The sequence below is a fragment of the Tachysurus vachellii genome, chromosome 26 (assembly GCF_030014155.1).
Source record: "Tachysurus vachellii isolate PV-2020 chromosome 26, HZAU_Pvac_v1, whole genome shotgun sequence".
Lineage (NCBI taxonomy): Eukaryota > Metazoa > Chordata > Actinopteri > Siluriformes > Bagridae > Tachysurus > Tachysurus vachellii.
This window is the reverse complement of record NC_083485.1, coordinates 4148139-4272735: the sequence shown is the minus strand read 5'-3', so window position 1 is coordinate 4272735 and position 124597 is coordinate 4148139. Positions and strand designations below refer to the sequence as shown.

General features: G+C 39.0%; 8 protein-coding genes across 10 annotated transcripts in view; 4 read left to right on the top strand and 4 right to left on the bottom strand.

The window, feature by feature from the left end:
* Positions 1 to 1869: 1869 nt before the first annotated feature.
* On the bottom strand, positions 1870 to 4220 carry prkrip1 (PRKR interacting protein 1). Its single transcript, XM_060862900.1, has 6 exons — positions 4065 to 4220; positions 3848 to 3926; positions 3017 to 3117; positions 2774 to 2859; positions 2289 to 2353; positions 1870 to 2200 (listed from the first exon to the last, which is right to left on the bottom strand). The coding sequence occupies exons 1-6, from the start codon at positions 4188 to 4190 to the stop codon at positions 2079 to 2081; spliced, it is 579 nt and encodes a 192-aa protein (XP_060718883.1). The 5' UTR covers positions 4191 to 4220; the 3' UTR covers positions 1870 to 2078.
* An 11196-nt stretch (positions 4221 to 15416) lies between these two features.
* On the bottom strand, positions 15417 to 39389 carry vps37d (VPS37D subunit of ESCRT-I). 2 transcript variants are annotated; one of them, XM_060863293.1, is made up of 4 exons: positions 39075 to 39389; positions 28624 to 28789; positions 20048 to 20130; positions 15417 to 16340 (listed from the first exon to the last, which is right to left on the bottom strand). In XM_060863293.1, the coding sequence occupies exons 1-4, from the start codon at positions 39195 to 39197 to the stop codon at positions 15837 to 15839; spliced, it is 876 nt and encodes a 291-aa protein (XP_060719276.1). In that variant the 5' UTR covers positions 39198 to 39389; the 3' UTR covers positions 15417 to 15836. The 2 variants fall into 2 exon arrangements, with proteins under 2 accessions (XP_060719276.1, XP_060719274.1); XM_060863291.1 differs by having other exon boundaries at positions 28624 to 28795; positions 39075 to 39385.
* Positions 39390 to 41067: 1678 nt separating this feature from the next.
* Positions 41068 to 46856, top strand: nup88 (nucleoporin 88). Its single transcript, XM_060863341.1, has 17 exons — positions 41068 to 41340; positions 41547 to 41716; positions 41868 to 41993; positions 42326 to 42412; positions 42547 to 42723; positions 42859 to 43039; positions 43249 to 43399; positions 43488 to 43586; positions 43670 to 43760; positions 43959 to 44063; positions 44179 to 44337; positions 44632 to 44757; positions 44856 to 44921; positions 45046 to 45126; positions 45902 to 46028; positions 46378 to 46496; positions 46649 to 46856. The coding sequence occupies exons 1-17, from the start codon at positions 41104 to 41106 to the stop codon at positions 46710 to 46712; spliced, it is 2166 nt and encodes a 721-aa protein (XP_060719324.1). The 5' UTR covers positions 41068 to 41103; the 3' UTR covers positions 46713 to 46856.
* A 736-nt stretch (positions 46857 to 47592) lies between these two features.
* rabep1 (rabaptin, RAB GTPase binding effector protein 1) lies at positions 47593 to 70711 on the bottom strand. The gene is made up of 18 exons (XM_060862781.1): positions 70553 to 70711; positions 63793 to 63921; positions 62537 to 62740; positions 61466 to 61626; positions 61188 to 61307; positions 60867 to 61002; positions 60377 to 60555; positions 59708 to 59818; positions 57728 to 58150; positions 57234 to 57338; positions 57018 to 57134; positions 56786 to 56884; positions 54371 to 54511; positions 53949 to 54138; positions 51105 to 51160; positions 50908 to 51006; positions 49908 to 50024; positions 47593 to 49636 (listed from the first exon to the last, which is right to left on the bottom strand). The coding sequence occupies exons 1-18, from the start codon at positions 70596 to 70598 to the stop codon at positions 49535 to 49537; spliced, it is 2535 nt and encodes an 844-aa protein (XP_060718764.1). The 5' UTR covers positions 70599 to 70711; the 3' UTR covers positions 47593 to 49534.
* A 1707-nt stretch (positions 70712 to 72418) lies between these two features.
* On the top strand, positions 72419 to 81786 carry LOC132841256 (uncharacterized). Its single transcript, XM_060863532.1, has 9 exons — positions 72419 to 72523; positions 73550 to 73656; positions 73995 to 74046; positions 74234 to 74313; positions 75562 to 75723; positions 77149 to 77307; positions 78732 to 78890; positions 80347 to 80505; positions 81152 to 81786. The coding sequence occupies exons 2-9, from the start codon at positions 73551 to 73553 to the stop codon at positions 81307 to 81309; spliced, it is 1035 nt and encodes a 344-aa protein (XP_060719515.1). The 5' UTR covers positions 72419 to 72523; position 73550; the 3' UTR covers positions 81310 to 81786.
* Positions 81787 to 84889: 3103 nt separating this feature from the next.
* On the bottom strand, positions 84890 to 87875 carry derl2 (derlin 2). The gene is made up of 7 exons (XM_060862988.1): positions 87742 to 87875; positions 86939 to 87004; positions 86780 to 86853; positions 86585 to 86678; positions 86137 to 86332; positions 85939 to 86029; positions 84890 to 85607 (listed from the first exon to the last, which is right to left on the bottom strand). The coding sequence occupies exons 1-7, from the start codon at positions 87832 to 87834 to the stop codon at positions 85502 to 85504; spliced, it is 720 nt and encodes a 239-aa protein (XP_060718971.1). The 5' UTR covers positions 87835 to 87875; the 3' UTR covers positions 84890 to 85501.
* A 437-nt stretch (positions 87876 to 88312) lies between these two features.
* Positions 88313 to 91200, top strand: mis12 (MIS12 kinetochore complex component). The gene is made up of 2 exons (XM_060862989.1): positions 88313 to 88468; positions 90032 to 91200. Exons 1-2 carry the CDS (start codon positions 88444 to 88446, stop codon positions 90664 to 90666), a joined length of 660 nt encoding a protein of 219 aa, XP_060718972.1. The 5' UTR covers positions 88313 to 88443; the 3' UTR covers positions 90667 to 91200.
* Positions 91201 to 108001: 16801 nt separating this feature from the next.
* Positions 108002 to 124597, top strand: part of mcama (melanoma cell adhesion molecule a) — a 38917-nt gene continuing 22321 nt past the window's right edge. For both annotated transcript variants that reach the window (XM_060863542.1, XM_060863543.1), the window contains exon 1: positions 108002 to 108175. In XM_060863542.1, the coding sequence (XP_060719525.1) occupies positions 108115 to 108175 (61 nt within the window). In that variant the 5' untranslated portion in view covers positions 108002 to 108114. The remainder of the gene's footprint in view (positions 108176 to 124597) is intronic.

Sequence of the window (124597 nt, the reverse complement as noted above, 5' to 3'; positions counted from 1 at the left end):
AGAGTAAACTTGCAAACACAAACATTTGTAGTGTTAAAAAAAATAGAGTACGAGTTCCCTGTTGGGTTTTTTCCTCAGCAAAATGCACAAATAACGGCAGAGACAATATATCTTTACAAGGGGTAAAGGAACAGCACCACATCCTTCGTGACCAGTTGCACATCCAGAGCAGTAACGTTAGCCAGAAAAAGAAAGGGAATTTTGTACAATTTCTGCAGTTAGACTGAGCAAATGGAAATGCTACGTCTAGTGAGATTAACCAGTCGAATTAAAAGGGATGGGTGAAACCAGTTCGCCCAGGACCTGTATGAACAACATCGCAATTTTTGATGACTCAGCTTTGTTGTTTGAAAAAAAAAAAACAACAAAAAAACCTCTAGCTAGAGTCAGAGTCATGTAGTGAAACAGGATAGACCAACACGCAGTGAACATTTGTTACGGTTTTTGTAATATCTTGAAAATGTACAATTGAAAAAATTGAAAGTACAATTGAAAGTGAAAAAAACAAAAAAAATGTTGAACGGAATTTTTTTTAAAAATGTTTAAAAAAAAATAAAAAAATAACACAAAATATGGGCATGTCTTCTTACAGTTCAAGGCAGAACCTTGTGGAAGGTTTTCAAGGGACATGAATATTCATTTGTTTGAGATTAAATTCTCAAATCTGATCGGTTTCTATGGCAACAACGTGTTCACATTCACTCGTACGGTGGACAGAATCAATGATCGAATCAATGCAGAATAATGAACATTGTATTGATTGCTGTTTAACAAAAACAAGATTACGAAAGTCTGTCCGTCCATTTTTTATGTAGCGCTTATCTTACACATGATTGCAGGGAACCTGGAGTTTGTTTAATCGGGACACCCCGGATAGGGTGCCAACGAATCACAGGGCCCAATCATATAACCATTTACACACTAGAGAGAATTTAGAGATGCCAATCAAGCTACAAAACATGTCTTTGGACTAAAGGAGGAAAACAGAGATCCCTGAGGAAACCCACAAAACACAGGAAGAGGACGCAAACTCCACCAACAGAACCGCACTATACGGTGATAGTTTTTGTATAGAGATGTAACATACTGTATATGTAACATTTATAAAATGTGTCTACAGCGTCAACGCTTTTTCTTTGCAGCTTTTCAACATGACATGGTGCCTATTTTTTTTTTTTTTCCATTCTGAGAAAAAGAGGGTGGTGACAATCGTTTGTAGTGTTTGTAGACATTACGGCACAAGCAGTAACAAGAAATGAGTACATGCAACTATAAATGGATAAAAAGCACAATAATGAAGCACACCTTTAATAAGTGCCTCATTCCTTACATCGATTTTGGTCAACAGTTCTGGAAATCTGCTAGCCGGACACGCTGATAAACTTAATCACCTCCTTCTGAATGACCCCATTAGTAATATTTTTTTGAAGGTAAGATGTTGGCACACACAAATACGTACAAAACATCTAAAAATGTTCACAACCTCACAGATTTTGCTAAAGCCATAAGCATTTCCAATTTCGTGGTTCAAAAAAAAAACAAACAACAAAAAAAAAAAAAAACACAGGCAGGGATTAAAATATGTAAAACTCTTGATTCCTAAGCATCAGTCAGAGCAGCTATAGACTCGTTGTTTATGTCCTCTGGCTGTCGTAGTTAAAAAATCTAAATGCTTCCATGGTTACTAAAATATGAACCAGAGGCTTGGCTCGACTTCTGAAAAGTTTCAGAATGTTTTTGTTTTTATTGACATCGCAAGGTGCAAGTGTAGCTCTGGGAAAGAAACCTCATTAGAGAGCTGAAAATTGGGCCTTTCAGACATCAGTTTTCTCTCGGAAAGAAAACAAATCACGCTAACAAAAAAGGGAATAAGATCAACTGTTGGTTTTGTGATGTTTATTAAAAAATATAGTATGTACAGTTCAAGGGGAAAAAAAAAAAACATTCTAGAAATACAACAAAACAAGCACACAGTATGCAGCAGGTTCTCCAGAAAGGTCTGTGTGTTTTTGGGTGTTTGAAGTTTTCTCTTCTGGGATTCAGGACCATGGTGCTTTCCTGAGAAGCTTCTTCAGGAGTCACCTCTTGCCCATGACAAAGCTGGGCTCCTCAGCATCGTCGTCACGGTCATTCTTTTCCTCTTCATCCTCGTCCTCTTTCTCGCTCTCCGAGGATTCCTCCTCCTCCTCTTTATCAGGCTCTGAGGAGACATATTGGTCAGGTTATGATCAGTCTGTGGAGGTTTAAAAGTATAAAATATGAGATCGTGTAAAAATAGCTGGTCATACCTGCTTGGTTCTTGCTCTCCTGTTTGGCTTTCTTGGCCATCATCTTTTTCTGTTTGATCTTCTCCCTAAACAAGAAAAGCAGGAAAGCATCTTTAAAAAAAAAAACATTACTTTTTGATATTCGCTAATCCATTATTACTACCAGTTTTTAAAAAATAAATCCTGTATTGTGCTTTTAAACTATTCATATATCGGCTCACTTTCCCTTTTTTCTGCTTTTTGTACGTTATAGTCCCTTTTTTTTGTATATTTTTATCCATTAACCATCAGAACCTGGCAGAGCAAACTAGGATTTCGGCGTTAAAAAAAATTATAAAATAAATAAATAAATGACATAATAATAAAAACAATAACAATAATAATAATCATCAACAACAGTCATTGAATTGTTATTAATAATAATAATAATAATAATAATAATAATAATCTCATTAACACTAATAGTTTTTTTTTCACCCCTTAAGTTAAAACGATAAACAACGCACCTCTTCTTCCTGCGTTTGGCTGTCCTCTCCTCAGCAGCATGCTGGTTCTCCTTCACTTTCTCCAGATATTCTTCATCCATCTTTTGCTGAGGTGAAAGAATAATATATCTGTTACATTCCCAGGCAGTAAACACTCCCAAAACAAAGGTTTTGTGTGATCCCAGAGGTAACGACGTCTTTACTAGAAATGTTATAAGAATGGGTGATGTTTCACGTGTGCAGTTCTCCTCACGAAGCCGATACCTTCTCAGACATCCGGTCCAGAAAGTCTTGTCTCTGATACTCTCGCCGCCTCAAGTGTCTGTAGACGTGGAATTCACCGCTGCCCGCTCCGGCACTGGAGCCTGTAGTGTTAACGGATAACGTCACGATTATCGATCGGCCTTGAAACCGATAACGTGCCGATAGAACCCTGAAGTAGTTTTCTTTAAGTACGTACTTTAATTTTTTTTTAAATAGAATTGTGTACAAATCTTATGAGAAACATATTTACTGCAGGGCTCTCAAGTGTCACGCATTGAGCGTGACAGTCACTCATGTCGGTCTTTTCTCACGCTCTCCCGCCACACACCGTATTTCTCACGCAGAAAAACATTTTGACTATTTATCATGTATTTAATAAGCCGCAGCGCCCAAAATGTATCAGTCCGCACCGCTGTCTCTATGGTCCCGGGCAGGAATCAAGCGCGTCTCCCCTGGAGCTCTTAGTCGAGCCTGACACTTATCAGCCAATCAAAAAAAAGAGGCTACACAATATCCAATCAGAAAATAGCACAATTGTATCTGGGTAAGATTTAACGCAACAACCAATGGAAAAAAGAGCAAATCCTGGATTTGTTCATCCTCGTTCACCCACAGAGAAAACCACTGGAGCTGCGAGCATCACTTTGAGCACAGAGTAAGTCATTTAAAATATGTCACTCTTGCCTGTCTTCAAAACTTGAGAGCCCTGTTACTGTAATGTTACTATTATTTTCTTTATTATTCGATCGATATCGTGATACCGATATCTTCGGTTATATCGTTCAGGGATAAATCAGTCAGCCAATCACTGAACAGCGCGCGTGGACCTACCCATGACGTCACGCACGAACTCCGGGGCCGCGCGCGGAGTCCATTCTTTCGGTCTTTCCGGTATCGTAGCCGGTTTATCCTGTGAAACATCATCACACCTTGTTGTGTCAGTGCGTTTCTAATGTCGGTTGCCTCCCAAACCGCTAACTAACTTTGATGTTTATGTCCTGAGCTAATCAGCTAGCATGTGGCTAATCAGGTGAGGATTAAAACTCACCGGGTTGCGCATTAACTTCTCCAGTTTGAGCCGCTGCTCCTCTGCAGGCGTTTTAGCAATGATTAAAGGCTGTGAGTCCTTCTTTGGAGGTTTCCCCGGTTTAGAGTCTTTCTCAGACGCCGCCATGTTTACCGTTTGTCCGTCTTCTTCGGCTTACTAAAATAAATCCGAGAAACGAGATGAGCACAGTGTCACCTAGCGGACAAGTTGAGCGCTGCACTTCACATATCTACTCAAAAAAAAAAAAACACCTCACGTCTAAATCCACAAATATATATATATTTATGGATATATCTCCAGTTCCCTTATAAATACCCGTCCTTTCTGGCTGTGAATGAATAATTTCTTATACTTTATTATTAAGCTTCATTTCCCACTGTTTCTGTTGTGGAGTTATGGCAAAGTGAACCTCAAGTGACCAAAGTTGGTGATAACACTATTAATGTTAATAGTGTTAATGTGGTTTACAAACAAAAGAACAAACAAAAAAGTTTTTTTTTTTGTTTTGTTTTTTAAGGTGTATCAAAAAAATTTATTCTGCATTTCACTTTTCATGAATACGTTCAGTCATGTTCGCATAAGTTGACTAGCATAAGTTGACTAGCATAAGTTGACTAGCTCCACAATAAAATTATGGGATTATGGGATGTGATAGCCTGGTGTTTAAAGGTGTTGGACTACTGATCCGAAGGTCATGAGTTCAAATCCCAAATCCACCAAGATGCCACTGCTGGTCCCCAGAGCAAGGCCCTTAACCCTCAATTGCTCAGTTGTATAAATTGAAATAAAATTGTAAGTCACTCTGGAAAAGGGTGTTTGCTAAATGCCAGAAATGAAAATTAGCTAGCTAGTTTTAGCAAAGTGCTGTAAGAAATAAAACACTTCAACTTGTGCTGCTATAATAGGGGAAAAAACCTTCAGCTTGTGTCGGGTCACGTCACACAACGTTCGTTTTTTTTTTTTAGCTATGCTCTTCTTCATGTCTACAAATGTTATTCAATTAACACCATATTTATCAGAAGATAAAATAGACCTGCACATAATATATTTGTGTTAGACTAGAGTACTTATTGCTGCTTGGCCCAGGTGTGTATGATCGTTGTTATTTTTGCTTCAGGTGTATGAACTATATAAGATATAAGCTGTCCACTAGATGAAGAGCAGCGTAACATAGATGATATCTATGCACTTCTGTACGTGGCTCTGGATAAAGGTGTCTGCCAAATGCTGTAAATGTAAATGTAAATATCGTCACACAATTGACGCTAAACGTAGTCAAACATTGCTTGTAGTTGCTACTATGTGAGCTCCCTGATCGATTGTCTTCCCTTAGGTGGAGTCAGTATCTCTCTGACTATACTCTATACACGTTTTCTCGAGGACTCTGCATTCATCACCTGGGAAACACACACATACACTCACACACACACACACACACACACACACACACCTCACCCACACTTTCCCATATGATTGCTTATTATGCTTACATTCCACTCGCATGCTGTAAGCATTTCATTGTGTATGCAGCAAACAGACACTGTTGCCCCAGGTGACATTAGATTTTTTTTTTTTCCTTTTTGTTTTCTTTCTGTCTTTTTTCTTCTTCTGTGCACCGCCTAGGAAAAGGAATGCTACGCCTAAGTGAAAAGCATTGAAATGCCTGTCACACAGAGTCAACTATTAACGTGAGAAAGGAGCACCGTCGCTTCGTCACACACACATACACCACCGTGAAACATAATGCTGTTTAAGGGAGCTGTGGTCCCTCAGCCCCTGAATTAATGAAACAGACCTGTGCTGCAGAGATCTCTCTCTCTCTCTCACACACACACACACACACACACACACACACACACACACACACACACACACACACCTCCTGCATGTGCAAATCCCATCACAGCAAAACAATCCATAATCCTGTTAATGTTTAATGGCCTGCTGACCCTAAAGTTCAAGTTAATGGGATGAGTCTTGGGCAGTGGGGGTGAATATATATGAGGATATATAACACCATCACTCTTGACTCTTTGTGCATCACTGCAGTTTCTACTGCAGTCCACTCGATACTACAGAACCTAAGAAAGATTAGCTTGTAGCTCATGTACTCTGATCCACTTTATATGGATTTAAACCATAAGTCCATATCTTCATGTCTCAATCTTTGACAAAGGTGTATCAAGTTTCAAGGCTGTTTTTACAGTAGGATGTAAAGCTGTAACTTTTCTGAGATGGGAAAGTATTCATGCAGAGGAGGACGTTTGAGTGCAGTCTGTTTCCATGACTCTGCCGAAGCTTTTCTTGTGCTTGTATACATATATACGTATATATATTTATATTTAAACACCATGCCTTGGTGATGAAAATGAAAGTGCTGTTTTTACAGCTGTATATATATGTAAACATCACCGTGGTTTCTGGATTTCTGTTTTTTGTGACCTTGCATGCCTCTACATGTTCTTCATCCAGGCACCGCATGTGTGTAGATTCACACGAGTGCACATGCGTGCACGTTAAGAGTCAAATCCTGTCCGAGCAAGTTGTGTGCGTGTTGATTAACAGCCGTTTAGGTCCTAATATTTCTTGCCAGCCAACCACACATTGAGTGTGACTCAAACGTCTTTGGGTTCTTCAGTTTGCTCGAAGCCCTTCATGCGGTCAACATTCCCATCCTGTCCGCACGATTCCATCTTGTGACACAAACAATGAGGTAATGCACGGCGAGCGGTGCCTCGTTACATAATAAGATGCTCACATAGCCAGGAAACAGATTAGCACAGAGACCTATTGAGATGAGTGATATGATGTGATACATAAACTTGATGTCCAGAGCCTGGCTGTGATGGAGCTGCGGCAGAAAGAGCCCTCCAAAGGCTCTTGTATAATCCCAGGGGTTATATCAGACCCCAGCTTGTCTCACACACACAATAATGTCACCTCAAGTTCTCTCCTCCATCCAATCTTTCGTCATTCCCTTGACAGCAGGGAAAGGCTCAAAGCCTAATTCTTCTAAACAGCAAATGAAAAAAAAAAACTTTAAGATATAGATGTAATGAACTTCTCTCAGCCTCAAACCCTGCCCTGAGAAATGCAGTTTTGATTTCATCACACAAAGTATTTTAAAAGTAAGACATTGTTACAAAACAGTTTTGCTGAAATCTGGCTGTAGATTAGATCTCTAATGAGCAAGCCAGAGGCGACAGAGGCAAGGAAAAACTCCCAAGATGACACAAGGAAAAAATCTTGAGAGGAAACTTTTGACACTGGGAAACTTTGACTGTTTTGTTTCTGACTGCTCCTGTACCAGAGTTTTCAGTCAAGGACAATTTTACTTCCTAACAGTTTTATTGGACCACTGTTTACTGAGTGTCCATGGACTTATCCCTTCCCTCCTAGTACAACATCCTTAAATCCATTTGCATGACTTGGACTAACTGAACTAATCGGACTCTCAGGTGACGTGTCATACATTTCTATTTTTCAATCATTAACCGTTTTCTTGCCCTTGACTCTGTCCCTATCCTGTCATTGGTCTGTTACCTGTTTGTTGTTAGGCCTTAATTAGTTCCTCTATTTTTAATCTGTTGTTGTTTTCTTTTGCTGCAAATTTATAAAAAAAAAAAATTTATAATAGCCTGAGCACTATTTTGTTATGTTTGCCATGTTTTTCAGTTTTCCACATTGTTGATCACAGATATTTCTTATTTGGTGCTGCCTGCTTGATCCTTTTTTCAAAATAAAATATAATAAAATAAAATAAAATTAATAGTTTGTGTACTTGCATCTCAAGTATCGCAATTTACACAGGCTTGTTTGTTTATTGTTGATTAATTGGATGCACATCCTGTATCACAGCATGACATATATGCAAAGAAACAAACTGAATAAAAAGTATAATAATGTTGGTCATTTTGCTATTTTATTTCTCAAGTTTTTTCTTTATTTTATATTTTCTGTCAGAAATCGGTTCAACCATCGGCTATTATGAGCTGGTTAATCGAAACACCTAGCGTGAACTTCCGCTTCCTGCCAGTAGAGCTTGTGTTGACTGGAGTTCTATTCAATCAGCTCATGTGCATTAGCTCAGTGTGAAGTCTTGAAGTCCAAAATCTGTGGATTTGGTTATATTGCACTTGATGATTCAGTTCCTTTTAATTGTTGTGTCAATATGTCTTTCAATTAATGGAAATTGGAGCAGAACCAAAAGTACAAGCTGCATCATTTCTTGTTTGGGACAGATCTTGAGCGTGCAGAGAAAAGAAATGCTCCGAAAGGCCACAAACGAGGTCGAGACTTCTAACCGAACATCAAACCCATATGTGTATGACTCTATGGCCTTGACTTGACGTGAAAAAGAGGGAAGCGATCTGTTTTAATAGAGTCCATCCATCTTTGAACGTTTGTAAATGCGGTGGGTTTTCCAACATGACTGGGGGTGAGGGATTAGAACAGGAATATTAAACCCAGACTCAGAGGAACCCGAGGGCAAGTCGATCAATCAGCGGACTCTATTAGCATCAGCTGCTTATGCCATGGAGTAAATGAATATTAATTATTGACATGGTAGTAATTATTACAGAGCACTCATGAGGAAACCTGTGCGTGGTTCCTTGTTTAATAAATGCCTCTGTAAAGATGGTTTAAAGGAACGTGCCAGCAATTCGTTAGCATTTATTCCACAAGGAACTCTTAAATAAAATTAGATTAGGTGTATATTTAAATTCTTGCAGAAGATGGCAAAAATAGAGGTCATTACCAAATCTGTTCTAATTTATTAATTATACTTTATTACGATACTTTATTAACTATATTAATTAATGCCATTGATCCTCAGTGAGTGTTTTATTCTAGTTAATTACAATAAAGAGTGAATGATCAAAGAACATCACGTTGTATTTACTATCTGTTTATACCCTTTAATGTTGTGGAACAAAACAAGTTAGAACAGCTGTTAACCTTTGTTCCTTCACCAGTCTTCTCTTTTCCTCTGCTCCTGACTCTCTTTTCCTCTGCTCCTGACAAAAGTGCTGACACTCCTTACATAAAGGTTACAGTACATGAAGGTCTTACAGAAAACTTCAACATATTAAAAATTATAGATATAGTTTCTGCTAAATGATTTGAACCTTTTTATTATTGCATTCAGATTATGTGAAAGTGAAAGTGACGTGACATACGGCTAAGTACGGTGACCCATACTCAGAATTCGTTCTCTGCATTTAACCCATCCAAAGTGCACACACACAGCAGTGAACACACACACGGAGCAGTGGGCAGCCATTTATGCTGCGGCGCCCGGGGAGCAGTTGGGGGGGTTTCGGTGCCTTGCTCAAGGGCACCTCAGTTGCGACCGGCCCGAGACTCAAACCCACAACCTTAGGGTTAGGAGTCAGACTCTCTAACCATTAGGCCACGACTTCCCCAAAACGTCCATGTAGATCGGCTGTTGCTACAGAAACGGAACATTTTAAAACAAGGATATATATATATATATATATATATATATATATATATATATATATATACTGTATAGGTATAAACCTGTGGTTTGTATTACAGTCTATAGAGCTATAGTTATAGAAAATTAACCAATCAGAGTAGAGAACTCAACTCCACTTTATTATAATAACATATATAATAATTAAATTAAGTCATATTTTGTCAGAAAATTGTCTAATTCTTTTGGGAAAATTCTGATTTAATGCTTCTTCAGAAAAAAAATATTTTTTTAAATTACTGATAAAGTACTGATATTAAATATATTTCTTTATGTTAAATACTCTAAATATAATAGATCGATGTCATGGGTTCATATAAAAAATAAAAAAACACACTGCAAATCGAAGAAGATTCAGTCTTATTATTATAAGATTTTTAGTTCTTCAGATACAATGTCTTTTTGAGTAACGGATCCATGTGAACGATTGAGATCAGTTACAGGGTACCGCTGGCCAGAGCTGGCTCACATTACCAACATCGTGGACTCGTTTGCATGCAGAACTACTTGAAGAAGATAAACAGCTCCTGCCATCCAAAGCCATTGGACCTCAAAAAAAAAAACCTGCTGTGTTCTTCCTGTACTAGATTGGCCTTCGTCTGGGGGTTCAGCTGGCCAGTTCACAAACAGCCTGGAGCATGAGGTGGGGGAGGATGGGGTCATATCTCCTCATCTTCCTTCTGAGAGCATCACGTCAAGCAGAAAATGAACTGCAATAAAGGTTCTGCCTTATAGAAAGATCAGCTCCGACGTATAGAGGAAATGCTTAAAATTGAGCTCCAGAAAGAATCCGTTTTCCTGTTGGTATAATAAAATGAACAGGGAAGATCTTAAGCGTAGGTGCTGATGAACATGATTATTCATTGAGCAGCTTCTTGGTACAGATATTACAAATTATCACAAAGTAAAGTGAGAAGTCTTTTTTCTTATCGGAACTTTCAATTAATGCAACATTTTGTAATCCAATATTAGGCATAATTTCTTAAAAAAAAAATACTTCAGCTTCAATTACAGAAGAACGATGATAACCATTGTCTTTGGTATGCTGACAAATCCCATCATGCATTCATAATCCTGGAATTTGTCCCAGTTTACAGCAGCCTAAACAATATCAATTGAACTGGAAATGATTATGGTGTAACTCCCATGGTGTTTTCTAAAACACAAGCACGTAGGCTTATGTGTGGCATACGAATCGATATTCCCTCAAAAATCCCTGATGTATAGCAGCTCTCACCTCATTTACATTCACCATTCACTTTCACACGACCGAAGCTTTGCTGCGTCAAGCCAGGGCTATTGAAATGCAACACAAGACAGCAGGGGGTGGTTCTCCTCAAGACACACGCTGTTTGACATTCTTCAAAGGTTTTCTCTCGACGAGCCGACACCTCTGTTCTTTTTTTTTTTTTACACGACATTCTTATGCAAAACCGTAAAAAATGTGGCATCGTTTCAGCTCCTCTTTCCACACAGCATCGGTTATCCACGGTGTTGTTAGATAACATACAAAATGAAGGAGCAGCAACAAGCCTGGATTTTCACCAGGCACAGATATGCACTGTTGGTTTTTGGGAATTCTGCTGTTATCGTGTTTATTTTACAACCAGCTACACTCGGGTCTGATCCTGGAGGCATTATTGTAACAAGACATTGACATGGATTTTTACAACCGTTTCTGTCATAGAAATCAGATGACACTTGGACACTCTCTCTCTCTCTCTCTATGGCAAAGTGGTAAATCAAACATTGATTTACATGGTGATAATTCATGTTAGAACATGAGACACTGCTGAGAACCTGAACCAATCCAAGGCTTAACTAATATACATATAGGGTCGCGTTTATGGCAGACGTAAACCCCGCCTGACCCTATGGGTTGATTCTATCCAAGACAAGTAATGTCTAGGAAATTCTCTAGACAGGGTGGGGTCTAAATTGGTCTGTAGTAGAAACGTAGGGAATAAAACATGACTGAGCATGTGTGGAAGTGGAGTGGAGTGGAATTTGTTCCTATAACAACAAATCCTGTATTATAGGTCGTTTATTCCTCTTACACCTGTGGTGGAAATTTCTAATCTAAAGATGTTCATAAGCCTTTTTCCTTCTATGCTTGTACCCTGTATGCGTCATGACCAGAGACTGACATTGTCATCAGTTGTTTTGTTAAGATTATGACATGGGCAGTAGGGACTGGAGACGAGTTGTCCATAAACAACATCCAGTAAATCTTCTAGTAGGCCTTCTAGAAGATCTTGGCCTGGTCAGATTAGCTTAGGAGATGAGCATGCGGTAATTTTGAGCCAATGATTGATGATGTTTTGCTTTTACATATCTTCTTTTCATGAGTTCTGTCTATAAAATCTTGATGTAATCAATGATCGTGGCCCTTCATCTCTCATGCTACATGTGGAGTGTTGGGTCCTGCTGCGCAGCTGAGCACAATAAGTCCAGCATTGTGGATGACCCCACACACCCCTCACACACACTCTTCACCCTCCTGCCGTCAGGAAAGAGGTACCGAAGCATTCAGGCCCTCACGACCAGACTGTGTAACAGTTTCTTCCCACAAGCCATCAGACTTCTCAATAACTGAACTGTACTGTATTGAGCACAACATACACACACATCATCTGTATGGACTGCACAGACCCACACCAAACACACACACTGACACATCAACCTGTTTACATGCTGCTTACATCCATCAAAATGTTACATGCTGTTTTGCACACTTTTTCTGCTGTTTTTGCACAAACTGTCCAACATTTCAGCCGTTTTTGCACATATTGTACAATATCTCAGCCATTTCGCACATACTATACAATATTTCAGTCATTTGCTGTTTTTTGCACAATTCTATATATTAGAATGTTTAGGACCTGTTTTATTCTGTTTATTCTGATGTTACTGCACGAAATATTGTTTGAACATTCAGTATTCACATACAGTATATACGCTGGTCGGTCGGCGCTGTTTCTGTTACTGTTTACTGTTTATTGTCTTTTGTGTATTGCATTTTTTGTACTTTTTGTATTGTCTTGTAACTTTGTGTCTGCACTGCCTTTTGTCCTGCACTGTCTTGTTTGTCTTGTCCTGCACTGTTTGCACCAGGTTGCACAGTTGCACTTTATGTAGCTAAGACTACTTACAAGTCTTTAGCCCTGTCTTTGTTTTATGTAGCACCATGATCCTGGAGAAACGTCGTCTCATTTCACTGTGTACTGCAACAGCTATATATGGTTGAAATGACAATAAAAGCTTCTTGACTTGACTTGAATAAATTGTGTAACCTTTTTATTCTTGCCCGTGTCTACCAGTATTATACTTTATTCTTTAAATCTCTCAAACCTCAGAACTTCCACTTCGAACTTCGTTTGTTAATAAACTGTGATGTGGAATAATATATATAAAGTTATGCTCAGGTTAGTCTTAGTATATGTTTATGGCCAAGTGTCTGTAGTTTAAGCATCAGACTGTCTTTTCTGTAGAATTTTGTACGTATCCTCAGTGGTAACACTACCTACTAGCTAGACTCTGGCCGTTTTCTCAGCTACACCTACACCTACATTATAGAAGCACTCTATACGTATACAGTTACTCACTGAAGGCCATCTGTTTCTCTCACTGACTTTCAGTAACCACTTTATCTCTTGTCAGGATAAATCCAGAGAACACAGGGTGTGAGACAGGAATCCACCCTGGATGAACACCAGTCCATCACAAGCCCATCTGCTTCTGTTCATCCACACTACTCCATTCATCAACGGAACACCACTGACCAGATGTTGTTTAGGTTAAGCATTTATAATCTTAACCCAAATAATTTCCCACCAACATCAAAGACCGTCATCTTCCCGTTGAACATGGCATTTGAATTATGTTTTCTTCAATCTTTTGTGCACATCTGGCATCAACACAGACAAAAGAAGTTTGTTTCCTTGAGCTTGAGTTTGTATCACCAGAATGACAATTTTCTTAAGCCCAGTGCTGAGCATTTTAAACATATAAATAAAACATTAATTATATCTCTAGATACTGCTGGCTGTTGCTGTAGCGGCAATGAAATAAGGAACTCATTGGCAAGGACAAATCTTTTAATGCGTTAAAGGTTATACTTGAGCTTTGGAATATCAACTGGTGCAATATCAACTCAAGAAATTCTCCTAAAATTTATATTTTGCAATATCCACAGCTTTTAGCCAAAGATTTTAGCCTATCTATAATTACATTTAACGTGATTGAAAATACATAAATCAAGGTAGTCGAGAGTAGCAGCTGTATCCAATCATCCCATCGATTTTTTATAAAGTGAATAAAAAGAAGCTTGTCCTTTAAGAGTTTCCCACAAATTGTCTACATTAATTGTCTACTACAAAAATACGCTTGATTGTTAAAAATACATTTTTAATACAGAAATGTTCACTACATCAGTGACTAAAGGTTTGTATTTTGTCATGTACTGGCTCATTATTAACCTGTTTATTATTAGGCGTAGTTTGTTCATTCATTCATTCATTCATTTTCTACCGCTTATCCGAACTACCTCGGGTCACGGGCGTCATCTCAGGCGTCATCGGTCATCAAGGCAGGATACACCCTGGACGGAGTGCCGACCCATCGCAGGGCACACACACACACTCTCATTCACTCACGCACTCACACACTATGGACAATTTTCCAGAGATGCCAATCAACCTACCATGCATGATTTTGGACCGGGGAAGGAAACCGGAGTACACGGAGGAAACCCCCGAGGCACGGGGAGAACATGCAAACTCCACACACACAAGGAGGAGTTGTGAGGTGTGGAGGTGTGAAGCGAACGTGCTAACCACTAAGCCACCGTGCCCCCGCGTAGTTTGTTATACTTTTATAATAAGCTTCTGGACAATCAGAATGGAGAATTTCACAGCACTGAAGTACAAGGCAAAATATCTCTCTTGTATCTCTTGTCTTGACTTCTTGATAGTAAAGCTAAATAGAAAAGTTTAACAATAAAAGCTAAACAGAGATGCTACAGTACACTGTAAATGTTGTAAAAACATGTGACTCAAATTATACACACTATATTGCCAAAACAAGGACAATTTGGTGTCTATCATCTACTTATCGATACTTTCCACATGGCTATGAAATATTCCAGGCCTGGAATTAAAACCAGTCAGATTAGTCACAACAAAGAAGCAGCATTTCAAGATGACGCAAGGCGCTCCATTTTTAAACAGGATTTCCATAAATAAATTGATTCTGCCTTCTTTGACATGACTTCCAGTCTGAATAATGCGGGAACACACATTCATTTTTGTGGCTTGCCCCAATTTATTTGGAAAGCTGTAATCAATTTTGGTTAATGAATCTGTCCCTATCTCATGAAACAGACCCAAACTTGAGACAGCATAACAAACATATCCTGCGACATACGTCATGTGCAAAGCTTGGGACCAACACTCTCAATGCATATGCATGACACTGAATGAATAAATAATAAAAACGTTAGGACTGAATTTACTTGGGAAAAATATCATCGTTTAAGAATACATCTATTACTAAACTGAACCATTCCTTAGTGTGTCTCTTTTACACGGTAATGTACCTTTAAAACACAATTGTACATCAAGGGCCAGTCTTGTACCATTAGTTAGCTTTAAGAGCAATGCTATAAAGTTTACATTCACATTCCCTGTTAAAAGATAGACAGTAAAGGACACACTAAAAACTAAAAGATGTACACGTAAGACTTCCACTCCTATAGCAAGAAAAGCTACAATTCAGTACCTTTTTTAAAATGCAATTCACTTGTGAGAAAAAGGACATACATAGGACAAAAATGAGCTTTGGATGCACTGAAATAGTGGTTTGTAATAAACATTATAATACGACTTTATTGATCATCATCATCACCATAACAAGGCAATATCATTAGCCTGGCATTTCTCAGAACATCATTGGCATCAAACAAGTCCTTCCAGTCAGAAATTAGGGTCTTAACGACTCTCACTCCCTCACAAAAGCAGCAGCCATATCCCGACAAAAGGGACAGGAAGAAAACAAAAACAACACAAACAGGCAACACTGACAGAAACGCCCTGGAGTTGTGTAATCCACCGGCTTGTTCACAACATAGACAAGACATTTTATGGCTTTCCAATCATCTCCGTTTCAGGCGGATAAAAGCGACCTTTGCGCTGACCGATGAAATTTTTTTTACATTAACCCAAAGGTCTCAGAGCAGATCAAGTCAGACATTACTGATGCACAGTGTTTGGACGTTATCGATATGGAGGTTCATGCTGATGTGGACTGGGCCTATAGAGCTGCTGTAACCGCAACGGTCTGACTGGCCAGCCGGGTAACTGTCCTATCACTCTAAGGCCCACGGGTTGCCCAGGGCACGAATGAGGGGCACTATGCCCTAAAGCCTGCCTCTGTCCTGGGCATGAGTCCAGAGGAGACAAACTAGCGGCTGGAGATGAGGACGTAGACAGGGGCACCAGGATGGCTGGCGTCAGGCCATAACGCACCTGGAAGACACGTGCCGACCCATGGGAGGTAATACCATTTGGCCGGAGCTCCTTTGACCCCTGATCCTTTTTCTTCTGCTCTTCCTCCTCCTCCTTCTCAGAGCGCTGGGTCGGCTTCCTCTCAGGTCTTTTCAATTCCTGTATCTTCTCAACCTGTGCACGGCGGATGTGATATGTCTTCCTGAAGCTCTGGAAGGAGTCCAGGAAGTCCTCCAGTGGAACTTGGCCCTCCATGAATCTTTTCAGAAGCTCCTATGGAGGTCAAACAACAGATATCAGAGAGCAGGAAGTCAAACAGGATTCAAAACATGCAGCATTCAGTGATTCATCTTGTTCCAGGCCAAATTCCATTAAGCACAATAATTAAAAAATACATTTTAAAAGGGGTAAAATTTACTGGCAACTCAAATATTTACAGGAAATACTTTTGTCACTCATGTACTTGTTTCCTGTTTGTCACACCTTAAGAGTACCTGAGCTGAACTCAATACACTATTAGGTCTGTAAACACAAGTCGGTCGAGTGATCACAGTATGTGATTAATTTAACATGATAGTAATGTGTCTACAGGAGACTCTGTTCTAGAGAGCAGGTGGTAGAGCCCTTATCCAGCCCAGTATGGGGTAATTAAATTATTGATGATAGCTGTGTCTTCTAGCTGCCTCACCCCGATTTCCACCCTGATAAACACAATACAGTCCGTATTGAGGCATTGCTCGTAGCAAGCCATAAATCAGTGGCTTTTGCCATCTGCTCAGATAAACAGCCTCATCCATTTGGAGCTTGAGTGACCGAAATCATCTGTTTCAGACCATATTCAGAATCCTAAAGTTACACAGATAATTGTGTCATTAAAGTGATTCCTACCGAAAGTTTGGTTACAAAGTTGTTGTTTTTTTTGGACTGCGATTTCATGTTTATTCAAATTTTGCCAAATCGTTTTTAGTATGTATGGGAGACTAAATAGCATCTAGATCGCTGTTAAGATCTAAACATAAGCACTTGGATCATGGACAGAAATCATGGATAGAAAATAAAGATGAAATTTCCGCAGCTATCAAGTGTATTAGTAAAACAACAACAACAACAACAACAATTTAACAGCAAGGGACGACTTAAAAGAAAACAAATTACCATGACGATGACCTATGGCAAGCAGATGAAAGAGAATAAACATCTAAGCGTCTACAAATTATAAATCCCTAGTTATGCAGCAGCTTATAGAATAGCACTTTATATCCAGTACTTTATATTATTGTGCTTTTTATTTTTTTTACTATTGTGTTCTGAAAATCTTTTCTGTTCTGAAAAGACTCAAAATTCCAAATCTAGATCAGCTGAGCTATTTAGCCGAATTGAGCTATTGGATCAATGTTTTAATTTGCGATACTGTGATAATTCCAATAAATAAAATGACGCCAGTAAATTATTTGTGGTAGACTTTGTGGTGGTAGTTTGACTCGCATAAGAAATATCGAATAAGTCGATTCAAGTACAGAATTGTGCGTAACTGAGACACGCCCCTTCACTTAAACTCCGCCTACTTGTGTAACTCTTACATAACTTAATAGCACTTAAGTTCCTTAGTTACACATGAGGTCTAAATATTGAGCAACTTCAGTATAAAAATGCATGTTGTGGCTTAGAATCTAAGCACAGAATCTTTAGGATGAACTAATTAATTAGCTTCTGAAAGTGACTAATGTTATACAGTCGATAACACGTCGTTTATGCCTAGGTATCACTCAATTCTATGCGCAGCTTCATGTATCTATCGTATAACAAGAGCATCTCGGTCTGTCTGCTCCAACAGGAAATCGATGGCTCTAATCCAGCAGGTAAATGGACAGGCCACAGAGACGTTCGCCTCCGACAGAAATCTCGGCTGCTCATACCTGGCTGACAGCAACACCAGGCACAAGGTCACTATCCATTTAGCCCGGCCATCGATCAGAGCAGAGCAGCTTAATGAGTCGAAGTCTCAGGGCTGTCAGTCAGGCCTTGACAGTGGGCTGAAAAGCAGGATGTTTATTTATGGCCTTTCCATCGATCGGTTGCTCACCTTCTGAGGAGCTGGCGAGATCTGACTCTGAGTGCCATATGCATATATCGAAACTTGTGTTACTTTCATAGGTCGTTCTGAACAGAGCTCAGCTATAATGTTTTGTTAACTCGATAAGGTTCTTTTAATTCGGTTTGGTGCAACACCAGTGGAAGGGTCATTTTCATGCTGCTCAGCAAATGTGTGCGTTTAACCTATCCTTGACTCGATTACGGTTAACGTAATAGCATTTGTTAGGCTATTTATGGTCAATGGATATTTGATGTTAGCACAGAATTGCTTTAAGTGCTTTAATCTAGAGGATTCCTAATGCAAGGGGATTAAATATTTAATACAGCGTGGATCTTTGGAGAGATGTAAGAGATGTAAAAAAAAAAAAATGAAAAAATGAAGCATTTGTTATTGAATGTGTGTGTGTGTGTTTGTGTGTGTGTGTGTGTGTTCTTAACACTGAAAAAACCACACTGAAGTCTGCTAGAAATGGATAAAAATAGCATGTTTGATCATATTGCTACACATTGCATTTTTCACAAATCTGCTGAAACTGGCACGCTCGTTAGTATCGAGCAGTAAGGAGTTAGTATCCTTAATCTATATCCTGGATTTCTTTAAAGCTGCTTCGTAACAATGTCTTCTTTTAAAAGTACAGAATAAAATTAAACTGAATTAAACCTGACTGCCTTCTTAATTTTAACACCAAAAAAAAAACTTCACCTTCTACTAATTTTTAAACCTTTTAATGGCACATTACTCTCATTACCAATTCTCTAGTGCTAGCTTTCTGCATCTACCACATATGATATGTAAAAATACCTGAAACACATTACCAATAAACATTTCCCAGGCTTCATCCATTGCTGACGTACGTTTTCACTTGAGCTTTCACCTAGCTTTTAGTCACATTACTTTTGCCTTACATATATTTTTATCTCTGATGTATCTGTGCTTGTTTTACACGAATAATTGGCTTCAGAATTGTCCAGTAGTTTTAGTAAGGTATTAAAATTGCTCTAAATCTAAACCATTAAAATTGTGCCACTTCCTAGCATTTGTGAGATATTTAGGGCCAGATGTTCAGTAAAGTGAAATAGGTTCTATGTGAGGCAAACAAACTGCAGTGTAAACGCTGCAAATGGGAGGAAGTTGACTAACACCTTGGAACTTAGGAGGTGTGATAGCTTAGTAGTTAAGTTGTGAGTTTAAATGAAGTAATAAAGAGATACGTGTTAACACCGAATAAATAAACAGTGTGGAAGGCATCAAGATATGGAAACAGGACAAGTGTGAAACGAATAAATGACATTCTACAAAAGTCTGTAATTAGACTGGATTCCTTTTTCCAGTCGTGTGTAACGCGAAAATGGTCTGTACAATTTGAGGAAAACGGATGTAAACGTTAACGTTAATAGTGATATGTGCTAGGAATGTGCCAACAAAAGCAGCCATACGGACAAGCGATATTAAAACACACACAAAGTTTATCTGAATACTTAATTTCACCAAACCAGATGGTTACATGTGTATGCCACGTTCCTGCAACAGTTTTAGCACAGAATGCAGCCTAATTATGCCTGGAAACGGAAACAGCTCTGTACATCAGGCTTATAATGTTTCTGAAGATCTCAGCATGCCTTTCTGGGTCACCCTGAAAGCAATAAACAATTTGGAAACAAATTTTTTCCCTCTAGGTCGAACATCGCCTAAGTGTTTGCGCAAGCAAAGTTGTGAGAATAGTAGGACTGAATTTTTTATTATTTGCACTGGGGTGAAGGGAATGGGGTTGGAGCTGGGAGGGGGTTAGGAGGCTTCTTTTTTTTCTTAAAGACTGAATAGCGTAACAGAATTACAGAGGAATCTAAAAACTAAAAAAAAAGACAAGACAAGATGATGAGTTTACCTCAGATTGCTCCTCGACATGTGCCACCTCCTCTTGTAGGAGGTTCTGAGCAGTCTGTGGACTCCGCTTCCGCATGTGGGTTTCTGAAAAAGCACAAAACATTTCAGCTGTCATTAGCACGTGTGAGTTCAGTTTCACACAACGAGGCTCACTGGTGACATGTCCGTATTGTGTTTGTTGCTATGGAAGAAATACGAACACCAAGGACAATGGGAATATTAAACATTTATTTAAAACCAGTCCTGACGATTACAGTAGCTTTGCAAAAACATACTATTGTGTACATGTGTATAGCTGAGTTCTTGTGTTGTTTGCTGTGTGAGAGCGTCTTTGTAGGAGACAGAGGAAGCAATCACTTTCTGTTAGCTCATCTCTGCTAATAAGTACAAGGCGGGTGGGGGAGGGGGAAAGGGAGTGGGGATGGGGGGTCCAACAGCGAGTGTTCAAATGGTGTTACTATAGCGACCAACCAGTTTAACATGCCCTAACGTCCAAGTCCTTTGAGTGTGTGAGCAAAGAGAGTATGCGCTAGTAGCTAAGGAGGGCAAGTGCGGGTCAGCACCATGACACCAACTGGCCTCCATTATGTTCCTTAATTCAAGCCAACTTGTTAGAAATGGAGTTTGGTCAGCAGTCTTTTTACGGGTAATTTCACCCTTTCGGGTGCTACTGTGATTTTATTTCGGCCCATATCAACAATCCTGAATGTGTCTGAGAAGTTTTCCAGCTCCAAATAGAAAACAAACTCCAACGAGGGTGGGCTGATCGTTTTCCCTTGTGTGGATACACGCCTGTGGTTTTACAAGCAGATGTTGCTACTTTTGTTGGGGAAACTTTTTCTTTGTCTGCTGCATCGCGCCATAGCCGTATACTTAAGGCAATCAACAAAATGATGTAGCTTTGGAGGAATCCCCAAAATGCTATTTAAGTGGGTTGTATTGACTTCATTCCTCAACCAGTTTTTACAGTTAGAAGTAAAAAGAAAAAGGACATGATTCTGGGGTATATGTAAAGCCTCACTTTATGCTTTGCCACAATATCATTGTACTTTATTTATTGATAGTGTATATGATGTAGATTATACGATCATGTCAGAAACATCGGTGCTTTTAAAAATAATAAATAAATAAATAATAAATAAAATAAAATAAAATTGTAATAATAATAATAATTCACAGCCTCCTGATACAGCGATTTTTCTTGCAAAGAAAACATACAAAACATTTTGTCAACAATGTAACCTAGCTGACGTCTCATACTCAGATGGAAAATGTGGTGAAGCACAGTAGGCTGGGAGATATTTATACATCTTGCGACATTTAAAGGTCTGAATCGCATGCGGTAGAATTCACCAAAACTAATTTGCCTTGCCAGAGTTGTCTCTACTGATAACATCTTCATCGTTTCCCCTGCCTCTGTTCTTCTTAAGCCAGCTTTACACAGTATGATTTTTCACCCTGATTTTGCTGCCACAGACAAGAAACAGCACATCACAACCGTCAGGAATGAGGCATGTGTTGGACACAGAATCACAGTTTATTAAAAGATAAATCAAATAATCCAAGGGCAAATATCTGGTTGGGGCAAAAACAAGTACATAAACATAGTCAAAAATAGAATATCAAAGAACACAAAGCTTGGAATCATCACTTGAAAAAGTGCGGTTTTGTTTAAAGGAAATGTGTCATTGGAAACAGGGACGTAAAGTTTCTTAATTGGGTGACTGCTATCTGGAGAATTAATCATGTGACCAGTCATATGGTGGGGTTTCTAGGTTTCTCGGTGGAGTTTGCAAGGGTGGCTGGCTGTAGCATGAAAGTCTGGGCACTAGAAAAGGTAATGGAAATGTGACAGTTGTGAGATTTTGATGGTCTTGGACTGCATAATATAATAATAACATGCTGGTCATTGGCTGCTTTATTGCCTTCGCAACCAAAGATGACCGACAACAGTGTCAGAAAAAAAAAGTAGAATGATGTGATACTAGAAATACACCACTCACTCACTCTCACTCATTTTCTACCGCTTATCCGAACTACCTCGGGTCACAGGGAGCCTGTGCCTATCTCAGGCTTCATCGGGCATCAAGGCAGGATACACCCTGGACGGAGTGCCAACCCATCACAGGGCACACACACACTCTCATTCACTCACGCAATCACAAACTACGGACAATTTTCCAGAGATGCCAATCAACCTACCATGCATGTCTTTGGACCGGGGGAGGAAACCGGAGTACCCGGAGGAAACCTCCCGAGGCACGGGGAGAACATGCAAACTCCACACACACAAGGCGGAGGCGGGAATCGAACCCCCAACCCTGGAGGTGTGAGGCGAACGTGCTAACCACGAAGCCACCGTGCCACCCGAAATACACCAATGCAATGGAAATAAATAAAAATATTCTAATGAACAAAAAATTATCCTTATTACATTATAAAAACGCCTGCTCAAGCTGCTCAAGCCCAGATCACAGTGACTGATGATGTAAGCAGAACTTTCATTAGTGGAAAGTCAAGAGGACCTTTAGCGTATAATCTGTTACAAATTTTATTGATATCATCTCTCACAGTGTGACAAGTCATAAGGTTTAAAGACTGTAGTAATCACAGAGTCTTAAGCAGGCTTTAGATGTTACTTCATGGAAGACTTTAGAGTGCTTTCGACCTAGAGGGCTTCACGTGTCCCCAACCTAGTGAAGCCTGTGGCCCTAAAGGGAGTATGAATGGCTTGGCACTTGCTTGACCCCACTAACCAGATGTTAGGAGTTGTAATGGAAGGTGACAGGAAAAGAGAAACATTCACTTGGGGAGCAGCTGTAGGTGACCTACATTCTTGGAAGTACTTGCACAGCGGGTTCCTTTGGGCATTGGCACTTCACATGGATGGACATTGTATTGGGGGTGGGTACTTTAGAGCCAATAAATCCTAGAGGCTTGTGGGAACCAAGAGACCAAGAACCATATTGTGAGACTTTTACACAGTGGTGGCAACACTGACCCCTTGACATACTCAAAAAAACACCACCACCAACAAAAAAGAAACACAAAAGCAAAGCAAATGAGATATGAAAATCGATAAAGTCCCAAATCCATTAATTAAAAAGTATAAATGATTAACAAAAAGCTGACAAATGCAGCTTTTTTTTTTAACAGACAGGATATGAGCAAGAACGTATAGCTATAACGAGATTGCTGCAATGCTATAAAACAATTAGAATTAATGAGATTATTGGGGGGTCTGGAGGCATAAATGGCTTCTGGAGCACTAAATTATAGGTTCCAAGCTCTATTTGTAGCAAATAAACGCTTCTTATGGAGTGCAAACCAAAACTTCAATAGGAGACTGAGACGAAGAAAAAAACCACTGGTGAAAACCAACCACCATGAAGGATTTTTTCCCCTTCTGATTCTTCTCTATTAGTTTTCTTCTCTCTAAAAGCATCTTTTCTCTTAGATTTCATACTCTAGGACTATTTTCTCCACACCAAATCATTTGCAGGATTTACAGATATATGCTCCCAACAGTTAGGTATTTTTTGAAAGTAGCTGTACAGTCGTTCCAGTAAGATTAACATTAGATGCATGGCTTTAAAAATAAATTTAAAAAAATTGTTTACAGCCATCATTTATCAGTCAGCGGTCTTTCATTTCAACTAAACACAGCCACATCTGATGGCTGAGATTTAAACAAGTGAATTCAGCTGTAGCTCCTGTTGGCTGGAGTGAAAATCTGAAATCAGACCAGAATCTTTTCCATCAGCAACGGACAGTCTTGGTTCAGACGGTACACAAAGCAATACTTTTATACAAAGCTTTTACACACAAGAAAATGGGTCTCTCTCACTCTTGGTCTTGCTCTCACACACATCTGCATAGACACACACTCAACCCTGCATAAATATACACACTTCCTGTCAAAACACCAGAGCTGTGGGTGTCCTCTTGTGGTTTTTGAAGATAAATACCGCCGACTGTTTTGCTCACAAAAAATAAGGGTGGGGGTTGTTCGGATGATTTCAGGCACCAGTTTGGACTCTAAAATGAGCTTGATTGGCACAAACTCCTTGCTCATGCTCTTGCTTTTACTCACTTCCTGATGAAGGCATTGAGACGGCATCTGGTGCCGGCCAATTTCTCCAGCTCAGCCTCATGAAAACATTACAGGAGCAGATTAAGGAGAAGGAACGCAAACGAAGGCTCTTAGACAGCGACTGTTTGCGGTCAATTTTGGAAGCGTTTTCTCTAATCCAAAGAGATAAATACATGCAAGATCAAAGATGGAGTCAGAGAGAGAAAAAGGTCTCAAAGGAGACATGCTGTGTAGAATAGTGCATGTTAAGTGACCCTTTTTAAAACATCACTTTTGCAAACTCAGTCTCACTATCCTTGAGAACCTGAAGGCTTCAAATTGGTTAACATTTTACATTACACAATTCTGAAACTGATTAATGATTGCTAGTTCAGTAATGACATTTGAAACCCAAAATAATACCTTATTTTACATTTAGCTTGAATGTGACCTTGGATACTAAGTTTACACAACATAACATCTTTAATCTGATACTAAATTCAATAGTTACTGCTGGAGGGGTAACAGCTAAGCTAAATAGCTTAAGTAGCTTAGCGTATGTTGCTAAATAAGTACATGCCAACTGTGCTCAAACAACAACAGCATGCTTAGTGTTAGTAAAGAAACGTTTTAAAATTTTTCAATACTTTCTTTTTTATTTGAAGGTTTCTCTTTTTATGTTCACTGTGCCTGAACTCGTGTGAACCCTAGCGATGAACCCTAACATAACTCTAGCGATGATGAAATATTGGAAAGTATATTATTCCAGGGACTTGTGCACTTGGGTAGACTTTCAAGGGATGAATTTCAAAATGTCTGTGAGAGGCCTCATTCTCCTACTGAGAGACTAAGCCAAGGCGTGGGGTAGCTCAATAGCCCTAATCCAACTTTGATATCCACCCCGTCTTTTTTAAAATACTCAGAGGCAAAAGGCAGGGCAATGAAGTCCTGTTAAATATAAACTCTCCCACCAGTGAGAACTATAGCTCTCTTGCTTGTTCTCTCTCTCTCTCTGGTTTGAACATATGAACATTTTGTCACTTCAACAAATATTATAAAGCAGTTACAGTAGCTAAAAAGCACCCTAATTAATAATACAGGCTATTTTAATCTTATATTTTATCGTTACTGTGTGCAAATATTAACACCATTAATGATAATGGATTAAAAAAGAATCTATTTAAATGTTGGAATAAATCTAGAATTGTTTGTGTTAAAAACTTCTATGGTACAAGAGGATGAAAATGCTAACACTTCAGGACGTTAGTTACTGAAGTTACTGTACAAAATGTTGTGTAAACAATAGAGCAGAAATGTAGCTTTGCATTATGTGCAACGTTTTAATAGAGCTTCTCACTTCACTAATATGACGTATAGATAGTAGAATGATGTTACTGGTAATATAATAGCTATGTTCCCATATAGCTTGAACCCAGATGAACAATATAATCTGACAGATTTAGTTTTCTACCTTGGGCAGTCTTATAATCTCCCTTCGGGTTTCCATTCTTCTTGCTGTAATGGAGCTCGGGACAGATTACTTGCTATCAAATGACTTAAGCTAACGTATATTACGGTTTAGAAAAAATGAAACATTCTAATGTATTTAACTTAGGTTTCACAGCATCTGATAAAGCATATAGTCACACTGGGATCAGTATTTATAGTAAATTGGGCCAATCTTGTTTTATAGCAAAACTTTAATCAAGTTCCGCAAACATTCGGCAAAGAAAAAGAAAGTATAAGTTAACACAGTAGAAAAAATTTCTGTTGTAAGATTAATAGAGGGAAAGTGGGATTATGGAAAGGATAATGTCTGTTGGGCTTGAAATATTTGCTGAAACCTGGTAACCCTGACTGTGATTCATAAAGCCTTATTTGAATGTGAAAGAAGTAGAATGGCCAAAAGTTCAATGGGACAATAATGACTTAATGTCATGGACCATCAAGAATAGCTGAAATTGCATCACATTCACCAGTAAGATTATTCTGTAATCTTTTATATCTTATATATGATCCTTCATCTAGACTACAGACTGTTACATTTGATTTACTGGAGCTTTCAAATAGAACTGATCCTTTTTTATAGTGGATGATGATTTACATCACCATCAAATCCATCCACCTGTTTCCACCCCATTTCTTTATTTTACATGCTCTGGATTTGGACCAGTCTTTCTAAAAGCCATCTTGTTAAAATGGTCAAAAAAAAAGGTTTCCCTGTGTCCAAAGGCAGCGTGCCAAGCTGCTATGTCATATTACAAATCTATGACAACTACCTCCGCTTTACAAGCAGAACAAATAGAGTAAAGCATACCAAAGCTGTCACTCTCCAGAGAAAAATGTAGGCCAGGAATGTGCTATTGGAAACATGTGGTGTAGCAGCAGAACAATGTTGTTAAAGATTTTTTTCAGGAATCTTTATGCCAGTGAAGGCGTCAGCAGCTGAATGACTGTACAACACGGTAATAAAAACCCTCCAAGACACATACCTGAACAGACAGGTAAGACTCCAAGCCTGAAACTGAACTAGACTTCATAGCTTCTTGACACCTATGATGTCTGAGCCTGACTGTGCAAAGCTCTGAGACATAAGACAAGGCTTTTCCCTTAGTCATGCATGGGGATTTTAGTCATTTTCACCCTGTATCTCTCGTTCTGTCACGCTTTTCCAGGCTGTAACCGTGGCAGAATAAGAATCAGATGTTCAGAGTTGGAGGAAGGATCTCACTCCCACCCATCCTGCCCCAGGCTGCAGCTGGAGAAGCGGCTTCGTGTGTGCAACATGGTGACAGGAAGGTGAACATTCCACCCTTCTTCCATCACTGGCCAGCTGCTTTGAGGGGGGGAGAGTGAAACAGAGGAAGACTGTGTTGATAGAGCAGAACGTCTCAAGCTACAAAGATGGCGATGGCGATATGGACTCGTGCACAGTAACTCACTATTTCTGTACACTATGGAACACGTCCTAAACAGTCAAGACCTTTGAGAATCTTGCAAATCTTGGGCGCTGGAGGTAGTGGACCAAACAAAGGCCCTTTCAAATGTATCTGCCATTTGCGTCTGTATAATTGCGGGGAGGGGCCTGGGAAAATGTCAACATATAATTCATATTGGCTTTGTTGGGCAGAGAGCTGGAATGTAGACTCCCTCCTCAAATGGAGATGGAGAGGGTGTTTAAGGAAGGAGGGTGTGAGGTGTTTAAGGATTGTGGTGGGCTGTTGCCGAGGTAGCTCTCCAGGGCTTCGCTATCCTTAATGAAAATTAATGCAGCCAAGAGGAATATGACTGCGTCCAACAGCCTTGAATCATTCATAGGCTGGGAGTGTAAACAGACCAAGCAGACGTAAGATAGGAAGGGAGAGACAGACAGAAAGAGAGGGAGCGGGAGATCTTCCTCTGAGGTCCCTACAGGGCCGTTCTAATTACAGCCTTTTGTTTTCTAACAAACACCAGTGCAAGCAAGCAGGGGCAGTCATCCTGTTCAGGCCCAGTGTCCAGACCATTGCGGTTTACACTCGCTCACTGTTCTTTTGGGTTCTGTTTCGTTTAAGTTGGCCCTTGTACTTTGCAATCAAGGCAACCTCATTCACAGTTTACCATCAGATGTTCTCTGCTTTGTATAAAATCTCCACAAGCTTAAATTTTTATTAACTGATAATAGCCAAAAGGTCTTTACAGTCCAGAGAACAATATTAGGGTATGAGAACTAGACAAACTACGGATTTAGCCAAGAGAGGATAAGTGGGGTGGAATATCATAATATTTCTCTTGTTCTGGTTAGAATGATCGTGAAAAGAACAACAAATGAAAACTGCTCCCTTAATACTGCATGGTTTGGTTAGGGCAATGAAACTTGAGCACTGCTCTATAGGCCTGCTCTGGTTAACAGCAGTTATTCCTGGCCCATGATGAAAGGACTTGGGAAAAGCCAGGTGGAGACCTGATGACCTCGACTCACCCGTAGGACTGAATTACACCGCTCTGCCCCGGATGGCAGGGTCAACAGGTTGGGCTGTACCAGTGCTAAAGGATGTGTGGATGATCAATTCAGGATGACAACAATACTTTGTTTTATGCATAAATGAGGTGGCACCAGACCATCAGGTCATGTTTTTATGGAACAAGTTCACCTAATGATGATTAAATATCACTAGCAAAAGCAAGGGCTGAGAGTGTCCGAATGCTGTTCTCATCATGTGTTTTGCAAAATGATAAAAATAACAGTGCTCTAATGACAACTTTAAAATTATATGCTGATCACATCTTCCATAAAGGATTTTCCATCTTGGTAAAGACAACACTGTGTACAGTGGTGCTCACTGCCTCATTAGGAAATTTACTTTGGTTCTTTTCTTTTAGAACATGTCCTGAATGTGTATGTATTGCGAGAAATAAGGTAGGCTTTAGAGATTCTAATAACAATGAACAGCATTAACGCTAATGAGCTGCATGTAAATATTTGCCTCAGCATCATAACTTACATACTAAACACGGTTACTCACCAAGTCGGCTTTGCTTTTCCCTGTAGGAAGCGGCCAGCTTTGCGAGTTCTGCATACTTAGCAGCCAACTGAAGTTTACCGTTCTGTAGCCGGGGTCGATGTGCAAGGCTTTCTTCTGCGAGACTTCGATTAGTTGCAAGCAATGTGTCCCTCTCCACATGCAGCTCCTGAAACTGAGCAGAAAATCCCAGTTAATCCAAGAAGGCCAGGTACAAGGGACAATTCCAGCTGTTTGGACAGTTAGAACAGGGTCAAGGGCTTGAGGCAAAGTCTTATCAAATCAAAAGTTTGGAACCAAAAAAAGTAAACACCAGTAAACACTTTTCTCTCTCACCATTCTTGATTTAAATCTCTGATCCACACCTACAATTTTTCCAACTCTGGCATGTCCAAGACCTTTTATTGTCCATTAGGACCCCAATAAACCATCAACACTGCCTTGCCACGGTTTCTCACATGAGATAGTGTTCAAGGTCTGACTACAGCAGAGAGGAAATGTTAGCACATAGAGCTCCAGGGAGATATGTATGTGCATAAGCAGTACAAGTGGATTCAAATCTGTGCATGCGGTCACAGACAGGTCATGGGGAAAGAGTTCACACTATTCATGGTGAAGAAAGCTTGAAAATAAGTAGACAAGTGTTCATGTGACTGCAGACCACCCATGAGACTATATAAGCCAGAGGCCTTTTCATACCAGTGTGATTATCCACCTTGCTGGGTACTGGGCTTGAATTCCAGGTCAAGGCTACAGCTCTGCTCGTGTTTCATAGGGCCAGAGCGAATGCTTTAAAGGGTTTGGCATGGAACCATATAGCTGTAAACGTCAAGCTATAAACCTGGCACTAGCTTCGCTTAATTCACTTTTCAGGCTTTCAATTAATTTTTATCTAGAGGTTAAATTCATGGCACTTGATGTACCATGAACACGCAAGCGGAAGGGCTGTAAAGAATCATCAAGAAACAGACAAAAGTATTCTAGATACCTCATAAAAAAAAAAAAAAATTATTCAAAAGCCAATAATCCCACTTATTGCCGTGGGTGCAAATGAATGATTTCCAGATGAAAGACCGTTTGGAATATTTAACTCACACAGGAAGAGCCAAAGCCCAAAGCTGTGGTGGAGACAATATTTAATGAACAACTGCCTCAGACTGCCACGACTCACTCTCTGTAGATCTAATTATAAAAATCCTGTACATGATGGGTTGCTTAACAGCTCAGGACGTCATTTTAACTTTGCCCTCCATGACATTGCCCAAGACCACTAACTCCAGCGCTCTGGGAACTATAGAGACAAATCCAAACCTCCAAACCAACATCCTAATGGAAAGCATTCGCATAAAGCTCAGTCATCCTGAAAAACCACATTCTCTACACTAAGCGTAATTGCCCATGCCAGAGTATGAGGTATGGGTCGTCCTGGAATTTTGTGGAATTTGTGTTTCTTTCCCCTAGCTTATGCCAGAAATATTAAGATGAATCCAGGAGGTGGCCTCAACTACTAGTTTCATGTGTTTCAATATCGCAGAGCCTTACCGTACTTAGCAAAACATATAAGAGGATTAATGTTCTATTTGTTAGATGAATATGAGAATATTGCCTGCATTGCAATTCCTCAGTAAATACCGCTCTGCTATCCCCACTAGATCCATTTCCATTTCAGTATCCATTTCGCTAAGAGGAAAGTGAAAGAGCCAAGAGGATTTTCTGGGTGCTCATGAAAATGAGTCATATTTGAGCTGCTAAGAATGACCTAAAAGAACATGACTGGGAAAATAAATAAATAAATACTTTCGGTTGTTATATAAAGCTCCTTTTTTATGCTTTCAAATTCAAACTTTTTTTTTTTTTTAATCACAGCAGGTCCATGTACTGCTTTGTAAATTCCCTGCCTCATAGCAATTTATCGCTGCAGCTAATTATCATTAGCATTCGACATTTTACCTCACACAAACACCACCTGATTTCTGTTCAGACTAACTTAGTGAAACTTCAGAGCACTTAGGTAATCATTTTATAATTAACGCAAATGCATGGCTTGGAATCAAACACAAAGAATAATGACATGCTTTTCTTCATCCCTGGGTGTTAACTGATTGAAAATTAAATGTTCAATTCCTGCATAACAAATGGTGCCTTTAGGAGAAAGCCCACTGAGTGGAAACCATGTCTGTGTGTGTGTGTGTGTGTGTGTGTGTGTGAGTGTGTGTGTCTGGAACAAGCTTTTTTAAGACAAGTAGATTACAGCAGCAAATCTATAAGCATCACACTGTGCTTGCTTATCAGTAAACAAATGCAAAAACATGGCTCATCTGAGTCACCTTAGACAAAATAACCCAGAAGATTACATGTTTTGTTGCGGCAGGTGTCAACTGAAACAAAGAATGTTTGAAAACGCTTTATACCAAAGCTCTGCTGAATGTTGATTCACTCTCAGTCTGAAGAAATGTCAGAGCTGTTGTTACAGACAGGTATTAAAAATGTTTGCAGTTTGTTTTTTTTTTGCAGAGTCTCCATTAAGCGTCAGGAGTAAATTTAAAACTTCAAGACAGAGGATTCGATATATAGGCTGGTGTGAAAACAACCAAATACTATAGTATTTACATTATAAATCAGACAATCAGAAATGAATTTCTTTCACTGATTTTTTTGCAACATTAAACATGTAATAAAATGGATAAACAGTACGATCTGTTCTTTAACGGATCACATCACCCTGTCGTGATATTATCCTATAATAGCCACGTGTTTTTATTTCTTACTTGGATTTCAAGGCCTGTTCTACATTATCGTGAGAAAAACCACCCAGCATTTCCATCACGAACCCATCATGAGCAGTTATTATTCTCCAATTCTTTGGTTTCACAGTCTACATAAAAGCCAAGCCTACTCCAATGGTATCCCTTTATTATTCTCCATCCATTTTAGAGACACCCTTAGTCTTTGCCGCTAAACGGTTGAACGAACCGAGATAAACTTCACGTATCAGGACGGATCGTCCGAACATCTCGAGATCTTTTCGGCAATAGAGACGACAAAATGAAAAATGAATTATGTAATGAATCTGTTTCCAGAAAAGAAAAAAAAAAGGCTTCCGTTTGGCTTGAGTTATTGTGTGCCGTAAATCTGATCCGCCTCAAACGCTTCTAAGTGGCAGATATCACAGCACTTCCATTATGATTACTGGGAAAACATGCATGCCAAATTCTTAAGCTAATGAAAGCGGCTTGCTCGCTTTTTACTTTCATCATTTCCACTGCTCCTACCTGTACTGCCCAAAATAAGCTATCCAACAATCAGCAACTAGCGCTTATGTCTCCATCTCTAAACTAATGAACATTCATTAAACTGAAAAGAACAAGCTTTTTATTTTTTTTTTAAAACCTTGATTGTGTATGGTATAGCAGATGATACATTCAGGTTTTAATTAGGTGCCATACTGGACTAATGAATATTCAAGGATATGCAAAGAAGGATGAAAAGTTGAAAATGGTGTCCAAAGCCTTTGAATTCATTTTAAACATGCATGGTAATTGGTCCTATTTAAAGAGAAATGCTCTAATTAATTCTACTTCGAATCTTGTTCGAAGGCATTCGCTCTTTTTATTTTGATTAAGGTATAGCTTGAAATCATTTTTACTGTCTGCACACGTTTTCTCATCTAGACTGAATCTAACCACAAGGGTGTTTTGTATCTTACTAACTTGTCTTCTTTGCTAAAGGATGTGGTTTTCTGCTGTGACATGAACAAGTCAGTCACGCAAACCACTACAAATGGTTTTTCAGAGACTTACGAAGTCTTCCGCCTCTTACCTTTTATAACTCACGCACTCTTCCTGAGCGACTAAAATGTCGGTCTGCTGACTCTGTGCCATGTGTCTTAACTCACCCGGAGTACATAACCATCCAAACCTCGTCTTTTTTTTGGTTTGTTTCTTTACCGTTTCTCAGCATGTTTGAATGCCAATCTTGGATAACGGTATCGCAAAAAAGTCAACCACTTCTGCATAACTTCAGAGCTATGGAATCCAAAGCATTTTGGCCCCTCATCAGAAGACATCACTGGTTTAAACTTAAACTTTATTCTCTCACTTTTTCTGTCTTGCTCTGATTCTGACAATCCCCAACACAGGACAGTTTGCAGTCTGAACAGCTCCCAGTTTTACCCTAAACAGGAATCAACATGGATTATCCATTTCCTCTAGAACATGCCTTGATTTCTGTTTACTCACTTTCCTGGACACAAAATCTCCGAGGGCCATGTGGTTAAGATGATATGTAGTCCAAAAGAATGAATATAGAACTGTTTACCGTGGCAGATTGGTCCGAATTTTTTTACTGCGTATCTTGTTTATTGGAAACGATTTACTCCGACTAAAATTCTTTTAGTAGCCTTTCACCAGCTGTGAGAAAAATGTGGTTGCATCCTTCAAACACTCTAAAGCCATATGCTATTTGGGTATTACAGCAAGTTACATAGACCAAACAGTCTGGAAACAGACTTTGAAGTCATGCGCTTGGGTGGCAGTGAGATAATGGATGTGAGATGGTAGATGCTTTTCCAGTTCTATTGTGTCTGGGGTTTTAAATGTCACACGAATCTAACAGGCCATTTTATATGCATTGTTTATTCTGACGTGCTTGACGTTAGGATCAAACTGACTCGACAAATCAGAAAGAAAACAAGTACACATACAAACTTGTTATGCGAACCAGTTCTTGGATTAAAATCCAGTTTCCTGGATTTTCTTGGATTAAAATTTGGATAAATTCACATTGTCATATGTATTTTAAAACAAACGCTCACTGACTAGTTACGTTTCCAACAAACCTGTCTTTCAAGTAACACTTCCATAGAATTCTAGGCTATTATTCCAGCGATCTTTTTTTAATAGGAAATGTTACATGAGGACATCGGGGAAAAACATTACAGAAAAACTCTTACCTGAAATACATGTTTTGTGTTTTTATTGAACGATTAGTGCTGTATATATTATTGTGTAGGGGAAAAATATCTCAAGCATAAAGGATAATGGTCAGGTTTCACTGTTAGCTCATAAGAACTAAAAAAAAAAAACATTTCTTATGCACCAATATCCAGCAATCATATTAATAAGAAACCAAAGTGAGATCAACGAAACCAGTGAAATAAATCGACGCAAGACTTTTATTACAAAATAAATGCTGTGTGCCATTTAAGCTAATAATTAAAACGAATATACAAAGTTGCCCAGGTTGCATTTTTACTTCAAGGATGATTTCACAGAGACTGAATCCCTCAGCCTGCTTCCTCAGTGCTGTTCTCAGACTATATTTTTCTGTTGCGAACCACCGCACATTTGTGTAATACTTTCATCATCAGCCTGAGCACCAGAGGCAGCTGGTTACCATTGTCGCCTGGCAATGAGGTTTGAAGATAAAACGGAAAACTGTGTGTTCTGCTCCCTGGCAATCCTTTTTATGTTTTACTATCAAAATGTCACAAAGACAGCAAGAACGACAATGGCACACATCACGCTCACATCGAGTTCTGGACGGGAACTGGGAGAGAATGTGAACGCAGGCGTATAAATGTTTTAAAGAAGACAGCTGTACTTGTGACTTTCCTTGTAAGCATTCAGGACATCGTTTATCTTTCAGCCTTCTGTCTTTCTGAGCACAAACCCTCAAAGTTTTTTTGTGCACTTTATTATTCTTTTTCTATTCAATTTGTGCCTTCGTATTTTTATTCAACTCTATTTCTAGCTTTCGGGAATCGACCATAATAACCTGTTGCCTTGTGCATCTTGGAACCAATGGTAACTTCAAAACAGTTTAACAACATATACATTACATTACATTAGTCCAGGACTGTTTTCATACCGATAGCAAACTAGACAATGGTAAGTGGTAGTTCAGTGGTTAAGACGTTTTACTACTGATTAAAATTTCATATCCCTGGACCACCAAGCTGCCACTGTTGGGCCCTTGAGCAAGGCCCTTAACCCTCACCTGCTAGGTTGTATACATGAGAAACTGTAAGTTGGTCTTCCTTATGCCATAAATGTAAGGGCAGAAACATTTTTGACTTATTTTTGACTTAGATACTTCGTTTAGGGCTGAATCAGGGCTGAATCATGTAGTTGAACTGCACCAGAACTTGATTTGAAGCAGCCCAGGTCACCACTTCTTTAAATAGTCTTTGTCTTGATGACTTGAGTATTAGAGCAGTTTTTTTTATCTTCCCAAGCACAATGCACCAGAAAGTAAACAAACCTGTTTCAATTTAAAAAGCCTAAAGCACCATAAACAAGCATTCAAGACACCCAAACAAACTCCACGTTAAGGTCAAACAGACCTGGATCTGTCTCAAAAGATCTACTTTGAAGTTAGACATAAAACACAAAAGAGGGATGTGCTGCTATAGGAAAATGTGATGCAGCCTAATGCGAGGATTGTTATACCCTAAAGTAAATTATTTTCCAATAACAACATCCTAATTCTTTTATTCCTTTTTTTAATACCACATGAACCAGCTTGACTTTTTCCTCTCTCATGAAGTTAATAATAAACGTCATGTGATAAAGAAATATTTTAAAAAAATTTACAAAAGAAACCCGTCACAAATATTACAGCATCACCTCAGAGTGTCTACGCTGACGCCGACTACCATAACTGCAATTTGCCTCGCAGCTGCCACTACTATCCAAACTGCTCTTTTACAAAAAGAATCAATACCTATTTAACCAATCAGACTGGGGGATTCAAAACTGCTGCGGTATAAAGCATTCTGAGATGAGAGAAATGAGAAATCTGAACGTAAAATGAATAGCTGGGGATCGAATCCGCACACATCTGACTCCACTCGTCGGTTAAAATTACAGGCTACTTCAACCCACAACGAGATCTGACTCAGTAACTAAATCAGAAAAAAGAGAGATAGAGATGACGGTGATTTCTTGAAACAGAGTCTGTTTCAATAAACCCGGTGTCACTGTGGCTGCGCTTCCTGGATTTGTCAAGTCAAAATGCATCTGCAGTCCAATTCATCATCCCATTTTCACACCACTTGTCATAAGTGCAGACACGGCAACACCTAGATTATTAATACTGAGAACGTCTGGTCGAGGAAATGTACAAAAGCTTTATATACTGAGGGTAAAATACACTTTCAAGGGTTATACTGTGAGATTTCACATTAAACGCTCTGGGTTGTTGATCGGAGTATCAGGGTTCAAGGCCCAGCACAGCCAAGCTGCCACTGTTGTTCCCTTGAGCAAGGCCCTCAACCCTCCCTGCTCCAGGGGCGTCGTTTCATAGCTGCCCCTGCACTCTGACCCCAACCTCCTCAGTTGGGGTATGTGAAGAAAAGAATTCCACTGTGCTGTAATGTATATGTGGTGAAAATAAAGGTTCTATGCCCTCAAATTCTATGCCCCCGTTCTAAACTACAAACCATATTTATAACATGTCAGCATGGCCGAGACTAGCTGACCTCAGATGAGCTGAGGAGCAGACTTTAAGTTCACCCACAGACCAAACTGCCTATGTTAAGCTTTCACAAACAGATTACTTGATTGATTACTTTTTTCAAAAGGTATACAACATATATACTGTATGTATATATACACAGCTAGACAAATCAGCTTATTGTCTGCAGTTATGTGAGACAACCAGATGAAGCTCCAAAGTTTGCTATAAATAATCACTTAATGTGAATTATAAGTCGTTCTAAGCCTTATGATCAGTAGCCCAAAGCCTGAACCACTGTGCCACCACTTCCCACACAAGTTCCCAAATAACATACTCCAAGCATGATTAAGTGTATTATTAAATTACTATTGAAGATGTGTAACATCATCCAGAAATCAAAAAATAACTATTATTATTTTAAATATTTAATTCTGTAAAATGGAAATGTCAAACACGAGTCAGAGCAGCTCACATAAGAAAGGAAGTATTGAGAAACAGTCAATACTGTGATTGTACTATATTAACCGTGACACATTTCTTCAATGTAGACCTTACTAAAATCTTGTTCCTATTTATGGCCCTGAATGTCAGAAATAGGAATATGCTACACCGACCACTGCATGTGACTTGGAAACACAGAATGTCCTGTGCTGTGTTTAAAATAGACAACAAGAACAAAGAAAACGAAAAGGGAACTCAGTATTCCTACAAATGCAACAAGAACAGCATCCATAGTGGTTGGCAATATTTACCGCAAGCACTTGAAATCACGCCAAGTCTGAATTACAAGTCAAAGTCGTAAATGAGAGTTTTACGAGGAGCACATGAACGGTGCACTGTGTGTGTTGTTGGGGAGAAGAGGATTGTGGGGGGGTGGTCAAGAGATTTGCCAAATACTTCAGGACTCTGTAAAGATTATAAAGGGTGTCCTTTATTTACTTCAGAGTAACGAGAAAACAGGCTCTCATTCATCTCTGCTGCTGAAAGCGGACGAATGGGAGTTTTGCATACTTGAATAGTGTTTCAAAGACAACAATGCCAGGTAATGTACACGGTAAAGTAAAACCCACTCAGGCGAGGACTCTCGTCCATCTCACTGAGCCGTTACCGCGGTCTCTGAGCGGTTGCCCTTGGAGACCTTTGCGCGCTAATGAATTTAGGCGTCGCGACTCTGATCGGGCATCATGCATCACTCGCCCACAATGAGGTTTGTGCGCCAAAGCATGGTCACGTGACCCTCCACTGATCTACCCCCACCACCTCCCCACCCAGGCTGACACCCCACCCAGGCTGACACCCACCCGGCTGGTCAGCAGTGATAAACTTTCAACGGTGCAGTCAGGGAAGGAGCACATTTATGCAAAAAAAACTTTTTTAAAATATAATGTTCTCAATATGTTGAATATGCACTCTGGCTAATGGCTGCAGAAAAAGATTTAGATTTAGAAACGCCCCCTAAAAATGCACACCCTTCATTTTGAATTATAGTCTATCAATAATGCTGATAAACGAATAGCCATGACGTAGCATTACTGTAAGTTAGAAATTGATCTACTGTTATTATGCTATTAATATACATTCATTTCTAGGATTATTATATAAATCAAAACCAGCTACATATGATTCATGAAGTCATAGAGCTCTCGGAGACATAACTGCCATTTGGGGTTGCAACTTGGAAGGTAAGGCTCATTTCAATAGTGACACCTGCCACCGTGGTCCACCCAAGTAGCCATAATCAACAATAGCAAATGCCTAAACAGCCCAAGTATTTAGCCCATGTCTTGCCTTGACATTGATGGATAATATCACTTAACTTGTGTAAAAACAACTTCTGTTGACTGTCTTGTGCTCATCCTAGGACACTTATTCACAATATCCTCAAACTGAATGGAATCTATTCAATACATTTAGTATTGTTAAAATTATAGTATATAGTTGTAAAAGAGTAAAGATTTACAACCCAACTATCAAGTGCCACCAGAAACATGATGGGTTCCTTGTGAAGGTTTCTTCCTTTTCTTTTTCCCAGGGAGTTTTTTCTGTCGACTGTCGACTCATGTTTGCTCTTTATGCAGGGCACTGGACATTTTACAGCACTGGACCATTGTTTGTTAAAGAGCACCGTTCATAACAATTAGAAAGATGGATTTAAAGCTGGGTGAAAGTCTGTTGCTCCTGGTTACATTGCACCACAGCTTGGGCGAACCAAATTAACCCAACAGAACTGCTGACATTTTCCCGGTGATGAGCCAACGCATTTGTGATGTGGATTTAGAAATTCTGCCAACACTAGTGGCCCACGAGTATGGCAGACATTGATCAAATGTCAGTTTCTACTTGGAGGAGTCTAATACTAAGCGATCAGACACGTATTTGTCGAAGCTGAATTGTGAAAATGATCCTGGACACGATGAGAAGTGCCATAATTTGCTGTCAAAATCTGACTTTAACTTGTATAAAGCTCTTGCAACGTGATTCCTGCCTTAAAAGTCAAAGATAAAAAAAAAAAAAAAGTCTTTGAAATGCAACTAGGGTTCAAACTTTAAACACTTCATTAAGCTGCAATTATTTGGTTAATGCGCGGTTCTGATCATTACGCAATCAAAGCTGATCTGCGAATCAAATATATACTGTGTATATTTATATATAAAACCTATAATCTGTTGAGCTGGAGGCATGATGACATTCTTTTCTTTCTAACTGCATTGGGAAAAAATCTGAGCCTTTAAAGAGCACGAACGCTTATTAGAGATGCAAACCACGCCGCATAGAAAACGATACGTCTCCGTCGTAAACCCGACACTGGTGAGTGCGTTTTGGGGAGAATGCGGACTTGGACGCCGGTACAGCAAAATCTGCCTGTCAGAACACCAGGGGAAAAAAGCATGGATGGTTTAATAAATAAAATCATCTACTAACAGAAAAGACTGAGGGACAGAGGGACAGATGGACGCAAACGCGCGCTCCAGTGCAGCCTTCATGTCGTAACTCACCTTTTCACTAAGGCGCACGATTTTGTCCATTTTTGTTTCATCTTGAAGAAGCTCCCGTAGTTCACTAGTGCTCAGGACCCTGTACCCGTCCGGGCAAGAGTTCACTTCCCTCTTCTGGGACATTGTCGTCCCCGTTTAAAAAAAGAAAAGAAACCGAATTAAACGACTCGGATCAGCATTTCGCTGGTGTAGACGAGCCGAGACGCGCTGCAGGCGCAGGAGCAGAGAGCAGGAGCAGGCGGAGGAGGTCTCATCGGTATGAAGGCACGCCACTGTTTAGAGACAATGCAATAGGATATCACACGTTTACACTTGTGTGGTGTAAGACTTTCCTTAGCCACAAGGGGGCGTGCAACTTGTACGTGTCCAATGACTTCCACTTTATTTATTTTAAACACGCCTAATCAGCACCTACACTGACTGGCCGGTTAAACAGGTATAGAATTAGAGACTGTAGACCACCTGTTGCTCTGCACAATTTGTCAGCCTCTATTTACATCATCCATCAAGGGAACTTGCTCAGACTGGGCATGTTTTTATAGTTTGAGTAATTTGTGCTACTGCAGTCTCTGAATTTGACATTTGAAACGTGCAAGAAGGAAGTAGAAGTGTCTCTTGGCTCCTTTTTTTGTTCGTTTTTGTTGTTGTTACTGTTGTTCTTTCATTTCTGCATTGTCTACTACTAAGGTTTGATCTTGTATATAACTTCTGTACAATTATACATACAATGTACAGTGTACATATTGTATGTATACTCCTCATTCTCTGCACATATTGTTGTGCCTTACATACATCTGCACTATTTTATTTATGTGTGTATATATATATATATATTTCACATGTGTGTGTGTATATATATATATATATATATATATATATATATATATATATATATATATATATATATATAAAATGATAATAAAATGATATTTTTTAGTAAACTTGTTTATTCAGCTTGCAGATTTTTTAATGCCATAACCTTAGAACCTTCTACTTGTTGTTCCTTTTCAACAGTGTCTTAACATTTTGTTTTCAATGGCATAGCCTTAGATATATACTTATATATTACATTATATATATATATATATATATATATATATATATATATATATATATATATATATATATATATATATATATTACATGCCGTACATATCTATTTATCTTGCCTTAACCTGATCTAATCTTGTTTTGCTTTTGCTTACCTACAATTTTAACAGTTATTGTTAATACACGATTTTCCCTACTGTATTTGTGAAAAACATGTCTCGTGCTTTGCCTGGGTGTCTTAACTAAGTTGCTGTATCTAAATATTTAATATTTTCTTCTGTCTGAGTTCTGAGTTCACAGACTCACTTTATAGTTGCAGCATTTAATGCGATGCCTTGAACCCAAATTTACATTTACAGCATTTGGCAGATGACCTTATCCAGAGCGACGTACATAAGTGCTTAAATTTAACTCATTATATATCACTATAACTGTTTTTGTTGTTGTTGTTGTTGTTGTTGTTGTTGGAAAAATGTAAAATACACACACATCATGTCTGAGGTGATCAAGAGCTTTTAAAGAAAAATTGAAGTTAAATGGAAATGTTGAATAAATAATGGATCCAAATGATTACAAATGATTATGCGAGTATTTAAATTAGACTAGATTAAATATAAAATAAATAAATAAATAAATAAAACTTTTTTCTTTTAATTTCTTTTAAATTAATTGCCTTTTCTCACAGTATGTCATCACATCATCACAGCCTCCCTTGTCATCCACTATATAACCCAAATATATACCCATTTATTTACCTCCTTATTCACCTACATGTACCTACCTACATTAACACAGGAAAAATACTTTTTAAATCATTTAAGAAAATATTTGCTTCTATTTTCATTCACCATTACGGCAACCAACCAACAAAAAGAGCTATTCCCTAAATAAAATCACATTAGGTATGAAGTTTATACTATAAACAATAAACCATAAAGCCCGCCTTGACGTCATCACCCTGCGACGACACACGGAAAAAATGGCGACGCTGGTTGTGGACCTTTGGAGAAATGCGCTGCCTAGTCATGAAATATTCTGTAAACTGCAAGAGAGCAGGCACTTGGAGCCACAAGGGACGAGCAGGAGGATAGTTAAAAACCTTACCTTTTGTCTGAACGGAGATTTGTTTGTGTGGGATAATTTAGAGAGCGTGTTTTATACCACAAACCTGCGGCAGCTCAACAACGAGCTCGTTTCCCACACTGACAAACACCAGGTTAGATTTGTTTACTATACAGATAACGTGCTTATTTATCACTCTACAGATAAAGGGAGTTACCTACATAATGTTATTAGGCTTTTAAATGGGAGGCAGAATTGTTCCTGGTGTCAGAAACAGTACTTAATCATGTTTCCTCTAAGATATTTGTTTTGTCTTGTTTTTTTTTTTGTTTTGTCTGTTTTGTTTTATCTTGTTTACAGACTTTGATGTGCATCAACCCACCACTATTTGAGGTGTGTCAGGTTCTGCTTAGTCCCACTCAGTATCACGTTGCTCTTATTGGTCAGCGTGGGGTAACAGTGCTTGAGTTACCCCAGCGTTGGGGTAAGAAGTCTGAATTTGAAGGTGGACGCCTTCAGATCAACTGCAGGTGAGTTCAGAAATGTGACACGCTGGTCCCGAAAACCCTTCCACCACCGTGTAATGTTACTTTCCTGGTATAAACAGTAATAAATTAGTTCGTATTTGTACTAATTGCGCTGTTGTTTCTAATGAAGTTCTTTGCTGCTGTCTGTTCTCAGGACTGTTCCAGTGGCTGAGCGCTTCTTCACCAGTTCTACCTCCGTGACCCTGCGCCAGGCTGCTTGGTATCCCAGTGAGACCGAGGAGCCCCATCTAGTACTGCTCACCTCAGACAACACCATCAGGTACTCGCGCGTGCCGTGAGCATGTCGGAATAACACGAGCAAAGCTTGTTGTTTAATCCGAGAGGTTCTTGATGACCTAAAGACTGTAGAGTTCAAGTTCAAGTATTCGCAGAAAATCATTTCTCCCACCAAAGAAAAAGTATTAGCATATTTTTTGGTCCTGTTTACATTTCAGAAAATCCCATTGATACGAATTTGCAGTTGTTATTAGAAAATAACCTATAAAAAAAAATAACCATTGGCAAACGGTACTAATTTAACAGTTTCAGTTTTTATGCTAGATTTTATGGGATTGTATTTATCTTGACCGCTTTTGTGTTTTGTTTCTGTAGATTTTACAGTGTTAAAGAGTCTCAGACTCCAGCTCGAGTGCTTCCAGTGTCTCAGTCTGAGGAGGAGAGCAGCATCCACCCAAGAGGGTAAACAAACACAACACTGTGGCTCTACACTGCATTTACTTGCATTTTAATCCAAGCTATTCTGAGATCCAAATCATTCGCTGTGAATAAATAATGGATCCTACTGTTAATGACGCCAACAACCTCTCCTCTAGGCGTTCCTATGCAGCCTCTCTGGGTGAGATCGCCGTGGCGTTTGACTTTGGGCCGTTAGTCGACGCACCTCGCCACCTCGCCAGCATGCGGCTGAAGGAGGACCTGCTGGTTTACCCGTTATACATCCTCTACGGGAATGGAGAAACGTTTCTGAGTTACACCTCCCTCACTTACACGTAAGGCCTCTTGTTCGTAAACACACAGAAACTCATATCTGTTTCTTATGCATATATTGTCCTCACTTTGAGATATTATTCAGAATATTTTGAAAGTTTTTCAGTGTATAAGGGCCTTTATTGTGTGTGTGTCAGTAATATAGGGAAGCTTCTGGGTCCTCTACCCATGTACCCTGCTGCAGAGGATAACTACGGCTACGACGCCTGTGCTGTGCTATGTCTGCCTTGCGTGCCCAACATCCTTGTGATCGCCACTGAAGCAGGAATCCTCTATCACTGCGTAGTGTTAGAGGCAGAGGAGGAAGAGGATGGTGGAGTAAGTACAAACAGAAGCCCTCCAGTTAGTGTAATAAACCTACATAGTATGTTATAGTCACATCCAGAAGTATTGGCACCTATAGGTAATGGCTTGTATTAAATCATCAGTCATTTCTGTGTCTTTTTTGCATTAACATTGTGTGGTATCGTGTATAGTTAATAACATAAGTCGATGTTTAATGTTTGTTGTGTGTGCGATGTGTGCAGGTTGTAGAGAGGTGGTCCCGAGGATCAGAGTCAGTACCATCGCTCTACGTGTTCGAGTGCGTAGAGCTGGAGCTCACTCTCAAACTGGCCGCCGGGGAAGACGACGACCCGACAGATTCGGACTTCACCTGTCCGATCCGGTTACACGGAGGTCAGCCTGGTGTGAGGAGGAAAAAAAAATACAGCTCTCTTTGTGACTCTCAACTACTCTTAATATCTGTTTGTGGTTTGTTTTTCAGACCCTCTGTGTCAGCACAGGTACCACTGTACACACGAAGCCGGCGTTCACAGCGTAGGACTCGTGTGGTTCAACAAACTCCACAAGTTCTTGCAGTCAGGTGAGGCGCTGCGGACGTTTTGCTTTAACGTGAACGTCTTTGGATTTAGTTCTAGTCCAGTAAAATGCTGTGTGTGTGTGCAGATGAGGAGGATAAGGACAGCCTACAGGAGTTGGCAGCTGAGCAGCGCTGCATAGTCGAGCACATCCTCTGCACCAAACCTCTCACAAGCAGGTACCTAACAGTAGTGTTAAACATCTACAGAGGGTAGATGCAGAGGGTCAATAAATGGAATCTTTACCAACTTTTTTACAAACTAATATTTAAAAAAAAAAATCCACATATGAATGGTTAATAATACCGGCCTAAAACATCCAGCCGCTCCCTGAGGTTGAGTTGAACCATGGACCTGTTGTGTGTGTGTGTGTGTAGTTTACCTGCTCCTGTTCGTGGTTTCTGGATCGTGTCTGATCTGTCCCTGGGTGCCACGTTGATCTGCATCACCAGCACTTACGAATGTCTCCTGCTTCCTTTACTGTAAGACTCACCGAAATCTATTTAGTCTCGGACTTTTGTCCTGACACAACGAGGAAAAAGGTCACAAACCCACATCGAACATTAAAAGAGCTTTTATTCCCTGTTCACCTTGCAGCAGTTCCATGCGTCCTCCTTCCCCTCCTCTGCTGTGTACACGGATGGGAGCGGAGGAAGGCTCTGTAAGCTCTCCTCTGCGTGGACTGGCTCACGACTCGTTCGAGCAGCACATCAGGAACATCCTGGCACGCAACTCCACCAATCCGCTCATGCTCAGGTACGTGATGGAAATCTTGTCTTAAAGGCTTGCGCTCCGATCAGATGAGCTTTTGTTGAACACTTATGAGGCTTATTTAGTTTGGAGATAAGCCCTAATCCCTAGAACACTGTGAAACATATTAGACACACTTGGTATAGAGCTGTTATTTAGTCAAAACCCTGAACCTTCACACTGCTCAGATCAGATCAGACTCCAATACGATCATGGACTTTTGGTCAGAGTTTTCATCTGTGTTCTAGGGATTTCATGTGTGTGTGTGTGTGTGTGTGTGTGTGTGTGTGTGTGTTTCAGGTCAGGGGACAAAGACTCCTCTACTCCCACCCCAGAGTGTCTGCAACTACTGAGCAGATCCACGCAGGTCTTTCGGGAGGAGTACATCCTCAAGCTGGACTTGGCCCGTGAAGAAATGCAAAAACGGTACACATTTAACCCGGAAGTTTCTCAGGAATAGACACGTAGACCGTAATCATGACGCTATTACTTCAGTTGTGATTATTCTGTCTGTTATTACTCAGAGTCAAACTGCTGACTAGCCAGAAGAACAAACAGCTGGAAGATCTCAGGATGTGCCGGGAGGAGAGGTATAACAGAATGGAGTGAAAACCAACAATACAAATACATTTATTTTGTTGCGCTCGGTCATGAGTCATTAGTTTCCAGCAGCAGTACATGCTATTTTGTTCATGATGGGTTTGTGTTGAACAGAAAGAGCCTGAGGGAGGCAGCAGAGCGCCTGGCCGACAAGTACGAGGGTGCTAAATATCAACAGGAAACTATTATGAACAGGTGCTTTTTTTTTTTTTTGTTTGTGCCAGTGTTAATTTCATCACCTATTTTTTATTTAGTCTTAGTCTAGTGCCAAATGTCCTTGTTAGTTTTAGTCATATTTAGTCATTCACATATCTTTTTTGTTAGTCTAGTTTTAGTCAAAAAATTGTAGTCTTTTTTTTTAAAATAACACATTATTACTGAGATTATTACTGATAAACATTTCCGTAAAAAGGTGTTTCACATATGTTTCACTCGAACTTGACCACACATCGTGTACAAAAAAAGAGCCTGCGCAACGACAGGAAATATAATTTAACACAAAAAGCTGACTAGACCAGGGGTGGACTTGCGCTCAGGAGTTTTTTTTGAGTGGCGTGTGGACGAATTGTTTCTACACACACACTAAACAGCGCAAAGCCGCGAACTCGTTGTGAATATTTTAAAGGCGTAACAGCTGATGAAAAAGCAGAGACAATTGTAGACGAAAATGAAGAGATTTTATCTTAGTTTTTATTTTATACAAAACATTTTCGTCTCGTCTTTTTTCGTCAACAATAATGCATGTTAATTTAGTCTTAGTCAGCGTTTTTGGACAGTGGTGCAGTCTTGTCATCGTCTCGTCTTAGTCATGAAAAAAAGGTTGTTGAACATATTTTGTCTCGTCTGAAGAAATTAACACTAGTTCGTGCGCATTCTCAATGAAAAGTTCTTCAGTTATTATGCTAATTTTCACTTGGTTACTGTGTTTTTTTTGTTTTTTTTTTTTGGGTGGGTGGTTTTGTGTATGTAGGATGAAGCACGTGCTGGGAAGCCTTCGCAGTCAGCTTCCAGTGTTGTCCGACAGCGAGAAGGACATGAAGAAAGAGCTGCAGACCATCAACGACCAGCTGCGACATCTCGGCAACAGCATCACACAGGCTAGTTACATCGGATGTCACTTCCTGTTGTTGCATCCTTTTGCTTTAAGCACTGCAAACCCTCTAAATTTAGTTCTACGTACATTTACCAACCACGTAAGTAGCCAGTTGGTAATAATTAGGCAAGGTACTGTTTTAAACACTCAACATCACGGGTGGTGCACTTACATAAGAAGGAATAGAATGAGTGTCATATGGTGCAGTCGTGGTGGTCAGGGGATTTCCAAAAACCTCTGAAGGTCTGCATCTTTGTGATCCATTCACAAGTAGCCTTCTGGACAGTCTGCTTATTTGCACTTAAAGACCTGAGCGTAAATCTCATTCTCATCTCATGATCTGCTTTTCTCAGGTCAACATGAAGAAGGATTACCAGAAGAAGCAGATGGATAAAGGCTCAAATTCAGCTCGAGCCACCATAACGCTGAATGTCCATCAGAGGAAGTGTGTGCAGGGCGTCTTAAAGGAGCAGTGAGTCAATGATAAAAACAACAACATTGTAGCATTGTCAAAACACTTTCTTTTTTATTTATATATATATATATATATATATATTTTTTTTTTTACTTCCTGTCTCGTTTATTTACTAACTGACCAACATACCAATTTTTTTTTCCACACAGGGGCGAACACATTGCTGACATGATGAAGCAGATCAAAGACATCAAGAACCATTTCAGTTTCTGAAGAGAAGTAGCGTGAAACGATCGCTGACCACATACAGCAAAAAAACGTTATATTCCAGCTCAATGTCGGATTTCTTCGCTGATAGTTTTGTATACAAGACTCTTTATATGTTTTGGGGGAAGAATAAAATGTGTTTTTTTTGTACACTTGAGAACGCTTGGTTATTCAGCACTGGTGTATTCTCATTTGGGCAGAAGGTGGTGATAAATTTGACGCTGATGGTATTTCTGGCATTAGATTAAATCACTTGTATTGATATGTTACCATTTTTAGATTAGATTAATAGCTAATACTGTGATTTGGACATGATGTACGGTACCAGTGATGATTCGTGCTTCACAAATTGTTTGGAAGGAGTCTCCAGTGTCAGCATTTTGTAACAGAGGTAAAGAGGTTAGACACTGTATTAATCTGTAATGTGTGTGTGGATATATATATATATATATCTGTGTCTCTATCTGCCTGCCTCTCTATCTATCTCTCTCTCTATACATATACATATATATATATCTGTGTCTCTATCTGCCTGCCTCTCTATCGATCTCTCTCTCTATACATATACATATATATATATCTGTGTCTCTATCTGCCTGCCTCTCTATCGATCTCTATATATATATATATATCTGTGTCTGCCTGTCTGTCTGTCTGCCTGCCTATCTCTCTATCTCTCTCTTGCTCTGTCTGCTTATCTATCTAGTTGCTATTTTTGATCATCTGTTGCATTATATCACTAAAAAGAGCCATCACTTCCTTCTGCTAGCTCTAGCAGAGTTATCAGGGTGCGAGTGAAAGAGCAGGAGGTGAAAGTGGTTGAGAATTTCTTTGTTGGGCGGAAAAAAAACTAAGTGTGATAAATCAACCAAAATCAAGCCCTCAGTTGTGCTTTAAGTACAGTTTGGTTTATTAGATATGTACAGAGATATGTACACAGTACAGTATATAAATCATCCATGCGAACAGAACGACACCCGTTAACGCCGTCGATAAACTACAGGTTTTCCACAAAGCAAGTAGAACCATAAAATCATACCGGATTAGAGGAAAATTAACTGATCAGTCCAATGAATTCGCACACGATGTTGTTGTATCGTTTAGAGCTTCATGAATATTTTAAAAAAGGTAGTTAGAAAGTAGACGAAAGAGTTCATTGTGTCTTGGTGTCGTGTTCCTGTCAAATAGACTTACATGAGAAAGCAGCAGCAGCAAAAAAAAAAAAAAAATCACAACTGTAGTCTGTGTGTTGAGTGTTGATTTTTACATAAACCACGAGATGGACAGAATTGGGACAAATAAAAAAAAAGGTAAAGATGAGACTTTAGTTTAAAAAAAAAAAAAACACTTCAGACCAGGAAGTGCTGCCCACGTTTCACCAACAGCGTTTTTTGTGTAAACTCTGATGTCTCTGAACGATCTCGTGTGAATGGAATAAAAAAAAAAAAAAAAAGTCATACGCGATGCGCTGAAACGGGCAGGAAACTGTCGTTACACCTCACAGAAAAGTCAGTGACTGGAACTGTGATTTCAACACCGTGTTGAAAATCAGCAGCGATGTATGAAAGTAGTTTGAATAATTCGTACAAATTTATCCATGTGCATGGAGTGGACAAAGCGCCTGACGATGACGGTGTTGTTTACGCGTCTTAAGATTTTAGCGGTTTTATTTACATTTTTTTTCCTCTGTCAGTTCATGAAATTAAGAAAAAAAAATTTGTATTCACTTAAAAGTATATTTTCAAAGTTTACCCCTCATCTATCCTTTATGAAATTCAGCGTTTTATTTAGCGTGCATGGATGATCGACTGTTTTTTTTATCTCGCGCGTACGTTATTACGTCGAGTCGGCTAGCTTTCTTTAACCTGTTAGACTTTTTTTGAGCTACCTCGTGAGAATAGACTATAATAAACTGATGATTTGTCCATCCCTGAAGTGATCACGGATTAACTCGGGTGTTTAAGAAGAAGCCGAAGAACGTTTGTCGTCGTTTTTTTAAATTCATCCCGTGCTGCACGTTCCACAAGTTTTCCTATAGCGTTGATGAGCACGGAATTCACCTCACTGAGATTTACAGGGTTGATGGATGTTGGACAATAGCAGCGGCTACACGATTTAGTGTCGTCTCGTTTGAGCTTAAAGTTGCATCTGCAGATCCATCTGAGTTTGTCGTGAATCAACGCAAGACAGATTCTCCAGGGTCAGACATGAAGAACAGGAAAAAAAAACTAAAAAAAAATAAATAAATGTCATCGGACCCACCGGATAGACCTCGATGTTGAAAAATCTGTCGGCTGAGAGGTCCTCGATTTGTCTGCTAAGTGTTTGAAAAATACTGACACAACACGGGGTAGAAATGAGTCACGGACGCAAAAAAAAAAACGGCCAAATCAACTAAACGCAATATACATATATTTTGTATACACACTTATGTACAAATACTACTAGCAGATCCTTCATAAAAGTCCCCGTCTTTAGGCTCAGCGGATGGTGTAGATAAAAGAAGAAAGTAGACCAGGAACAGAGTGAAGCATAATGGGGAAAAAGACAGACGTTTCACATTTTGTCACATGCTCTAAGAGCTTTAGAAAATAGTCGTAGTGTTCTTACGTGTCAGACCCTTTGTTTCGGTTTGTTTCTTTCAGTGTTTAAAAAAAAAATAAATAAATTTCTACCTCATTGCCAGTGTCCTGCTCCTCAGCAAGAGCTGGAGAAGACTGAGTACTGGAGTACTGAGGTGTTGGGAGATCTGAGAAGTAAGTGTGTGTGTTGTGTGTGTGGGTGTGTTGAAAGAGAAAGAAAGAAGGCTGCTGGATGAAGAGAAAGTATCATGTCTCAGGAAGCTGGCTGATGTCTGTCAGGTTGGTGTCGTTGAGGATGGCACGGATTCGCTCTAAAGAGTCTGCCTGCCGGATTCTCTCTAACTGGACCTGAGAGAAAAGAAGGGGGGGAAGAAAAAAAAAAAGAATTAAGCATGACCAAGTGTACTGAAGTTGATGCTTTCCATACTGGCTGCATATACTGTATGTTGTTTTAATGAAAGGGAACAGCATTTTTATTCACTGAAGGCTTTTGAGATTTACACATTCTAGCAGTTTCTAACTAACTAAATTGTCCCCAGGATGCTCAGTCCCTGACTGCCTTCTGATTAGGTTAAGTCTGTTTAATTAATTGAACAGTCATAGGCAAAATGTTATTTACCTGTAGAGTCTGTGAAAGCTTGACAAAGTCTCTCTGGACCTGCTCGCTGACATCCAGCTCTGTCTGTAGTCTTTGTGCTTTGTCCTTTTCCTCAAACACTTGAGTCTCTAGTGCTGTCTGTTTTATAATAAACAAAAGAGAGACAGGATTCAGAGCTAGCTCGCTTTTTTCCTGAAGGTTTTGATCCCTGGTCATCCTTTACAGGGTGTCAAATGTTTGCCGTAGTGAAGTGGATTAAGTCTCTTCGCAGATTTGTTTGACTCAACAATTTTTTTTCATAATTCAAGTCTTTTTTTGTGGTGGGGATGTGGTAGCCTAGTGGTTTAGGTGTTGGGCTACCAATCGGAAGGTTGTGAGTTCGATTCCTACATCCACCAAGCTGCCACTGCTGGGCCCCTGAGCAAGGGCCTTAACCCTCAATTGCTCAGTTGTATAAAGACGAGATAATGTAAGTAAGTCTCTCTGGATATAAGGGCGTCTGCTAAATGCTGTAAGTGTAAAATGTTTTTTTTTTTTTCCGTCAGTCTAAATTGGTGTGTGAATGTCATCCATGGACGAAATGTGACTTCTCTATTTATTTGACAACCTTTCGCAAAAAATTGGAAACATGCTGTTCGGGAGCCAAAAGAGTCGACTCTTTAGTGGTGAATCAGACCGGATGATCCGTCTTGTTAAACAGATCTGAAATTCGTGTTTTTCTAGAATGAGCTCGTCACAAGCTTTAGGATATTGAGGGTTGTAATCTGATTGGCTAGTTGTACACAGGTTTATACACTGTTTTCCAAAATCAAAGCCTTTGAAATCTTTTGAACACGACGACACGGCTGTTTCAAACGAATAAAAAATATTCGTAGTAAAATATGGACATTTAAATCAGGTGGAACATTAAATAAAGCCTCAGGTTATGCAAATTGACTTATATCCAAATTGTCTCTGTTAGCAATTCTAACCGAAAAGAGAGGAACGTGAGGTGAATCCGTGTTGTCGTGGATGATCGCACCTTGCTATTGAGGGCATCTTTGAGCTGTTCCTCCAAGCTGCTTTTCAGCCCCTGGACACTTTCTAACGCTTGGCTCTTCTCCGCCAGGCTGCTCTCTAGCTGTTCGCATCAGAACAAAACACAACGGTTCAGGATCAGCCCAATTCAAACAGCTTCAGTCCAATTTCCTTAGAATCAGTTCAGCTGGGGTTCTTTACCTGCTCTTTTTCAGTCTTGACTCGTTCCAGCTCCGTCTTCAGGCTGGAGAAAGACGCTGGAATAGAAGACGGAAGATTGTGATGAAATGTCCCATGAGCGATCCTGAACATTAGTGCTGGCTTAATATAAGTACATCACATAGGGGCAATGACATTATACCACAGCGTTTGCTGCTGAATTCTCAGATCTGATTGGTCGGATGTTCCTAGAACAGTAGCTCAGATTGCAAGGATTCTATTAACATACTTGTTCTAACTTACCGTTTCTTTAATAACAAAATGCACGAAGACGTTTACGTGTAATTTAACAAAAAACATTTTTGTTTATCAGGTGATTCTTGCTATTAGGAGATTTATTTTATACTTTTTCCAGGGTAACTGGTAACTGGAAATTTTCTGCCACAATCATCTGTTTACAGCTGCTTTAAATGTCAGCGACAAATGTCATCCTTTTCTATTGAGAAATGTCACTCACTCTATTGAGAAAGGGCATTCACTAAATTCCAGGGGTTTCGTTACCACGACGTAAAGTGGGCGTGTTTCTGGAGGTCTTGGAAAAATGCCCTCTTTCAAAAAAAACAAAAAAAAAACAGCATACCTACCATGGATAATGAAGGACAAAACAGTCATACAGGTAGATTTTATATTTTATATCTATTATGCTTTATTATCTTACATTTAAGCTATTTTCGAAAACAAATAAACAACCAAAAACTACGGTTAGGGTTAGATTATCAAATAGGCCACGCCCACCCGATGACACTATCTGTTACGCTGTTCTGAAATCCCTGGAAATAAGTGCATTCCGTTGGAAAAGCTGTGGTATAAGAGGAACAAAACCTCAAAATGAACTTCAGCTGGAAAACAATCAACACGGTCACGTCGTTGATTATTCTCATAAAACAGCGTGATTACTAGAATCTAGAACTCCTGCGTTTCGTTCCTTATTGCCGTTGTGAAAGGGTTACGACGTCTTTCGTTCTGTAATCGGTTCATCTCCAGCGTTCTACAAGATATTACCGTGCAATAACCTTGCTTTAGTGTTAATTTCGTCAACAACCTTTTTTTTTCATGACTAAGACGAGACGATGACAAGACTGCACCACTGTCCAAAAACGCTGACTAAGACTAAATTAACACGCATTATTGTTGACGAAAAAAGACGAGACGAAAATGTTTTGTATAAAATAAAAACGAAGATAAAATCTCTCTTCATTTTCGTCTACAATTGTCTCTGCTTTTTCATCAGCTGTTACGCCTTTAAAATATTCAGAACGGGTTCGCGGCTTCGCGCTGTTTAGTGTGTGTGTAGAAACAATTCGTCCACACGCCACTCAAAAAAAAAAAAAATCCTGAGCGCAAGTCCACCCCTGGTCTAGTCAGGATTTTTGTGTTAAATTATATTTCCTGTCGCTGCGCAGGCTCTTTTATTGTTCATGACAGCTTATGTCCCGATGACCGGTCTTTGCATTACGATTAAAAGCAGGAACAATAAAGTAAAAAATGTGATGTGCAGTCAAGTTCGAGTGAAACATATGTGAAACACTTTTTTTTACCAAAATGTTTATCAGTAATAATCTCAATAATAATGTGTTATTTTAAAAAAGACTAAAATTTTTTTGACTAAAACTAGACTAAAATTAAAAGACTTTTAGTCGACTAAAACTTGACTAAAGATACCTTGAGTTTTCTTTTGACTAAAACTCGACTAAAATGACGAGACTTTTAGTCGACTAAAACTTGACTAACAAAAAAGATATGTGAATGACTAAATATGACTAAAACTAACAAGGACATTTGGCACAAGACTAAGACTAAATTAAAAATAGGTGACAAAATGAACACTACCTTGCTTAATGTTATTTTTTGACATGGAAAACAAACTTGACTGACACCATCGACGAACACACAAGAACAACATGCTACACAAAGATTTGGTCTAAACACATAGCCGTGTTGTTTTCTTGCAGATGTGCAAGCGGTGCCGTCGCTCAGGAACACGGTGTGCTCGGATGGGATTAATGTGATGTGATGTGTACGGTTAGACAGTTAAAATGGCATTAGTTACTACCGGCGTAGAGACAGACAGACAGCCGAGACACATGTTATACACTCAGCCAGTGAATCATACCTTCCAGGATGTCTGAATGTCCCCAATAGAGGAAGAGGGAGAAGGTGAGGGGGGAAACAAAAGATTTGAATCAGAGCAGATGAGAGAAACTGGCTCCTTTTCGTACAGGCATTATGCAAGAAATTAATTTCTTAATACTTGATTGGATCGCAACAACAAACTTTTCCTGACATTTAAGGGTGGTGAAACAATTTATCACAAGCTTTAGTGTGATGACAGAAAACTAAACGCAGATTAAAAATGGAGGCACAAATGGAGAAGAGGCTTGCTGGAAACTTTGCTGGGAAAAATCGCAGGATCTTTACAAACCTCTGGCCCTGTAGCTAGACTATAGTCTGATGATGTGCCTTGAGCTACATAATTTACATAAATGTAAGTGATTTGATGAATTTGAGAATCTTCTACAGAAGCCGGTCCCTGTTTATGAAACCTAATGTTGCTGAACAACCAGTTCATCAGCTTTGCGAGTCTTTGTTTTTGGGGCTCAGATCGTGATTAAGCCAGTCAACTAGATGGAACAGTCTAGGATTTGTTATCTGCTGTAATTTTCCACCAAGAAAACTAGCCATCTTATCTTATGATCCGGAATCAACCCTGTTGGTCCAACCAGCTTTAACCTCAACCTAGTTTTCTATAACCAGCTTCTACACACACACACAAACACACCTCTTATAATTAAGGCCCTGAAGCTTCGACAAAACACACGCGCTTACCAATCTCCTCTTTGCAGCCCTCGATCTCCAGCTGTAGTGTGTCCTCAAGGTTCTCTTTGAGGCACTGCTCTGCCTGGATCTGTTCCTTCAGGAACAAGATCTCGGCCTTCAGTTTCTCTTCCAGGTGCTCGGACGCCGTGTGCACCGAGACGATGTCCTCGCGGTACTGCAGCACTAATGACTGGAGTTCCTTCGGAGGGAAGAACATTGAACTTTAAAAGACCCTTTAAGTTCATAATCCATGATTTAGGAGCTAAAATTAGCAGTAACTCTCCTGAAAAAGAATCCCATGGATACGTATGCAAAAAAAAACAAAACAAAAAACAATATAACATTGCCTCAACAATAATATCCACAACGTAAAAAAATATCGCTGACGTTTAATCAGCGGCTGTGTTCGGAAATGTGGATCTCAGCGGTACCTGGATGGTTGCGGGCATCTGGAAGTTCTCATCCTGCTGTAGCGTCAGGTGAAGTCTGTGTTTGCCCTGTAGACTGTCGTTTTCTCTCTGCAGTCTGCTCAGCTCCTCAGCCACCTGTTCCCTAGACTTCAGCAACACAGCCTGGACACACACACACACACACATCAGCCTACACAGATTTTTACACCATATTCGGGTGCTTTATATCTGGAGCACATTTTGAGCTGAAAAAGAAAACCGCTCACTCTAACTACAGTAGCTTGATATCTAGGTTAGGTTATTAGCTTTTCAGAACGTAAAGATGAAATAATAGTTTAATTTGCCTTCGCCGCAGCTTCTGAGGTTGCATCATGTCGCAAAAAACAGACAGATTTTTATTTTTGGGTTCTACATTGGAACATTAGTCATCAAAGATTTACGACATATTGACGTAATCATTTGGCTTTTCTTATGACTTGACTTGATGAAGAGGTTACAAATGTGCCGGATGTTACGCAGCGACAAATATACGTTTGCCACGTACTGTCTGCCTCTACTAGCGCTGGCTTTTGAGAAAATGTTTTAGACTGTAACAGACAAGAAGTTACCTGTTTCTTTTATTGTATTATTTTGCTCCTTTATGCTTGGTGATTTCTTAGGGGTAGCTACAAATCAGTTGCTTTTCTTTTTCTTGTGTCACTTGTGTCTCTTCATGGGCTTCATTATGAGAGCACTTAATACTGATTGAAGACCTTGAAGCCCAGTTTAGAACAAGCTGGAAGACAGCAATTGTCTCTCAATGTGAATCATGGGATTTAAACATTGCATCGCACTCAGATAACCGTGTGGATTTAAAGCTCATCTCATCTTCATCATCACTCATCAAAAAAAACTGGGCATTCAAACACTAAGTTTACTCCTCATTGACTCATTAAAAAATAAAAAAAAAATAATAAAAAAAAAGAGGACAATGCTTACTTGCAAGTTTATTCATTTACTTGGGGCACTTGGGGGGAAAAATAAAATAGTCCCCCAAGTGTATATAAGCACTTGGGGGGAAAATAAAATAGTTGTAAAAGCTTATTTGTTTTGTGAAGGTGTGTATATCAGTACATGTCAAAAATCTGAACCCCTCAGAGTAACATCTAAAAAAAAAAAAACAAATGAAGTGTTACAAGACACACGCATGAAATTGACAAGAAGCGCTGAAACACCATGCCACTCACTCAGACGTGTTTTTCTGTCTTCTAAACCGAAGGAACGCATGACTTGTAAAATGAATTACAGACGGCAGCACAGCAAATTTCAATACCCCACCCGGCTACTTTGCCTGCCGCTGCTCTGCTGTGCGTGATTTTTTGCAGCTATTGTTCAACCGGTGATTGCCGAGAACTCCCTTTTGACAAGCACTAACTGAGTGCTGCTTGCTTCTGGCGAAGGCAAAACCGTTGAGGTATTTAAACTATGGACTTCAGAAGCTCGAACTTCCTCAACACTGACCGGAAGCTGACCTTTTTTAACCTAAAGAAAAGCTTGAACGCTCACAAGATTATACACATTTTATACACACATCTCTAACCATTAGTCGTGGCCTAATGGTTAGAGAGTCTGACTCCTAACCCTACGGTTGTGGGTTCGAGTCTCGACTGAGGTGCCCTTGAGCGAGGCACCGAACCACCCCAACTGCTCCCCGGGCACCGCAGCATAAATAGCTGCCCACTGCACCGGGTGTGTGTTCACAGTGTGTATGTGTGTGTGTTCACGGCTGTGTGTGTGCACTTCGGATGGGTTAAATGCAGAGAACGAATTCCGAGTATGCGTCACCGTACTTAGCCGTACGTCACGTCACAACATGAACAGAGCTGATGATTTCTGTTACACCATTCAGCACAAATCAGAAATCAAATTAGTTGTCTTGCACTAGTACTATAGGTTATTTGTTTAACTAGTGAATGATTGATTGCATAAAGTAATGGATCCTTTCACACCAAATAATAGAAATAATATTCTCTTTCCATTGAAAACCAGTCCAGTAACCAAACAGACTCGGCAAGACAACATGGAAATAACTATCAAAGGGGCGGAGCCAGCAGCTTTTTTTATTCCTGATTGGTTAAGCTTAATGTCCAACACCATATCATAACAAAAAAGTAATGTTTTTTTTTTTAACAAGCATGCTTATCAAAAATGTTGTCTGGTTGTCAGGCAAGTCTTATTAACGAACACATAACCTGAATATTGTATGTTGTACTGCTTCTGATTATGATATCTGACGATGATGATGCATAGATGTAGTCGCATTGATTGGCGTCACCCTGAGTCAAACTGGCGGAAGATCGATCTAAAATCTCCCGTTACAGCCAAATATCAACGTATAGTCATTTAGTGTTTTTTTTTTTTTTTTGGTCTTTGTGTGTGTGTGTGACGCGACCGTACCATCTGCTCCTGGGTGTTCCTCTTGGCCTGGCTAAAGGCTTGTTGGAGTTCGCTCAGCATCGACTCCGACTCCTGGACTTTCTGCATTAGTGCTGAGACCTTTGGGACACAACCGTGTCAGGCATCAAATATCAGTGTTTCAATTTCCACTGTGTGTGTGTGTGTGTGAGATTTTTAATCACTGTTAAATGTTGACAAGGTGGCACACGGCGATGCCGAAAATGATTCTTACCTTAGCGTTGGTTTCTTCTTGGCCCTGCTTCACAGAGTCTTCCAACTCCTGCTTCTCGCTCATCGTCCTCTCTAGTTGTTCGTTGGCTTGCCGAAGCATTGCCTGCAGTTTCTTCACCTAAACAGGACAGAGATTTTTATATACATCAATGAACCACCAGTCACCACTGGCTGTGCTTCAAACCTACTCGCAGTTCACAGCAGAAAATTGTCTGACCTGATCTCGTGTCTCCGCCTCCTGCCCCTGAATGACCTGAAGCTGCTTCTCGTAATTAGAGCACATATCACAACGCCGGCCCAACTTCCTCCCTGCGTTCTTCAGCTGAACAAAACAAGAACAGTGGACGGTGTGAACGTATAATAATTAAATAACACACAGACGTTCGAAGTTCGTTCCGATTTGTCATGTGGTTCATACACAACAGCTCAGATGACAAATTATGATCACGCTGCCAGCGACAGATAGTTTTATTTTTGTCTTTGCATGTTCCTCAGTTAGGGGTCTTCCACAGTCACATGATTGAAAAGGTTTGTAATGAAAAGACTAGGACAGATTTTTAAAGAAATGCTTACATTACAAAACTAACCTCTGACACAGGCCACTTCTGCATGACCTTATCCTCTTACCTACCACTGCGTATTAATTGCCACCACATCTCATTTCAGTGAAATATTATTCACACGTATTTTCTGTCATTTTATTTCTCCTACCTCCTGCTGAAGCAGGTTCCACTCCGAGTCGCTGACCAAACGGTATCCGGCTGGAGGCAGGTAAGTGGCGTCAAGGCGCTGTGAGATGCTCGAGAGCAGCGACGCCGTCTCCTCCTGCTCTGGTGTCATGGCCTTGATTGCCTTCTCCTGGTCCTTAGTGAGTAGGAAAGGCAGGGAGCCGATGGAGGGTGCCACCAAGGGGGAGTACTCGGCGCCGACCAGCGGGCCAAAGTCCGGCTCGTCCAGGTTGCTGGCTGATTTGGCTTTGTGGTTCAGTCCTTGAGGTTGCAGAGTGTTTCCGGAAGAGCCCAGGCTGTCTGTAGACTGCACTCGACGGAGACTGTCTCTACAGAGGTCGCAAGAGTCAGGCCTGTCCTCGTCCAGCGAGTGTATCGAGCTGTGGATGCTATGGTTCAGGTGGGACTAACGTGAGAGACACAGAACACAATTTAGAAGGCTCTGGACCTTGTGAGCATAGATAGTGATAAAATAAGGAAGTTTAACTAAGTAAAGCCCAGTTCCACATGCAAGATTTACTACTTGTCGTAATTTATAATATACCTCCTGTGTTGGTTCTTTAAACGCTCCTAATTATTCACTCGTTTATAAATCACTTCATGGCTTAGGCCCGAAATACATGACAGATATGCTAATTAAATATAAACCAAGCAGACGACTCAGATCATTAGGATCAGGTCAGTAAGAGATACCAAGGGTTCACTCAAAACAAGGTGCGTCAGCATTTAGTTATTATGCCACCTATAACTGGAATCAGCTTCCAGAAGGGATCAGATGTGCTTCAACAGTAGACACTTTTAAATCAAGATTAAAAACACATCTGTTTAACTCTGTATTTACTAAATGATCACTGTGCTGCTTCACACTGACTGCACTTTTTATCCAAATCACTTTTACTCCTGTTTTATTCTTTTTAACATATTTTAAACTGTTTTTATTGAAATCACATTTATTTTCTTTAATTGTTCTTTGTTTTTATAATGATTTTATCGTATGTCTCTTATTTTTACATATATTTTTTTTCTCTCTTATAAACTGTTTTCTAATTTCTACGTAAAGCACTTTGAATGACCTCTGTGTATGAAATGTGCTATACAAATAAACTTTTAAAAAAATACTTCAATTTATTTGCATAGCACTTAACAATTCACATTGTCTCAAAGCAGCTATACAGAATTATAGAAAAAGAGGAGAAAAAAAATAAAGAAACAAATAAATGAATACATACATTTAAAGTTTAAAATTTATTTAAAAATATTAATTAAAAATTTTAAATACTATGTATATATATATATCTATATCCCTATCCCCAGTGGCAAAGAAAAACTCCCTGAGAGGATATGAGGAAGAAACCTTGAGAGGAACCAGGCTCAGAAGGGAACCCATCCTCATTTGGGTGACACTCTACAGTAAATAGTGTAAATGTAAATAATGCTTTAAAATTGTCCATTTATCTCCTTTTTCACCTGGAGAATAAATCACATTTCATGGTTATTTCTTGTCCCTGCATTTTTCTTTTGCTTACTACACCCACAAAAATGACCCCAACCATAAATGTTACTCCTCACCCCAGACAACTTCTCAAAGGTTGTAACAGTCCTTTCTACAACAGTTTAAAATAAAGAGATGCACCCGAGAGCTCCCGAGGATCTAATGGGTCAGCACAAACTGAGTTCACCATGGACTCTACACTTATTCCTTCCTGTCAAAGTCTTCAAATGATTGCTGATAAAGACCAGACCGTACAGCTGACTGACGCAATAAAGGCATGGCGGTCTCCGTGCAGCCCCCACATTAGTTTAGTCACACTGAGGGAAGCTGGATCGTAACTCAAAACTATGATCAGGTATTCAGTCAACGATTATTTCAAACGGTTCGAATTTTTTTTTTACTATCATTCAAGTTGAAAGGCAAATGGTTGATTTTGTCGTGTTATGTTTTAGAATACTGTGAATTTGGTACCTCCTCTATTGAAAGGCCTAGGAAAGAGTCCTCGGCGGCCTCGGTGTGGTCTGCACCATCGTCGTCACCAGCTTCTTGAGCCTGACTGAGCCGTTCCTTCTCGTCCTCCTCCTGAATAAAACGCGTTTATATCAATAAACATCGGCATGCGAATTTGATTTGCAAACAAATTTAAAATAAACGAAGGAGAGTATATATCGTCGCTGTCGGGCGGAATCCTCGTATCTCCAAAACTGTTATTTTTCATTTAATTAAAAAAACGCCGTACCTTATCTGCAGTGCACAGGGTTTAGTCCGCGTTGCAGTGGATTGTCTTGCGCTAAATTCCTGTCCTCAGACGAGCACCAGAACTAGCGGGGGTCAAGATTTTTTTTTCTTTGAGCCCAGTGTTTTGAAGACATTTACCTCAGAAGACGTGTTGATTCGTTGTGACTCTTATTAAGGAGAAATATGCCGTGAAGCTCTCTTGTGCTCAAGCTATTTTCAAGACTTTAGATTGGTTAATAACTTGTAAAAATAACAGACCCACGTGGGGACTGACCAATAGCATGGATATGTGAAAAAATATGAAATTGACCAAATTTGGACATACGAGGTTTTCGCCCGACAGCGACGATATAATGCATCATAAAGAGGTGTAATGTTTGACTAAATGGTGAGCTGTTGTACCTGGTCCCTCCTCTTCATCTCCTCGACCTGGCGCAGCTGTTCAGAGCTCAGCACGCTTTCTATGCGTTGCATGTCTCGCATCAGCAGCCGCTGCGACTCCAGGAACTGGTCGTTGGCGCGCTGCCAAGTGTTCTTCAACTGGTTGTGCTGTTGACGCTCCAGCTCCAACATGTGACACACTGCAAATATAGATTTAATTTCTAGCTGATAGCCAGCCATCCAGCCATCCATCCATCCATCCATCCATCCGCACATCTAAATTCTCTATCACCTACTACTTATTATTTTCTACACAGGGTCATGAAGAACCAAGAGTCTATCACAAGGGACTTGGGCACAAGGTATGGGACACTGTAGACAGATATATAAATTATTCTAACCACATTTTTATTATCAGGACTGGTGCAGCTGCTTAATATGAACTAAAGGAAACACCCAGTGAGACCTTGAAACAGCGTTACTAGACGGATCAACAACACTAAATACGCACCTTCATGGAGTTCTTTCCGAAGCTTCTCTGCGTCCTCCTGGAGGACAGATTTCTGGGTATTGAGGACAGCGACGTACATCTCTAAATCGGTCCGACACGACTTCTCAGCCTCGAGGACATGGTTGAGCTCCTTCACCTGTGAGACAAGAACAAATACCAGAAATGTATGACATCATTTTACAATCTGTACAAATTTATTTCTAAGAAAATTCTCCAAAAACTACAGAGGAAGGTCAAATCAGGCATTTTTACATTAATAGAGTAAAGAAAGGGAAACCAATAATAAAAAGACAGTGTAACTTTCACTTCCTCAAAGCCGACCTTAGCTGCCTCGAGTTCTTTAACCCTCTCTTCTGCACTCGTCAGCTTGGCCTTCAGGGTAGCGATTTCATGCTCCATTGGCATCACCACAGAACGAAGTTTCTCTGCATCCTCCTGCGCCTAAGGGGAAACCAGCTTCCGCTCAGTCACTTTTTTTCTGAGAAAACATGACTACCGAACACCAAAATTAACCCAGTTTCTTAAAATGTTCTCTCGAACAACTGGAACCGGATTAATTAGCCTTGCGTTTGCAGGAAATGTTAGCAATCTTCACTGACCTTCTTCATATCGTTCTCCAGGTTCTCCTCCACCTGTCCCTCGGAGAGACGGCGCCGCAGTTCGGCCAACTCCCTCTCGACCCCTTCGCGATACTGCCCCCACTGCGCTCGGTCCTGCTCTAAACGCTGGTGGAACCGCACCTCGTACTCCCGCAACGTGTCTGAACAAAGGTGGGGAATTTTTCATTACCGGACTATGTTTATACGTTATATCCCTGAATACTGTAGCAATCCGGTCCATGCCCATTTTATATGGCATTTAAGTATAAAAAAAAAGTTTAGAAGTATGTAAAAATATAAGTATATTTTGTCTAAGGAATATGAACTAGCTCAATACATAATAAATAGAGCTAATTTTGAAGCAGGCCTCTGACATACGGAAAGAATATATAAAAAATGGCGACACACAGGACAAGGTCTGAGAATTCCTCTTAAAGGCCATTGACCAATATAATGTCAGTGCTAAATGAAAGCAATCACAAATAAAATTAAATAAATGAGTCTGGGGTCGGGGGCACGGTGGCTTAGTGGTTAGCACGTTCGCCTCACACCTCCAGGGTCAGGGTTCGATTCCTGCCTCCACCTTGTGTGTGTGGAGTTTGCATGTTCTCCCCGTGCCTCAGGGGTTTCCTCCGGGTACTCCGGTTTCCTCCCCCGGTCCAAAGACATGCATGGTAGGTTGATTGGCATCTCTGGAAAATTGTCCCTAGTGTGTGATTGCGTGAGTGAATGAGTGTGTGTGTGTGTGCCCTGCGATGGGTTGGCACTCCATCCAGGGTGTATCCTGCCTTGATGCCCGAGGACGCCTGAGATAGGAACAGGCTCCCAGTGACCCGAGGTAGTTGAATGAATGAATGAGTCTGGGGTCTATTTTAGCTACGGAAAATACGTTGTAAATACCACTAGTAGATGTTGGCATTATCGGCACTTCTTGTCTAAATCTTTTCAAGCTGTCCTGTAGTTCCAAAATATATCTTAGAATATAGCAAAATCCACAAAAAAAATTTTTTTTATTACGGGTTATGCCTTAGATTTTCCATTGCTCTATGGAATCTAATTCGAACCTTCTACCTTTCATGATGGCCTGTAAGGATGCCACCTCCTCCTGCCACTGCTGCTTGACCTGGTCGATGGCCTCCTGTTTTGTGCTCTCTGAGACGGTGGCCACGGCTTTGATGTTCTCCATCTCGGCCTTGGCGTTAACCAGCTGGGTGTGCACGTGGCTCAGCTCTGCCTGGGCGCTTTCCAGAGATGCCGCCTGACGCTTTAGCTCCTCTGGATTAAAAAAAGAATAAAAAGACGTAGGCTTGAATTTTCATGGTCTTAAAGAACCGTGCAAGAATATCAACTGTCCGTTAAACGGCAAGTAGTTTTAGTGGGAGGTTTATCTAATGGGAAATTATAGGCTATGTTTGACCCAAAGGTCATTTGAAGTAGGACTCCCACCAGGTTCTGCTGGTTAATCAGTGGAAAAGTGGTAGAACGGCTGAGAAACGCATTTCTTTCTAAACATTTCACTAGAAGTGCAATTCTCCAGCACTATGAAGGCTTGTTTGTGGGTAAACACGAATGTTTTAGGTGCTTGTTTAAGGCACGGCGGATAAAAGTGACAGTTACACAACTATTCACGTTTTTTTATTCAAGATTCATTTTTTTTATACACGTCTAAACACAGAAGAAGAAAAAAAGTCCATAACTATTAAAGTGTTGACAGCATATCGATTTGCATATCCGAGCTTAAGTTAAAATGTGTAACTAAAAAGGGGAAGCACTTTCATGTCATATTTTGTCTGGGAATTTACATGGCAGGTGCAGACGCCATCAGTTTTCCACGCAGTCTTTTTAATAAGAGTATATAATAAAGTGAGAATCGTTTCAAGCGCTGTGTTTGAAGGTAAACATTCCCTGTGGATGTGCACTGGACCGGTAGCTAAACATTGGCACATTCATCTAATGTGCAAAAATGTGGCTGCGTTTAAAAAGTCAGTGATAAATGATAATGATAAAGTGGAAAAAGTGCGGTGAAAATTTATTTGCGTAAACTTTAAGAGAAGTTGCACTTCCATTCTTCCTTAACATAGATTTTTATTGTTTGGAATCTTATTAATAAAACTGTCAATAAAATACGACGACATAGTGATTGATGATTGTGAGTTTGAAGCCCAGGTCTACCTGAGAACCATTTAAGGTGTAACTATATTTGGGTCAAGATCAACCCTGTCATCAACAGGAACAAAAGTAGCGACATACCTTGGCAATGTTATAGTATTTCATGCTGCTACCCATTGATTTACAATTTCGTTCCTTTCTTTGACGAACACACATACCTTCTTTAGACAAATAGAGCTCTTTGAACTTGGCACGCTTCTGGTTGAACTCCATCTCCAGCTGCTGTTTGAGCTTCAGGAACTCCGCCTTCTCTTTCTCCAGAGCCTCGATACGCTGCTGGAGAAGCCCTGTCACGGCGATAAAACATAGTTTTATTGTTTTATATTTTCATTGTTATGCTGGAACACCTTGGTTTTGGCCTCTTAGTTCCAGCAAAGGGAAACTGTAATGCTGCTGTATACACAGACATCCTGTACCACAGTTCCTGGCAACAGTATGGGGAAAAACCCTAATATAAATATGAGAGTCAGGTGTCCACAAACCTTTAGCCATGTAATTCAGTTCATAAACACGATTATGAGCTCATCTCCCAATTAAACCCAGGGTTGATCCTGGGTGTACTCGAGTATTTTAGAAAAGTATGACTGTTTTGGCCAGACTTTTTTGATTGATTTGTGATATACTGAGGATCATATGCAACCCACAAAAGCCCTAAAATACACTGCAGGAACAATTCAGGCACCTAAAGGGCTTTTTATACCTGGTCACTTCATGCATTTTCTGTGATCCGATAGCTATCCGATGGTAAAAAGACCAGGTCTAAATGCCCTCCGAAACGTTTTCGAGACGGATATAAATCCGATGGTACAAACCACTTCAGGAGGTGGTCTGGGACGCATTTCAGATGAAACTGGGCAGGTGTAAATGAATGTGGTTGTTCAAGCCACATACGTCAGCGCTATACTCCTCCCAAACAGAAGTACGTCACTCGCAGGTGATCTTTCACCCAGGCGTCTCGTCGGGTCTTAAAATGCGCTGCTGCTGCCAGCGAAAATGCAGCAAACAGTGAATGCTGTTTTTTGTAGCATAACCATCATAACCAAGAAGTTTTTTACGTCTTCTTTTTGATTGCGTTCTGAAAACCGCATACACCAAAGCGTGTTCCATTTCAATTACCCCGGAAATTAGGTCAAATATATTTGCATTTTGGGCGGGAGTAGAAAGATCTGATCGATATCCGATACGCATTTATGTGGCCTAATGTACTGTAAATGGAACAGTTTTAACAAATCAGATAGCTATCGGATCAGAGAAAACACATGAAGTGACCAGGTGTAAAAAAGCCCTAAATGCCCCACCACACATCTATATCCTCAGCAAGGTCACTCTGGTAATGCTCATTAAAATAAAATAAAAACATAGAACCTCCCCTGCTTGATGCACATATCACCGTACCAAAGGCAACTTTACAACATTATAGAATGTTACAAACACCATCACTACCTCCATTTTGGATAGAGCATATGTTACACACACACACACACAATATATTATACATGTTTCATATAATATTGCACACAAATGGTGAATATGGACGCTTTAATTTGTAACATCAGCACAGCATTATTGCTTAAAGGCTGTACTTCTGCCAGTGTTTGGTTCGACAACATTGTTACACCATGTGATTAATGTACCATCAATAATGGGCTACTAATGTTATACAGAAGCTAAATGGACACATATTTAGCATCATGCGAACTCTCTGCTCAAATAACATTTGTTGCGCCAAACAGCAACGTTTCCCCAAGCAAAGGCAGTTGGTAAAATGTCAAAACGCACAACCCGACCTCCATCCAAACAATGTACCCATTATGGCTTTCAGTCCTACATGTACACTAGATAGTTTTTACAAGTAACATCAGACACTGTAGAAAACAACATGACAAGTCTATTACATACATACATTATATATATATATATATGACACACACACACACACACACACATATATATATATTAGGGATGCCACTAATATTGAACCGTTCGGTACGACATCCACGGTTCAATACGAGCTTGTGAATTGCGTTTTTTTTCGTTTTTACGTTTAAATAATTTATGTGCTTTTTATTTCTCTCCGAATTGACTGTTTGTGTGTTCCTGTAAGTCCACGAGCTGAGATGAGGAAACTCCTGAACATTGAGCAAATGTTCAATCACTATGCTCTAAAGTTAGGGGGCGCTGAACCATCATTCCACACTTTAACATGGCGAGCGGTGGTGAAGTGAGGCTACAGTACGAGGAGGCGCCGGCGTCTTTTAAATCTGTGCTGTGGAGACATTTCGGTTTTGCTGTTGAGTTTAATGCCAAGGAAGAAAAAACGGTAAACAAAAAAATGACTGTCTGCAAGCATTGTTTTACACGTGTAGCCTACTCAAACGGAAACACTTCCAATATGATTGCACATCTGCGGCGCCATCACCCAGCAATATCAATGTCTGAAAGCAGGATAGCAGATCAGGTAATAAAGTCCTCCAAAAAACAACAGTCCCTCGCTGAATCCTTCCAACATACATACCCAACTGGTTCCGAGAGACACATGAAAATAACAAAGGCAGTGGGGGTGTTCATTGCCAAAGATTTGCAGACGTTTTCAGTGATTGGAGATGCGGGCTTTTGTCATCTTATAAAAACACTCAATCCGCGTTACAGACTACCGTCTCGCACTTTTTTCAGCACCGAGATAATTCCCGACCTCTATATGAAAAGACATGCAACAGTATTGTGTACGAATTGGCTCAAGCACAGAGCCTTGCTCTGACCACAGATGGTTGGACCTCGCGGGCAACCGTGAGTTACCTCACTGTAACTGTTCACTACATGTCGGATTGGGAAATGAAAAGCGCTGTACTCCAAACCCGTCCCCTGTATGAAAGTCATACAGGCGCAAAGTCATTTGGCAGAAGAGTTGACAAACGCAGTGAATACATGGAAGTTGAGGAGGCCAAATATGTTACTCCCAGTCACCACAGATAACGCTCCGAATATTGTGAATGCAGTTAACGAAGCTGATGGGCTGGGGCCACAGATAAGTTGTTTTGCGCATGTTGTAAACCTAGCAGCCAAGAAAGCAGTGTCAATCAACACAGTGTCCCGCCTCCTGGGGAGGGTTAGAAAAATAGTGACTTTTTTTTCACAAAAGCACCAAAGCCCACCATGTTTTGACTGTGAAGCAGGAGACACAAGTTAATTCATGATGTCACAACTCGGTGGAATACAGTACATGACACGTTGGAAAGCAGCCCGCCATCTATTCTGCCTTACTGGACAAAGATCTGAAGCTGTCTGTCAAGAACAGAACCATGTTGAATGACAGTGAACAGAAACTGGCAGAAGAACTGTTTCAGGTCCTCACACCACTGAAATCAGAACCGAACCGAACCGAAAACCGTGGTTAAAAAAACTGAGGTATGTATTGAACCGTAGGCTAACTGTATTGTTGCATCCCTAATACATATATATAAATGTACATATCGTATATAATGTGTAGTGCATTGTAAATATGTCTAATAGTACACTGTGTGTACTGACTATGTATGAGCACATTGCATCTTTTTCTCATTTGCACATTTCACCTGGTAATGAGCATTTTGCACATTTTCACTCGTATGTAAACTGTTCTTAATTTCTGTTTCTTAATTACTGTATGTAAATTGTTCTGCGATTTCTGGAGCACGCTCCCAAGAATTTTACTCACCATGGCACGTGTTGTGGTGATGTGACAATAAAAGTGATTTGACTTGACTTACAAGATCGAGACCACTAATGAACTTGTGAAGTTTGAAAACACTAGTTTACATGATGCCCCAGGGGGAAGAGGAGAGACCGAGACAGCTCTTCAGTTTGAGAGCCGTGAATCAGTTCTGCATCTTGACATATTTCCTTTTTCCTGTATATAACAAACCCTAAAGTAGAAAAAAAAAACTTTCAAGTTTCTTTTACCCTTTAATGCCGAAAAAAACCCAAGATATTACACCCTACAGTACAATCCTAATATTTGCACTGTCAGATCCCTGCTCATCAAATCCTAATCAAATCAAATCCTTTAGCATCAAATGCTAAAAGTCAAACTCAAATCTGGAAATAAATTAAAGACCTTCTTTGTACATACCAGTGCATCAAGGATTAAGGATCCTCAGATGCTTCCTACACTGAAGTTGTATAGGAAGTTGTGTAGTATGTGACGATCTAACGAGTACAAAATCAATCATCATAATTAAAAAAACAAAGGGGACCAAATAGAATCTTTGGCTACAAGTCAATTAAAACAGACCTTGCTTTATGAGCCAGAAAGAGTCAGGTGATGAGGGAATCTCTCTATGCTTAATTTTTTATACAAGTACAAAGTTTCTCACAAAATTATCACTTGAGACTGAATGACAAAGTATTTGAACAACTGACCACCACAGCCAAATGTAGCTCATCCCCAGAGTGTTGGCACAATGTCAGAAGCACAAAGCTGTACATAATGTCTTTGTATGCTGTAGCATTATAATTTCCCTTCACTATTACTTGTACCCCTTTTCCACCGGAAAGAACCGGGTGCTGGTTCAAAGTTGGTTCCACCGGCGAACCTTCTAAGAACCGGTTTGCCTTTCCATCGGCTAGAGAGCATCACAGAGCCGAGTCTGACGTCATTGTATACGTGTCATTTTACACGGCAACTTTAGCGCAGCAGCGGCAAACACACACACAATATCAACAATGGCGGATGTTGCTTTACTGTTAATGCTCATGGCTTTGTGAACCTACACTGGCATCCAAACGCGGCGAATCCGACGTGTACGTGCAGTTCCATGTGATAATTGATCATATTGCAGTAAAGTAAAAGTGTATTAAACATTAGTATACTTAAGGTACATTATCAAATGTGCTAACAGTAGCCGCGCCCCCAGCGCCGCCTACAGCCCCTGACGTAAGCGGTTCTTAAGTCTAGACCAGCAACGTTTTGGTGCTACTTAAGAACCACTTTTCCTGGTTCAGAGCAAGAACTGGTTCTAAATTAGGCTCTGGCTCCGAACCAGCACTCAAACTGCCTCGGTGGAAAAGGGGCATAAGAGGCGCAAACCTGTTCCAGCACGACAAAGCCAGGGTCCATGAACACATGAATTGCCGAGGTTGGCTTCTTACAATTCTGTCATTTAAACGTATAATTTTCAGGAGAAGGGATGAGTTTACAATGACTTATACTTGTATGCATGTACCACAAACAATTGATCAAGCAATTAAACAAGAGACTCAGGTCATCATCTCCTTAAGCAACTTTACATTTGTCTGAACTTAGATGTAAGAATGTACTGATACATCAATACTGAAGCTTGTACTGTAACTAGTACTGTATGCCATAATCTAGAGTACATCATGGCTGTAATGAGAGAGAGCAGGAGCAAGATACATTCTCATGTTAGCCACCTCTGTTCTCCCTAATAAAGATTTCAACTGTTTAAATGGCAAAGCATCTTAAACATAAATCTCAATGTGAGGAGATCCTTGGTGGCATCAAATTGTCTATATCAAAACCATACTGCTCTGGTATTGACAGATCCTGCCATTGAGCACCTTCAAAACAGCAGATGTCTGCGCAGAGATCACAACATCATCAAGGACTCTTCACATCCCAGTCACAAACTGTTTAACCTCCTTCCATCAAGAAGGAGATACAGGAACATACATACGCACCAGAACCAGCAGGTTCAGGACCAGCTTTTTTCCATCCACCATCACACTACTGAACTCTACACTACACCGTTAGAACACTGTAAAAATACTGTATAGAACTTCTGTACAATTCTACATACAATGTACATATTGTAGTTTTTTATACTCCTCATTCTCTGCACTATTTTATGTGTATCTATATATACACACCTTACTCTATATTCTGCCTAATATTTCACATTCATGTGTATATTTCTTTAATGCCATAACCTACTGTAATTTCCTTTTCTTGTTGTTCCTTTACAACAGTGTCTGCACATTTTTTCAATGCCGTAGCCTTAGAACCAATTGCAATGTCCACACATCTCTGCACTGCTATAGCCTTTATATATTTACTGTACATATGTTTACATATATACCTATATACATTACATACTGTATATGTTTACATTATATTACATGCTGTGTATACTGTATGTGTGTGTGTAATATATATATATTGTATATATGTTTACATATATACATGTATATATGCTGTGCTACATATTTATCTGCACAATTGCTATTCTTTGCACTCCTGGAAAACGCCAAACTGCATTTAGTTGCTGTGAACCTGTACTATGTAATGACCTCTTTATATCTATCTATCTATCTATCTATCTATCTAGTGCTCACTGAGGGCACTGAAAATAAGCCACTCCTTTAATGGGTTTTATATGATGTAGAGGGCGACCAACACGTGTGTCACTGTGTTATCTGTACAGACCCAGGGTCAGGATCAGATTAGCTGATGAGCTGCACAAGAGAATGCAATATACAGGTTTATTGCATCTCCATGCAAGTGCGATCCCAGACATGCATCAGAATCCTGGTGTCTGTTCTGAAACTCATCCAGCTGAAACGGCCATCTGTTCTTTAGCATCATGCACAGAAAGGTGCTTTAGTGGAAAACCCAGGTGTGAAATCGATGCTGTCAAAGTTCACCAGCACAGTGACAGCTCGGCTGCTAGCATACTGGCTAATGCTAGGAGGATCAACTGGAAAAGTGCAGGCTAAGACTCATCAGACAGTTTTTTAATTATTTAAAAAAAAAGACTTTGGGGGACATAAAACTAAGGTCGAAACGCTAATAAGTGCGAGAGGTTCACCGGCTTATTGCGCGCCGCCGAGTCCGGGGACGCGCACAGGCCCGCAGGCCTACGGCAAAGGACTCAACCTGAAATAAGCCGTAAATTAAAACGTTTAGCGTCCCACGGCTCTTACCGTCGTGCTCAGGCGGCCGGGCCGCTCCCGAGGCCTCTTCGGCCATGGCTTCCCCGGGGTAGACCTTTAATCGCCGGCTCGAAGAAACAAAACTAGGGAGTGCCAAACAAAACAGGCGACCATAGACTAGGCAACGTCATTGTAGAAACAAGGCGCATTGCGCATGCGCGAACACAATGGGAGGAGATGGGTAACGTTACTGATGTGATGTTATTAAAAAAAATACTACGCCTCGCCCTCTTTGCGTTCACATGACTGAATGAACAACTCTGCTATACACTGTCAGTTTATTATATACAGTTTTCCAAGTAAATGTACTTTTCAACAATGTCCACACATCTCTGCACTGCTATAGCCTTTATATTTATTCACTGTACATATAGTTTACATATATATCTATATATCTATATATGTAAACATATGTACAGCATGTAATATATATATATTTATATATGTAAACATATGCACAGCATGTAATATATATTATACATATTACATGCTGTACATATGTCTACATATATATCTATATATAAAAAGGGAGCAACACAGGAGCAACACCACCTGCCAGATATCATTTGCATGATAGATCATTGACATTAATGTTTCTGGGTGCTGCTGTGGCATCAGTTTAGGCACTGTGGCATTATTGAGTTTATCTGACACATTGATTGTGGACAAAAAGCAACATGTCAACAGTTATATTTTGTAGTACATGCTGTAGTATTTTAACCGTTTATAGTTACATGGTGGCTTAGGAGTTAGTATATTTGCCTTTTATATCCTGGGTGCCCTGGTATAGACTCCAGATTCCCTACAGCCCTGTGCAGGATAAGGGTACAGAAAAGAAATTCATTCATTCATCTTCTACCGCTTATCCGAACTACCTCGGTCATGGGGAGCCTGTGCCTATCTCAGGCATCAAGGCAGGATACACCCTGGACGGAGTGCCAACCCATCGCAGGGCACACACACACTCTCATTCACTCACGCACTCACACACTAGGGACAATTTTCCAGAGATGCCAATCAACCTACCATGCATGTCTTTGGACCGGGGGAGGAAACCGGAGTACCCGGAGGAAACCCCCGAGGCACGGGGAGAACATGCAAACTCCACACACACAAGGTGGAGGCGGGAATCAAACCCCGACCCTGGAGGTGTGAGGCGAACGTGCTAACCACTAAGCCACCGTGCCCCCCAGAAAATAAATATACAGATTTATTGCTGTTCAAGTGTGTTCCTGTTATCGCTTAAACTACAAGAGCTATAACTTCACCAGCCTACATTTTTTTCTCTCACTTGGATTTAATAAGACAAAAAATATAAAAAAAATCATTCGTCCTGCATTAAGACTTTCCCATATTTGCAAACTTAGGAACACAAAGTGCTGACACAAGAGACTTCTTCCATGAACTTTAAATAAACAATTAATCGTCACAAAAATGTTGACAAAGTGTTATAAAATATACTTGTTTGTATTGTTGTAATATAAGCTTATTATATATTACATGATATCTGACACATACACTGTATTAAAAAGAGAGAAGTCAGTGTATGTATACTGTAATACATTTATATTTATTAATGATAAAATCAGTAGTTGGAGTAGTTGGGCATAAATCATTATTCATTTTTATTATTAAGTGATTTATAAATGTTTGTGTATTAAGTACTAATATTGCACCATGCCATAAGGCAACTAATGACAGCTGATACAGATTTATAAATTTAATTTAATTAACCTCTTTTCTTTAGACTCCTGCTTGACTATGCAGTTGCAATCCTATTCTAGCTTAAACATTCTATGAAAAGCAGTGGGTTCTTGTGGGAGGTATGGTCTGTGTTGAGGAAGAGCAACAGGAAGCTTCTTTTTTATTTTTGACAACAAAAGTCAGTCCTGTGACACGCTCTTCAATCAGTCGGTCTCAACCGTTTACCTGGTCATGGAAAATTTATGATCCAAGAAGAAGGTAAATTTAACTGCTGTAAAATTAATTTCTTAAAATAGTACTTTTGCTAAATGTACATGACTGTTATAAGACACATAGGACTTTTTTTTAAACTCTAAGTAAAACAGAATATGGGTGCTTGTATAAGTAGCTGTTCTTAAGTTCCTAAATAGTTCTACTTGGATCTATTTGTAATAGAGTTAATGGGTTAAATGTTCTATCAGAACGACCGCTGAACAACAGCATTTATTTAATAGTGGAGCCATTTACAGTGCGGTGGATTGCAGTAAATTTCATTCTAAAATGGATTTTTGTAAATGAAAAAAATTATATACTGTATAGATAGATATATCTATATATTATTTGTAATGAATAGTTAAAACCTTAAAAAAGCTTTAACATATGAAACTACACAATGATAGTAGAAGCATGCATTTATGTAAGGTGCATTTTTGTTAGAATTTGTTTTTGTTAATCATTTTATTGTCTTTATACTTCATCCACTCTTGAATTCAAGTCTGACCTGTTTTAACTTCAACAATATAAAAGGAACCTTTTCGGTTCTATTTGCTGAAAATGAAATTATTAACAAAAAAAAAAAACTGAGTTGATTCTATTTGACTGACAAATAAATCTATTGTGCAAATAAATATTTTTTCCTGCTGTATCAGACAGGATGTTGTGTGTTACGGATAAAGTATGACTTGACATTTTTTGGGCCTTTGAAACAAAGATAAAGCTGAGATGCTGAAGCCTGGTCTTCATGTCTACAGGAGCTGTTTAAAACAGAAAAGCTATTCAGAAAAGACAAGTATGATGGTTTTTCTCACAGGAAACAGATTGGTTGACAAATGAGCCACAGCAAAGAGTGCACATGTTGAGCTGCAGAAAGAGGAACTAATACAAAGAGGATAATTATAGCTACATGTCCATGAAACTTAACAAACCAACTGCATAAAAGTATTAATAGTGTTTGTTTGTTGTGTTTTTTGAACACCAAGAAAGATACATTGTGGATTTGTGTGTGTGTGTGTGTTTTATCTCCAGGATGGAATTTCAGAAATTTCTTTTGCTAATATTAGTAGGTGTCTTCTCATCGACTTTGGTGATAGTGATTGTATTCATCATCATCAACATGTGCGTAAGAGGGAAAGGTAAATGCAAGAGTCTTTTCATTTGACAACAACAACAAACAACAACAACAACAACAAAAAAACATCTGTCGTCTGTGATATGGTGTCAATAGGTACTTGTTTTAACATTGCGGATGGTGTCTTCAGTGTTAGGGTTTTGTAGCAATAGGTAAGTTCACTGTTTTAGCTAACATGAATTCTCTGTTGTCTTTAAGTCAGAGAAAAAAATATTGTTGTTATACCGGAAGTGAAAACAGTATTGTTTTGTTTTTTTAAATAGTACAACGCAGGGAAGTTATAGGAAAATAAGCAGACCTCAACCTTTCACAAATTAATTAGTATTATTTTGCTTTTTTCAGCTGAAAAATATGTTGCAACATCCGAGAATCACACGAAGTCAAGCTTTGAAATGTAAGTACATTAAGTACATTAAATGTAAGTACATTAAGTACATTAAATGTAAGTACATTAAGTACATTAAATGTAAGTACATTAAGTATGTAAGTGCTGTTAAGCTGCTGTAAACCTCACCAGCTAACTTGCTACTCTTAAAAAGTGATGAAGATCTCATAAGACCAAAGACATATTTCCATTGCAGGAGCAACTATTTCAAGCTGAATGGTCAGGAAGATATTCGACCTCCATTGCCTTCAAGAGATCAATTTGATACAGAGTCCAGTAAGGATAAGAATTTGCCTGCTTTTTTCTTTGTCATTCATTTTATTTTATGTTATTAAGTCATATTGAGGACAAGAATGCTTTAACATTAATAAAATACACTAGTCAGGTGTAAAAGATGTGATTAAGAGACTAACACATGCTTTCGATAACCATTCATCAAGAAAAGTTATTATTCTATTATTAAGTATTTTTTTTTTTTTTTTTTTTAAAAGAGAAAAAGAACATGCTGCCGAAAGAACAGAAATCTGAGGCCGCAGCAGGCACATGCTCACTGAAACTAAGTAGCTGAAGGAAAATAAAAATTCAGTAGCCTCAAACGTGATAGCCACAGATTCCCGTTCCCACCTAACAGGAGTGGAAGCCGATGTGATCCTCTGCTGTAGTCCATCTCCTCAGTTTTCGACATGTTGTGTGTTGCTTTTTTGCTTACCATGGTTGTAAAGACTGCAGTTGTCTGATCTGCTCTTACTTCTTTTTTGCTTTTTGCACCATTCTGTGTAAAAACTAGAGACTGTTGTGTGTAAAAAAAAAAAAAAATCAGAGGAAATCAGCAGTTTTTGAAATACATAAACCAGGCATTTTTATCAGAATCAAAGTCATAGAGATCACACTTTCTTCTGCTCTGGGGTACTGGTTGGTATTCCTATTAAAGTGGTCCGCCCATCTAGCTCATGTCCCACTCCCACAAACCTCAGACACATATGGAAGAAAGAGGGAATAAACAAACAAACAAACAAACAAACAAAAAATAAATAAAGTTACACAAAATTAATTTTCCATGTACTGCCAATGAAATTTTTTTTTTCCAAATTTCACTTAATTATTTTTTGTAATTGAGATTTATGACTGGCATGTAAAGGATGTGATATATATATATATATTTTTTTTTTAATTTGTATTTAAGCATTTTGTTTAGAAAGATTTAAATGTTGCTCAGTCACATGTAAAAGTTTCTAAAAAGACACTTCTTTATATTTGCATTTCAGTAAATGAGCATATATTTGGGTCTTTCCTGCCACTCTCATATAGATCCTGATTTACTACCCTGTTTTGGTATCACTTCTTTTTTTTAATCTTCCATTTTGTTTATTCTGTCATTCTCATGTTCCTCTCTGCACTCTCACTCTCAGACATTGTTTGAAATAAAGAAAAATGCACAAGTATAAGTGTAGATTAAATCACCTTTAGAAATATTAAATATTCAGAAATAATCATGATTACTGTATTATTGTGCTTGTTTGCCAGTGAGCAATAGTTATGAGGAGATGCCTGAAATCCCTATGGTCGCAGTTGAAACTTCCTCTTTACAGAACCCTGTTCACAGCCCTGTCCCTCAGACCCACACCAACCTTCTGGACACCAAAAGCGTCTCAGAAAGCTACGATGATGTAGACGAACTTCAAAGGGGTGAGGCTGAATGACATTGTAAAATGACCTTTGTGGGTTTTTTATGATCCAAGAATAACCTTGTTCTCATCTCGTGTTCTAGTAGTGTTTTACGAAATCCAACCACCTCCAACTGTCTTGACTCAGAAGTCAGTTATGTCACACTAGTGATGCTCTTGTCTTTGGTAAAAGGATAAGAGATTAAAATATTTCAATATTTTTCCCTGTACGGAGAAATGATGTACAGATAGCATGTTTACTTAAACTTCTTTTGAGGGAGTTAAGAGCAGTTAAGGGCAGTTGTTGATCTATATCAAGACTTATTCATAAATACGACCGTTACAAACTAACCAAAGAGGTCTTAGGATTGGACACAAAAGAGAAAGTCTTAATAAAGGTGTTCTTGTGTAATTTTCCTCCAACTTTTCAAATATGCAGCTGTATTGTGTAATGTAGACAAAACCAATCAGGTTACACAACCACAACCACAAATGTGTCATCAAATTGACAAAATAAACAAACAAATAAATAAACAATTCTAAACAATTCTACAGATCAATTCTAGAGCTTACTTTAAAGAAGAATTAAAGAAAAAATGTGTGTTAAAAATACCTTGATGTCTTGATACCTTTTAACTCAAAGGTAGTCAGAATGAGTTTCTGTGGTAAGCCAACATACAATTTAGTGATTTTTTAAGTATACACCACACATAAGAACAGACATTTTAATGTGTGGTATCTTCTCAGTCGCTCATTCCCTTACAAAAACCTATGGTGGGCAATTAATGATAATGTTTTTAGGTCTATACTGCCATCTACCTTTTGTTGTTAGAGCCAAAACGCAATTAAACCGAACTTTTTAATGAATTATTTTTTAAAGACGACAACCGACAAATTGTGCTGAAAGACAAAATGGCTGCGTCGTGTAAACGCATAAAATATACAAATATAGCAAAAGCAATTTGAGGAATAAATTATAGAAGAAAACTTTCCTGAGTCAAATAATTATTGGTATATTTTGTGTGTTTCAATCTCCACTTATGATAACAGCCATTAGCTCATGTGTTTTGAATACATTTACGAAAATCATGCTAATCATAAAATCATGCTAATCATGAACTACAGCTACGGCTGCTAAATGAACACGGTGGAAGTGTATGGACTTTTTTTTTTTTTTACGTTTGCTTTGTTTGTTCATTATTAATTTGTTATAAATACTGGCCTTGGCTTTAAAAAGTGAAGTGGCTTTTAGTTTTAGCCCCTACAAAGAACAGTGTGAAAAATATAGCTTTAAAAAGAGGAGAGAATTCTCAAGATTACGATCCACAGCTCTAAAGCAACTCATTTTCTGTTTATATCTCTATTTAGTGTACAGACACCAGCGAAAAGCACATATGGGTCTATGAAATAATCATGATTACTGTCTATTATTGTGCTTGTTTTCCAGTGAATAGTTATGAGGACATGCCTGAAATCCCTATGGTCGCAGTTGAAACGTCTTCGTTACAGAACCCTGTTCACAGCCCTGTCCCTCAGACCCACACCAACCTTCTGGACAACACAAGCTTCTCAGAAAGCTACGATGATATAGACGAACTTCAAAGGGGTGAGGCTGAATGACATTGTAAAATGACCATTGTGGGTTTTTTATGATCCAAGAATAACCTTGTTCTCATCCTGTGTTCTAGTAGTGTTTTATGAAATCCAACCACCTCCAACTGTCTTGACTCAGAAGTCAGTTATGTCACACTAGTGATGCTCTTGTCTTTGGTAAAAGGATAAGAGATTAAAATATTTCGATATTTTTCCCTGTACGGAGAAATGATGTACAGATAGCATGTTTACTTAAACTTCTTTTGAGGGCGTTAAGAGCAGTTAAGGGCAGTTGTTGATCTATATCAAGACTTATTCATAAATACGACCGTTACAAACTAACTAAAGAGGTCTTAGGATTGGACACAAAAGAGAAAGTCTTAATAAAGGTGTTCTTGTGTAATTTTCCTCCAACTTTTCAAATATGCAGCTGTATTGTGTAATGTAGACAAAACCAATCAGGTTACACAACCACAACCACAAATGTGTCATCAAATTGACAAAATAAACAAACAAATAAATAAACAATTCTAATCAATTCTACAGATCAATTCTAGAGCTTACTTTAAAGAAGAATTAAAGAAAAAATGTGTGTTAAAAATACCTTGATGTCTTGATACCTTTTAACTCAAAGGTAGTCAGAATGAGTTTCTGTGGTAAGCCAACATACAATTTAGTGATTTTTTAAGTATACACCACACATAAGCACAGACATTTTAATGTGTGGTATCTTCTCAGTCGCTCATTCCCTTACAAAAACCTATGGTGGGCAATTAATGATAATGTTTTTAGGTCTATACTGCCATCTACCTTTTGTTGTTAGAGCCAAAACGCAATTAAACCGAACTTTTTAATGAATTATTTTTTAAAGACGACAACCGACAAATTGTGCTGAAAGACAAAATGGCTGCGTCGTGTAAACGCATAAAATATACAAATTTAGCAAAAGCAATTTGAAGAATAAATTATAGAAGAAAACTTTCCTGAGTCAAATAATTATTGGTATATTTTGTGTGTTTCAATCTCCACTTATGATAACAGCCATTAGCTCATGTGTTTTGAATACATTTACGAAAATCATGCTAATCATAAAATCATGCTAATCATGAACTACAGCTACGGCTGCTAAATGAACACGGTGGAAGTGTATGGACTTTTTTTTTTTTTACGTTTGCTTTGTTTGTTCATTATTAATTTGTTATAAATACTGGCCTTGGCTTTAAAAAGTGAAGTGGCTTTTAGTTTTAGCCCCTACAAAGAACAGTGTGAAAAATATAGCTTTAAAAAGAGGAGAGAATTCTCAAGATTACGATCCACAGCTCTAAAGCAACTCATTTTCTGTTTATATCTCTATTTAGTGTACAGACACCAGCGAAAAGCACATATGGGTCTATGAAATAATCATGATTACTGTCTATTATTGTGCTTGTTTTCCAGTGAATAGTTATGAGGACATGGCTGAAATCCCTATGGTCGCAGTTGAAACGTCTTCGTTACAGAACCCTGTTCACAGCCCTGTCCCTCAGACCCACACCAACCTTCTGGACAACACAAGCTTCTCAGAAAGCTACGATGATATAGACGAACTTCAAAGGGGTGAGGCTGAATGACATTGTAAAATGACCATTGTGGGTTTTTTATGATCCAAGAATAACCTTGTTCTCATCCTGTGTTCTAGTAGTGTTTTATGAAATCCAACCACCTCCAACTGTCTTGACTCAGAAATCAGTTATGTCACACTAGTGATGCTCTTGTCTTTGGTAAAAGGATAAGAGATTAAAATATTTCGATATTTTTCCCTGAATAGAGAAATGAACAGATAGCATGTTTACTTAAACTTCTTTTGAGGGCGTTAAGAGCAGTTAAGGGCAGTTGTTGATCTATATCAAGACTTATTCATAAATACAACCATTACAATCTAACTAAAGAGGTCTTAGGATTAGACACAAAAGAGAAAGTCTTAATAAAGGTGTTCTTGTGTAATTTTCCTCCAACTTTTCAAATATGCAGCTGTATTGTGTAATGTAGACAAAACCAATCAGGTTACACAACCACAACCACAAATTTGTCATCAAATTGACAAATAAATAAACAAATAAATAAATAATTCTAATCAATTCTACAGATCAATTCTAGAGCTTACTTTTAAGAAGAATTAAAGAAAAAAATATGTGTTAAAAATACCTTGATGTCTTGATACCTTTTAACAAAGGTAGTCAGAATGAGTTTCTGTGGTAAGCCAACATACAATTTAGTGATTTTTAAAGATTACACCACACATAAACACAGCCATTTTAATGTATGTTATCTTCTCATTCGCTCATTCCCTTCCAAAAACCTATGATGGACAATTAATGATAATGTTTTTAGTTCTTTACTGCCCCCTACCTTTCGTTTTTAGAGCCAAAACGCAATTAAACTTAATTTTTTAATGAATTATTTTTAAAAGTCGACAACTGACAAATTGTGCTGAAAGACAAAATGGCTGCGTCGTGTAAACGCACGAAATATACAAATTTAGCAAAAGCAATCTGAAGCTTAAATTGTAGAATAAAACTTTCCTGAGTCAAATAATTATTAATATAGGTTGTTTGTTTCAATCTCTGCTTCTGATAACAGCCATTAGCTCGTGTGTTTTGAATACATTTAGGGAAATCATGCTAATCATAAAATCATGCTAATCATAAAATAATGCTAATCATGAAATCATGCTAATTATGTACTACAGCTACGGCTGCTAAATGAACACGGTGGAAGTGTATGGACTTTTCTTTTACGTTTGCTTTGTTTGTTCATTATTAATTTGTTATAAATACTGGCTTTGGCTTTAAAAAGTGAAGTGGCTTTTACTTTTAGCCCCTACAAAGAGCAGTGTGAAAAATATAGCTTTAAAAAGAGGAGAGAATTCTCATGATTACAATCCTCAGCTCTAAAGTACACACCAAGCAACTCATTTTTCTGTTTATATCTCTATTTAGCGTACCAGCGAAAAGCACATATGGGTCTAATAAAATAATCATGATTACTGTCTATTATTGTGCTTGTTTTCCAGTGAATAGTTATGAGGACATGCCTGAAATCCCTGTGGTCGCAGTTGAAACTTCTTCGTTACAGAACCCTGTTCACAGCCCTGTCCCTCAGACCCACACCAACCTTCTGGACAACACAAGCATCTCAGAAAGCTACGATGATGTAGACAAACTTCAAATGGGTGAGCTATATTGTGTAATGTAGACAAAACCAATCAGGTTACACAACCACAACTCTGTCATCAAATTGACTAAATAAATAAATAAATTCTACAGATCAATTCTAGAGCTTACTTTACTCTATTTAGTGTACAGATACCAGCGAAAAGTACATATGGGTCTGATGGTCATGTGTTCACAAACCTTTGGCTATAACAGTACACAGAGTAGATGTTCTTTAGTACGACAAATGCTGCAAATTTTGAAGATTTAGTGTAAATTCTGAAGATTCAGTAAAAACAATCACACTGGTGAAAAGAACTTTTTTTGAGAATTGCTATGAACTTTGCAGCAGACTGAATCACTTTTTAAATTACGCTAAATGCAATCCCCTGCTGATTGAATTATTATTATTATTATTATTATTATTATTATTATTATTATTATTATTAAAGAGATCTAACAACTTAATTGCAATGGAATAAAGGTTTTTCTTTTCCATGACTTCCATTTTTTCTGATCGACACTAATGGAAAGTAATACAGTAATCAGGAGTTTTGATTGCATTTTGTTGATTTCAGACAAATCTTCACCATAGAAAATAAGCTTCATATGACTACAGTCGATCTGGTCAAAGTTGATGTTTACTCACATGCTTCTTTTTTGCAGTACGAGGCAGCTCCGTTGCATCGTTTCCTGATTACCTGGATGTGCATCCACCTCCTTTTCTGAATGGATCAGACAACGGATCAAACAATGTGTCAGAAAACTACGACGATATCGATCAGCTCCAATGCGACAGCGAAGACTATGATGATGTGGGATAAAAGTTTCATCTTTCCTGCCCGTTTGTGAAGAAAAGACCAAATAATATTCAGTACAATAAATTTGTTCAGAGGATCTGCACAGAACTTTGGAGCTCTGTTCAATTTAGCACTTTGTTTTGTTTCCTGAGTATGGTGATGTCTCTTTTGCAAAGAGAGTTAATATTTTCTTTTGTTATTAGAACCTGTTAGAATTTTAAGATTTTATTTTGATGAACTGATGACAAAAATAATTTATAAACATTTATATTTTTAAACAGTTTTTAATCAACTGCTTGTCATATAATCTACTCATTTCCCGCACACCACCCAAATCAACCAAGTAGAACGCTCACTATTTCCTGTCTGCAAGTCAATAGTACTTTGGTATCAACTGTTTAACAGAAAGATGCATTTAAATGCTTTACTCCAGTACTATATTCAAGCTCCATATTCACACATCACAGGGTTTTGGTGAAAATAAAACTTCTCCTGATTGCATTCTTTAGTGTGAACAAGCTTGAGTCGTGAAAAAAATACACTTTTAGTCATTGTGGTAAGACTATAATTATTTATTTGTTCCAAATAATGAAAGTTCACATGCTGTTTAGATACAAGTGATCTAAAATGATTTGTATACCTTAGTTAGCAGTAGGTTGGTAGCTGAAAGGGTCGTCCAGTATATTGAATATTTATGAATAAGAAAAGTCTACCTAGCTAGCTAATATTGATGTAACACTTAGTTAATTAGTTAGTAATTTGTAGGTTCCAAAGTTATACATATCTGAAGATTCTAAATGTATTTTTTACTGAACCTTTAACCACTGTAACCATTGATTTTATTACATTTATAGCATTTGGGAGATGCCCTTATATCTTACATATTAGACTTAGAATAGACTTACATCTGTTTCATTTCTACAACTAAGCGGTTAAGGGTTAAGATCTTGGAATTTAAACTCATAACCTTCCAATCAGTAACCCAACACCTTAACTACTGAGGCATAACCTGTAACTTTCACAATTTTAACCGGTTTAAGTAGAATAATGGCATAATGTTAGCAAGCAAGTACAGTGCCTTCTGGAACACTATAAGCCATGATTTGAAAGATGTATGACATTAAATGCTGTTCCCCAGAAGCAAAGCAAGGAGGGTATTAGTCAGAGAACCAGGCAAGAGGCCAACGGGTAACCCTGAAGGATATTAAAAGATCCACAGCTCAGATGAGAGAAGATATTCAGAGGCTTACCATAGCCTGGAGACTCCAAACATCTGGATGTTATGCCAGAGTGGTGAGACTCATTAAATCCTGTATGCGCCAATGCTGTTTTGGAGAATTAGCAGACATGAGGGAGAAGGTTCTCTGGTCTGAATTGGGTAAAACGGAATATTTTGGCCTTAGTATAAAGAGCTAGAAACTCAGCACTGTGCATAACCCTGAGAACAGCATTTGCACTGTGATGCATGGTAGAATCATATTGCGCATTACACTCTGATGCTTGGTTGATGGTCTTTGATTGAACTAGTTTTCTGAATCTGAAAATACAACCCCTGGCAAAAAGTATGGAATCACCCCTCTCAGAAAATGTTCATTCAAATGTTTAATTGTGTAGAAAAAAAACACAAGCACATATATGCCACAAAACAAATTTCACTCAACAATCCAAACTTCTGGCTGTATAAAACACTTTAAAAAAAAAACAAAGAAAGATAACTATAGTCAATTACAACTGTTTTTACAGATCAAACAGAGGAAAGAAATATGGAATCACACAAATCTGAGGAAAATTATATGGAATCACCATGCACTTTGCATTTCTAAAACAAACACCTGTATCTGAATACAACTGCTAATTAGTCTGCAGTTAAAAAAGAGTGCATTAGTGATGTGTTGAACCAAGATGATTGACATAACTCATGGCTCCAACACGAGAGATGTCAGTTGAAACAAAGGAGGGGATTATCAAACTTCTCGAAGAAGGTAAATCTTCACGGAATGTTGCAAAAGATGTTGGTTGTTCCCAGTCAGCTGTGTCTAAAATCTGGACCAAGTACAAATCAAATGGAAAGGTTGTAAAAGGGAAGTGTACTGGTAGACCAAGAAAGACATCAAAGCGCCAAGACAGAAAACTTAAAGCAATATAGCTTGAAAACAGAAAATGCACAACAAAACAAATGGGCAGAAAGTGGAGTCAATGTCTGTGACCGGACTGTAAGAAATCGCCTAAAAGAAATGTGATTTACATACTGTACAGAAAAGCCAAACGAAAACCATCATTAACATCTAAACAGAAAAAAACAAGGTTTCAGTGGGCTAAAGAAAGACAATCTTGGACTGTGGATGACTGGATGAGAGTTATATTCGGTGATGAATCACGAGTCTGCATTGGGAAGGGTGATGATGCTGGAACTTTTGTTTGGTGCCGTTCCAATGAAATTTATAAAGACAACTGCCTGAAGAAAACATGCAAATTTCCACAATCATTAATGATATTTGGTTGTATGTCAGGTAAAGGTATGGGAGAGATGACAGTCATTACATCTTCTATAAATGCACAAGTTTATGTTGAGATTTTGGACACTTTTCTTATTCCATCAATTGAAAGGATGTTTGGTGATGGTAGCATCATTTTTCAGGATGATAATGCATCGTGTCATAGGGCAAAATCTGTGAAAACATTCCTACAGGAAAGACATATAATGTCAATGGCATGGCCTGCAAATAGTCCGGACCTCAATCCAATTGAAAATCTGTGGTGGAAATTAAAGAAAATGGTCCACGACAAGGCTCCAACCTGCAAAGCTGATCTGGCAACTGCAATAAGACAAAGCTGGAGACAGATTGATGAAGTATACTGTTTGTCATTAGTTAAATCCAGGCCTCAGAGAATTCAAGCTGTTATAAAAGCCAGAGGTGGTGCAACAAAGTACTAGTAGTGTTTTTATTTGGTGATTCCATATAATTTTCCTCAGATTTGTGTGATTCCATATTTCTTTCCTCTGTTTGATCTGTAAAAACAGTTGTAATTGACTATAGTTATCTTTCTTTGTTTTGTTTTTTTAAAGTGTTTTATACAGCCAGAAGTTTGGATTGTTGAGTGAAATTTGTTTTGTGGCATATATGTGCTTGTTTTTTTTCTACACAATTAAACATTTTAATGAACATCTTCTGAGAGGGATGATTCCATACTTTTTGCCAGCGGTTGTGTTATCTGTAAACTTTATTTATTTTATTTTTTTTTTACCAGATGTTGTTGGTTTTACTTAAAAAAAAAAAAAAAACAGTATTTTTCCACCCTCAATTTAAAATAATGCCAATTCCAAAAAAAAAAAAATCATGCATATGTACAAACGCTGTAAAGATGTCAATCCGCATAAATCTGTAGATTCCATTTTTAAAAAATTACGACCCAATTTCTTAGTATACAAATGCACAGCAGGATGCAAATCCACATATTTAATCTTAGCAACAGTGTATTTTCTCAAGGTTAATAATTTCAGCTGCATAATGTGAACTCTATAGCAGAAGAAGCTGATGTGATGGTTACTCTGTTCTCTAAAAAAAGAAATGAAACTAGTTTCACTGCACACTGAACCACCTGCCGCTATTTAATCAGGGTCTTTATTGCATTTTTTCCCCTGTATGTAGGAGACTAAATACAAAATAAAGCAAATATGACTTTTTTAAAGTTGTTTGTGAACCAGTTTTTCTTAATAATTATTATTTTCCTGAATCATCTGATCGCATTAGAGATTATTATTTTTTTTTAGATATTCAGCCAGAAAGATCATTCAACCAACAGTTAAAGATACTTGCATGTTTTATATACATTTATTTTGTAAAAAAAAAAAAAAAAAAAAGAAAACTTAAAATACATTTTCTCTGACTTCAGTCAATCCAGCGTTTTTGTTTGCAGTGGCTCCACATTAGTGATCACTGTTGCACAACACGATGGGAAAAAGAAAAAAAACAAACAAACTCCAAGAGCAACAGTGCTGAAACATCCCGTACTGTCTCAAACCCACACCCGCAGTTAGTCCGAGTGTCAGTTTGGGTCTTGCAAACAGCTTGGAGGGGGAACAAAAAGTACCCACAAGAACAACGCAGGCCTTACTCAGGTCGAGCAAATCGAGTTTTTCCCGGTCTTTTCTTACAGCACAAGAGAATATAAGTAGGAGTCCATGGAGGAGGGCTTTAAGTGGCCACGTTTACGTTTAACCCCCCAGACGCTGGCCCTCGCCCCAGGGAAAACCCCCTGGGCGTTCCTCAGGGAGGGGGTTGTAGTTGGGATCTTCCTCTGGTGTGTCAAACAGCATTTTACTGCGGAGAGAATACAGAGTCAGAAACGCATAATAGATCTCGTTAAGATGAATTCTTGATTCTGATTGGCTGGAAGGTGTTAAGATTTCTAGCAGATTATTTCTAACTATAGTTCCAGCTGGAAGTCAGATCACAGGATATGATCATATACAAATATTCTATTATGTCTATAGTGCAGAAATTGTGCAATTGCTGATACATTGATTGGATAAAGGTGTATACTGGACATGTGTGGTCTCCTGTGTCGGCATTTTGTAACAGTTAGTGTGACACTGTTCATTCATTATTAAAAAAAAGTTTCATAAGAAGAATAAAACATTTTTAAACGTACAGAAAGGACGGAGTTCTTAGCCATCTGCTTCCACCAGGTTGGTTGGGAAATACATCCTCCAGGAAGAAATACACATGCCCTACTGCAATTCCTGCAAAGAAAAAAGGCAGATAATCCAAGCTAGCTCATGAAGCATAAGCAATGTTTGATATTATCTTTGCTTCAACAGCAGTTTAAATAGCTAATTTGAACATGTACCTAAAAGGTCCACGATGATGGAGTTGCCCAGCAACAGGGAAAATCCCATAAGGACCCATGGCAGAAAAGGGGCTTGGAAGTTGAGCAGTCCGAAGAAATTCATGCGCACGTTGGGGTTACGTCTGCTCCACACGTACACGAGCATGATCGTGAACGCCTGGCCCAGGAACACAAGACTCACAAACATGCCAAATATCTATGTGTGTATTAAGGGCAAAATATTAAATACCCGAGTTCCCAACTTTCACTTTCACAGCAAGGAAGAGAACTGTTTTAATGGTGAAATGAGGAATGAAACACACCAGGATATGCTGCTGGGGAAAAACCATCAATAACTCAATTCTATATTAGAGTGACTACTGTCACCACCCTGAAGCTGACATCCCAAAATGTGTCAATCCCGTTTATGCCACATTAATTTGGCAGAATTACATACAATCAAGGATACAGTCATGAGAAGGCCACCAAACAGGAACATGAACACAAAGTCAGCGGTTCTGCCTCGAAACGAGCCCTCCTCCAGCATTCGACAGTAGCGGTATCTGTGATTATCAAGTTAAGGACTTTGAGACCATTCATCCTATCCTGCATACATATTCCCAGTAGCAAAAGACAAAAGTCAACACGTGGTGACGAAGGATACAAAAATATCATGTTGAACAAGAAGTTGAAGCCGACCGGGCCGAAGAACAGGAAGTTGGTCACAAGCCGCCATATCTGTAAAAGGCCGCGTGTTTCATGTCACATTATTTGACGCTGATTTCTGAAAGAGTGAAATATCTGAATAAAACCAGACACTCACCTGGTAGTGCTTTAATATCAACTCAGGATTGAAGTACAACTGGAAAGGTGTAATGAGCTCTAGTTGCTGTAGGGATTAGACATGACAAAAGAGATGGATAGTAAACAAAACCGACATATTGATTTAGATAAACAACTAAACAGCAACATGTGGAAATTTCAGGTCTTTGTACTTGGCAACTTCCACAACATATACATATATATATGTGTGTGTGTGTGTGTGTGTGTGTGTAAATGGTTAATAAATACTAGGAACGCAATAGAAGTCTTGGTGGTTTGTCAGGTGCCAGTTTGTGGTTGTTTATTTTTTTTCTAACAGGAGGTGAGGAAGTGTTTTATTTCACATCTACTACAAGTGTTCTGGGGAGTGAAAGATAAAAGACTCTCTGTGTGAAATTATATGAAATGAAATAGACAAAACACGAAAGACTTTTTAAATATTAAAAAAGAAAAGAAACTTAAAACAGATCTCTGTAGTGGATTTAACACTCAGTTAAACTGTCTTACTGACTCGTGCTGAGTTTCAGCTGAACTTTTTCACTCTTAAATGTAACGTCATGATATTATAAAGATTGTTATAAGACTGTTATAAGATCCATGCACCTCCTCCTGCTGCTGTCACGTCGTCGTGTCTGTAGTCTGAGCTATTTGAGACTCTCCACGTTAAAACTCACAGCTGTTAGCTAACCGCTAAACTAACCGCTAAGCTAACAAGCTAAGCTAAGCTAACTAGCTAATTAGCAAAACTCACTCACTACTTCCTTTGAAATGTCAGATATCAGACGTATCGTGTGTTTTACTCACAACTGCCGCTGTAGTGAGCACGCAGGCGGTCGTGTACGTCCTTGTAACCACTGGAATCTGTAAATATTCTTGCTGGAATGTTTGGTAAGCCATTTTTGTTTTTTGGCCTGACGACTGTTACACTTCCGGTATCTCTTGACACGTCGTTAGAGAGACATGCAAATGAAGAGGGTGGGGTTTAAGATGTTGACATGTCTTATTGGATAGTGAGAGAGAGCGGAGGCACGCGCGTTATTGCGATTGGTCGATTAGATAAGCTTCCGATCGCTAAACGGTTTTTTTTTAAATTGGTTACGTCTCAATCACCTCACTAGCTCTTGTTTATGCTGCCTACAAAGTGTGTAACGTAACGCATAATGCACCCTACGTAGTGCCCTAGATTATAAAATAAGGATGCGTTTGGGATGAAACCAGTCTCAGCTGGCTGGGTTTAAACGTTTAAGTGTCACATTCGGATTCGTTACTGAATAATGTCGTTTTCCTATTGGTACACATATTTAGGGAATTTTTTTTTTCAGGTTTTATATTTTCATTTTCAAATCTATAAATTATTTTGAAACATCATAGAAAGAAAACAAATAAAGGAAAATAAATAAATAAAATAATAACACATCCTGACCGCAAGAGGGCGGCGCAGTGACGTCACTGCGTGCGTCAACACCAAGGACGCGAAGAAAAGCGTTTGGCGCGCGCGCTTTGGAAATGGCGGAGGACCGTGAAGAAAACAGTGAGAAAGTTTTTTTTTATGTTTACGTTTGTTTTCATGGTCGTTTGTGTTTTATTTCACTAATGAGTTTGTTTGTGCTTCAGGAAAGTGTAAATCTCTGTCATGTCGACGTTTTAAAGCGCTTTGTGCGAATATGTGCGTTAAAGTTAAACAGTTGAAGTTAAATAGTAATTAATGTTTTATAAAATAATATTTTTAATTTTATTGACAATATAGTTGAACTTAAAACCAAGTATCAAGATAGGATGCTTATAGTGAGATTTATATACTTAATATCTGGTAATAGGACATAATATGAATATTAAATATAACACATGAATATTAAATATGTTCTCATTTGCATATCACAAAGCATAATATATACATACATACTGTACACTAAGAATATTACATATTTAATAAGAATATTACATCTGAATATTAAATACGTGCTCATTTGCATATTACAAAACTTAATATATACATAAATACAAAATATTAATATTAAATATGAATTAAATATGTGCTCATTTGCATATTGCAAAACACAATTTAAAATATAGTGTGTTTTAGTTATATTTGGGATTACATTGAATGGTCAGACTGGAATGTTTAAGAAAATGTTTTTATTGTATATTTGTGTAAAAAAAAAAGTCAAAACTGTCATCAAAAGCTAAGTAGTTTGTCTTCTGGCTTGAAACAAAGCCTCATATAACAAAATAAAGTAGACGAAACAATTTATGATTCTGCGTATAGAGATTTAAAAAGGGCTGTTGATTGTTTTGAAAAATAAAATGACATTTATTCTAGCTAGTTATGTAGCTGACACGCAGGCGAGAACACAGTATATATCAATAATCGTGGAAGTATAAATATTATTAATGGAAATCTTTTTAAATCTGAATCAAAGTCAGCATTTTCTTTTCTGCTGATCCCAGTAACAGATTTCTGAAAAAAGAAATCAATACCTTGATTTTATGAATTGAACAGCATATGATGCATGGACCATTTTCTGAACAGCTGCATTTTCAAAATCAGTGATGAAGAGAATTAAGTTAAAGTTGATCCTTTATTTTCCTGCTCAGTTTCCAAATTCATGTGTTTATTTGTTTTTTTAGATTAAAAAGGTAATTAAATAAAATTGTTTTATTTATTTATTTATTTGTTTATTTTAATAAATTGTTTTATTTATTTATTTATTTGTTTATTTGTAAAAAGATGCAGTTTATTATATTTACTGAGAAATAAGATCTTCCATCTTGAAGACTTTAACGTGGTGGAAAACCTACTGACACTGGAGATGCCATCCATTAACGTTAAATAAAGTTTCACTTTCATATTAATCAACGGATGTACGACTGTAATAAATACTTTAAAATCAATTTCTAATAACTCTTAGATCGTGTAGCTCTTCCTCCATATACTTCCTTTTAAAGCCAAAGTGTTGCAGATTATGTTAAATTGTTAAATGTACATTTCTGGGTTTAATTTTATTTATTTATTTATTTATTTATTACTCTTCATCATTGTGAAGGTTTTCTGAAGTAGATATGATCTAACTAATCAGTGTAATATGATCCACAGTGGGCTCCTCATCATCAGATTCCCTCAAACTGTACGAGGCGCAGTTCTTCGGCTTCACCCCTCAGACCTGCATGATGCGGATGAACAGCGCCTTCCAGGACTGTCTGTACGAGATGCTTGTAGTCGTCGAGTCCGTGTTTGTCCGGAAACTGTCACAGGGAAAAGATCAGCCCGAAGAGCTTTGTATAAAGACTCGAGAGTGCACGCAAAAACTGCTTCAGTTCCTGCAGGAACGCTTCCTGAAGCTGTCGGGTCGCATGGAAGCTCTGTTGGTTAACAGTGTGCTTTCGGTACCCGAAAACGTCCTTCTTCCCGAAGACGATTCGCACCGCAAATACCCAGAGAGCAAAGAACAGCTTTTAAAGCTGGAGGCTTCGATCGCAGAGCTGCAAAAGTCTTACGAGGCAGAGGTGTGCGCAAAACAAGCTCTCCTGGCTGAGCTCACTGAGCAGAAGGAAACACAGGAGCAGCTGGATGAGGTGCTGCAGTGGATCGACGAGCTGCGGTTATCCTGTAGGAAAGAGGGGATGGGAAATATACGGGACAGCTTCCAGAATATGATTGAGACTGTGAACCAGCTGCAGGGTGAGATGGCGAAAATCCAGAAGAAGAGCAAATCCCTGGATGAAGTGTAATACTCCTTTTGTCTTATTCCTTCTTTGATGCACACCAGTTATGCTTGGTTGCTTAAAGATGGTCCATCCACAAGGGGGCAGCAGCACGCAGTCTGGTTATGCCACCTTGTTGACCCGCCAATGTGCTGTTCTCAGCAAGGCGTCGCATCTGAAAGCCTGAGGTTCCTTCTTTGACATTTGAAATGCAGTCACCCCAAATCCTATTGTTTCCACCAAATCTATTGTCTATACCATGCCAAGGCCAAGTTCATGTGTATTCTCATCTTTTTTTTTCCTTCAGTGCAATGAGATCAAACTGAATTTCTTATATGCCCAAGCCTGTGTGCTTTCTTCCTTGTTCTCAGCAGGAGGCCTGTATACCTTATTCAGGGTCTGTCCTTTTACACGGTGCATCGTGCCCCACGATCGTAGACACTGTTATAAGATCTTTTTTATTAAGCACTTTAGCTTTGAACAAAACCTTTCAGAAATGTAATCAGTTGTCAGTTTTCTTTGTCATGTTGTAAACACAATAAAAATCCATGCTTATTTTTACTTTTCTGTTTGATTTTCTGTGTTTAAGTGTTAAATTATCAGTGTCTGCGATTTTTCTAGTATTATGAACACTGAGTATTGGTCAATCTTTTAGTCAAGTTGTGTAATATTTATAGGCTTGTAGACCAAACTAATAATTCCTGTGACAAATAGATTAATGTGCTTTGTTTGTGTGTGCTGACAAACAGCAAAGGAAAGTAGTGACATCCACAAAACACCATTAAAGGCAATTCTCACATAAAGCAGAAACAGAACGGTGAAAGAGCAAAAAATCTTCAGTAGACAGACCAAGACTAATCATCCTTTAAATACAAAAGATAGTCTAATTTATGGTTTATTTGGATTGGGTTCTTTTTTCAAGCTATTGTTATGAAATTTTCCAAAAAATTGAAATAATTGATACTCGACATGATTTGTAAAATTATAAACCTGTCGTAACTCCTCGCCTGTTATACAACTGAAAGGGAAGTAATCGTAGTCCACATTAATGAGTTTGCATATAAGAAATTTCTACAACTTGGGGGCATGCTTTCATAGTCCCAGTGCGTGCAGATCATTACAAGAAGAATTTAGAAGGCGGTATGTTTAACAAGGTCACAAACAAACTCAGTAAATAATACTGCTTAGTTATAGAGTCTGATGAAGAAGAAGAAGAAGGGCTTGGTCTTCACTGTAGACAGAGGAGAGAAAAAGATAGGATGGGTGCAGTAAGGGGTTGGGTGGAGTGAACGACACAACCCCCGAGTTAGCAGTCTGCTTGAATTTTTGCCTCTTTCATCTCTCTCATTAAATCCTAAGCCGGAACAGCAGGAGTCTCCTCGCTACCAGCTTTGCAGGATGGAGGTGATGCAGATCAGGCAGCCTGCCAAACACACACACACACACACACACACATATCGAGTTTGTCCCAAATGCTATGAGTTCTTAAAAGGTCATTATGTGACCATATGATATGGAATATCACTTTCAATGAGTGTTTTATAAACCATCAAAGTCAAGATGGATTTGGAGCCTATCCTGGGAACACTGGTTATGAGGCGAGAATTCGCCAGTCAATCACAGGGCCCTATGAATATATGAATTCACACACTCATTCACACCTTCTCAAAATTTATTGTGCACAGGCCATTGCTTTAAAAAAAACGATTAGCATTAGCTCACATGGTAGCTATGATGCAGTCATGACTCAGTAGTTAAGACTTTAGATTACTGATCCAAAGAGCAGGAGGTTTAACAGCCCAAGCGACCACTGTCGGACCCTTGAACGTGGCCCACAAACCTAACTGTTATCCGATAGCACTATATCAGGCTAACCCTGTGTTCTCTTCTGTAATGAACTTGTAATGAATAAAAGCTGCAACTGCCATGTTTTTGGGAGGATATCAAAAATCCCAGAGGTATCCCAAGCAGTTATGCAAACATGCAAAACTCCACACAGACAGTAACCCAAGCTCAGGATCAAAGTGGGTCCCTGAAGCTGTAAGATGCCAATGATACCCACTGCACCCACACTTCATGTTATTGGGTATGCTAATAAACAGTCTTAAGTAAATACATATCAATAGATCAAGGATCCAAGATCAGCTGATTAAACAAAGAGCGATCCGGCTTGTTAGTAATGAAAACCTGCACCCAAACTGGCCATTTACAGGTAAGATTAGACACCCCATACTACAGGCTATGAGGAACAGGGTTAAAATAGTGTGACTGAGGCAAGAAGAAGTTGAAGTAAGATGAAATAAATAGAGACAGACATATTTAAACAAAACTGTGCCCTTGCAAATTTCATAATTTGGATTGACCATATACAGTACAAGGAGCTATTGATGCAATGCTATAATAAAACTTTATGCAGAGGTCATGTGTTGCTGTGGTCTACAGCTTGGTTGTAATGGCTACATGCCACTATTAAGCATTGAAAAGTAGAGCACATGGGGGGTCTGAAGAGAAATAGATTCATAGTGATGCTTCTGGAAGTCATTTGTATTTTCCCAAGCTGGGGCTGATAAATAAAGAATGATGTGACCTGCCTGTGAAAGACGATCTGAGAGCCTAAGACATTAGTTCAAAGCCTTTAGTCATTTTTGGGGATATGACTTTGTACTTGGGATATAATTTTAATCATTTGGTATTTCTGGGCAAAAGTCAGGACTCATTTATCACTTAAAGTTGCAGTTTTCCTCAGTGAATGAAATATTGGAAATTCAGAATGTCACACAGCAGCCATAAATAAATACCACACATACAATCAATATAGCATTTTAAAGTGTCATGCTGCTAATCTATAGCAGTGCCTTGTAGCCAAACTTGTCAATTATGCATATAGATTTTTTTTAAGTCAGGTCAGGATTAACCTGTTGATCACAACGCAAATTCATCCTAATAAAACTTTCTGTTTCTTAAAAATTACAATTCAAAAGCAATCACATTCCTTACAGTAATGGGAAAGAAGGTTCCTCAGGTTCCCTTTCTCCCATTTTTTTCCCACTGAGACCCCTATTGGTGAACAACTGACACTGAGCACAGAGGAACAAGGTTGAAAGAATATTTGTTTTATCTCTGAGTTTTCATGTAATCGATTTTTTGCAAAGACATCAAACGGTTCAGTTGCCTGAGCTAAATTCACATTTCCTTTTCACTAATCAAACCCCATACGGTGACTTGCTTGAGATCCTTATTTTTGTTCGCTAAGTCAAAGGTCTTTGTTCAATAGCACTTGTTCAAGCTGTGAGGTTTGATTGACCTGCACAAACCATTTTCCGTGTAACTGGGAAAGAAAGCGAGGTGGACCTGAAAGAACACAGTTTCCTTTTTTAAAAACAACCTCGTTTAATGTTTTGCTATTAGGGTTTAATAAAGTAGTGTTCAAATTCAAAATGACTTATGGTCTGAATCAAGTTTACTGCAATAGAAGTTGTGTAACCATGCAAATAAGTAGAGTCGCTGCAAAAAACTCTACGGTCCCTAGTTTAATTCTGAACTTGAGTCACTTCGTCATGGACTAGTATCTCATCCAGGGTATATTCCTCTTGTGCCCTGTACTCCTAGGATAGGTTTCTGATAGACTGGTGTCATATTCAATTTGACCTGATTTGTCCCATATTCCTGCTTTTCACCCAGAATTCCTGGCATATTCTTGGGATCCCTTTGACTAGGATGGATGAATGAATGACCAATGGCTTTCCTTCAAAAGATTAACAATAAAGAAATTCAAAGAGATCAATGTAAGGCTGTTGACCATTGGTTTAGTTTCATTTTAATAGCATTTTTGCAGTTTATCGTATACTTCACAGGTACATACTGTACCACACACTGTATTTCTATTTACATTCATTAACGTTTGGGGTATTTTCATTCATTCATTCATCTTCTACCGCTTATCCGAACTACCTCGGGTCACGGGGAGCCTGTGCCTATCTCAGGCGTCATCGGGCATCAAGGCAGGATACACCCTGGACGGAGTGCCAACCCATCGCAGGGCACACACACACACACTCTCATTCACTCACACAATCACAAACTACGGACAATTTTCCAGAGATGCCAATCAACCTACCATGCATGTCTTTGGACCGTGGGAGGAAACCGGAGTACCCGGAGGAAACCCCCGAGGCACGGGGAGAACATGCAAACTCCACACACACAAGGTGGAGGTGGGAATCGAACCCCCAACCCTGGAGGTGTGAGGCGAACGTGCTAACCACTAAGTCACCGTGCCCCTGTTTGGGGTATTTTGTATTGCATATTTTACTTTATCCTCCACTAAGAAAATTCCTTGGGAAATTCCTCGAGTCCTTGAAATGTACTTTCCCCTTAAACAGCCTGAACATTTCTATCACCAAGTTGACAATTGTTATGCAGAAACATTCCAGGCACTCAAAGTAGTTTTATTAATGTAAATCAAGGAATGCAGATGACACGATAGGAGCATTCGTGCTATGTGCCCATCCCTTGGTCTTTTAGGCCTAGGCAAGAAGAAATCATTGGGGGAGGGGATAGAAAGCTTGGCATGGCATTGGTGGACAGCTGGTGACAGACTGTTTGTTCTTCTTCGGGAAAGAAGCCCAGCACAACCAGGAGGAGGTCACCTTCTCTCTAGCCAAAGCTTTTGGAGAACCTTTGATTGCTTTGTGTGCCAACGGCAGTGGGTTAGAAATAGAAGCCTCTTGGTGTTGACGTTTTTTCCTTTTTGGAGAAGCGTTATGTTCGTTTAGATTTGATTATTTGTGTTGATCAAAGTAGCACTAGCATGTCTGGGAAGCAGCAGAAAAAGACCTTTTGCTCTTTTAAGATGAAAATATAATATTGCTGATGCTTGTCACCAGCATGTATATAAGCTCTTTATTTAACCCTTGTATGGTGCTCGTATTTTTGTTACTCAGCCAGTGATCGTGGGTCTGTTGGACTCGCTGCATTTTTGGGTTTTTAATTCAACACAATCAAAAATTTTATGTTAAAATACTCTACAGATGTTTACTTCATCCCAATTACAAGCAATATAAACAGCATATATAGTTAATATTTGCTCTTTACCTTTCTTTTGTTGTTTTTTTAATAAAATGTAATAAAAAAAAAGAAAATCAAATTTAATCAAGTTATGAATGGGAAAAAAATCAACAAATTTACAAGGAAGCAAAGTTTTTCAAAACTATCGATGTTTATGAATATGGGTCCCACAGACCCGAACAACATACAAGGGTTAATTAATTGGAAATGGGAAAAAAAATAGAAAACTACAAGGAATATCACTCTCTCTAACAAAAGCTGATAGAACCATCAACAGTTCAACGCTCATATTTGCTAGAGAAAAAGGCATAATTGGAGGTCACCAAATGGTTAACTAGTACGAGGATGGTATCATTAGTAATATCTACTGTGAAGCTTTTACTGTTTAAAGGTTGTATTGTCTGTCAACGGGACAAATAAAAAAAAATCCCAGGCTGTTGGAGCTCATCTAAAATGTTCTTTGTTTGATGCTTTTCAGTTGCCCAGGGACTCTTTGCCAGGTTGATGGGTCAGAGGATTTAGAAAATGGCTGTCTGAGTTTTGGCCCTTCTTAAATGCTTGGGTGTCAGTTGCCTACAAACTGCTTTGACGTTTTAGAAGCTGTTTTCTTCATGTGCAAGTGTAATGTCCATATGCAAATTCTGTAAAAGGATACACATTATGGTTGGCAGGTAGTTTTGTCCAAATGAATTAGTACAGTATACGACCTATACTAAACATGTGAGGGTTAATGGTGTTGATCAAGGTTGAGATGTTACTTCAGGACCTTTCCTTTGGGGTTTCCTCCCCAGTTCAAAGCGGTGCAGTGTAGGGTGATTGGCATCTCTAAATTGCCTGTAGTGTGTGTGTGTGTGTGTGTGTGTGTGTGTGTGCCTGGAGTCCCCTGAGACAGGTTCCCTGCATCCATGTGTATAAAAAGCAGTACAAAAAAGAAAAGGATATTGAGGTCTCTCTGTAATGTGACAAGCTTTTTTTCTTATCTTCAATTGTTTATTTATTATGTCGCTTTGTAGAAGCCAACATTCTGTTTTCCTATTTAAGCTTAGACAAAAATGTATAAAATTTAATGCGGCCTGGGGTTTTTGAGCCACATGCACCAAATTGATATGTTGTAGACGCTGGTCTGAAGTTTGTTGCTATTACTTTTCTAAGCGATCCGGTACCGGGTCTCAAAGTGGCCTTTTTTCCCATAGACTCCCATTATAAACTTTGGAGGTTTATAACTCGGCAAGCTTTCGAACTATCTACACCAAACTCGGCCAGCTCCTTTAGGGTGATACCCTGAACAAACTTTTAAATTGGTGTACCGACTGGCCTTCCGGTTGTGCCGCAGCCCCGCCCCCAAAATATGCAAAATCAAAATACTTTTTACAACATGGACATGTGACATATCAAAACACTCAGAACCATGAGGGGAACTTCCTCACATGTATACTGATGACGTCACATGACGTCACGTGACGTCACATGAAAATAAAAAATTAGCACAACATGAAGGAAGGGCCTTTGCGAATCCTTGCCTCGTCAAAGCCAACATCAAAGATTGTAGCGACGAACTTTACAAATCTAGTTATTATCTAATTATCTATTTAGCAGAACATTTAATGTAGCTATAAATGGATAAAAAGTACAGTGCATTAAGATACTTCAGGATGTAGCGTTAATGGAAAGGAATCAACAATGGAGTGATGACCCTTGACTATAAAATGTATAAGGGACATTATTTGCATTTACATTATTTCCTGTCCTGTGTCACTCAAATGAGAATGAGGTTCCCTCTCTGAGTCTGGTTCCTCTCAAGGTTTCTTCCTCATATCATCTCTGGAGGTTTTTCCTCACCACCGTTAACTTAATTTTAAACTTTATCATTTTTATTCCGTTTCTATACTTCTGTAAAGCTTCTTTGAGGCGACGTCAGTTGTTAAAAGCGCTATACAAATAAATTGCTTTGAAAATTGAATTGATTTGACAGCATCACATCACAGCATGTCCTGTTTTGATTTACTCCCTTTTTAAGACCTCATAGCAAAATGTGGTTTCTGCTTCCAACCTGCTCAACCTGGCTCTTATTCTTGGTGATGTTCTACAGTATGTATTTCTTTTGCACTAGTACATAAACAATGTTATGCATTGTTGTGGCTTCCTGATTTGTTTTTAATAGTCTTTGAACTTAGCAGGTTTTACCCTAAGTTGGTTATTCATATGCAATCCATTTAATCTTGAGACTAAAGCAACATTCTGAGCACAATATTGCCACCTCAGTGAATATATACATGATGGAACACATGTGGAACACAGCTTTGAATTATTTTTTTTTTTTTCGAAAATATGACAAATCTTTTAGCTTATGCATCTTACCGTGCATGTGTTTTTCTCGTTCGCATTTGAGATGTCATTTTCATCCTCTATAAGCCTCACCTCTACACTATTTCAACAATAAAGCAGCTGTCACTAGCAGCAACCTCTTTCTCCACTTATCATTCACCGTGGATGGTCCAGACCCAAGTCCCTCTGCCCAATTTAGACCCCTACTCGAGAGGTACACAAAAGCCCATTAATAGCAACGCTGTTGGTGCTGCTCTGAATAAAAGGGTACATTTTTACATTTTAAAGTACAACGTGGAAGATGGGGCCCTTGGCAAAATGTTTCTTAAATTGGTTTCTTACCTTTGTAGAAGCACTTAACTACAATGAAAGAAGTTAGTAATGAATGGAGATTTTTAATGTCCAGGGGATGTTCTAAATTTGAAATGGTCTGCTAACTATAACTGTTTAATTATAGGTTAAAAAAAAAAAAGAAAGCTCAATTTTGTATATGCTACTCAGGTAAGGTAACTGGAGGGTAATTGAAATGCACACCAGGAAGGAAGGCCTCAGGTGACATACTGGCTGGAATAATTTGCATAATTGGATAAACTTTATTTTCATTGCACTTTGGCAATTCCTGGGTTTGCAAGACTTCAAGGGAAATGTTATTACATTTAACCACAGAGAACTGCTGACTTTAAAATGCAATAGTTCATTAATTTAATCCAGAGACATTTTTTTTTTCTAGCTCCTGACAAAGAAACCCATCCAAATTGTATAGATTGATGATCTTAATTAATTTTACATGGCCTGCATGGAAGAGGTATCCAAACACGACAGCGTGTGAATACAAAATAAAGAAAAAAAATCCAATAATATTCAAGTCGTGTAAGAGAAATATAAGACAAGAGTACGTAAATGATATAATTATCCTCATCAGTACCATGGTGACATGTTGACAAATGAAACCTAGATTCAATAGAGTGAATACATAATATATTGCCCCTGTCGACTTTCCACCACGGTGGTTGTTAGCGCCGATATTGCATGAGTGCATCACGAGGTCATGGTTCAAAACACACCCGTCATTTTGATTTATGCTAGTGAATTAAACCAAAAAAAAAAGGAGAACTGTCAGAGCCGCAATGCCGCAGGGGCCAACACCATCTGTGGTGCTGAACTGCCGAATTTTGGGTCTAATGATCCTATCCATTTCAAGAAGTGTGTTATCAAGATGTGCTCCAGGCTTGGGGTAATTGTTGGACCTGTGTCACACATAGACATGCACCCTAACCTTAAAGTTTGTTAAGTCCATATTTGATAAACAGCTGGATAACAAATAGTTAATGGTGTAATAACAGATGCGATAACATATAATGTTATGTATATGTATGTAATGTTCATAGTATTAATATCCCTTTAACAGAAACCAACCTTGGAGTCCAATAAATATGTTTATACTGAAATCTTTCGGATGTGTTCCGCGATTCTGGTGCTGGTTGTCTGTCACACTGACATCACACAGCTTTAATGGCATTTAATTGAAGAAATACAAACCCTCTTAAAGAATAATGGTCATATTTCACTGTTATCTCCTCGGAGCAAGAGCTTCTTTTCTCATTTAGGATTTTCCAGAGTGAATAAGTGCAGTGGGATTTAGGTGTCGATTCATTTCTACCTAAATACAGTGAGAGCTAGACAGCAACACTTTAGTCCATTAGTCTGTCCAGCACTCTCACCTCCTCATCTATACACATCTGAGTGTCAAGTAATCTGTCTCAGAATAAATGTGATAACCAGTCAAAAGAGATAACGTTCTCCCAGGCCCTTGGATTGTCTGTTTCATTAGTAGTTTGAATCTCTACCTAGTGAAAGTAATGGTAAAAGAGGGGAAGTCATGGCCTAATGGTTAGAGAGTCTAACTCCTAACCCTAAGGTTGTGGGTTCAAGTCTCGGGCTTGCCACGACTGAGGTGCCCTTATGCAATGGCTGCCCACTGCTCCAGGCGTGTGTTCATAGTGTGTGTGTGTGTTCACTGCTGTGTGTGTGCACTTTGGATGGGTTAAATGCAGAGAGCGAATTCTGAGTATGGGTCACCGTACTTAGCCGTATGTCACATCACAGATTTACTATTATAATATATCTGAACCATTTATTACTCACTTTATTTAGTTTCTCAAAATTAAAACCCCACTTTTTGTCCCAAAGTGACTTTTCTCTAGGTGGCAAATTTTTTCCTATACAGTATGTAGAGCTCAGCGCAGGTGAAAAACAGGGTAGCTGAAAATGATCAATACAAGAAAGCTCTAGGCTTGTTGACGGCATTCAAATGCAAATTGTTTCCCATTAAGAATACACCAAGAGGGGGTTAAAAAGAAATTGCATTTCAGGGGGCCTGTGAATGCCCTTATTTCATAAATTGGCCAATTTATATTCTCAAAATCATGACATGACTAGAAAAAGAAGTCAACGCAAATGCTAAGTAAGAATTAAAGAATCTTTATCATTACACATGTTAGGACCATTTTGCTAATGCATGCCTCATATCGTGTTAATAATCTAAAAACCCTTCAACCGTAACACTGTTCATTTGTGATTTATCTCACTGCCGAGCTTTCCCGAAGGCGTCTCTAATGCCCAAAGCTACCTTTTATGTGATTATGTTTCCCCCTCCCACAAAATGTCATTTCTGACTTAGCCAAAGCGCTTATCAAATCGGTGCACGGGCCAAATGTGTAGCTGCCTGGCTGCGTCTTGATCACGTGACGTGCTTATATCTGTCTCCTGTTGGTAAGAGTCATTGTGTCACTGTTCCCTGTGGATCGCGGCTCTCTAAAGGCAAGGCCAAATTGTACTCGCTAGTTTTTCATTTTTAGTATTAGTTGCGCGCATTATTGTTGAACGTTTAAATCAGACGGGTCAGAATTCAACATAATCAAATACATTATTGTTTCTATAGCAACAAATGACACAGTGATTTGTGTGGTGGACATCTAATCTAAGACTAACTATTTACGGCATTTTGCAGACGTTCTTATCCAGAAGTGTTTTGAAGCGGTTATATTGCTTTTTAACAAAGAACAACCAAAGAACAAAGTATAATCATTTATATGATGACAATGTTTTCTGTATAAAGAATCTTCAACCTCAGCTGTTTTTCCTTCTCTGTATATCTTCAGGACTGAGGACACTTTCCAGTTTCTCAGTAGCAAGATAAACTGTGTTTGTTTGTCTTATAACTTCAGGGCAGAGGAAAGAAAAGAGAGGCCGGAGACAGAACGACTGTTTATAGCTGCTATAATGTAAGCAACAACAGGAAGTAACCTGTTTTACAAAATTTCCACCAAATTAAATGGATAAAAGTACGACTTGTCCTTCATTCATTCATTTTCAATCCCAAATTGCTGCGTTACAAGATGAATAAAATGTTCATAAGTAAAATTATAATTTTTTTTACATTTGTTATGTAATACCTTTGAATATATAACGTGTATAATATAATAATAATAAAAATAATGATAATAATAATGACAATAATAATAATAATGATAATAATAATAATAATCAGCATCATCATCATCCTCTTCCACACCCAGTTAACATTTTCGATTTTGTCTGATTTATGGAACCCATTCTTCTTCTTTCTCTCCCTGATCAGTCCTCTTTTGACAGCTGCTCTCGCCCACGCTTTCTTTCTTTCGCTCCCCTGCTCAGTCCCGTCCCCACCCTGGAGCAGCTGCTCCCCCTGCGCTCTGTCCGCCATGTGAAACTGGCATCAACTGTCTGCGTATTCAGCCTGCTGTTTTCTGACAAAACACCGCCTGCTCACCGCACACTCGTCTCGGTACTAACTGTTCCACATGCCGCCCTTCACCCTCCCAGCAATGGCATTCTCATACCATACTTTTAGACTTGTTGCAGATTGCTTGAATTTGCTCGAATTAGCATTGATACAAAAGTCAAATCAGTGTTAAACAATTAGGTTATTTGGTCGACTTTCATAACTTTCATATCTCCCACTAAGCCATCCATCTGCACTCTGCAGTCTTATTTTAACCTCCTAAAGACCTACTGTGCACAATCGAATAGCCTTAGGGTCCATGTACAGCTCACTGTGAGCACAGCTGTAGCTCCGTATTTTAAATATCACCCTTATTCGCCTGCTGATTTTGGGGTCTTGCACACTTTTCATTTCATTTGAGCAAGGACCCGGGAGGTGGCCGCAATTCTCTAGCATCCTGCAGCGTTTCGGTGACACACCCTTTCCACAAAACAGCTGAGCTATAATTGCTTTCTTCACTCACTGCATCAGGCGGCACTCCAGGGATAATTCTACTGAGTTGGGCAGTCTTACTGTGTGAGAAAATTGGATGACACATGTCTGGGGCCATGTAAAAGCCCACAGTCTGACCCTGGAGTTGTGGTTTGATTTATTACCTAATGTGTTAAGGCAAGAACATTATAGGGCTTTGGAAAATAAGTATAGACGTGGATCTTTTCTCTGTTAACAACACTTACAGCTATAAGATGTTACACTTTGAAGATCATTCAATCTAGACCCCTTAAAGACAGGCTTGCACTGCCATAGCAGTCAAAAATGACACGTGATTCACTGAAATTTCTTTGGGTGATTGTTAAGATTGGAAGTTTAGAGAAATTTCTCCATTGTGGGAGGAATAAAGGTATATCTTATCTTTATTAATGCAGTTAATGGCATTGCTATTTGATGGTTGATCACAAAGTATAGCCAGTGAAAATAAAATTATTAAAAATTCAGAAAGTAAGTGCACCTTTAAGCTCACTTTCAAGTTTTTTTCCAAGCCAATTGTGTACACTGAATGTAGTCATGTTCTTTAATCGCAGCTCTATGGTTAATTGAGCTTTATCATACAATCTGACATGGACAAATGATAATCATAAAATGTTTAGTTCACGGGGGGCACGGTGGCTTAGTGGTTAGCACGTTCGCCTCACACCTCCAGGGTTGGTGGTTCGATTCCCGCCTCCGCCTTGTGTGTGTGGAGTTTGCATGTTCTCCCCGTGCCTCGGGGGTTTCCTCCGGGTACTCCGGTTTCCTCCCCCAGTCCAAAGACATGCATGGTAGGTTGATTGGCATCTCTGGAAAATTGTCCGTAGTGTGTGATTGCGTGAGTGAATGAGAGAGTGTGTGTGTGCCCTGCGATGGGTTGGCACTCCGTCCAGGGTGTATCCTGCCTTGATGCCCGATGACGCCTGAGATGACCCGAGGTAGTTCGGATAAGTGGTAGAAAATGAATGAATGAATGAATGAATGCTTGGTTCACTTGGTGAAAAATTGGTTCGTCCCTCTCTGTGGAACCTATAATGGTCCTGTGTAGAAGCCTACAGCAGGAATAGGACAGGTAACAGGTCTAAAGTAAAACTTTTAAGAAACAAAGAACCACTAACGATCCAAAGCACCCTTTTGGAATAATTTCTAATAATTTATTTTTGATAAATATAAAGTTTGCACCCTGCATAGCTTTGAGTGGAAAAATAATTACTTTATTATATAAATAATTCCTGACTTGATTCAAAGAAGGGAGTGAATGAGAATAATTTCTTATGATGATTATGGTAATGAATTAAAATATATTTGTCTTCTTAATTTCTAACCCTAACCCTAACCCTAGATCTGAATCGGGCCCTCGTTTGAATGATGATTAAAAATGTGTCATGATCCTGGCTGAATGCCTCAAACTGCAACTCAAGTGGCCACCTGAGTCCCTCATAAACCTTTTAACATTACTATCAAATCCCTCCTTCTTCCAATTCCTCCATTCAAACATCAGCACCGGTGGGATCTTTGCACACATCCAATCAGATGTCACTTTGGTGTTCTCAAGTGATTCATTAGCTAATTTTTGGCACCCCAATAATTAGAGGTCACTCTAAATGTCTAAATGCCCTAAGGAAAAGATGTCCACATTTCCCCCGAGACCACCTTTCTTTTGTAGAGCAAACAAATCCCACTCAGCCACTGCGGTGTCTCTGGCCAGCCACTGTAGATAATAGCCTTGACTTTGTCAATGAAGAATCCAGAGGACAATAGACTGGAAAACAACACCCTAGAGAGAGCAAATCTGAGCCTTCGTGCTGGTCCTGGATGGAAAAATGACATGACAAAGTCACCAGCAGCAAAAAATGAAAAACAGGTTTTGTTGTGATCAATGAGGTTTGATGAGCATTGGTGAACCAGCTACTGTTTGTGTTTGGATGACGCCTTTGGCGTTGTTTCCTTTTGTAGAGAATTAGTTCAGACATGTCAAAGCTGTTATCCTGTCATGTAGACACTTACAAATAACGTAAGTCTCCATCCTTTGTCAGTATAAGAAAGAGAAGCCAAAAATGTAAGACTTGCCTAGAATGACTAAAGAGATAAAGCTTGGTTTTATGAGTTAATGAGCCTGACAATAAGCCAGATTTTTTTCCCACATGTTTTCAGTGTCCAAAGCGCGTAGTGACAAGAGCTAGGAAAAATCAATCTATTCATAAAACATCAAATTAATCAAAACAAACATGCCAAAACCATTAAAGTGATGTTCTTCTTTGGTTGGACTCTCACATTTCAGCTTAACGTTCAGCTTTGAGGAGTCTGGTGAGTCTGACACCCCTGTTGTGACACACACTGCTTCTTGGTCTGTGAAACTAGAGCTGGCTGAAGGACTTACTGCCTGTGGGCTACGAGGAAGAAAACAACCAAAGTAATCACATTACAGCATCAATCAGTAGATTATAGCACGTTTAGTGCTGTCATTAGAAAAATCAAAGTAAATGTGCACTGCTATAAAAACTATTATGGCCCTGCCTTTCCCTTTTGATGAGCACAGTGTCGATGGAAAATCTGGCTCTAATTTTTCTCCAGTAGTGATTTGGGTTGAATTTGCTTGAGCTGGAGGCTAGCAATGTTCTCCTGAGCTTTTTTCTGTTCCAGGGTTCAGGTAGAGTTGCATTTTTGGCAATAAAGATGGATAACAGAGACAAGAACCAGCTAGAAACATGGGAACTGGAAGGGAGAAAATAGTATATTTTTGACTATGAGTCATGAGTGTAAGAATAGAAGTGAATATGGCTAGCCTACAGCAATGGTATAAGGTGACCAGGCGCAGGTGGGATTCTAGGTGGCTTTAGGCAAAAAGACTGGCTTTGGCTTTGTAAGGAAAAACACACACACACACGCACACCCACACACACATACACAAACTTACCGTAACATTGCCAGGAGATCATTTCATGGGGGGTCTTAGTCAACCATTGATGCTTTTCCAGGTTGATTTTAGATCTGAACACTGATAACCAGATAGTTCTGGCAAAGAAAAGAAAGAATTGTAACTCAGATAAACCTTAGTTCAACGTTTTAGAATTTGTCTTTGTCTGTTTCTTCTGTGTACTGTGAGACGGTGAAAGAGAAAAAAACTGAAAATGTGTACACATGAAATGAAAATGCACTGTTTAGTAAGCGTGTATTGTTTGTTTTAAGTCGAGAAAGCTGTGTTTAGCTTGGCTTGATTTTAATTATGATACCGTTATAATGCTAATGATTATTAGCACAATTTGGAAGGAGTGAAACAGAGTGAAGAGAGAGAAAAATAGAAAGAATGGTAGCTCAATGATTGTTTACAGTCATGCTGCTACAACAAAAACTAGTTTTGTGGGCGTTCCACATCGTTAAATGTAATTATAAATGGATAAAATTCACTTCAATTACTACACACGTATAATTGCTTTCAACTTGCTATGAAGTGAATAGAAAAATTGTCATATGTTGTTGCTACCATGTCGTTGTTTATTATTTTATAATATGCCCCATATTACATTCCTGCTTTAAAGTGCTACCATTGTGCAAGTATGCTTGCCTTAGATAAAGCCAGTTTACAAAACACTTAGGTGTGTGTACTGTTGGCTCCCTGACCTCTAGGGGGGCTATTTTAGTTTGTTAATGGTGTTTACTTTGTAAATCCTGACTGTTTTCACCTCCTATCAACCAGTATCTCCTGTGCTTGTCCTTACCAAACACTACAATGAGACATGAAGATAACCAAATAAGATACAGAAAAAAGTCAGAGGACTGTATAAGGGTGTTTGCATAAGAGAGATGGGAAGATAGACAAAATGAAAATGGGAAAATATAACCGGGGTGAAAACAAAAAAAGGTTGGAAACAAACAGGTTACTTCAGAAGGTTTTGCTTCTCTTTCCATCAGAGAGTAGAGACACGGGGGTCTGAAGTCTCTGAAGACTTCAAAGCCTGGCTTCTTTTATATTCTCTCCGGAGAGATACAGTTTCCCTCATCTGCCTCTCCATGCTTAGCAGCCTTCAGGGTTCACAAGAGGAGTCTCTCACATTCTGACCTGAATTCAGAAGTGCTGTCAGGTCCTTGCTCTAATTTCTTCAGTAGTGTGTTAGTTAAGGGGCTGCGTTAAACTGCAGGTGGACAAACGCAGCGGAAGTGCTGACAGATGGAGGGAACATCTTGGGTTCCTAATGCACTGCGTTCATCTGGTGCATTTTATGGTTGGCAAAGCGACTCAAAGGCTTAAAATATGCTTTAGAGTCAAATTTATTAAAAACACATTGCAAGTGTATAGTAGCGAGACTGAGGCGAAATTGAACCACCAAAACAGTGGTTATTGGTTAGTCTTACTATCGAGAAAACTGTAAAATGCATCAGAGCAGTAATTGTAAATGAAAATAACTAAATACAGAATGAAAGAAACTAAGCCAAGCTTCCCTCCTTTTTGGCTGAAGTACAATGTGTCTCAGTGTTGGTTTAGGAACAGGGAGTGATGTATGGTGTGAGGGCTGGCCGGACAGCTGGAGTGACCCCCATCAAACACACACACACACACACACACACACACACACACAGAGATCCCTGCAGCTGTTCAGAAAGGTGACAGTGGAATGGGTAAAAGCAGCAGGGGTTTCGAACAACCTGTGAGCTGAATCGTTTGTTTGGAGAATCTCCAGTTCACCCTCAGGAACAACACATTCTATGAAAACACACAACTTTTCAGTGTCTGCATTCTCACCGACGTATTTGTCAGCTGTGAGAAAATAATATTAAAGGCTTTTTTAGGACCTTTCATAGGCCCACAGGTCTACATGGATTGTGCTATAGAAAGGCTAAATGTTTGCTAATTGACTTCCATTAGTGTTATGTGTAAGGGAACTCTATACTAAATACTATATAATCTTTATTTATATAAATAACATCATGAGCTAATGCAGATGATAAGCAGACATTTGACTCTATCAAGCATTACATTCAGAGTTCCCACGATGCAGCATCGAACCCTGCCTCAAATAAAGCACTTACAGTACTTACTTTAGATGAATGAATTAATGAATAATGTCACTTTGGCATATTAGAAGGCTTAATCATATAGTTAGAGGAGAGTGTAAGGTTAGGTTAGGGTTAGTGTACGATGTTCATCATCATCATCATCATCATCATCATCATCCGAATATTGAGTTGTGCTCTTGACAGGACAAAGACTTTGACAATTTGACAAGAGAAAGAGTCGGTTCTAGGGTTAGGGTTAGTTAGGGTTACTGGTGACCTGGGTAAATTTATATGATTCAGTGAAAAGAATCAGATTTGGGGCAGATTTGGGGCACCCCATCAGGGTGGCAATTTAGCTTAACTCAAAGGTTTATCTGACCCTGTAGCACCTTTATAACCACACCCATGTTTTTTTTTACTTTTCTGGAAATAGTTTAAACTGGAAAAACAAAACAAAACAAAACAAAAATACTCATTTCCTTCACTATTTTCACATAAGTGGTGTATAATAAGCATAATATTATAGCCAAGAGAGCATTTTTGTGAAACTCGAGCTGGCTCTCCTCCCTCCCTCATCTCTCTCTCTATCTCTCTCTCTCTCTCTCGCTCTCTCTCACACACACCCAAACACACACACACACACACTATCTCTCTCACACACACACACTCTCTCTCTCTCACACACACACACACACACACACACACACACTGCACAGTCGCGTGCTCAGATTGGAAAGCGTGCACACTGTATTTTTTTCTCCTTTCTCTCCAAACTGCGGGATAACTGAAGGGAGAAAATGCTGCCAAAGAGCTCGGTTTTACTCCTCACACTATTTATCTGTTACTTCACTCAGGAAGGTAAGTGTATTTATTTAGTTCTCGTGCTGTTCTTTTCCCTGAACGTGTTTGTTTATCGCGAGGAAAACTTTGTCAGATCTCAGACCACGCGCGGTTCAACAGGGATGCGCGCGAGCCTCCTGAGGTAAAGACACCTCATCTTGTAGCATGTTGTTTTTTTCTTCTTCCCTGAGGTAAAATACACAAAACCCCTTAACATTTTCAGAAAATAAAATATCTCACGTTTTTAGACGCTCATTAAGTTTATCTGGGCTTACTCTGTTTAGCAGGGAGTGTCTTTACTTTTGCTTCTTACTGTTAAATAGATGAAAACACATTTCAAAACTAATTTCAGGTTGCTATTTTTTTTAAATACCAAAATAAGTCAGTATTAAAGCTGGATTTTGATATAGATTTTGATTGAGGGTTATACAAAAGAGACTAAACTAGTCTAGTTTGTTATTCAGTGCATTGATGTGGCAAATGTGTTTGTCTTGGCTGAATCAGATACCTCAGTCTGCTTAGACCTAAAAGATTGAACAACACTGGACCCTTTTTAGTGCAATATCAATTTATTATAGTATTTTCTTATGTTATTAAGTGTATCTACACTTGTAAGATCCTGTAACCCATTGCAAAGCTTATTCTTTGTCGTTACAGCCCCATTCGGATGAGATTAGTAAAGGAACCATTACTTTTCTAGACTCTTTGGGATTTTAATCCTGTCTGAATATTAATCATAATCTTAATGTATTCTCATACAAAATGCTGGAGGAGTTTTTTTTTCCTATCCTGTGATGAAGAGAAAAGGTTTTGCACTTTACGATACAGAATAAAGAAACTCCAGGAAGTTCTCTTTGTCTTCTTTTTTCTCCTTAAACCCATAACCAAGTTTTGTGATTGTAATCACTGCAGACTTTATCTGACATTGTTACTTAACACACTATGAAAACAATGTCACCAGCTATTGGTCTTATTTACCCTTTGTTTTAAAATACAAGTGCCTTTGAATATAGTTTGTATGGGATGTATATCGTGTAAGTTTAATCAGATACTTATAGTTCGATTAAAGTTACGGAAGCGTGGTACTGTTTTAGTAATTAGAAATGATACGAGGATGTTACACTTTATAGTAGTCGTATATTCATTTAGTTGGTTAATACGAAGCCACTTTAGGCGAAATATTATAAAAGCTTGGCGGTTGTGGTTTAGGGCAATTTATTTTAGATTAATTATTTTCACAATACACAAGCAAGACTGTCCTGAGGGCACAAGATTAGAGCACCTAAACAAAACAAGACTCCTAATCCATGTTCCACTTCTCTTAACCCTCTTTCTATCCTTTTTACTCAGAAGACCCCTCCCAGAGTCTTGCCCTACCCATTTATCTCTCTCTCTCTCTCTCTTTCTCTCTCTCTCTCTCTCTCCCCCCCCCCCCCCCCGTACCCCTTTCACACACACACACACACCCCTTCCATAGTGGTTGTTCCATAACACTGATCTCTCCGTAAGCATTTATCAAGTTCCTGTTTTTCCCTTCTGGTCACCTTGTATTAATTAGACCTCCCTCCTTTGCCTCTGTCAATCTCAAACCCCATAGCCTATATGCAGGACAGCCGTCTGTTTTGGGATTATTGAGTGGACTGTCATGATATCCAACCCCCCCAATATGGTTCCTTATGACGAAGAGGGTCACCTTGCGCACTTTGACAGAGAAGGCTGTTTTTCATTCACAAGTTGACACAGATACAGTTGATAATGTTATTGGGCATTGCATCAAAACAGGGTTTCTTAATTGGGTTGAGACTGGAGATAATTTATGTCTTGTCAAAGGTTTTCTGGTGATGCTTTACTAGGTATGGGGGGTGTGTAGAACCTTATAGTTGAATTAGTATTTTTTTAACAAAACCTGACCAATATAAAGTGATCTGACTCCAGTTCCGTTTAATTGTCGAAAGGCTTTGCAATGAAAGCAGCAGGATGGTGTTAAATACTGACTGACTTATCTGAAGTGAGTGAGGGTCCCTCCGTCCATATCTGAGCAGCCATGGATGAAATTGGTTAATGAATAGGTGTACGTTAAAACAAATTGGAAAGAATAAAGTCTTCTGCTAACTTAAGCCATTTTTATTAGGCCTGGTTTCGTTCTCCTCGATAATGGTATTTCAATCCAGTATTTTATTTGAATTTGGTAATAAATCTGATAATATAAATACAAAAATATTGCAAATGTAAGTACGGTTGGCTGACATGGAAGTGGTCTCTTATAGTCATCTCAAACAATGTGAAAAATTGCCAGACACAGAGCTTTGCTGGTTTCACAGCTATTACTGGCAGGGATCAAGAAACACGTGGGTGCAATAGGGGAGCCAACTGTGCAGCATAAAACTTTAATGCGAATTTACCTTGAATACACTTTTTTATTTCTTCTTCTTACAGTTGGGAGATCTGCTTAAATTTGTGAAAAAATCTGCTGAAAGACATCAGTTCAAACTTTTCAGTTTTCCTTTCCAGGGAGATGCTCCATATTCAGACTCCCTGCTTCCATCTTCCAACCATGTGGCTGTTCCACAACCTTCTGTTCAATTCCCAATCTGCTCTTGCAGTATTGGGAAGGTTTAGTAATCTTTTGTATTATTTGTATTTTGCAATTTTCACTTAAACATATCCCGGCTAGACGTGTCTGCAGAACGAACACCGCTTTATACTTATCATGTCCATATAAAAATCCAGACTGATTACTGCAATAGCTGTATTTGCAGCACTGAAACAAAAATTCTATGGTTCTAGACTTCTATATGATTTAACCAGAGCTCAAATAAGTACTGGAATTCAGAGCGTGACATCAGGATCGGTTACTGTGACTGTGGCATAGTAAAGACACAACACAAAGATTTGTTGATGTTTTTCTGCCACATGGTATTTTGAAGTAGACCAGTTACATCCTTAGTGTGCAGCAGACAGGAGTCTTAGTCTTAGTCTACAGGATTCAAATCCTTTCAATAGACTACTATTCAAATCAATTAATATTGAAATCCTGTGGTCTCATAAAACTGAGGGTACGCTATGAATAAAACATACTATTTGTTCTACCATTATAAGGTCTAATTTTCACCTTTAAACTTATCGTTTTCAGGTAACAGACGTATACTCGGTGGCATCACCATCACAACAAGGAACGTTACCTTTATTTTCTGAGAGACGGTAAAAGTTACAGCTCTGCTAATCGTTACTGTTAACTGGAAATTTAATATCTCTAATAATTATGAAAAGTTTAGTCACATACAGTAGTCAAAGGAGTTCTTTAGTGGATTCACCACTGGTTGATGTTGAAGTCTTGAGTTTCACTTGATGGCTCCAGGTCCTTTTCAGGCGGGGGGTGATTTTCCTTGTGCGGGTGCAGACCTTGCAGCTGTGTTGCTTTGTCCACCTCATATTCCTGCATGAAACTAAATGACAGCCATATTTAAGTAAGTCCAGATCTGATGGAGGCCATGTTTGCCATACACAAAGACCTCTTGTTCAATTGGATCTGAGTTATGTGTATTTCCATTAGTTTATAACTTATAAATTTCTTTCATATAGTATAAATAATTGACTTGTGCCAACTTGACACTACCTGACTCTAAAGATCAGCATTACGGTATTGTTTAGACTACGACTGTGATCTGTTGCAATCTCTTGTTTTTTATTTGAAAGACAGGCTATACAGTCTTTCGAGGAGGAGCGATTAGCAACGATTGTACAATTGTGAGGAAAATTGTATACTGTGCTTCACCAGGAATCATCTCGTGCATTTGGGTATGACATGGTGAATAATTTATAGATAGAATTAATATTATCATGCTTCTATTTTGTCTGAGTCGTCCCATACAAAACGATGGCCGATCAGCCGGATTCAGGGATCTGCTGCGCATGACAATAGATTTGTTTCAGAAGATCAAAACGACTCCCATTGGATTCCTATTGGCTCTTTGTCAGTGCTGGCTTTGCTACTACATAGAGGGGTTCACAATACAGACAATCAAAAGTTATTGACTAATATATTATGTTTATAATTATATTATTACTATTATTATTATTGCTAATATTATTATCCATTAGAGTACTTTTTGATCATAAGCACTATTTAGAAGACAGTATGTGCTCTGCTCAGGCCCGGTCAGCCATGCCAGCCCTCATTCAGCAGGCTGTTTGATCACGTCCCGAGCCCGAGGCTTGCTGTGCCCAGCCCTCTAAGCCTTGATGAGGCGAGACAGCGACTAGACGACAGCCATGCTTCCCGTTCCTTCAAATCAACTGCTTCAGAGCACAGCCAAGACAAAAGGCCCGGGATTCCTGAGCCGAGCGCCACCATGACGCTTTTGAAAGAGCATAATGGAGAGACGATGATACTGGGAGCTCGTGTCTGAGACCCAGCTGGTAGGTTTGGAAGAAGGTTGAGATCTTTATCTGCACTAGCTTGGTCTTATCAGGCCTGCTCAATTGAACACTAAGACGGAAAAAATCTCCCTTACTATCAAGATCATTCCAGAGGCACAAAAATTAGTTTTCTTAGGAAGAAAGTAAAATGTGAGGCAATTCTTGCCGGGATAGTTTCTAGTGTAGTGTTTCATTTGGCTGTGGATTTTGTAGACAGGGTAATTTTATGATTCATATTAAGGACCTGGCTGCGTGTTGGAATTAGCATTGGCTTTGGATACAAAGCGTGGGCTTTGTCTGATTTATTCAAAAGTCTTTGGATATGACCGTTGTTAAGAAAAAATGACCACAACAGTCAATAGAACCAGCTCATTTCGGTCGAAGAGGACTAAAAGAGGTTTTGGCCAAACGTTGGATCAGGTTCAGTGTTTGCTTGTTCGCTTGCTTATTAAAGTCACTTGTGGAGACTAACCGCGGTAATTGGGCATTAGAGCACAAGGGGGTGAAGAATCTACAGTGGACGCATGCCAGCTCTCCTTTTCACTGTATAATTGAAACAGAACAGGAAAAAATATGAGCCGCAATCTCTCAGAGCTTCCACTTTGAACCTTTAAAAGCCGTGAAAGGGAAATGAAATTGGATTTATAACACCGGAACATCCTGTGTTTATTATTGCCTTGCTGGACGCCTCTGACTAATCCAATACTGGAAATTAGAATTCATAGTCGAGTAGTTATATTGCTATTCAATGTGCAGGACAGATGACTTTATTTCCTCCATACAAAAATGTTTGGCAGTGCATTTGAATGAAAAAGAAGAGCCAAACCTAGAGATAAAAGGCTTTAATTAGCAGGTTATGTCCCTAGTAATTCTTTTAGCTATATCTCCTTATTATGTGCCACGGTTCTAATCAGCTTAACTCGTTTTCTTTTCAATATGATGTATTAAATGGCCAATCAGTTTTTTGAAGGCTCCATCTGGACCATGTTGTCATGTCTGTCTCTGACAGGAGGTTGATCTGGGATCTGGAAGAAATCCCAGAGTTGTGTGGGGATTTTTTTTTTTTTTAAAAAAAAACCACCCCTAATGTAGTTTCCTCCAGAACCCCATCCCATCCCCCTCATAAATCTTTAGTAGCATCTTCGCTCTTGCCCATGCTTTCTTTTTCTTCTCAATAGCTGCACACCCCCTGGTGCCCTGAGATGGTGGGTGTATGTGTGGGTGTAGGAGGAGATGCTTCAGTTTACAGAAATCATTGACTTGTAGAAGAGTCCACCATCCCTCACAGTTTTACAATTTTTCTTCTCTTGTGCACAGATAAATGCCCCACCGAATTCCCCCACCAACCCCCCCACCTCTGGGATTTCCACTCAGCACTTGGCAGGGAGTTTGTCCTGCCACTCTGAGGGAGCATGAAGCTTTAAACCCTTTGTGTAAATAACATTTTTTACTTCACTTTATCTTAACAGACAATCAGAACCACATCGGTTTTTCATAAAGCCGTTATGCTAGTCCTTGAGATTCGATGCAGACTACAAAAAAGCAGACTGTTCCAGTTTTACTAACCACAGAGCACTCTGAAGTGTATAGATATGCACACATGACCGTGCACATGTCTCATTATGCCTTGGGTTGGATGTCAGTGGTTTTTGAAATTCAATGCAGGGTGCATGGTATACTCAAGAAACCCTGTCTCCATTTAAAGTGGCCTTTTGCAACAAAAAAGCTGTCAACATGTAACTTTTAGGTTCCTCTCTGGTCACCTCAGGCAACGATAGCGCAAAACACGACACGCCTTTCTTTTGTCCTCTAATATGGTCTAATCCTGTGAACCTGCACCTCTTAACCCTGCAGAGCACTCTGTCTTGAGTTACCTTTAACTGCAGCTATGATTTTTCTCCTGTGATGACATCTTCCAAAAACAGAACATAAATCATTTTCACAGTAGTGGACAAATCGTAAATCCATTAGCTAGCGCTCTGGGAAAGTTAAAGCTCCAGTGAAGTGCATTACGTCAAGACACATCAGATGAATACCTTTAAAGGTAATTCTACTTACCTTTAAAGGTGAGGTCTCCGTTGTTTGAGAAATGCTTCAGAAAACTGCGTCGGGCCGCCAAACAAAAACAAAACTGACGTGTAGCCAATGAGCAGAAAGGGGCGTGTCTTGTCAATATGGGCGGAGAGAGTGTTCAGTGGGCATGTGTGACATTATCAGAAAGCGGTTTTAACATTGACACGGAGGATAAAAACAAAGAAAGAAAGCGAAGAAAGGCTTACGATAAGGTAAGAAGTAGGACCCGTGTTATATAGGATCAGCTTTCCAGCGCTGGAGAGAACTGAACGTCTTCCGTGTGAAACGGAGCTAAACCTTTCACGGTACAACACACAGTACTATAAAAACACATTTGTATTACCATAGTATTACTCATTGAGTTCATTTATTGATAAAAATATCCCCTCGGTCAGCTGCCCCAGCAGGTTCCGCCATAATACTTGTCTGGGTTATACATGGGTTATACTTGTCTGGTGTATGTGTGGGGGCGGAGCTATCAAAACAGGGGTGGGACCCATTTGGGGTGGGGTGTGTTTGTTTTGGTGATTTCAAATGTCAACATTGGCTTTCAAACAACGGAGACCCCACCTTTAAGGCACATATATGAATAAACTTGAATAGTCTGGACACTAAATTGCCAGGATGCCTGGTCCACGATTTGTCCACCTCATCTCTAAATGTTTCTTTCTAAATCTAACAAACGTACCATCCGTTTTTTCCAACACTTTAATTCTTTTGCTCCAGAGACGTGAGATAGAGTTTATACAGTTGAGTAAATATTAGACAAGCACTTGTAGCCACTCTGCAGAGCCAGCCTATCAAATAAACACAGCATTTGCTTTCTCTAAAATGTCAAATTACTAAATGTCATCTCAAACCACATAAACAGGCTGCCCTTCTCTCTTTGGCGCTTATCGTGTTTGAGGTTGGCCTTTAAAAGAGAACGGCCTGAAAGCCAGAGCAAGCCTTCACAAGTTCAAAGAGTGCGACTCCTTACTATGCACGTCGGTGCTCATCCTTAAAAAAGTGTGGCATGGTTTTCTATCCACAGGGAAAGTCCTAATCTCATGTTAGACCAAATTCCTCCATGGCTAACAAAAATCTAAAGATTTAAATGTGATTAGCTCACATTGAATACAAGGTGATAAGTTTCATTTGAACGAGGTCATACAAGCGTAGACGAATCATAAATTCTTTTAACCGTTCGATGGAGAATAAGCAATTCCTGGATGTGGTTCATTTATGTAAGCTTCATTTTTTTCTTGTAATGTCTCTGGTAAAGTCTTTAGATGATGGTTGGCCATACCGTTGTTGTGTCAACACTGCAGTTAATGTAATGTTTGGCTAACTTCAAAACTATACTCTTAAAAACAACGGTTCTTTGACAGCATCGTTGAGGAACATTTTGTATACATGGAACATTTTCAGGTTCTTTGTAAGGGAAAAAGTTCTTTGGGCAACAAAACGACATCACTGCAAAAGCCCATTTTTTTGGTTCTTTCTGGCACCTTTATTTTTAAGAGGATATTAGTTGGAAAGGTTCTATTTATAAGCCTGTTATGCACTTTTAGCAAGTGTTCTAACCAAAAAAACCATCGAGGAACCGTTTACCCTTTATTAGTATTCGGAGTCTGGCACGGTGGGCGTTTTACTTTTTCTTGTATGAGCACCCACGACAAACCTCGAGCAGCCCTCGCCGGCAGTCCGGCACGGTGCCAACATCCTGCCACCACCATCCATCTCTCCACTCCTTCACAGGCTCCCTGTAGATCTCATAATCAAGTACAATGAGTTTGTAATGGCACATCCAGTACGTAGAGACGAGCTTACATATGCCCATGCATATTCATGTGTGTTGCCCCCACACAGACCACCGACTGCTGTAGCAGGATTTCGCTTCCTTTGTTCTTCAGCTCAACGACTGACAATGGAATAATTACATCTGGCAAGATGGTGTGTTTAGCACAGCTTTTGCAGGAATAATTGCCATCAATTTTTTTTTTTTTTTTAGAAATACTCAAGGAGATGTCCAAATTAGTATTGGAATTAGTATGGAATACTCAAACTCGATGATAAACATCAGTGACTCACCCGGACAACTAAACCTTTGTTTAGTGACAAATAAGCAACAAAGAATCTACGCATGCTGTACACATGCTATATAAATATATACTCTGAGAAAGTCATGTGAGAAAGTACAAATGCTTGGGAGCTTTTTGTGCTAAAGTATTTACTAATTATACCTGCTGAAGTATCGGATTCGTCTCAGGTGATTGGGAACGCACCCTAATATGACCTCCTGCTCTTGTATCCCATCTTCCTGAAGGTTTGGACACAGATTTCAGCTCACCACGGTTGTACAATGGTTTCACTCTCCTGTGATTTCGAACCAGTCTGGCCATTCTTTTCTGACCTCTTTTAAGAGGTCACCTCTCTTTTAAACCAATGTGTTTCTAACAAAAGAGACCTGCCACTGACCTGATATTATTTGTTTCTCACACTCCGGTCGATCGTTTTTTTTTGTTTGTTTGTTTTTTTTACGAACAGTGTGTTTGAAAGATCCTGTCACACATTTTTTTGTCAATACGGAAACACATCAAGAAGAATTTCGATCACCTCCAACCCAATTCCAAGCCATGTAGAAACAATAAAATATTGACTATGTTGAAAAGAGATTATGAGGGTTTTAGGTAGGCCTACATACAGCCTGCATACATGTTATGTCATGTGCTCTTTTATTGATTGAGCCCATCCTGCACCACCACAAGTCCTCCTACGAAGGCTTATAGTAAAGGAGAAATGCGTCGTTTTCTAGTAAATAGTGTGGCCGATAGTGACCATGTGTGCAAGTTTTATTCACACTATTAAGACCATCACCACTGGTGCATCTTGGACACTTCTCATTAGTGTTTCTTCCAATGATTCCTGTTTGTACAGTAAAATATTCTTTCTATAGTAACTACATACTCATCCATCACTGCCTTCCAAACCAATTAACTATTTACTTTATAATCAGGATATTTTCCATTGTAGTTGAACATTCCTGTTGGCATTGGTAGCTCAAGCAGTTAAGGCTGTTGGCTGTTGATCAGTGTTCAAGCCCCAGCTCTGCCAAGCTGCCACTGTGTGGCCCTTGTGCAAGGCCCTTAACCCTCTCTAGCTCCAGAGGTGCTGTATCATAGCTGACCCTGTGCTCTGACCCCAAAGTCCAAAGTCTTCTTCTTCTAAAAAAGACATTGTTAGGAAGCAGGACTCGGTGTGCTGATTTATTCGTAAAAAGAGATCAGCAACATTCACTGTTCAAATGTGAGGATTTATTTTTATCATGCACAAACAGCAGTATGAATTTCAGTCTGAAATACCCAGAAACAACGCAATTTTGTTACTTGTCGAACTGTTTTATTTAACATGCGATTGCTCATGCAATGTTTAACCCACGCTTTTGGATCTCGCTGGGTCAGTACATCTGCAGGGCATCGAAGCGAAACAAACACTAATGTGAGTTGGTGGTCCTGAATAATGATGTGGTATCACTGTAGCAAAGGGCCTGAAGGCATGATGTTTAACCTCAGGTCGCTGTTTCAGATGCGGAGAATCCACCAGAGATTCCAGTCCTCCAGGGACTTCTTACAAAAGCCAACATTGTTTGAAATGAATCTTCTGCAAAAGCTTGATCCAAAAAAAAAAAATAATAAAAAAAATCCCATGAATGTTGAAGTGTGTGATAACATAGTTCTGTTTGTTTTAATAACAGGAGTGACTGACAAGTAGATATCGCACCTGTCCTCGAAGCAGAACGTTGGTGGCATTTTTGTTTCCGAGTCTCGAAAAGAAATGAAATGACATCAGCTGTCTTTTACGGAAGGAATTGTTCTCTATGAATAAAAAACACTTTTTAAAAATTACAAAAAAATATATATATATATATGTGTAGTATAATTTTGTAGTATAATTTAAAATGAAATATATATTAATTAAATAAATACAATTATATAAATATTTTATATATATATATATATATATATATATATATATATATATATATATATATATATATATATATATATTAAATATAATATATAAATGTATATATATGTACATAAATGTATATATCGTCGCTGACGGGCGGAATCCTCGTATCTCCAAAACCATTATTTTTCAGGAAATTAAAAAACGGCGTATTTTTTTGAGTTATTAAACATTGTATCGTTAAAGTTGTTATTATACCTTATATTGCTATCATATACTGTTGTGTACCAACATTAACACAACATTTTCCCAAAGTCACGTTTTATCGGAGATACAAGCTTTATGACTTGGGAGCAGGGAGATACTCGATAAGAACGGTACGGACACAGACGTTGAACAGCAGTGTTCAATAAAGTCTGCGGTCACGTTGAGCCTTTTGACAAGAGACAAGGCATCAATAGTTAACCAAAGCTAATGACTGTAGTTACATACATCTTCCTAAACTCTATTTTAAAGGTTTAAGAGCTATAAGTGATGCAATACAAAACACTAAAAATACTAAGCTCTCCCGCGGAGTGAAGAAGAGGTGGAGTTACGAGGTTTCTCAGACAGTTGAAGTGTCCAATGGAGTTAAGAGATTTGCGCTCAAGCTATTTTCAAGACTTTAGATTGGTTAATAACTTGTAAAAATTACAGACCCACGTGGGGACTGACCAATAGCATCGATATGTGAAAAAATATGAAATTGACATAGGAAGTTTCCGCCCGACAGCGACTATATATATATATGAAAGTGTTCCCATCCATTAGGTCTTTGTTTTACAATTTCACAGTCCGTTGTACTCTTTAAAAGAATCTGAAAAACACATAAAACCTTAATTCTTCTATTATATGGTGTGTTTTGGTTCCCCGCTCATTTTCTGCACTGTAAAAAATCACGGCTTTTTTTTTGGGGTACATTAATGACTACTGGTGTCATTGGCTAACAGAAAGAAGGTGGGATTTATATTTGATTACACCGTATACTGAGTTCAGGTGTATTTTATTTTATTTTATTTTTAAACAGCTGTGAGTCAAATCTGCCTTGGTTTTTAGCAAGGTTTAGGAATCAATTCTTTAGTGATGATTAAAAAACATTTGAACCTTAGTTTTTGAGTGATTAAGGAGCACGTCTGAGAACAGTCTGTTATGGAGAAGTTAAGTGCTCCTCACAGTATGTGTAAATTCCAGGCTGTAGGCTGTGGAGTGTTTTAATGGACCAGAAAGTTAGCTAAATCTCACTTTAGAGTGAATAAAAGAACCATTTTAGCGTATCCTGTGGCTCGCAAATTATACAGACACCAAGCTTTTCTTTTTTTTTCTTCTTTACAGGACAGGGTCTTTTTTAGTGGTTGTTTTATTTATGCCTTTTATCTTTACTGTTTAACCCCTTGCCCTGGAGGTGGTAACTTCTCGAGACACTCCCACGGGACTCCCAGCTGTCCCTGGCGGCCAAAATGTACAGCATGTTCTTGAAAGTTGCCATAAGAAAGTGGAAATTTGCTTGTCTCAGACATATGGGTGCAGTGTTAGGTCTGAGAACCGGATGAATCAGACTCCCAAAATGTTATTGTTGTGTCTTTTTTTTTACAGACAGAAGTGTGCGTGAGGATGACGGCAAAAACTACTGCACAACAGTATAACACGATTTTTATACCGCCGGGCCACAAAGTAAAAATAGTCAGCCTACTAATTTGCACTGTACATGCAGTTCTGTTGTAAGAACAAACTCTCTCTGTCCAACAATGTTTCCTCCACCTTCAAGTTCGTTTTCATGTCTGGGCATTTTATTTTCATGATGTAGGGGTTGTGCAGATGTCTATCAGATTGCAAGCGATTAAACGTCGTGAGAGTTTCGATGCTCCTGCAGCATGCGCTCGACCTTATTCACCTAGCATTCCATTTCAATCAACATCGCTATGCACAAATCTTTTTTTTTTTTAGCACCTGTCCGGACACCAGCGTCCATTATTCTTTTTACGATCGCAGCTACAGCCTCACGGACATTTCACTGTGAATCAGCACATTTGCATCTCCTATTCTTCCTCTGTCTATGAAGGCTCGTCATTTTTCAAACGCTCTAAGAGGGTCATAACCTCTGTGCCTGTCAGGCTGGCTCTTCTCATTAAACCTGGCCATAAACTTCATTTATATGCAAATATTCATTAAAGTAAAGACTGGAACGACTCGATGCCTGAGGTTTATAGCCATTCCTAGACGTAACATGCTTGAATTAACTTAAGATATTTAAATCTTCAGTCAGTTGGAAGAAGATCTCAAGGCAGAACAAAAAGAAAATTCTTTTATTAAGCCATTGTCAGTTTTTTCCCCCAGATATATCTCTGGGTTAGCCAAAAGTTAGCCCTGCTTCCTCTATGTCAGTTTCGGGAGCTTACTGTGTCTATTTCTTCTTACACGGCTCGTTTGATGTCTTCACAGAGCAACGTTATGCGTCCCACAGAGAGCATAAACCGGCCATTCATGATAAAAATGTCAACACAGGTGGCATAGACTTACAGACAGCGTACTGTGATAAAGTCCTCCCAGCTGCGTTTCTCAAGATTTAGCACCAAGTCATGCACGTCTCGCTCAGCCTTTACGTCAGAGCCGCGTGAAGACAGAAGACGGCCGTCGTCCGATTCATCTTTTCTAGACCGAATCCCGTCTAGTCACTGTTTTATTAAAAAGGCGCGGATTACATCCGGGGATTTTCCCAAAGTATTACGGTCCTGGACGACCTTTCTAATAACTTTGCTGCTTCATTCCCTCTGATTAATCTGCATCCACCAAACCTGTGAGGTAAATCCATTAGTCTGTTATAAGGCTATTCATTTTAGGCTTCAGGGCATTCTTATAAAAGAAAGTTTAACCCCCTAATGCAGATGGAGCGACTCTGAACCTTTATGAATAAATAAATCAGACAAGCTGTGAAAATCCAGCTAATGTCAGATTATGCCACGTTATTGACATTATTGATCACTCCACATGACTGCCTAGATTATGAGCTGTGAATTATATATGTTTCCAGAAGTTCCACAGTGAGATACCACTAATTCCTCTTCCTTGGTGGTCACCTGCAAAAATACCACCCGTTCCGTTCACATGGCGCTAGCATGCGGAGTCTGGCATGGTGGGCGTATTACTTTTTCTTGTATGAGAACCCTCGACAAACCTTGAGCAGCCCTCGCTGGCACGCCGGACGCCGCGTTTTGTAGAAAAATCTTTTTTTCCAATGCTAATACGTGTACTGTGTTCCTCAGGGTTCATTTCCTGTTTTTTTTTTTTTTGTTTTTTTTTACCTTTTCTCTGGCTCATGTTTTAGATCTGGTTTGGATCTTTCTATAGAAAGTTATATAGAAGGTATAGAAAGTACCTTCGTTTGCGTTCGTATCGGCAGCCTGCCACATTTGTAACGTTTTGAAAAATATTTTCCCATTTAAATGGGGGATGTGGTAGCCTAGTGGTTAAGGTGTTGGGCTACCAATCGGAAGGTTGTGAGTTCGATTCCTACAGTACGTCCACCAAACTGCCACTTCTGCGCCCCTGAGCAAGGCCCTTAACCCTCAATTGCTCAGTTGTATAAAAAATGAGATAAAATGTAAGTCTCTCTGTATAAGGGTGTCTGCTAAATGCTATAAATGTAAGTGGAAACACACATGAATCTTTATAGTTCTTTAGAAGATTTGTAGGATTCTGCTTTTAAAGGCAACGTCTAACATTTAAAATCTACCACTACTGTGCTGTTTGCTGAAATGCACTTCATTCCAGCGATAATACACGTACAGTGTTCCATAGGGTTCTTAATTTTCAGAAGGGTCTCTGTAATGAACCCTTCATGTTTCCTCAGAGGGACAATCAGGGACTTCTAGCCCCCCTTCCACCCCACCCCGTTTTTTTAGACAAGTTTAGTGTAGTATTACTTGTTGCCATCTGTTAACGCTGGATGTTTAACGCCTGAATAAAATACAGTTTGTCACGATCATATAAATTTTTGACAAACAACGAAATGAAACTCATCTGTGAGCACTTTGCTTTAGCTGCTTCCTGTTAAAGTCAACAGGTCGAGTGGGCGGGTAACTCCGCTACAGCCCAGCAGGTTAACGCCACCTCCAACTGACCAGCATCTGCTCATGCAGCTGACAGCGGGAAGTGTAATATCAACAGGAGATCGTGCAACAAGCCGCTCGCATTAAAGATGTCACGCGATTAACTGGGAAGAAACACAAGCTTGAAGTATTACAAAAAAGTCTGTGAGGTAAGGTGCCTAGAAATAAGTGACGACGACTGGACATCCATGTAAGCACCTTTACCAAGTCCCCTCAATGTGATTATAATATAAAATGACAAATAAATGGCCTGATTATTAGTTCTGTCTGAAGCAGAGAGGGCTCCATGTAGAACTCCTTTATATTGGTAAGGAAATTATCCTAAAAAAAAACACTACTGAAGAGAAAATGCGGTTGAAAACGAAATTCTCTTAAACTTTTTTTAAACACAACAGTATGAAATACAACGTTCTCTGCTTTAGATAAGGAGTTTGGGACTGATTTGTGGGCTGATTTTCAAAAGAGATTGCTTTCTATTTCATTTCATGTCCACTTTTTTTTCTTTCTATTATCCACTTCCTTAGCAATGAATCATTCAGTAGACCCACTAAGTATTTTAAATAACCAGAGGCAACACATCTCAAGCAGAAGTGGAAATTTGCTTTAATTGCAGGTTTGATCAAAGAGCATGTAGATTGTTCTTTTTAAAGCACCGTTGACATTAATGGTGTTGACAATAAATCAAAATTAATTTATCCAGAAGCGGGAGTGTCCAATGACATGCGGATTCCTGAAGTCTTGCCCAAGGAGAGAAAAAGAGAAGTTTTCAATGGATCCCCAAACAAACGGAATTCAGAATTGAGGCCAGAACTGCAGGGTGGTGGGAGCAGTGTGTAGTGGGATTGATGGAGGATGAACAAACTGGCATGGACTTAACACAGAGACTGATTCAAGAGCCTAGAAGATTTGATCTGTCAGCCAGAAAAGACTAATGATTTGTCCATGAGATCGTCTAATTCGCATTTAGGCTTCAGATCAGGAGTCTCTGTAAAACAGATATCACTTAACAGGAAAATTCACCGAAATATAAAACTTAATTGGAGATTAATAATCTGGAATGGAGGTAGGTCAAATGCCATAGAGGCGATTAACCAAGAACATGGTTGGTGCCCTCAACATTTCATCAACACACTATCGATTATACCAGCTGATATAGATATTATACAAATTCTATTGTTTCGCTTTCAGACTATGACAAAGGGATTGCTGTCAGGCCTAGATGAAGACTAATGAAATGTTTTCCTTCAGGGTTGCCTTGGCTGAAAGATCAAGGAGATCTTTGGTCTTTATCTTTGAACTCCATGTTTCAAAGAGATACTTAAAGATTAAGGGCCTCTCTTCGCCCCTCTGCGATATTAGACGCTGTTAAAAGATCACTTGTGCGTCAGAGCATGTAGAGCAGATCGTCCAGAATTATGCCAAATTGACTCGATGTTAACGACTGAAAATTGATTTAATTTGGATAACAGAAAAGAAAAAAGAAACGTAGCATAAGCGTTGACCTCATTCTAATTTGTCGTACACTTTCTGTTTTTATTTCAGATTTATATTCTACTATCACTAGTTATATTAGATATTTATATCAAGCATTTTACTTACACGTACTACCTGCACAACTACGTGTTTATGTAATACAGTAATACAGATGGTAAAAAAAAACAACCCCGACATAACATTAATAAGAAATTATTAAAAGAGGAAGTGAATTTTTTTTTGTCTTGACCTAAACAGACTACTTTCCAGGTGGAAAACATCAGAACTCGTGCTGCCTTGCCGTTTAGGTAGCTTTAATTTCCTGCTGTAGCTTTCCCAGCATGCATCTCTTTCAGTTCCGGCTTGTCTCAAACCTTTC

Bases quoted from the DNA above. Each gene is read 5' to 3' on its own strand.
- rabep1 (XM_060862781.1), bottom strand. From the start codon at position 70,598: ATGGCCGAAGAGGCCTCGGGAGCGGCCCGGCCGCCTGAGCACGACG. The intron at 61,003-61,187 runs GTCGGCTTTGAG...CTTGTCTCACAG, and splicing joins AAGAACTCGAGGCAGCTAAG to GTGAAGGAGCTCAACCATGT. The intron at 49,637-49,907 runs GTAAATAACATT...CTTTTCTCTCAG, and splicing joins AGCTTTCACAGACTCTACAG to GTCCAGTTAGAGAGAATCCG.
- nup88 (XM_060863341.1), top strand. From the start codon at position 41,104: ATGGCGACGCTGGTTGTGGACCTTTGGAGAAATGCGCTGCCTAGTCAT. The intron at 44,338-44,631 runs GTACGTGATGGA...TGTGTGTTTCAG, and splicing joins ACCAATCCGCTCATGCTCAG to GTCAGGGGACAAAGACTCCT. The intron at 44,758-44,855 runs GTACACATTTAA...GTTATTACTCAG, and splicing joins CGTGAAGAAATGCAAAAACG to AGTCAAACTGCTGACTAGCC.
- mis12 (XM_060862989.1), top strand. From the start codon at position 88,444: ATGGCGGAGGACCGTGAAGAAAACA. The intron at 88,469-90,031 runs GTGAGAAAGTTT...TATGATCCACAG, and splicing joins GGAGGACCGTGAAGAAAACA to TGGGCTCCTCATCATCAGAT.
- prkrip1 (XM_060862900.1), bottom strand. From the start codon at position 4,190: ATGGCGGCGTCTGAGAAAGACTCTAAACCGGGGAAACCTCCAAAGAAG. The intron at 3,118-3,847 runs GTAGGTCCACGC...TTAACACTACAG, and splicing joins GTTCGTGCGTGACGTCATGG to GCTCCAGTGCCGGAGCGGGC. The intron at 2,201-2,288 runs GTATGACCAGCT...ATGTCTCCTCAG, and splicing joins GGAGAGCAAGAACCAAGCAG to AGCCTGATAAAGAGGAGGAG.
- LOC132841256 (XM_060863532.1), top strand. From the start codon at position 73,551: ATGGAATTTCAGAAATTTCTTTTGCTAATATTAGTAGGTGTCTTCTCA. The intron at 73,657-73,994 runs GTAAATGCAAGA...TGCTTTTTTCAG, and splicing joins CATGTGCGTAAGAGGGAAAG to CTGAAAAATATGTTGCAACA. The intron at 74,314-75,561 runs GTAAGGATAAGA...CTTGTTTGCCAG, and splicing joins TCAATTTGATACAGAGTCCA to TGAGCAATAGTTATGAGGAG.
- vps37d (XM_060863291.1), bottom strand. From the start codon at position 39,197: ATGTCCCAGAAGAGGGAAGTGAACTCTTGCCCGGACGGGTACAGGGTC. The intron at 28,796-39,074 runs GTGAGTTACGAC...TTTTCTGCTCAG, and splicing joins TCGTGCGCCTTAGTGAAAAG to TTTCAGGAGCTGCATGTGGA. The intron at 20,131-28,623 runs GTGAGTAACCGT...GTGCTTTTTCAG, and splicing joins GGAAAAGCAAAGCCGACTTG to AAACCCACATGCGGAAGCGG.
- derl2 (XM_060862988.1), bottom strand. From the start codon at position 87,834: ATGGCTTACCAAACATTCCAGCAAGAATATTTACAGATTCCAGTGGTT. The intron at 87,005-87,741 runs GTGAGTAAAACA...TAATCCCTACAG, and splicing joins TGCTCACTACAGCGGCAGTT to CAACTAGAGCTCATTACACC. The intron at 85,608-85,938 runs GTACGTTTAAAA...TTCTCTCCGCAG, and splicing joins CTAAGAACTCCGTCCTTTCT to TAAAATGCTGTTTGACACAC.